Here is a 144,179-nt window from a genome sequence, read left to right as displayed (position 1 = left end):
ACCATTCTGGTGCTCATGGTCCCTTTGGTCTTCTGGAGGATGACCTATAAGGGCCAGTGATTAACAGAAAGTTCTGTACTGTTCAACATCAGCTGCTTTGTAATATTTTTAGGTCTGTCATCCCCTCATTCTGCCAGTGCTACACATCCAAGCCCAGTGGTCCGTGTATGTAACAGTCCAGCACTTCAGAAGGGGACACAACATCACACAAAGCCATCAAAGTCAAAAGTACTTGAAACAAGGTATGTAGGTTTGAGCATTACATTTACATTTTACTCATATGTTTTAATTGATTCAATTTAATTTGTGGTCACTTTTATTCAAAGTGACTTACAAATGAGGAAACTTTTTTCCCCCAAAAAGATCCCACGTTGTTTTACTAAAAATATTTGTTGATGTATCTAAAACAGGACAAAGGGTAGACTGGGGCTAGTTGTCACAAGTCTCATATCTCCGTAATAAGCTTTTGAGTCAAAACTCCAATTACACAGATGCTTGTTTTGTGTTTTATAACTGTTTTGCCATTTCAATTTTAATACGTTATTTAATGGGAGGTTCTATTGTAACTTACCCCATATAGTGTGACAATACAATAACAGTTTGATGTTCAACAGTTTAGTTGCATTAAAGAACACGGGTGGTATGGGTGACTTTGACTTCTGAAGTTGCACCAGCTTTAAATGTGCATGTGTCTTACTCTGATTCCTTGAAACGATTAATTACAAATTTATGTATCCTCAGAAACAGATATTAGATTTTTTGGCAGTAGTAGCTAAAATCAATTTCTGTGGCCTTAAATACATGAAAGATATCCTATTCTGGGTGTGAGGCTTCACAGAGATCTCTTTTGCTAGTCCAGTAAAGGAGTGTAAGGAGTGCATTTATTCAATATCTACTGAGTTAGATGGAGTTATCAAAGTGCCTTCATGAAAAGATGCGACTACCACAGTGCTATGAGTAGTGTGTAAAGCCCTCATTATGCTTCTGGGTCAACCCCACGGCGTAGCTACGCCGTCATTCCTACGGCGTCGTTGCCGTTTTATGGTTCTGCGTCAGGTTGAGTTGCATCGCGGTGCATCTGACCAATCACAGCCCTTGTGGTCTGCGTCGCCTCGACGCGTAGTTACAATTTTTGGAGGTGCACGTCGAGCTACGGCGGAGGGGTTCACGGCGACGCAGAGGGGTCTGCGGGGGTATGCCGTCGATTCGACGCAGAAGCATAAAACAGGCTTAAGTGGACACATGTCTGAGAGCATCTGTCAGTGTGGTATACGTAGGGACAAGAACATGGGTTTGGCACAGTAATGCGCTTAGGGATTTCTTCTTTGTGCCATTCACTCTAAGGGCCCTATCTTGCACCCGGCGCAAATGACTTTGTACACTGACGCATGTATCATTCCTATTTTGCACCTGCGCAAAGCGGACTTTTCCCTCCACAGACACACGTCGGTTAAAGCCCAATTTATACTTCTGCGTCGAACTTACGCCGTAGTTACGCCGTAGGCTGTGCGTAGCGAGCGTACCCTTTGGCGTACCCTGACGTGCACCTCTCCAAAAATGTAACAACGCGTCAATTCTACGCGGACGCAAGCGCTGTGATTGGTCTGCTCAAACCGCTCCCTCGGGTTTCACATGCTCAACGCGGACAATGACGCAGAAGTAGACCAAAGCGTAGTCTACGGCGTAGAGGCTCCGGCGTAGGTCCGACGCAGAAGTATAAATCAGCCTTAACTAAGAAATACACTTGCGCTCCCCGGGGCGGTTCAGCGCAAAGAGGAGGCGTGTTCCGGCGCAAACTTTCCCTCATGCTATTTTGCTGTTCTATAAAACAATTGCACCACTGACCAGAAAAAACCTAGTCTAAAGTCAATGGCGCGTTGCGCGTACATTCAGATGCTATTTTAAGCGCATGCTTGGCCATAATACAGAGTGTGAACAACGCGCATACACTGTAGATGATTCTCTCATCTACACAGATGCATTTAACTTTTTGCAAATGATACATTATTATAAGGAAAAATATTAAAACACGAGGGAAATCATTGTTGTGTCCATGACAATGGGGAAAATAGGCATAAAGCTTACACATTTCCCCAAATTATTATATGCATGTTTAACCGAAGCTAATTTGGGTGGGTTTGTCCCAACCCCAATGTCACTTCTCTTTCTTTTACGGCCCTGACGAGAACATCGATCTCCTCGGCTGTGAACCGATTCTGAAGCGCGCCTGGTAAATGTGCCGTTATAATAGTATTGCGCCATGGAACAAGCGCACCTCGTTCATCATGCTCTTAAAGGGAATGTGATATAAAGCTCTTATTGGTTTGTTTCCCGTTACGCCCAAACCACACCTATGAATAATTAATCTACTTCAGACCAACCCCTTTTAGATTTGCGCCAGGCGCAAGAGGCATTTATCCCGCCGGGAAAATAGCAACAGCGCCGGGATCCGCCCACAAAGTTACTTGCGCTTTGCGCTTTGACACTTGCATTTCAGATCGTTAAAATAGGGCCCTAAGGCTATTTGTAATTACACTGGATATAATTGCATATCTATATATCAGGCTAAACCAGATTTTTGTTCCAGATCTTTGTCTGAAGAAAATGTAAATGCTTGCCTATTCAGAAATCACACCTGCAAACTCTAAAATGTTTGGGGGTGGATTTTTTATTTATTTTTATTTATTTTGAATCAGAAGTTGAACTTGTTTCTGAAAGTTCTGATATTAGAATTGAACTACATGTTTAGGTAGCAACATTTTGTTGGTGGTTGAAACAACACAAATATGTTAAGAGATGACCATAAAAATGTTAACAACTTTAAAAATGTTAACTACTTTTTTAATAATATGAATTGATAATATGGAATGTCAAAAAAAAATTTTTTTAGCAAATGATAAACCTCAAACCTCACATTCCACCCTAATAAATGATTATGTATGATATATATATATATATATATATATATATATATATATATATATATATATATATATATATATATATATATATATATTAGTCTGAATAAAAAAAAACATTTTCAATTTGTGAGTAAAATAAAATCTGAGGTAAACATAACTTGATGATACTTTAATATTTTGTTCTACACAAACACTGCACACACTCACACCCTAAGCTGTCTTATTTAATATTTTAAAATATATGTTTTCAAATTTAAACATAACTCTTTCTAAAATCACGTTTTTGATTTGGGTATGTGTAATTCACGTTGTAGAACAAAACGTCAAACTATGGTCAAGTTATGTTTACCACTGACCTAATTTTACACATAAATCAAAAAACCACATTATAAAACCACATAGGAAAATCTCGAAGGAACCAGTGGCGAATTAGTCTTCCGGGTTCTGCTGTCATACCTGCACCACTCTATAAACATTATTTTATCAGGCACCATATCATACAGCATATGGTTTTCTGAGTACGTTTTAGTGCATTGCTTTGCAGTTTCTGTGGTGTTAATGGGTGGTTGCTATGGTTACTTACTGGCCCAAGTCAAAAGAGCCCTCCATTATATTCTTTAGTTATGGTTCAGTCACTCTTTCAGTGCAACTTATTTGATTTATTCCCGACCCCCCCCCCCCCCCCCCCCCCCCCTGTCATCATCGACCGGGTGAAAATAGTAAGTCTAATTGCTTAGAAAAGTAAAAGCTCACCTCTGCTCAACAAGCCTCACAGTTAACATCATTCATTTCATTTCTGCAGCACAAACAGTAAATGACGGGAAGAGAAGAGGTAGCTGGCATCCTGCACGTGTCTGGTGCTGAAAGGCTTTAATAACCTTTACACCTTTACCAGTGAACTCCACAACTATAAAATGAACAACAGCAACTCTGAGGCATCAGGGGAAGCCCCTGTTTACACTCTGACCTCATGGCTGACCCTAGGATATGAGCAACAAAGCAAACACGATTGCAAGGAAACTGCAAAGATGACTCAATCCAAACAAGGACGGATTGAAGATATCCCAAAGGAAGACGCTATCAGTGTAGATCTGCATAAAGAGTGGAAGTTAAAGATTGGTGGGTCATCAATCACTGATGGCAAAACATGTAGAATGACAGCAGGACCTCAATCAGTCAAAACAAAAGAGCCAATCAAGAGCTCTGTGTTTAAAAAGTAGGCAATGATGGATAGAGATGAACAGAGGTCAGTGGCTAAACGCCAACTATCTGAAAAAAGGAAAAAAATATTGTATCCTAGATTAGGCCTGACTAGTGAGTATGGAAGGAGATCAGAGAATGGATCTCCAGCACAGTAAGAGCAGGGTTTGGGAAGGGACCTTTACAGGCAGGGAACCACAGCTTGAACTTGCTGCCAGCCAAAGCAAGACCTCCAATGAGAAGGTCATCCTGATGTCCTTCAAAATGCTGGAGCCAGAACATGAGATATGACAAAGTTCTGCCATTCACATGAAATAATCCCAAAAGACACTTGAGACCCCTTAGTTGTAACTAGCCTATATGAAGCATGGCTTCTCATATGTTATCGCTTTACTATAATTGATAGCACATTTAAAACAAAACATCTTCATTAAACAATTCTATTCATACAACAATCTATTTTACAATGAAAAAAAAATAAAACATTTTAAGTTGCTGGGGGATAAAAGGTGCAAATTCATTGCAGGTATTTCAGCATTTTCATTATACTGTATTTTGTCATGTTATAGAATTAAAAACTTCTTAAAGTCAAATTCAAAAACATTTTTGATATAGTTTGTTGCTTTGGTACATTTTTTAATAAAACAATGTGAAAAACAGTTTTTTATTATAATTTTATACAGTAATGTACATTATTGTCTTATATATTCTATTGGGGTATTTTGGGCAATTACAAATATACTTAGTTCTGTTGGAACAAATGTTGGTCTAACTGGCAGTTATTAATGTTTATGTAAATATACAATACATTTAACTAGTATAGTTACATTTAATTGGTAGATGTCATGACACACGCCACAGCCAGACTGGATCTAGCTTGGGGGAATGAAACACAGGAGGTTGCTTGTGGTAGGCTGGAACAGTACTTCCTGTCAGGCCATGTTCGTCTTTCCCCTGTGTGCCTTCTGTTCCTTCCTGACCTCCACGCTGAAGTGGATAAGTAGTGGAAGAAGCCATATTCAAACTACACGAATGTGGAAGGATTATCCGTGCGGGGATATGTGAAGATGCCCCCTGTGGAGGAGGTGCGTACGAGCTATCTTTTCCAATGTGAGTCATCTTCTTTGAAGGCTCCTGCCCTGCCATCCAGTCCATTTCAGACCACCTCGTGCTTGAATGGCAGGATGGGGGGATCAGGATCATGGCCAGGGTCTGTCCTCTGAGGTGGTTGCTGAACTGCATCAGTAAAGACCTGAATTTATGCTATACCCATAATTTTTGTGCATATTTAGTGCACCTAGAGATGCAGACATCACTGCGGCATGGTGGAGTGGGTATTTCGTACCCCCTTGCATCCGACAGGAGCATTGTGCAACACGCAGTGCGTGTTCACATTAGAAAGGGAATGTCTCAGGTTATGACTGTGACCATAGGTTCCCTGAGAAGGGGAACGAGATACTACGTCTCTTTCCTATTCTATTGGGTCTGCATGTGTCTTTGAGACAAAGAAGTTGATGACGTGTACTATGGGCACCGTCTTATACTTCCGAGCGCTCCGCTAGTGACGTCACGGAGTGTCGCCATTCAATGTGGCGGGAAGGGTTTTCACATATGCTCCGACACCCTAAGGGTGTACCCCAGCATACGATCAGAGATGCATTGTCTCAATGTTTAATATAACTTATATTATATATTATATTTATAATAAGTTATATTAAACATTACCTGAGAATTAAAAAGGTTCGGCACACATACCGAACTGTAAGACCCGTACTAAAAAAAAAAAATCAACAAATACGATTACCTTTACACCCCTAATATAAAGTCAAAACCCAGCAACCTTGCTGCAGCTCAGAAGAGCATTACTCTTTTCTAACTGCCCCCGGCTTCAATCCAGACCGAAAATGTGTGGTCAACAGTTGCAGGAAGGGCAGCACAGGAAGGAAATTGAAAAGCTGAAACCCAAGAGGTCATTTATCTCCCTCTACACCCCTGTGATCCAGACTATCAAATGATATGAGAATGTAATCCCTCCTGAGACCTGGACAGGCTGTTTATTTATCAGTCTGCTCTCACTACATTGAATTAAAAGCACCAGATTTAAACCTCAAGACTAAAAAAAAAATATATTACTTATGCAAATCTAATTCAAGCAAATAACCCAAACCGTTATTGCCTCATGCTGAGTTTGCCATTTCATGTGCCAAAAAAATAAAACAAAAAAAATCACATCACAAAGAAAAATCACATAGTCACAGAGACTTTTGGGAAAGATCATCACTGTATAAACAGGGGCAGTTTTACATTGTCAACTCTAAAACAGAGATTACACTGACAGTGTCCCACTTTACCATTATCAGTTACTGCCTCAGTTACTGACTCACTGTCAGACCTCAGGGGAATTTATGAAACCCACAGCCATAAATATTAAACCTAAGAGCTATCAGAAACTTTGATTTATATCAGAACAAGCAATGAAATGTGGAAGGACCGCCTGAAAACCTGGATAGATAAATCTATCTATCTATCTATCTATCTATCTATCTATCTATCTATCTATCTATCTATCTATCTATCTATCTATCTATCTATCTATCTATCTATCTATCTATCTATCTATCTATCTATCTATCTATCTATCTATCTATCTATCTATCTAGCTATCTATCTATCTATCTATCTATTCTTTCAGAGCAGTCAGAGAAATCTGATGTTTGTGGCCTTCAAATGTTTTCTCAAATGTATCAGAATTAGTTGAGTTTATGCTTGAAACAAGAAAAATACCTGCCAAAAGGATAAGAAAAATAAACTTGTTTTCCTTTTGAATTAAGTTTCTTTACCTACTGGCAGATATTTTTTCTTGTTTTAAGAAAAAACAAGAAAACTTACTCACTTAATTGTGATAAATATTTCAGAAAACTAAATGTGTGCTTCTAAAGTAAATGCATCTTAATTTAAGATTAAGATATTTGTTTTGGAAAAACAGAAAAATATAAAATTTCTTAGGATATATGTGCATTGAATATTTCAGGAATAATAATGCACTATAATATCATTCATATGTATTTCCCCTTACCTTTTTAACCTTTATTTGTGAAAAGTTGTTTGGGATTCATAGCAGAGAAGCAACAAAGTTAACTTCAAAATGATGACAGAAGTGACTATCAGCTCTAAGACTTGGCTTTGTTTCATTATCATTAGCCTCATGGCAAGGAATGATTAGAGCCGTGAGGTTTGCCAATATTTCCTCTCCACTGGCTGCTCAGTCTGACCTGGAGTAGCCTACAAGATGTACTGTGCCGAACACTGACCTGCCACAAGTGGCCTAATTGGAATATTGTTACTAATCAATTTTAAATGTCAATCTGTCCTGACTCGCTCAGTATGGAAAGCTAAACTGCTGGACATTTGTTGATATCTTTAAAAAATATCTTGGGTCTTTCCAGAGATTGTGGATGGAACGTGTCCAATTCATAAAAAATAAATAAAAAAAACATAATGGCGATGATTGTTACATTCAGACTGCAGGTCGAGATGTTCTGATATTAATTAAACAGCATGTTTGATATTATCCTTTACTAAAAGCAAAATGTTTTGTTGCTTAGTTGTAGAGGAGCAAAGTTACTCTTGTTATCATTCATTTGGATCTAATGTAACACTCAGAGGTCAAAGAGTTTGTGAGTGGAGAAACTTCTCATAAGTGACACATATGCTGAGGGAGGCCTGTGAGTTTCAGCCTGCGCTCTGCACAGGGGCAGAATGGGACAAAATTTCAGGCCGGGATATCTCACACTCATCCAGGCAACCCCATATACAGCCACAACAAATTTTAAAACCATGAACAACCCTATTTTTTGGTATGACCATCATCAGGGTTTGAAATGAACACCCACCAACCCACCAAATGTGGGTAAAAATCAACTGTGGCTGGTAACGCCATCAAATCACTAGCCAATTTGGCGTGTTACTTATGTTTACTTACTTTGCTGGGGAAGTTTGTGTAAGCCAAATATGCACAGATTTAGAGCAAATACTCATCTCGTGAGTCATCATGATATATTAAAACAGCATATTGCACAAAATCTGGCTTACTTGAACATGCACGTCATTACGCTAACGGTGCGCTTCTTCATTCATTTAATTTGCATTGAAGCAATAGAAAAGATTAAAAAGCATTTGGTTAACAGAAAAGATATTGTTATTTTCCAACATCCTTTTTTTTTTCTTTTTTTTTTCTTTATGTTCTGTGTACTTATTGATATGTCCACCTAAAACACATTTTTGGTGAAAAGGTTGAGGATGAAAGGGGAAGGGATGAGATGGCTGGATGACAGGATTTTGTTTGAATAAGAAATGAATGTGTGAAATCCAAGTGTCATAATATAAGCTGTGACATAGATAATCTGGTTTCTTTCTTTCTTTCTTTTTTCGCTAGTAGAAGTTCTGAATGGCTGGTAACTTAAAAATTTAGTAGCCAAATTGGCCGGTGGGTGTAAAAGTTAATCTCAAACCCTGGCCATCACCATCACATAAAAAAAGGTTTAAATCCTTAGTGTCAGGAGCCAATCAAACACAACATCCTTCACCACTGTTCACAATCAGTAAGCCTCATCAACCCCTGCATAAAAACACTCACCACAACCTCAGTCATTGTCAAGCCTCCAACAGGAACAGACCATTTCCCTTGTCTTCCGAAGTCTCTAATATGTCCAGTTCCAGCCAAGTAACGTATACTCACCTGTGAATTACTAACCTCTGCATTCCTGTTCCACTGTCTTCAGAGATCCTGTCCAAATCCGTGTTTCCTGCAATCCTGTCTGGATCCTTGTTCCTCGAAATCCTGTCTGGATCCCTTCCCCAAAAACCCTGTATTCTCCTGAGTCCCTGTGTTCACGCCGAGTTGTCACTCCCACGACGACATCTGAAAGAGAAAAGACAAGAGATCTGTGACTGCTTGACATCAGTTAACCTAAAGAAGACCTGCTTACCTGTAATCTGCCCCGCACGTAGTGATCTTCACCAAATCTGCACCTGAACTTTGAGAATACTCACCTATGCATTTGTGTCACGTTAAATAAAGCTGTGTTTGGATTCACTTACCTCTGTCTCCGTGCCTGTATCCTGACACTTAGACTGCGGCCGTGGAAAATAATTAAAGGTTCTTTCTTGAACTGCACCTTCTCTTCCATTTTCCCATCTCTCTGTCTCTCACTTGTGTGTTTACTTTTTGCACAAATTCCCTTGTATGTCTCACTGCAAAAGAACCAACACATTATAATTTGTTTGCACATAATATATTGGTAACACTTTACAATACGGGTGCACTAATAAGCATTAATTCATACTTAACTAATGCACAGATAATCATGAGTTAATGTATGACTCATAAAGAACTAAACCATTAATTAATTATTACTGCATCAGCAACTAATAAAGAGTCTATATGCTTAATAGATTAAGTAATAAATGAATTGCTATTAATTAAACGTGTCATCATGTATTAATTCCTTAATAACATATTTTATTAACTAATAGTGTAAATTAATATGTTAATTACCACAATTAGTCAATAAAATATGTTGAAACCCATAGTGTGGATGTCAAAACCAAAATTACATATTACTTAACAATTAGTTAATAGTCATGTGCCTCAACAAGTAAAGTCATAACATAATGATAGATTTGCAAATCATTCGCTAATGATTAATTAAAGCAGACAACTGGAAATTGAAGTGCATAGCTTTGACTAATTGTGGCAATTAACACATTAATTTACACTATTAGTTAATAAAATGTTATTAAGGAATTAATACATTATGACATGTTTAATTAATAGTAATTCATGTATTACTTAATCTATTAATCATATAGACACTTTATTAGTTGCTGATGCAGTGATAATTAATTCATGGTTTAGTTCTTCAAACTATATATATATATATATATAGAACTGAGACTGAGACTGAGTTCAAACTATGGGTAGAGTAGCAAAACCATTTTAATTTGTGGTTGCCATGGTACAGAACTCTAGTAACCACAGTTTTTGGTTTTATTTGTAGCAAAACAGGTAGTAACTGTGGTTAGTTTTCGTAAGGGTTGTGATGATGTTGTCTGCCCTAGCTATAATAGGTTTTATAATCTGATTATCAAATGATGTGAATATGTGTCTGCTAAATTACTACTGTAACTTTACAAGATAATGATGTCCTTTAGCATACAGTATTTTGAGTGATGCTAGTAATGGTGTGCTAACAGTTGCTAGCAGTTTAATGCTTAACTAAGTAAACAAAGACAAAATTACAATAGGCTATTTTACAATTACTTGGTGCTTCCCCACTCCCTTCTCAAGTTTCTTGCATTGATTACTCTGATCGAAACAGTTTTGCGGAGGCGAGGAGCGCGGGCGCAACGCGAACTTGCCAGTCTTGCCAAGACTAACCGATGCATGCTTTATTACAGATTTATTATTGAAAGGCGAAAATAATTACTTTAAAACATTTGGAGGGCAACAATATATAAAAACAACAACAACAACAATAATAATAATTAATTAATTAATTAATTTAAAAAAAACAGGCAGTTATGACACCAAAAATTCAGATACCAGTGAAAATTCACAATTCTCGATTCCAAATTCAATATCACAGCTAAAACTACTGGCCTAACTAATATAAATTAAAAAAATTATTAAAGACACAAAACAGTAATTTCCAGGTAGAGTCAAACATAAGTTAAACATAGATTAATCCAAATTAACCCATACATTTACCAAAGTTATTAATTGATTAAAGAGCAGGGAGTGTTTTGTCTTTGATGTTTGATTAACATTAAAAACGCAGACAGCAGCAGGATTATTAGGATGCTGTCACTTTAAGACGAATGCATGGATCCAATATACTGATGTGGTTACACATGCATAACCAAGCTACTCACCTGTCTGGAATGTTGTTCGTATTTGTTCACATTCTCACAAAATTGCATTGTTAGACAGCATAAAAATGTTACCGGCCAACTGACCATTGACAACGTTTTATATATTCGCTATAGCGTCGATTTATCCTTGCATTTGGCGCTTGGTAAGTGTCCATTTTAGGCCCTGGGTGTATATACTGCTGGTGTAGAGACAACACATTTGAGGTCCATCCTGCTGAGCTGTATCTCTGCTTGTGTGTGAACTCTGTGACTCAAAGCCAGTGCAGTCTGTCAATCATGCTTCAGAGTTCACTTTGACCCAAGACACTAGCCTGGGAAAGCCCAGGCGAACTTCCAGCAAATTTAGATTTGCTCTGCAAGTTAGTCTGGCAAAGAGCCCATTCAAGCTCATTTCTAATCTTTCCAAATCAAGGCACCAATCACAAACACTGTGATCGAGGGTTGAGTAGGGTACGCTGGCATGCTCTGGCTGCTGCTCCTCTCTCCGTTGTGATGCATTGTGTTTTCTTCATGTATGTTGGGAGATTGCTTTTTTTGATGTCGGTCTGGTTGCTTCCAATCAGCTCTGTGGACTCAATGATAGGCTTTTTGGAGCGGGTGCAGACGAGGGCGGTATACTCATCGGAGCACAGGCCGAAGTTAAGTCTCTTCCTCGTCGTCTTCCATCCCAGTTTTGAACTGCCTTCGAACGATTAAAAGACTGTCTTCCTTTGGGGTTGATGTTACTAACTTTTCTGCTCTGCCGTACGAGCGGCATTCCTGTGATGCGGAGTCTGCTAGCCTTCTAAAAGCCGCTCTACTTAACGCGCGCTCTGTGAACAACAAAGCTTTATTGCTGGCGGATTTTATTATGGACAAGAAGCTGGACTTGTTTTTTATTACGGAATCATGGCACAAACAGGACGAAGGTTTTCTTTTTAATCAGCTGACTCCAGCGGGCTTTGGACTGATTGACGTTCCACGCTCTACAGGTAGTGGTGGTGGTATCATAGTTGTTTACAAACTGCAATACAAGATTCATCCAGTGTCCATTCCTCCTCCTAAAACTTTTGAATGTCTTGTTTTAAATGTGTTTGATACTCACTCTGCTTTCCATTCTCCAAGGCTGTGTGTCGAAAATTAGAGCGAAAGTGGCGTCACTCTGGTTTAAATGTGTTCCATCAGGCCTGGAAAAATTCCTTGTCAAACTACAGAGTGCCATTGAAACTGCAAGATCTGGCTATTTCTCAAACATTATTGAGAATAATCAAAGAAATCCCAGGAAGCTCTTTCATGCAATTAACAGTCTACTCAAAGCAGATAGTGTCAGTGTTTTGACTTCATCTGACTGGCTGTGTAATGAGTTTCTCAAATCTTTCAGTGAAAAAATCAACAATATTCGCACAAATATTTATACCTTGCAGTCTGCCAATCTTACAGTTAATACTCCTAGTTTCTCTGGCACTCCTTTATCCAAATTCACTTTAGTACAATCTGAGATGCTCTGCAACCAGGTTTCTAGTATGAAAGCTACCACTTGCATACTTGATCCCTTGCCTGGTAGTCTGTATAAATCCTGCTTTGGTCCTTTATGTCCCTCAGTTCTTGCAATAATAAATGACTCTTTATCATCCGGGGAGGTGCCAGGAGCACTTAAAACTGCTGTGGTTACTCCGGTTTAAAAAAAGCAAAATTCTAAGTTGACAAATCTGCCAAATTATCGCCCAATCTCAAATCTCTCATTTCTGTCAAAAATCTTGGAGGGTGTGGTTGAAGCACAACTAAACAAGCACTTAATTGAAAATAAACTATTTGAGCCTCATCAATCAGGATTTCGAAAATTACACAGCACTGAGACTGCATTGGTGAAAGTCGCTAATGACTTATTAATTGCCTCTGACTCCGGCTCCATGTCTATTCTCATTCTCTTGGATCTCAGTTCAGCCTTCGACACTATTGACCATGCCCTATTACTCAATCGCCTCGAACATGTTTTTGTTTTATCAGAGACTGTTCTTGACTGGTTCAATTCCTATTTCACTGACTGCACTCAATTTGTTTTTATGGGTGGTTATAGGTCCAAAGTTGGTTCTGTTCATACAGGTGCTCCACAAGGATCAGTCTTGGGTCCTTTACTCTTTAGTATGTACATCTATCCACTTGGTCTATAACTACATTCTCTCAACCTTAACTATCACTGTTATGCTGACGATACACAGATTTATATACATACTAGACCGGGTCAGCAAGTGAGCGTTGGGCATCTTTCTAACTGTATTGCTGAGATAAAGACTTGGATGTCCAATAATTTTCTGTCACTAAACGGCTCAAAAACAGAAGTCATGCTCCTTGGATCTCCTCATCAACTACGAAAGGTTGGGTCCCCTACTCTATCTGTTGATGGCGTTGCATTGGAGTTTAAGACCAAACAAAAAAATCTGGGTGTCATATTTGACGCCACACTGTCATTTGGCCTTTTATCCAGAATACAGCCCAATAACTCAGAAATATAGCCCGGCTACGTCCCATGCTGTCCTTCTCGGTAGCTGAGAAGTTAATAAAATCTTATGTCTTTTCGTGCATTGACTACTGCAATGGACTTCTAGCTGGGGTATCTAAATCATCATTGGATAAATTGCAATATCTTCAAATTTCAGCTGCTAGAGTACTGTCTGCGGTCAGGGCCAGGGACCATATAACCCTGGTCTTGGAGTGACTGCAATGGCTACCTGTTAGGTACCGTATTGATTTTAAAATTCTTATGCTGGCCTATAAATCTCTGCACAATCTGGCTCCTCAGTATTTGACTAACTTATTAATCCCTTACTTACCACGTCGCAATATGCGCTCCTCGCAGAGTGGTCTTTTGGTTGTTCCAAAGACACGGCTTCATACGTGGGGTGACCGAGCATTTTCTGTCTATGCTCCTAAGCTCTGGAATTCTCTTCCGGCCGACATCAGGGAAGCAAAAACTTTAGTGACTTTTAAATCTGTTCTTAAAACATTTTATTTTAGGATTGCTTTTACATGATCATAATGTAATGTGTTTATTTTTGTATTTACATTGTCTTACTCCTCTGCTGTTATGTCTGTCTGTAAAGCGCTTTGAGAAAGTTACTTTTAAAGGCGCTATACAAAATAAATATATTATTATTATTAACATTGAGGCGGGCTTTACAAGATGACGATCGATCTGATTGGTTTTAAGGTCTATGCAACTGCTTACAGAGGCATTTGAGCGACGTCCGTTGGTGACGCCCCTTTGGAAATGAGCTGTGAATGAACCTTCCCCAGACCCTAACTCAGTTACGACTGGGAAGGGTCTGGTTTTAACCAGGCTACCAAGACACACTTTTATTTGAACGTCTCTATCGGTGTGTTTTTATCTGAATTCTATGGTAGTTTGTTTCTGCCACAGAATAAAATAAAAGTAATTGCACGTGTTTGTCACAGCCCTAACATTTATATCATACTCTGACTTTATTTCTTAGAATTGTGAGACAAACTCCGAATTGAGAGGGGGAAAAAGTCAGAATTGTGAAATATAAATTATATATAACTTTTATAATATATATATATATATATATATATATATATATATATATATATATATATATATATATATATATATATTCTTTTTACGCACAACTGCAAGTTTTATATCTCACAATTCTGAGATTTCACAAAACCCGGAAACAAGCTTCACTAGAATTCCTCTAAACCAGTGTTGTTATTTTTAATTAAAACTTAAACTATTCAGCAATTAAAAAGCTGAAATAAAATAAAATAGTGGATGAAAATGTTTTTTTCTTTTTTTTTTTACTTAGAAACAACGAAAATTAGAAATGTTAAGCAAATGACTCACATTGAGTTGGTGGAAAAGAGCTGTATTGACATGCAGCAGGATTATAGGTGTACAGACAGATTGTTGCATGGTTTCCAAAAGCACTTTATTTCACTAACCATGTGATAAGCTGGAAGGGCCAAAGTGGTCGTTGAATGTGAATAAAATTGGCTAGCACAAAAATCTCATTATGCAATAACTGCAGTTGGAATTACAATTCAAATAACCCAAAAAGAAATGTCAAAAACATATGTGATGTGTCTGATGGGCAGCAGGGGGCAGTAACTCAATAACCCAGAAGAGCTTGCAAAGTAACTAGTGTCTTTGCACTTTGAGAAGCATAAACTTTCTGTTTTTCTGTTTATAAATGCCTGCCAAATGCACTTTCCTTTGCTTGTTATTTAGGTGAATCATCATGAGAAGCACACATGCTCCTGCCTCCCTCATCATCACCTTGTTTATTTATTTAGCAAATGGAAGGCCGAGCACCTCCGTTTTAGCATGCTGGACAGTGTCCATTTTCAGCCTGGCTGGAAAAATCGACATATGCACAGTTCAGAAATGATACTGTTTCACAGTACTTCTAAAAGTAATTACATAGAGAGTATCTTGCACTGTAATGGCTTGAGAAGGATCTGTACTGTTACCTACGTGGGTCTTACAGGACTTAAGAATACTTATTAGCACCTTAAAATAATTACTAACATCTCGCCTGATTGTGTTTGAAGCACCTGTCTGATTGCATTTGGACACGGTCTGATTGCAGCCCACTCCGTAAGGTTTGCAATTCACTATTATGTTGGGCAAAAAAGGAGTGATGCTGAAATATTTATCCAACGGCTTCAGAGATCAGCATCTGTGGAAATATTCAACAAGCACAAGCAGGACAAAAAAAGAATGTATTGCATTTGCAGTTGGTGGTGTTTTAAATTTTGTCTATGGAGAAGGATCAGCCTCATTGCAGGGAGGTCAAACGAGTTTGCATTGCTCGTTATTTTTTTCCTGACAGAATTGCCTCTTGCTGTAAACTGAGGGAAAGTTTGGAAGGAGGCGTGCGCTTGGAATCCATCAGGCAAAGCTAGGCTTCTCTGAGTATATGCCTGAGGCCTGACTGGATAGCCTAGACCGCATGTGATAGACAGCTTACTGACTGACATACGGCCAGACCACACTGGACGAGGATGGCTGCATGGTGTGGAGGGAGCGAAAGAACTGAGATTGAATTCTTGAGATGACAGATTGAAATAAAAGGACAGGCAAATAAAAAAAAGGAATCAGATAAATCAGATGTGTGGAATTCGGCAGGATATCTACATTCTCCTCTATGCTTTATTCAAGTCATATTTCAGGCCTCAGACCATTGACTAACAAACAGTCTGTTCATTTATGGGTCAATGGCATGACTCATTTTTTTGTCCTATTTACTAATTTATTCAAAAATGCATATTAAATGCAATTAACACAAAGAATACAGCACCCTGATGAGCATGTTTTTTAATTAAAAAAAGGTTTAGGGCAAACTGTGTTAAAGGGGTGTTTTTTTTTTTCATTTTAAATAGTGTGTAATGTTGCTGTTGGTGCATAAACAGTATCTGCAAAGTTGCTGCACTGAATGTTCAACGTAAGCAGAGATATCGTCGTTTAAAAATCAGGAAGTTTAATGCCTACAAAAACGACTCGAATGGGACTACAACGAGATACTTCCCGGGTTTTATACAACTAACCCATAAATTTACATCAACCCTCACTCCGGAATATGCAAAAAAGGGGGCATGGCCATATTTATGCGGCTTTGTCGAAGAGGAAGAGTTATAGTGGAGAGCAGTAGCCATCAGAGACGCGGGAAGTCATTTTCGACAGGGGGTGCTGGGGGTGGGGGGGATTTTTTCCGACCAAGCAATTACAGGAACGTGGTTATAGGAAAAGTCCACTTCTAAACAGATCTATTAATTATTACTACCTAGAAAAGCGCTACATAAATGTAACGAATTATTACTACTCTCCCTCAAAAACTTTTTTTTCCATTTGCATTCAAGCAGGACAAGTGGCCATAGGGACTATAGGAGGAGTAAGGGAGTGATGCAAGCACGGCAACGATCTTTATAGTTAAAATCAGAAAACAAATACACACACACACAAAAATGGAATCTTTTGGCCACTTCAGGGTGAGAGCTGATGCAGACGCTTTTGCTTTCAACAAAATAGTGTCCTCAACTCCTTCTCCCCTCAGTGCACCTATAATAATAATAATAATACATGTTATTATTTACGTTTAACCCTCTGAGGTCGCCGGCGCGTTTTGCTGGATTTTCTTCACATTGTAGCACAATAACGAGCAATGCAAGTTATATCGCGTCGGCGCATCCATGTCCTAATTATATTGTCTGCTATAGCCTATTTGCTTCTTATTTATTTAAATCCAGGTAATTGGTTGATGAAACATTGATTAAAACTAAGATACAATTTATACAAAACGAAATTCACTTTAAAGAAAGGCTTTATACAAAACAAAACTTAATAAAGTGGTCAAAATGATGTCTCTCGATATTGCGCATCTTATGATTAGGCTACTCTTCACTTTTCATATAATCAACATAGATGAAATGAAAAAAATAACATAGGCTATTATTTAAACATAAATATGAAACTAACTTAACTTTAATGGCTACAACACGTAGGCCTACAGTACAGAGAAATGTGTCGGAGCAAACGCGTGTCACCGGTGAGCGTGTGTGTGTGTGTGTGTGTCTTGAATAATTTTTTGAGCAATAATCATAGACTGTAATAATCAAATTCCCAGCGATCGTCGAATCTTATTTTTGCTTGAAATGCCCTTCCCTACAAAATACGAAATGTATTAATCAGACAAAATACAAGCATCATTGCATAAGAAAGAAATGTAATAAAGAAGTAGGCTAAAATAAATAAATAAAATAAAAATACATTAAAGTAGGCCTAAATAATAAATAAAGAAAGGAAAGAGGCTCAGTAGCTTCTGAAGCACTGACTGAAACCCCACAGTACGCTACTGATCATAACCTTTTACAGTCTATGATCATAACATCGTATTGGCTAGCACCGGGAACGACAGAAGCTAGCTTGTCCTGCTCGGGCGTAGGGGCTGTAACGTAGGCTACGTTACCTCTGGATGAGTCAGTTGGAGAATTCTTCTCGCTAGTCCTCCGCCTCGGTTTTTTGGGGTTGGATTGAAAAAAATCCGAAATTCTCTTTTGAGACATTGCTAACTAATCATCACTAGCAGTTTTTTAGACTAGGTGTATTTTTGCTTTTTTTTTGTGCTGCGTAGGCTGAATCGTAATCGCGTGATTTGCGTCAAGACACCTGATTGGCTAATACTACACACTGAAGATAAATTAAATAATTTTTAATTAAATAATTACTAAAAATATCCCTCTCTTCATCCCACACCCCAAACATGACATACAAAATGTTGTGGAACAGAAACAACAACCAAAGATATATTTATAAGCTATCATTTTATTGTCATCACAGTTTGCCAACACCTGCAGCACCCCTACTTCCCGCGTCCATGGTAGCCATGCCTGTGTTATTTTCACGCAGCTGTCAGGTCTTCTGTGTTCGGGCTTCCTACGGACGCTGTAGTTCGTCAACAATGGCTAAACTTTATGTTTGATTATGTTCCTGAAAATTACAATCGTAATTTAGCCCTCTGTTTTGCGCATTTTATGGAAGACAGCTTCCAGAATCTCCACAAGTTCAATGCCGGATTCAACAAGAAACTGTTACTAAAACATGAAGCAGTTCCAACTTTAAAACCAGAGGCAGCAGTTGTTGGGCCACAACCTGTAAGTAAGACTTAATCATTTTAAATGTATTTGCATGTATAATTTCAGACGTAATGTTTTAGTTTTTATCAAGGACGTAAACAAATGCCAGCGCTGGCTTTTGTAGCCACTTAGTTATGCTATTTCGTGTGTTTATGACAAACGCGTACAAACATTTTGGACCTGAATTTGTAATTATGTACTAATTTTGTAAATGTATTTTTCATGTATACTAAATTATGATGTAATTTTTCGATTTGATCAAGAACGTAAAAACCAATGCCAACGCTGTTTGTTTATAGTAGCCATGCAGTTAGTTCGATGCTATTTTGTGTGTATAAGACAAACGTGTACACCTAAAGAAAACGATACACTGAGTAAACTAAGTTTTGTGAATAGATAAACGGTGTTCATTATATCGATAAAACAATAACTTTTTTTAACTTTAGATTTTTAAATAAAAAACGGTATTACTCTGTCATTTATTCAGTTATATTAAATGTTTAATCAGGAGAAAACCATATCTCTAAAGCAAACAATCAGCAGTAGCATTTTCAAGTAACAGCGTATCGAAATTCTTATATAATAATAGTAAAATAGAAAAGAATAGAATAGAATAATAATAATACAAAAATGTACGATTCAGAAACGTTTTGTAAGAGCCGTGTTTGGGGAGGTTCTGCTTGACTCTCTTCATTGCCTCTTTCTGGGTCTGATTCTGGCTCAAACTGATACGCAGTATTTACACCATTATTTAGATTTGACCGGAGCACATGCAGCTTTCGCCCATAAAGGTAATGGGCATGAAGTTTCCGGAGTACGTGCGCTACGCAGTTTAGCATATTACAACACACCGGCCCAACTAACCAATCTGAGCCCATTGCCTGTTTCTGAGGGAGTGATTTTATAGAATCAGGAAATCAACTGGTCGTTCAAATGACAGAGGAGAAAGCGGCTTACAATAAAGGTGAAATTTATGAAAAATAAGGCTTTAAAAAAAACACGAAGACATGTTATTGTCATGATTCTGCCATCTAGTTCTTGTCTTTCTTTAAGTCTTGAGGTAGGATCATGACAGACCCATGTTTTATGTGCAAACACATGGCCTTGTTGGGCCATGTGCTTGTGTTGTCTCGTCATCTAGCCCCGCCCTCCTTGTTATCCTTGTTTAGTCATTATTGCTTCCCCATTATCACCTGTCTCCCTCATTAGTTTGTCTCTATTTAATCCCCTCGGGTTTGCTGTCCAGTGTCGGCTCATTGTCAATCCATGTCAAGTTTGTGAGTAAACTGTTAAGAATAATCGTCCTGTTGAGCTATTTTTTGTATCAGTTGTTTGTCGTCTAGTATTTTCAAAATAAGAGAAAAATACTATTTTGTCAGTATCTTTGTCTAGTTAGTCACCTTAGTCCTGTCTTGTTTTGCCCCCTCGTGGGCTTTGTTTTCCCTTTTTGTTCATAATAAACCGTGTGCTGTGACTACTGTCTGCGATTGGGTTCATTCCCTTCTTCACCCTTCCAACCTCATGACAGTTATATTGCACCCCATAAACACTATCATGCAAAGAAAAAAAGCAGTAAACCACCCCTTTAATGAAAGCTTCAGTTTAACACTAAGTAGTTTTGAATAACCTTTTATTATTATTTCTTAGAAAAAATAATTAACAAAATAGTTGCACTGTATATTACATTTTTAAAATATAATTTGGTCAGCAACCAATGACTTGCAGACACTCATGACTGTGTTTCAAGGTCTATAAGTCTCTTATACATAATATCTACGTATTTCAGATAATTTGACATTTTTATGACAAGTATTTTATGACAATGTTTCAAGTCATTTCCCCAAATTCAACTGAAAATGCAACTTTTAATGACTCCTGCTTTCTCAAAATTATTCAACTTTTTCATTGCAAGCATATTTAGTACTTAGTAGAACACCTTTTGCTGTTATGACCTGCTGCAAATGAGATGTATAACCAGACACAAGCTTCTGGCAGAGTTTCTGAGGAATCTTAACCCAATCCATGAACAATGGCCTCCAGTTCAGTAATATTCTTGGGTTTGCGTGCTCAAATCCCAACAGAGATTTTCTATAGGGTTCAAGTCAGGTGACTGTAATGGCCACTGTAGAATCTTCCAGGACTTCTTCTGCAACCAAGCCTTGGTGGAATTTGAGGTATGCTTGGGATCATTGGCCTGTTGTGAATATAGCCCCATGTCCCAAAAAGCATATTTTCCCATTCACAGCCATTAAAAGTGGGAAAAAAGTGCCAAATTATAAGACCATCCAAGTTGGCAGATTTTCAGACTGTATATTTATGTTGGGGTGCAACTGAGCAACTGCCATTGAGAATGTTAATGGTTAGCTGGTCTTTTTCGAATAACCTGTTGCTATCATAATGTTTTCATCTGAAATTCAGACACATTAACATCAATTATCCCCATTAGAGAGATATCTTAGGCTGTTTACACGGAAACGATCTGAAGAGAAAACGCAAAAGTGGCGCTGCGCTATCACTTTTTATTTTGCGTTTAGACTAGCGTTATGGGGGGGGGGAATCCGCGTGCATATGGTGACGCATAAGTGTGTGAAATTCGATGTAGTATGCACTCCAGGCGGCTAGGTGGCAATGTGAAGCAGTGCCACACAACAACACCAATATCTGAGAATATTTTGTACAACTGCTGAAAAGACTCATGTATGTTTATCAGAGCTGCTAGGGCAACTTGAAGGTCCAACGTATGGAAATAATCCGACATATTGGTTGTTATTTTCCTGTACTGGCACATGCCTGTGACGTAAACGCGTACGCAACGAGAGCCACCATGAGCAGATTTGCGTTTTTACCCTTTAGACGGGAAGGGTGGAGGGTGGTTTCACTTTTTTGCGTTTTTAAGCCCCCAAAACGCCGTCGCCGTGTAAACGAAAGGCACATCCGATAAAATATTTTTATGTTTTCACCCGGAATCATTATCGTGTAGACAGAGCCTTAGAGTTATACATGGAACCTGAATCTTTTTAGAGACCAAAATAGACCGCCTTAATTGCCTGCTAAATTTTCTGTGAGCGATCTGAATAGTGCCGCTCATCTTGACTATCAATCTATGGACGGTTTTAATCACAAAGGTTTCCTGCGTTTATTGGCTGCATGGGCCTGTTTCAGTTATCAAGAGCGCTGTTGACATCTCTCATCCCTGTTTGTCTGTTCAAGTCTGAGCCAGAGTGCATTCCAATTAGCAGTTATATAATGAGAGAGAACTACTTCAACACAATCATCAAATAAAGCACTGTTCCCTCCCCTCGAAGGTGAGCAGAAACCATTTGTGCATTTTCTGCTTTGAAGAGCTGAAATATTCTTTAACCACCTTCTGGTTCTATTTGGTCCATGTATATTGACCCGTTACCTCATTTCAGCAGTTATTGAGCACAACAGCACATCTGACCTTGAGTTTGCTAAATTTCAGCAAACAGGTATTATGTCGGAATAAGTTATAGCACAATCACTCCATTTGAGGTGTTTTTGAATGCAGTCGTTTTTGAACAGTCGTCTGGTTCATTCTGCCCAGTTTCTCCAGAGCATCTGCACAATATCTGCCCTGTAAAAGGGAAATAGAAAGTACGACACGGACACGATGTAGCTTCAGTCAAGTCCAATGTTGTAATGTATTTACCATGAACAGTGTAATAAAATGTTTACACAGTATCACAATTAAACATGTCATTTTCCCCTTGCACGACATAATAATGTCCCTCTAAGAAACTACACAATTGGTAAAAATATCAGCTGGTCAGTAATAGCAGGTCAGTATAGAGTTAACCTTTAAAGTGAGTTACCAAAAATATATCAAAATATTTTTACAGCATCTTAAAACAGTATTGGCAAATAACCTTGAAACAGTACATTTAATAAAAAAGATTTTTGAAACAAAAATAGATTTAACTTAACCATAAAGTGTTTAGAAAAATAAACAGCACAATAGAAAACATTCTGTAATGCTAAATACTGCTGTTTTATAGTTATTGTTAATTCAGAATACACTTAACATTTTACCCTCAGTAAGTAGCGTTGCACTTAAACATAGCTATAAACTATCTTGTCTCTTCACATTAAACACTCATTTTTCTTAAACTTCAACAATAGCACTTTTACTTTATCCCTATATTATAAAACAAATACACACAGAGAAAACGGCGGGGGAGGTGTTACATTACCACCGCGCTTTAACTTCGGTCCATGACACAGCTAGCATACAGGCTACACTGGACCAACACATCACGTTTAGCATGCTAAATGCGCATACATAAATGACTACAATCATTAACATTTACTCCCCGCATGTTTCTTACAGTGTTAAACACATGTATATAAATCGTTCAAACACAGACAACCCTCGTTCTTACCTGTAAAAGGGAAATAGAAATTATGACATGGACACGATGTAGCTTCAGTCAAGTCCAATGTTTTAATGGTGACCTTTAAGGTGATGATACACAGGGCAACTTTTTGGGCAATGTTGCTGGGCAATGTTGCCGTCAACGGGCAACCAGATGAGACACAGGGACCACGACCGATCTAAATTATCCAGAGAGAAATTTATTGCCCATTTTCAATGTGAAAGAACCCAAACAACAATTGCTCGGCAAGATTGCCCAGCAACATTGCTCAAAAAGTTGCCCTGTGTATCATCACCTTAAGTCCCCCCCCTTCTGGAGGACCAGCATGGGACCTTATTTCGGAAAAAATATTGTATGGTAGTCAATGGCGAGAGACAACAAATATTTGGGTCCCGTTTGAATTGTGCCCTGAATTACACATATGATGCTTGTCAATTTAAAATATACATTTTTACAATACAAACCTATTGAATGAACAGTAATTCTAGTTGCTACATGTAAAATTCAAAAAATCTCTTCATCTGAGAAATAACACCTAATCGACCCTGTTTGCAATGAAGTACGCAAACATCAAACGGGTGTCACTACGGGAAGCAGAAAGTGTTTGACTTGGCAAAGTCTAAAGATATTGTAAGGATGAAAATCCTTTGCTTTCCAGATCCAACTCCCTCCAAGGTCCATTTGAAATTCCAAAAGACAGAGGTGCTGATAGTGATCAAGGCCTGTAGGCTAATATGTGTGTACATCGAGGGTCTGCTAATTGTCCCAACTTTAGTACGGTGGGGGGAAGCTGTAATGTTTTGATTGGTCAGTTTGAATGTCACATGGTCAAAGAAGGGATCAAATAAGATTGGCTAAATCCGAAATCGCCCCCTAAAGTAAACCCTCAATCACTATTCCCTGCGTTAGTCCACTAATACTGTTCACTTGAAGGAGTGATTGAAAAACACTCGTTCGGACAGCGAATTCAGACAGCCGTTGAGCGTACATCGGTTGTACACTCTTTATTGCGGTGCAATGTGGAATAGAATGAGCTCATTCAATAACGTCCCCTATGTTTTCGGACACTGGCTGTCCCCTCAAATAATGCCCTATTTTAGGGTATAGAGGGCGATTTTGGATTCAGCCATTGTAACGTTTGCTCTGCTCTCTTTTTTCTTGGACTTTCTCTGAGCTTTTTCTTTTCTTTGTCTCTTCTTCTTGGGGGCTTTGCTCTTCCTCTCTACCTGAGCTCTGCCTTCCATCTCTCTTTCTCTCTCTCTTTCTCTCTTTCTTTCTCTCAGGTAATATCTGTATATACGCTGGGTACAATTAACTGTGTTTTATACAATTTTATATATTTTATTTGTAACCATTTCATGTGTAAGCATAAGCAAATAATGCCATTAAACCTTCTCAGTTATAACCTGTGCGAACTAATTTTGATTCAGTATTAACATTGCTAGTGAAGTGGTTTACAATCTTTCTGAAAAATAACTTTGCAGAGATCTTTGATGCCAGAAATAATTAGACTTTATTTTCGAACGCCGTCCCGTTCCATAGAACGGCGCTCTAACGCTCTGGCCCTCCGGCCCACTGGCCCCCTGGCCTTCCAGCGCGCTCCCGAGTATATTTTGGTTCAGAGTTATTTACTGTACATACATCTTCTTCCAAAGAAGGTAACACACCCTATAGATAGTTTTGGGTAAAGGTCTTTTACCATGTGACTTCTCAGAATAGAATTTTCTGCAGCAAACAACATTCCATTCAAGGTCTTTCACATACACAGAGGAAATCCAAAGTCACAGACAGAAGAAATAATTGTGTCCAAATATATAGCAAAATTACTTGTTTTCTAAATAATAAAATCTTCAACACTACCCATTGCAAATACAATACAATATCGTCAAACTATAGCAATATCCCAAATATATTGCTATTATAACTGCAATTTTTTTCCGTCGTTGGTATAAGTAGTAGCGGGTGGTAATAGACAAGAAGTGCAAAATTGTATACCAACTTGCCGATAACATTTCCTTAGTCATTCGGCAATCCTGCAGACTGAACGAACCACTGTAGGGAAACCACCTTTACAATATACTGCTTACAGGTAAATCTGCCTAAAATATTCTCAGTTTCTTTTAGGAATACATAGATAGCCTTACAGACTAAGAATAAAAAACCACAACATTTAAAAAATGTTGACCTTATTTGGTCTTGTAATATGCAAAATCAATACCTAGGTCCTGTTTGCCCCTGGTATCAACAGTTATATTCTGTCATTTTCGGTCATCTTTCACAAGTTGAAAGGTGAGATAGATCATTTAAACCTGTTTGTCGCATACGACACAAATGTGTCTGCCGTGACCACTTGTGATTGAATTTTGAGGGGAGGGTCTCTGATTTTGTGACTACGTTGAGTACATCACTCACTGTGTTCCGCATGGTGATAAAGCTAAAGAATAAGTATAAAATATACTCTCTTTTTTTTAAATCTTATTGCAGCATGCCGTTTCGAGCTAAATTCTCATTGATATTTTAATTCAAGTAACATTAATTTATATAGCACTTTTTACAATACAGATTGTTTGAAAGCAGCTTCACAGTAGGCCAAATATGATTCTTCAAAATTAATCAATTACAAAACTAATTAAATTTCAGTTATAAAGTAGCTCTACAGAAGATGTGTCATTATTCAGCTCAATTCAGTTCAATGTTGATTCAATTCAGTTATGAAACAAGTGAAGTTCACAGCGTAATTTCGGGAGGAGTGAACAAATCTAATCTATCAATTAACTGCTGGAGCATATAAGCAGCCGCTCACCTTGCTCTGGCATCAGCTGTTTTAGCATCCCTCCACCTCCCCAACTCCATCAATATAATTTAGGCATCTTGCTATCCATAATTATCATCTAAGCATTAGCAGTCCCACTGGGGGGTATATCTAAGCTCGAGTTGAAGCTGCTTCCTTGAGCCCCTCCATTGCGGACAGCAAGTCAAATACCCTTAACCTTATTAGCTTAAAGATTATATGGGCAAAGGAACTTGTGCAACTCAATTCAACTATATAGCATCTTTACAGAAGTAGAGTACGAATTCGATTCAGCCATAAAGCAGCTAGCTACAGATGTCATTATCCAGCTTAATTCATTTTAAGTTTTGTTCTCATCCGCTTTTAGTTAAGCTCCTGTTGGTGTCAAACAAGAGTTCCATGAAGTCTTGTTCATAATACAGTATAAGCAATGCTATCTCACAACCAATTTGTACGTATTTTATGAGGCGGCTAATTCGTAACAATTTGTACGATTTGTCTAAACCCCATTCAAAAAAATTTTTTGTGGCACTGTTCTTTTTACACAAATATTTTTTGTTAAAATAACACATACATTTTTATGTTACCACCAAAACACTATTGTATTGCGTTTCATTAACTTTTTTCCACTATACTTAATTATCATTCGCTAAAATAATGTAAAGGGTTTAATTTCACGATAAAAAACGGATAAAAAAAACCCGGATGTGACGAAGAAGGTGGTAAGGTGGTGTCAGAGCTAAAAGTATCAGCCAGGTAAGAAATATATAAAGTTAATCTAAAGGTTAAGTCTTTAATTTCTTTTAGTATTTCGGAAAGTCTGTTCTGGGATGCTTTTAAGATATGGGTAGGTTTAGGGGCGGGGTTCGGGGTAGGTCATTTGTACGAATTCATACCAATTGGGCAACTCGTAAAATATGTACAAATTCTTTCTTGAAATCGGGTTGGTATAAGTGCTTTTAGAAAATTTTCAATCTGACATTTATCAGATGTTTTGTAACCGGCAAAGTACAGTGATTGATTGACTGCTGAGTAGGTGGTATTTTGATGTTGCTGGGATGCATCAGGAGTGTATAACTGATTACTGTAATTAATTATCATACACTACAAATGTGAAGTGGTCACTCTGAATGTGGTTTGATGGATCAAATCACAAAATACCCTGGTTGTTTAGCCCTGGATTTAGTAAAGTGTGTAAAGGATTTAGTAAAATGATGTGTAAAGGCCAAGTATCCATCCAAGTTAGTGATTACTTAAAATGGATGCTAATAACAGGTCAAAATGGGGGGGCATTGAATGTTCTGCAGTATTTTTGTCTTTCATTCATTGAGTTTAAGCTACATGGAGCATAAGGTACATAACACTCATGCTGGTTGTTAGTTTTCCTGTTTTCCTCTCCAGATTTGGAACAGGGTTAAATTGGGTCACCATGTTTTTTTCTTTTCCAGTGGATTGGCAGAGAAATGGCTGCATGGGGCAGAAGTGCCTAAGGTCTCAGGTGGAAGGGCTGCTGGGCAGCAGGACACGGCTCCCTAGAGGAAAACAGGATAAGAAACAGGGCCAGGACGATCAAGCTCATCTCCTTTACTCTTTAAAGTTCAGCCAAATGGAAGCTTGTACAAACATCTCCAATGACAGGCATGAGGTTGAACACACACACGCACGCATGCACGCATGCACGCACACACCCACACACACACACACACACACACACACACACACACACACACACACACACACACACACACGCACACACACACACACAAAGAACAAATTTGAAATAATACTCCATTACCCCTTTTCCACCAAAGCATTTTGAGAGCCGGTTCGGAGCCGGTGCCTACTCGCGAACCGGTTCTTTGTGTTTCGACAGCCAAAGAACCGGTTCTCGGCCAGGAAAACTGGTTCCAAAGCGGCACCAACTCTTTGCTGGACTAGAACCAGAGAACCGTTCTTTTACCACCGTGTCATGCTTACGGCGGGGCTGGAGGCGGGTTTAGATGTGTCCTAAACATATTTTATGACCGCAAAGCCAGGAGAAACATTTGCAGAAACACGATGTAGTCCACCATTGTAATTATTATGCTTGAAGTTGGCGCAAGCGTTTCTAGCTTTTTTTAAATTTTATTTTTTTATTGAAAACATTATGTAAGCAAAGAAGAAAACAGTCAAAATATAGAACAAATAAACGGAAAGAAAAAAAGACACAAGACAGAGGTACATAACTAATCAGAAATGATTACATGTCAAAGGAAAAGATTAAAAGACTTACTTATTTCAATTGTTTTTAAAGCCTTCATGGAACACAAGTTAGAGATAATCCCAAAATAACGTACTTGCTAGCGTTTCTGTATGGCGACGTACACAGTGACGTAACGACGTCGTTCGCTGGGCGCTCTAGTCAGTGGGAAAACAAACCGGTTCTGAGAAGGTTCGCAAGTTGAACCAACTCCGAACTAACTTTGAACCAGCACCAGTTCCGAACCCGTTCTTTTTTGGTGGAAAAGGGGTACATGAGGGCCAATTTTTGGAAAAAATAGATCTTCCCAGTTTTCACCAAAAAAAAAGCAATGGAAACGACATTTCAAATTGGGCAGGTATAATGTATTGTCTTGTGTTCTTACAGCCAGAGGCGTTTCCTCTGAGGAGGCAAGGGAGGTAGTGCCTCCTCAAAAAATTGAATGAGAAAATACTACATGTTACAGAAATAAAACAGGTGTGTTTGATTAGGGTTGGGGCTAAACTCTGCAGGACAGTGGCACTCAGGGACCGAAGTTGCCCAACCCTGCTCTAAGACGATTTAGCCTGCTGTGGCTTCATTTGGAACAATATTTGTTGATGAGCATTGTGTATAAAATCATGTGCTACTCAATATGAACATCTTGTTTGTTTAGGCTAACTGGTAAGACTACAATAAGGTTCTATTAGTTATGCATCAAGTAGTGTTAGCAAACAATGAGCAATATATTTGTTACAATATTTAGGTCAACAGTTAATAAATTTACAACAGTTAATTGTTGGTTTGTGTTAGTTCAGATCCATTAAATAATATTAATAGATAAAACTTTTGATTTTAATAATGTAGTAAACAGTGACATTAACATTAAAGGCCCCCTGAAATGTACCAGGGATAACGTGGATATTACGGGCGCCAAGTGACATTTAAAATTGTGAATTTCTCTGAATTTACAAATTCTTGGTAACATTTAATTTAAGTGCACAATTGAAAGAAATATATAACACTGTCCAAGCGGTTTTTGGATATTTTGATACAAAATTCTTACATATTGTACCTTTAACAAAGGGAACCTTATTGTAAAGTGTTACCGGCAAACTGTTGCATAAAATCAATGGGCGTTTCTCAATGTGCAATCATGCGTCCTTGTGTTCTTGTAATTCGTCATCAACCGTGAAAGTCCAGTTCCAATACTTAAGAAAGCAAGTACAGAGTACACATTAAAGAACCTGGATACATTCTTGATAGAGGATGCATTGAGTGCAGAAGTCCCAGAAGTCATAGCGAACGCCTGTAAACTTTTAAACTTTTTCCTTAAGAGATTCCTGCTAAAAGCTGGCAAATATGTGACGGCTTATAAAAGAAAAAATTTGTCTTTTTGTTTGGCATAAAGTCATAAAAGCCTAGCAAAAGCCTTCAATACTTTTTTAATTGGCCTATTTAAAGGAATCTTAATGTTGACAAAGCGCAACATTAAATACTAATACTAATATGTGCTGAATGGTCAGGTGAGCATATCGAAATTCTCACAAAGCGTGTCCTTCCGAGTTCACTTTTTCAAGGTAGCCTGGCAAGACTGGTCTCCATGAGAACGCAAGTCAGCTTTTGCGTTCTTAGAATTGAGAAACAGCCAATGTCACATTCCCAATCATGCTGGTCTGAATCAGAACTGAGTGATTACTGCTGAATCAAATTTGGTCAAAAGCACTCTTGCTTGTGCTAACGCTATAGCCTTAATTCCAGCAGCACTTCATTTATTCATTTAGATTGAATTTACCTGAATTTGAAAAGTGAAGTCAACTGTAATCATATGTTTATATATCTGTGAATTTCCACAGATGTCTCCAATCATCTCAAATTACTGATGTCCAATCCATTATTTCTTCCTTTGACAGATGAAAACGCAGGTCTGGAATTTTAATTTTTTTTATATTTATTTTTTTCACAGCCTGGCATACTGAATGGTCTTAATATTTGTACGTCTACAGATCATTTACACTGCTGGGCTGGTGAAATATAAAAGTCTGTATATTGATGGGATCATTATATGAGAAGTCAGAGCCCTTTTCAAAACCCTTTTAAAGATCCATCAATATTAATGTAGGGTGTAATTGTCTTTTTCTAGCCAACATAGATTGAAAGCAGCATACTTTTTCTTAGCATTTGTAAATTGTGGGGTTTTAATTACCTACTCCAAGAAAGCACATAACACAAGGTGATTTCAACAATGGTATAAATAATTAAACGTGGGCACTTATATCGGGTTGCGTAGTTAAGCTTTTGAGCAAAAACTGTTTGTTTTACTCTAAAGACAAAAACCCCAGGAAAATTAAGTTGACATGCAGTTTGAGTTTGCTTTTAGCTTTGTCACAATGTTTACAGCATTGAGAGGAAGAAAATCGATCATAATTCTTTCTTCGCCAATGATGGTTTTGTAAATAATGGAAGTTGTGTATGTGAGTCACTCCTTTGAATGCAAACACACCACTGGGAAAAAGACAGACAACATCTATAGGAGACAGACAGATATACAGTGCATGCGTGGCTAGGATGCTGTTATAATGGCAAAAGGTTTGGAAACCCTGCCAGCACACTGCAGAATCGGTTTTATTGATCGTGCAGGGATTTATAATCAGGTGAGGATGAACTTTGGAAAAAAATGTGGACGCCACAGAGATTATTCCATTGCTAAGATTCAGCTTCTGTTAGTACAGCAGGAATCTAGAAAAAAAAAGTAGGACAGCTAAGAGCTGACATTTTTGAACAAGTTATGACTATTGTGAAATGTTTACCATCTAACAGAACGATCTCTCCAAGTGCTCATGGCAGCATCTCTTTTTCCAAAACAATCAAAATGAAATGTCAAACATAAAATCTGACATGTATGAAAAAAAGACATAATAAAGGAGGACAAACTCCTACGTAACCTGTCCTTTTACCACCAGTTTAAATCATTTTAAGTATGATTTTTTGAGGTTCACTTATAATATTAATAAAGTTATATATATATATATATATATATATATATATATATATATATATATATATATTTATTTGCAAAAATTATTATTTTCAACCCTCATTTAGACCCTCTGTCTGAATGATAGGCTGAATGATCAGCTAAAAAAATTGCATGGGGAAAAGTATCAACTCTCTGTCTCCATAGAGGCTATGCATTGACGTCACTTTCCCTAGCAGGCTAGCAGTCTCAAGGCCCTTTCAGACAGGATGCGATTTGCGCTACACTGGCCAGAGCAAAGTAGGCGGAGTTTTTAAAACTTTTAGCGAGAGTTCTATACGTCTAGTCATGTGCTTGTTGTTCCACCTTTTGTTCAGCAGCAAAATGTATCCATCTTATGCTAAGAACCAAGCGACAGCACTTGACATGGATTGAGATACATCTCCATGACAGCTTTTCTCCTGATGTCCCTACACAACCGCAAACTTGTATTGTATAGCTCCGTAAATTCCGACACACAATACTAGCTGTTCTTCCATTTTGCTTTCCACGCTTGTTTGGATGCCCCGTTTCTATTGGCCACTTGAGTAATTGTCACAGAGCTCAGCCGTGAAAGTTTAACTATTTTGAACTTTGACCGCAGCGTAAGCACAAGCTCGCCAATGATGCGCTCCACTGTGTGTCCGCTTTTTCATAGGGTTTCATAGCACAGCGCATTCCACGTCCTGTCTGAAAGGGCCTTCAGACGGGTGTTAGGGTGGATCTTTTAGCGCCATTAAGGGGAGGTTTAGTGATTGGTTTCGGTTAGAGCTTATACAGTGATAGTGAAGGGTAGTGTTTGGGGCAGGATACACAATCGTCAGCACCACCCTAACTTCCAGTCTGACACTGCTGGCTGTTGTCCTCAGACTGTCCTCCGTCTTTGTCCTCTGTCTTCGTTCCGTTACGGCATGAGGTCGCGCCTTGCTGGAGGGGGCGTTCTGTCACCGTTCAGTTCAGTTTCGTTTTGTTTTCATGGACTTTCAGTGTGTTTTCATTTGTCATGTGTCTTTGTTCTGATTCACATCATTCATCAGTATCCTTGGTTATAGTCATTATTAGTTAATCTGTGTCAGCAGGACACCGGGATTTTTCCTGACTGACTGCAGGGTTGTACACACGTCAATGCTCTGTTTACATTCAGATCTAATCGGGTTAGAAAATAAATGCTGTCGGGTCAACATTTTTTCTCGGGGGTGCTAAGGGGGGCTTAACAGTTCAGAGGGGGTGCTAAGAAAAATGTTTAAGTGCATCAATAACAATAATATTTTTTTTTACTGTTATGTTTTTTTTTAGGGGTTACCTTAAATGTCTACATTTAAAAGGTCACATTGTAAACTGTACAGTTATTAAGCGTGTTATCAGTTTCTCTGAACATCTTTATTATTACCTCATCAAAGACATATAGGCTTCTATGTATTTATCATTGATGAAATGCTTTTGTTTATTTGGCAAAAAAGGAGAATGTGTATTGCTATCTCTACAGGGACTTATGTGCATTTTTAGCACACAAAGATTAAAATGAACTTGCATTTATCAAACTGTCAACGTCAGTGTAGCTCTTACAAAATGTTTATCTTTTAAAAGAAAAAGAGAGAAACTCTTAAAGCACTATCTTTTAAATAAGTCAAAATATGTTACACATAATTGCCTATAATGAGGCTATAACAATAGCAAAGGCCATAACCATAAAGTGAAACATAAATTCAACCTCAACACAAAAACAGTATCAATAATCCTTCTATTCCCTGAGAGTGAGGATAAATTTTTTTCACTTGAAATTAAAGTGCAGTATTGGTAGGGAGGTTAAACCCAAAAAATAGGCCTTTGACTTCAAGTCATGATGCAAAGGTCTCCTTTGGTATGGAAGTACCTTAGGGTCATACAAATCAATTTATCCTAAGACACAAGTGAGATCACACTTTGTATCAGAAATAAACATGTTTTTTCAAAAATGGCCGCCAATGCGCCGAAAATACTCTAGAGCCCATATCTTTGCTTCTGTTATTGCTATAATGACAAATTTGGTGTCAAAGTATACATTTTTGGGGTCAAGGAATCCAATAAAATTGGTTTCGAGTTTAAAAAAATAATAATTTTCCCCATACCATGACAATTGAGGGTAAATATGCACATTTCACATAAAAATTGTCATCAGAGTGACTTTACTTATCTTTTCGTTCAAAAACTTTAATTCTGTATTTAAGCAGTGCAGCTACTTCTGTACATTACATTTGTCCTAAGTAGCATGAGATTTCAACCAGTCAGGAGTAGCCTATAGCATATCAGTTCCTGCAACACATCCCATCTGCACCAGGAGCTGTGACAGCTGTTGAAGGTCAGAGGTGACAGGTTAAGACTTTGAGGTTCGTATGACTTTCTCATTAAATAGAAAAATGTTTTTAATGTTAGATAACTAATAAATAGCTAGCTAGTTGACTATGGAAAAAAAACCTTAGAGGGAAAACCTATTTTCTCGAGAATACTGAAGCCAAAAATTATCCTTATAATTTTGATTAATTTAAAACACACTTGCTGCAGCTAGCAGACCTAGGCGAGGCAGCTTGCGCGCCTATTGGATGCTATGCGGCAACTGCTGCAACCTATCGAGGCACTGCACGAGATGTAAGCACCAATGAGTGGGCGTGTGGGCGAGTGGGCGTGGCTTATGCCTATATAAGCCAGAGCTCGATAAGATGCTCCTTGGTTTTCATCGACTGAAGCGAAACCAGATGGTAGCACAAGCACGGCAGGGTTACACAACACTCATTCCCTCTTCTAGAGAGAACCGAGGTTACGTTAGTAACCGTGACGTTCTCTTACGAGAGTACTCTCATGTTGCGTAAGCTAGCTTACGCTACGGGAATCCAATTTAAAACGCTGTGCGTGCTAAATCTACCACAACACTGATCCAAGGGCGAGCGCCCTGAGTTCATATGATATGGGGATATAAAAATGGGCAGCTAGACCTTTAGATCGGCCACCAAACGAAACAAATAGCTGTCCTGACCGTCTGAAAGCAGCCGAACATTCCACGTAAATTCTAAGGGCCCTAACCAGGCAAAGGAGATTCACGTCAGGCTCGCTGTCAGATCCGAAGAGAGAATGTCAGATGGAAGAGGCGGTGGTACCAGTACCAGTCGGTCGCTTTCCAAGGTTTCAGAGCTGCGACGCATTTTTTGATTGACCCTGAGGCGAAACAGATCGGAGGCCCAAGCTCGAGACGGCACTCGTGCTTTCAGCCACCACTGCAGTGGGCGCATGCGAAGCAGACCCAGCTGGAGTACGGATGATGATGAGGCCATGAGGCCCAGCATTTTCTGAAATCTCTTGAGCGGGACTATAGTGCCGCAATGTTCAGTATGCTCTCTGGCGATAGTCACGCTGTCATTGACAGCGAGTTCAGCTCTGTGCCCAGAAAGGATATTTCCTGGCTGGGGGACAGTGAGCTCTTCGCCCAATTGACTGTGAGACCAAGATTCTCGAGGTGTTCGAGTAATATGGTCCTGTGTTCTATGAGCTCTGAATTAGATCGAGCCAATCGTCCAAATAGTTCAAAGCTTGTATGCCTTGAAGTTTCAGGGGGGCGAGAGCAGCGTCCATGCACATCATAATATACAGGATGCCAGGGACAGGCCGAACGGTAGGACTGTGTATTGATATGCCTGGCCCTCGAAGGCGAATCTCAAAAATCGCCTGTGACGAGAGAATGTCAGACTCGCTGTCAGATCCACAGAGACTTGTGCTCTGAAAGGAGTGGCAAGTACTTTGGGGACATAATCATGTCTTGGTTTGAGGATGACCTTGGAGTCATTAGCCCCAAACTCAAGGCACGACGCGCTAACAGAAAGTCACCCACCAGCTTGACTGAGGCGATAGCCACCAGAAAGGCTGTTTTCAATTAGAGATACTTAAGGTCCACAGACTGTAGAGGTTCGATAGGGGCACCCTTCATGGCCTCCAGGACCAAGGAAAGGTCCGGAACGGAGCTACTTGAAGTACACAGGAACCGTTCTCCCTTATACGCTTGATTACCTGTGGTAACAGCATGATCGGAGGGAAAGCATAGAGAGGGCAGCTGGGCCAGTGATGGGCCAGCGCGTCCTTGTTCTTTGTGAAGCATATTGGACACTGAGCACTGTCTTGATGCAAAGAGGTCGACTTTCTGCTGTGCCAAAAGTGTCCCACAACAGCTGAACTGTCTGAGGGTGGAGGGACCATTCCCCTGGGGGAATGTTGTCTCTGGACAGCCTGTCTGGACGCACATTAAGATGGCCTGGCACATGCGCCGCTCTCAGCGAGAGTAGGTTGCGCTGAACCCATACAAGGATGCGTTCTGCCAGTGCATGAAGGTTCCGTGATCTCAGACTGCCCTGGCGATTTATGTAGGAAACCACCGACATGTTGTCCGTGCGGACAAGGACATGGTGGCCCTTTAGAAGGGGAAGGAAGAACCGCAAGGCGTTCTCGACCGCCTTCATCTCTAGACAGTTTATGTGCAAGCTATTTTCTTGGCTTGACCACAGGCCAAAAGTCGGTCTGCCCTCATAGAGGGCGCCCCAGCCTGAATTGGAGGCGTCTGTCGAAACCACTATCAGTTTAGAGATTACTCCCAGGTTTACACCTGTCTGATACCAGTCGACCGCATTCCAGGGCTCCAGAGCTGTGGCACAGTTCTGAGTTACCTTGAGACGTAAACGACCGGATGCCCATGCTCGACGCAGGACCCGCGTCTTCAGCCAGTGCTGTAAAGGGCGCATGCGAAGCAGACCTAAACGAAGAAATTATTAAGTTATGAATGGACTGTGTGTTTGGCATGCGTTTTTTTAATAAAAATTGCTAACTTCACCTCCAATTGTCATGTTAAGGACAGCATTATTGTTTTTCAGTCTTGGAACCTATTTTATTGGACTCCTTGACCGCAAAAATGTACCCGTTGATACCAAATTTGTCATTATAGCTATAACAGAAGCAAAGATATGGGCCTCTCAAGTATGGTCGGCGGCCATTTTAAAAAATGTGCGGATATAAGATACAAAATGTGATCTCACTTGTGTCTTAGGATAAATTTATTTCTATGGCCCTTAGGTACTTCCATACCAGAGGGGACCTTTGCATCATGACTTGAAGTCAAAAGTCACTTAACCTCCCTACTATATTTGGAAACATATGACTGGAGTTCTTATCTAAACTTGGTGTCACTGTATTTAAATATCATAGGTAACATGAAATCCAAAATGTTCCCACACACCGGACTTATACGACGCTGGCGCATCCTCCAACTCCAGTTAGCCTTCCTTATATCTCCCACTTGACATTTCTATACGTGACGAGACCTGCAGCACTCCATACTCCACTTTTACTGTAGGCTTGTTCGACTTGAACCGGCGCTGCACAGATCGATCGGTTTATGACATCAAAGTACCGCGAGAGTGATTGAAAAGCATACGGAGCCGTTGCTCTCGCGGTACTTTGATGTTATTCATCGATCGGTCTGTGCAGCGCCAGTTCAAGTCGAACAAGCCTCATATGTATGTCCATTGTCCACACATCTCTTATTTCGCGCAAAAAGTAAACACTGTCTGAGGTCACGGGCACGAGGTTACATTGCGAGGTTATATTGCATACATTGCGTGTGTGCGTCGCACGGTTCGACGCACACACGCACCGAACCGAGACAAGCGAACCGAACGGTTCGGATGTTTTTTCATGTACCTTGCCACCCCTAGTGGCTAATTCGTACAATTTCATACAACCTCACTCTCATTTTAGCTAAATCATACATATTTTACGAGTTGCCCAATTCGTATGAATTCGTACGAATGACCTACCCCTGAACCTAAACCTACTAGTCACTGGGGTTTAGACAAATCGTATAAATACGTACAAGTGAGGTCATAAGAATTCATACGAATCAGTCACATTTTACTCACTCGTACGAATTCGCACGAATTGGTCGTGAGATTGGCTAAATGAACGTACGCATTTGTGCTTTTAAAAATGCAAACAAAATGGAAAAGAGTGCAGTGTGTCAAGACGCGTATTTAAAACTTCATGTTTTAACTTGACATGTCATTTTAAAACGTGGTGCAAAAAAAATGAAAAGCAGACGAGGCGTCAATACATCTGTTTAAGGCATTAGCCTATGTTTAGATCACAAACAACCTCTTTTTCATCACCACTAGCCTAGGGCAAAGAATTTATATTAAGTGTAAGAATTTATATTAAAATGTATATTTTTCGATGTTTATACCTTGACACAAATATCTTCACAAATATTAGGCGAATTTGACAATAATCAGGGGCTTAAGCCACCAAAGTAGCTACCCACCAATTGCAGATTACAAGAGGACAATGCATCTGTTGTTATCTTCTGAGCTAATCTGAGATGTGTACGAAGTCTGCGGACTTATGCTTCATACATAATAGAGCTCCACTATGATCGCTCTTGATGAGGAGCTTAATATGTTCGCAATTCGCTAGTGTGCGCAGTACATGAGCATGGCCTAATTTGAAGCCGATTCGTGTCTTAAAAAAAGGCATTTCCTAACAAGTGGCTATGGGACTACAGAGACTGTCGAGGAGATTAAACGTCATCACGCCCGAGCAGGTAAACTCAATCTGCTTTTCCAGCCTTGTTATACTTATGATTGTGCTGTTATAAACTATTCTAAATCAAACTTTCTGGGAAAATGTTTTAAGATAAAAACTGAAAGTTGACACTTCATGCACTCAACTGTCACAGCTTTAATTACATAGCTGAGGGAGAGGGGCTTTCAGACTCCGATGGTGAATGACAAAATAACCTTATAAAGTTCATACACTACACGGTTGAGTACATAGTGTATAAGTGCATAGTATCTTTTGGGACACAACTGATGTCTTGCTTTACAGGCAGTCATTTACAAATATTTTCCCGTGTGGCTTCACAAATTCCAAAATATCCAAACAAGCCTCTTTTGAGCTGGGTTAAATAAATGCTCTTTTTGAATTGAGAATAACATTTTAAGCCATAAAATCTGCACGATATATTGATTGTGTAAATACCTTATATAGCCTTTGTCAAAAGATCATGAAATATTAGATTTCTTGTATAATTTTTCCACACTTAGTTTCCATCTTTCAGGAAAGGAATTTTGGTCCTGTGAGGAAGGGGCCCAAGCCAGCTGCCCCACTAAAGTTCTCTATGGTATAGCCCATTCATTAGACAAAAGGAAAAAGGGACCAACCTTAAAATGTATTTCCCTAGTCACTAGCCTTCTATCCAATATTGCTTGACTTCATATAGGTTCTTCACAAATTTATATAGGAATCAGCGGGGATTTATTCAGATCCTGAAGCTGATCCTTGCTCTGTGTAATGACACATTACGTCCTTGTGTTTCTACAATGATGAAATAGTAAATACCGTGAAATGGCCACACACCATATATTAGACAGGAGATGACATAAGGTTGGACACCTTTGCCAGCCATTCACTCAGAAACCCCAAGTATTTTGACATCTTCACTGTGAGATGAATGAAACAGGTGCAGCCATGCTGCAGAAGTATCCACATTTCACTCTGTGAAGTAAAAGATGGATTTAAACGGTAAAGGGTACTGGGATTTACATGTTCTTTAAAAGAATAAATGTCAGCGATAACCTGTCACCTTCTGTATTCACTGAGCCTATTTCTATTTAAAGCAGAAGGTGAAACTGTGCAGCATGTAAAGTATGTATGTTTAGTTATATTTTACACATATGGAAAGTTAGCTGTGAAATGACATTATGCTCTTTGCTGTAGTTCTCAGGAGTCACACAAACATAATGTCACTGTGACTGGGTGTTTATTCAGAATAAGAAATTGTGTCCCAGATCTCTCGCTGGATCGCTGTCTAGATAGAACATGCTTGAATACTTCATTTCAACACATATTCAGATAAATGCACCCAACAATTACCTCTCATGGAGATGTCAGTACCATATGGAGATGGATCGTTGCGTGATGATGTGGGTCTACACTCAGGTGGATCAATGAATGGTCTGGGATTGAAAATGGAAGGATGAGGGCTGGAGAGGTGCTCAGTTGTATTATAACACTGTGCCCTTTCGTGATGGGGCCTCTGGCTCCTTTTTTAAATGAACTCCTTTTAACATGCCTCAGCAAATAGATTTAATTGATTTTCCCCTAGCACTGTGATTATATGGGCTAAGTATAAATATTTTGCAACCAGTCCAAAAGGCGATGCAGTCTGCTTGTTGCACCGTTGCAACTGATTTTTAAATGTCAGCTAAAGCAAATGATGGTTGGGCTGCTCTGAGTGAAACATAAGCCACCAAAAACTTTGAGTGTACAACACATAGTAATCTACAACTTCTGTGAGCGCATGCGCGTGCGGTTTGTGTTTGTGTTTGGAGCTCCGTCGAATTGATTCATTAATCCTTGCTTTTCTTCTTTTCAACTAATTTATAAACAAGCACTTTCTATTTTTATATCATGGGAACTTATCCTCGCTACTATTCCTTATAAAAAACAATCGGATTACTTTGATATCGCTACTTAGATCCAACTTTGCGAATCTCGGCTACTAGCCTTTAGTCCGCTAGCATTTCACGCGTGGCCTCGCGCCTACCGACCGTCTTATTTTACACCCGTTTCACTGAAAGGATACAGGTTATATCCAGCATTTCACTCCTAAATTAGTAGTGATATTGATAGTATCACTACTAATTTACTGTTCATCTGTTATAATGGTGAACATATCGGATGTGTGTCTAACGTTACCTCTGAGTGCAGGTGAGGACACATTCGAGCTGATTTCGGTACGATTGGAGCTGGAATCGGTGGAGAAACAGATCCGTGGTCTGCTGGAGAAACAAGCCGAGCTGCGGGATCGGCGATCAGCGCTTGAAACATCACGCGCCGATGCTCATAAGTCAGTGGTTAGTAACTTTTTGACTCCGACTTCGTCTACTCCGTGCGTTTCTCTGCCCAGGAGGACGCGATCATCTCTGGCATCATTCACTCCGGCACCGACACAACACCATGGACCCTGGGTGATCCCACAGCGAAAGACACGAGCCAGGACCAGAGCAAGAACCTCTCCGCCCCTCCCGGTCTTCGAGATCTCCACCCGGAACCGCTTCTCCCCCCTTCGCGAGTCGGAACGCGACGACGCCGTGATCATCGGCAGTTCCATGGTCCGTCATGTCTGCGCTACCTCAGGTAAGGGTACGGTGCGCACTCACTGCTTTCCTGGTGCTCGTGTTCTTGATGTCGCCGCACAGGTTCCCGAGATCCTGAACGGTGACGAGCGCGTCGGAGCAGTAGTGCTGCACACGGGAGTAAACGACATCAGGCTGCGGCAGACGGAGGTTCTGAAGAAGGACTACAAGAGCCTGATCGAGACGGTACGCAGCACAGCGCCTGAGGCAACGATCATCGTGTCTGGACCGCTTCCCACGTACCGACAAGGACAGGAAAGGTTCAGTAGATTATTTGCACTAAATGAATGGTTAATGTCATGGTGTAATGAACAGAAACTGCTCTTTGTAAATAATTGGAATCTGTTCTGGGAGCGACCTAGGCTCTACCGTGCTGATGGCCTGCACCCCAGCAGAATCGGAGCGGCTGTTCTGTCGGACAACATCTCCAAGACGTTACACACCATATGACTAGAAAATCAAAGTCCAAATCACAGTCTTTGCTGTGCCAAATTAATTGAAATAAGTAGTGTAGAACATTATATAGAAACTGTGTCTATTCCTCGTTTAGTGAGGCCATATAATAAATCTACTGTAGGATCTAGGGAAAATCTTATTGTAATTAAACCTGAAAATCTAAATATCAGTGAACAAAAACAATTTCTAAAACTAGGTCTTCTAAACATTAGATCGCTCACACCTAAGGCGGTTATTGTAAATGAAATGGTCACAGATAATAGCTTCGATGTACTTTGCCTTACTGAAACCTGGCTTAAACCAAATGATTATTTCGGTCTAAATGAGTCCACTCCACCAGGATACTGTTATAAGCATGAGCCCCGTCTGATCGGTCGTGGCGGCGGTGTTGCAACAATCTATAGAGATATTCTTAATGTTATTCAGGAAACAGGTCACAGGTTTAATTCATTTGAAGTACTTGTACTAAATATTACGCTCTTAGATGTAAGAAAGAAATCCCTATTATCTCTAGCCTTGGCTACTGTATATAGACCTCCAGGGCCCTATGCTGATTTCCTAAAAGAGTTTGCAGAGTTTCTCTCAGATCTATTGGTCAATACCGATAAAGCAATAATTGTTGGAGATTTTAACATACACGTAGATAACACAAATGATGCGTTAGGGACTGCGTTTACAGATTTATTAAACTCTTTTGGGGTCAAGCAAAACGTCAGTGGTCCCACTCATCGTCTAAATCATACACTAGACTTAATTATATCATATGGAACCAATCCAACTGATATAGATATTATACCGCAAAGTGACGATCTCACTGATCATCACATGGTAACTTGTATAATACGTACTGCTGAAATTTGTCATGTTGCGCCACGTTATCGACCAGGCAGAACAATCGTTCCAACCACTATAGATAGATTCTTAAATAGCTTACCTGATCTATCTCAGCTGCTCAGTGAACCCAAACAAACAGATGAACTAGAGGAAATGACTAGCAGTTTGAGCACCATTTTCTCTAGTACATTAGATATTGTTGCACCAATTAGATTAAAAAAGGTTAGAGAGAAAACTAAAGCACCTTGGTACAACAGTGCTACGCATGTTATCAAGAGAGAAACTCGTAACTTAGAGCGTAAATGGAAACAAACTAATTTAGAGGTCTTTAGATTCGCGTGGAAAGACAGTATGTCACGTTATAAAAAGGCTCTAAAAGCAGCCAGGGCTGAGCATCTCCACAAACTAATAGAAAATAACCAAAATAATCCAAGGTTTTTATTTAACACCGTGGCTAGACTAACAAATATACAGACATCACCAGAGCAAAATATTCCGTTACAGTATAGTAGTAATGATTTTATGAACTACTTTAATGAGAAAATAGAAAGCATCCGTAACACAATTGTAAATGTACACTCTTTTATGGTGTCTTATGATTCAGCCTCAATTATCGCCCCTCTGGAACAACTACACCGCTTTACAACTATAGGACAGGAAGAGCTAAATAAACTTATCATTGCATCGAAACCAACAACATGTTTATTAGATCCAATACCCACTAAACTACTGAAAGAAGTGTTACCTGTAGTGGAAGAGCCTCTTCTCAATATTATTAACTCGTCTTTATTTTTAGGTCATGTTCCAAGAATATTCAAGCTGGCAGTAATAAAACCTCTCATTAAGAAACCGCGATTAGACCCAAATAACTTAGCAAATTACAGACCCATTTCAAATCTTCCATTTACGTCTAAAATACTAGAAAAAATTGTGTCCGCTCAATTGTGCTCTTTCTTGCAAGAAAATGAGATATATGAAAAATTCCAGTCAGGATTCAGACCGCATCATAGCACAGAAACTGCGCTAGTTAAAATTACAAATGATTTACTTTTAGCTTCTGACCAAGGCTGTATCTCAATACTAGTTCTACTCGATCTAAGCGCTGCGTTCGACACTATCGATCATAATATACTCCTGGATCGACTACAAAACTACACTGGTGTTCAGGGACAGGCATTAAGCTGGTTTAGATCGTACTTATCAGACCGTTATCATTTTGTCTGTTTAAATGGGGAAAAATCAAAGATAACGTCAGTAGACTATGGAGTGCCGCAAGGATCGGTGTTAGGCCCTCTGCTATTCTCAATATATATGCTCCCACCTGGTAATAATATAAGAAAACATGCAATTAATTTCCACTGTTATGCTGATGACACTCAATTATATATTTCATCACGGCCAGATGAAAACACTAACTTATCAAATTTGACAGAGTGTCTCAAAGATATAAAATGCTGGATGACGCGTAATTTCCTGCTACTAAATTCAGATAAAACGGAGGTATTACTTATTGGTCCAAAAAACTACCCACAAACTCACTTACAATACAACTTTAATATAGAAGGATGTCCAGTTACTTTATCCACTACAGTAAAAGACCTGGGTGTTATACTAGACCGCAACTTGTCTTTCGAAAATCATATTTCATATGTTACAAGAACAGCCTTTTTCCACCTTAGGAACATTACAAAGCTACGTAACATGCTATCTGTTTCTGATGCAGAAAAGTTAGTTCATGCATTCATGACCTCGAGACTAGATTATTGTAATGCTATATTAGCTGGCTGTCCTGCATCCTCAATAAACAAGCTACAGTTAGTGCAAAATGCAGCTGCTAGAGTTCTTACTAGGTCAAGAAAATATGATCATATAACACCAATTTTATCATCTCTACACTGGTTACCTATCAAGTTCCGTATCAATTGCAAAGTACTATTACTGACCTATAAAGGCCTAAATGGCTTAGCTCCTGTGTATTTAATGGACCTTCTATCGCCCTACAATACGTTCTTTAAGATCACTAAATTCCAGGCTTCTGGTCATTCCTAGGATATCTAAGTCCACTAAAGGAGGAAGGGCGTTCTCACATTTAGCTCCAAAACTCTGGAATAGCCTTCCTGATATTGTTCGAAGCTCTGACTCGCTGTCCCAGTTTAAAACTAGATTAAAGACGCATCTCTTTAGCCAAGCATTTACATAATGCTTACCTTTTATACCACTGCTGAATCAGATCAAATGCATTTAATATTATAAAACTTGAAGAGTCTGTAGGTTATTTGTATAAGTTGCATAGTATTTACAGTCATTACGTTCCTGTATATATTGCGTGAATGACGGGTGGTTGGGTAGATATTGTGTTTTGCGGTAGTTGGTATGCCATACGGAACCGTTGCCACTGAACCTGCATTAACGACGACAGTGGGGCTCGACAGCCTTAGTCAAACGGGTCTGCGCGTATGGTTGGGTTGCGGAGAGATTGTGAGATTGTGGTTGGGTCTCAGCAGCAGGAGGGATGTAGAGGTCAGTAAGCAGGGCTGAGTTGAGTGGGGGACGGAGGGGGGTGACTCTGGGACGCAAGAATCACTGTCTTCATGTTTTTTATCATTTACGCCCGTGTTATGGAAATCATTATGAACAGCAGCTACGCTAATTATTTTCCCTTTTTGCTTTTCTGCTGTTATCTCGGGACGCGAGTCCCGAGAAAAACGGCGTTCGTCAGCTCCAGTTTGTATCCAGCCTTTCACAGAGACTTCAGATACGCCAATCACAAAGCCTGTGAAGAGACGACTCAACACCGGCGATATGGACCCTCTATGGTGGACGGCACTGATCCTCAACAACTCGTCTCAACACCGGCGTGATTACTTGGACTTCCAAAAGATGGAAATGGATAAATATTCTAAATGTTCCGATCCAATCTGACTTGTAATGCTGCCCGAATCATAAATCATGCACTGTTCCTTCGTTGGCCAGAGGAGAACTGGCCCTCCGACTGAGTCTGGTTTCTCCCAAGGTTTTTTTCTCCATTCTGTTACCTGATGGAGTTTTGGTTCCTTGCCACTGTTGCCTTGGCTTTTGGCTTGCTTAGTTGGGGACATTTAATATTCAATAATATTATTGATCTGCCTTGCTTAAGGTGGACGTTGACTCAATTTCTTTTAGAAACAAACTCTGTTATATTATTTTCATGTTATCACTGTGTAGCTGCTTTGATACAATCTGTATTGTAAAAAGCGCTATATAAATAAAGGTGACTTGACTTGACTTGACATAGAACACTTAAATATTGCACAATTAGTTACTTATCATAAATATAAGAAATATTTGAATTACAATGACTGATGTGTAGCTACTTGTTTTACTGGTTTGTAGGCTAAAAAAAGAATAAATGAAGACTAATTTCTAATGAAACTGGAAAATGAGCTAGAGAAAAGGGAAATTAAAAGAAGAAAAGAGCATAAACCATAATTTTTTGCTTGAATATGGGCCGTTTTATTTAAGAAATCCATATCTGTGTCTGGGATCTAATCAATAAAACGTGTTAAAAAGGATTGGAATGGAAAAGCTCCATTATAACTGGGCACAGGGCCAGGACGGACTGCAGCATTTTTTCCATGTGGGTCTTGATATCCTGCGCAATTAGGTAACAGACCATGATGAAAGCAGCTGACTGAGTGTCTGAGTTATTTCACTCAGAATTTGGTTCAGAACACCATCACTATGCTTATCATTCCCGTATATATAGACCTAAACCAATGAGACAATAGATGAAGGGAAACTATAGTTTGCCAAAACTGGCAAATTTCAAACAGATTTATTTTTAGGTTATGCGTACTGAGCTAATAACACTTATTTTATAAGTTTCACTTCATCTATTATTTATTGTTAAAGAATACATGTAAAACACATATTTAATTAAATTAAATATATTATCAAATTAAGTATATTTTATTTTTATCTATTTACTATTTTGTATTTTTTTATACACCTCAGTCAAATTTTACATCAGAAGTAGGTAGTCAAATAATTTAAGGTAGGTAGTCAAAATAATTTTTAGGTATGTAGTCAAAAAACTTACTTTTTTGTGGTACTTGTTGAAAAATTAATAGAGTTCCCTGAAATAATACCTTTGTGGAATTAATGGATTTAGCACGCTCAAGTTTTGATGAAATGTGCGTCCCTTCTTGAGATCCAAATAATCCCCCTGCCACAGTTCACTTGATTTACCTGGCCATAAACTATCTCTCTGTCGGACAAGGAATCTCTATAGCTTCTCTTCTTGCTATGAATAACTGTTTCTCCACACATTTGGCCCCAAGCTCGTTTTTGACAAAGACACACACCGTGTGGAGTTTCACCTGAATAACTTTTCCACATTTTTATGCCAGTTTGTTCAAGGTTTCTGAGTCACAAAGGAACAACAAAAGGCTTTAAATGAACCAGCATCTTTTATTAGTGCCATATGATGAACCAAAGAATGTTCCATAATGAGATTCTCAGCCTTCCTTTAGAAATATCAAGGGGTTTCTTACCAGGGGCTGGAGCGGGACCCCTCAAACACCTCTCCTACTCCATTCCCACATCATCAACCCTCATATTCATGATCATAACTACCGAGATTCCTTATAAACACACCATATTATACATAAAGGAGATCAGCTGTGATGACACCAGAACAATGTTGAGTCTCGAGTCAATATCTGAAGATTGTTTAGTTGAAGTAGCTTATGTCCAAATAGCAAATTCTGTATTTGGTTTTGTGCTATGAGCTTTGAGAAAAGTATTGTTTACTTCCACCTAAAGGCATTACCATTCCATTATTGATTAAAAATAGCCTATGTCTTCTCTTCAGTCAAGTTGAACAGAATGATATTAAATCCCTGTTTTCCTCAAGGGGATCTCCAAATGGTTGAACTGATGCATGAGGAACTATAAAAGACACAAGAAAAAGCTTCATTTCTCTCCGCTCCACATTTCATCAGGAATTGATTTTGGAGTGCTAGAAGGTAATTTGGGCTTTAGAAACTTGTTGGATCTAGTCTTTAGAATTTGCTTGCACCTATACCCATCTCTTCTCCCTCCCTCCCTCCCTCCCTCTCCCACAAAAATTTTATTTTACACTGAAACTCTCAATGAACAGCACAGTTTCATATTGACTCTGTGTGACACTATGTACATATGTACAGGTACATTTTCCACTGGGCTTTGTGTTTGACTAACCACATTCATTTCTACAAAAGTGCCTCGCAAATTCAGATTCTGTTGGTTTTACTGGCGGTTCCACAGAAACAGAGAAAACACGATGACTTCAGTGTTAGAGAAATGAGGCCAGTATGGCCAGTTTCTTCAGCTCTGTAGCTGAATATGTTCCAGTCTGTTCAAACTCATGGGCCCGTCAGAATAGATGTCCCAAAAGTCTTTAGTCTGTTTACTCATCACAGCTGAGCAAAATGCTAAGAAACATACAAATCCAGACAGGTAGCCACGCCGCAGCAAACGCTCGAGCAGAGTTCTGGTGTGTGTCAAAGGATGCGGTGGAGTCAGACCAAAGTCTCACCTTTGCAGAGTCCTGAAGAACAAGAAAGCAAAATCAGTCTAGTTTATAATGGGAATTGCAATCTAGACTACATTTGCATTACCCCACATACATATGAATGGCTTCTTGTAAGTTTGGTTATATTCACACCAGGGTCAGAAATTAACTTTTCCATTAAAGGCCAATACTTCATTGAACACATAGTCATTGCAAGTTTGGTAATGGCACTAAGCCATATCACAATTTTGTTTGTTTATTTCAATTAATCATGCAGCCCTGGTTTTACTTTAAGAAAGGGGTCAGGAACCTATGGCTCGCGAGACACACTTTGCTATTTGACAAAGAAATCAAGTGTCTTGCCAGATCTCTCACCCTTTACCAACATATCAACTATAAAAAATTAGACACACACATCACTATAGAGATCAGCTATCTGCAAAAAAAGCAACCATCACTATTCCTCTGTTAAACTTAATGTAGTTAATGAACAGTTTGGAATAATAATATATTTCAAGTTGTACCATCCAAAGTGCGTGTTCAGTGCTGTTCGCAAGTGTCATGGCAGAAATCAAAGGCAAATCGCATACATTTCTATGGTAAGCTTGAGCTCCTGCACTCAGATTCAAGGGGCTACACAGCTTGTTTATGGCGAAAATAAAGATTTTTAGAACAGCCGCGAACATTTAAATGTAAATAAAAAAAGTGACTGGACTAAACGTATCCCTTTATTGAAACTGGTGCTCTGCTGTGCCAAGAGACATTTCGAAACATTTCAAAGGGGATTTTCGCTTCTGCCGCGGAGACATTTTATGTCCTTTAAATGTGTCGTATTTATGTCCGCATGACAATCCGTGCAGCTTTCAGTTATTAATAAAGAAACATGGATGAATGAGAAAGTAAAGAGTGGGTTGTGCTTGATATTAAAATGAAATATTAAAAGTGCAATAAGCTGGGAAAGAAAAATGAATCCGCTACTAGAATACTGCTTCCTGTGCGCACACTCCGAGCGGAACACGGACAAGCAGACTTTAGCCCTATTCTGAAAGGACTAGTTTTCCAGGGGCCGTTAAAGAAATTTTTGTTCCATAGATGTACTTTGTGATTTTAATCCCATCTGAATCTACCAAGTCTGTGTTTTCCTCACTCAACCTTTGTAAAAATTAGAGGACAAATTACCTACTGTTTTTCGGCAAAGTCAACTGTCCTCTGAGAAATCGAATCTCCTCGCTTCTCCTCGTGTTTTTGACCTACCGTTGCACACCAATTTTCAGCATGCTTTCTTTTCATTTCAATATGGATGGTATCCGAACAAAAAATGATATAAACAATTAATAAATAGAGCCAAATCGCGGAAACTACCCATTTTAATATCAGTGTCAGATAAGAGTAAGACTCTTGTCTAGATTTCTATGCTCACTTACTTATTATAAACAGCCACTGCTATAAACTCGTGAAGTTAACTTTTTTTTTTTTTTAAACAAATTAAAATCATATCAACATATAATAGATTAAAAGACAAACTTGCACAGCAACTTGCACAACAAGCACAGCACATGACCTTCTGTGAAGGCCATGTATAAAAAACACAAACTCCCACTTCTGTAATAAACACGGAGATGTTAGTCCCATCCAAATCGGTACATGAAAACACAGATGTCGAGTGATAAGATTTGTAACTCAAATGTTGTTTAGAAAACTAGTCCTGTCCGAATAGGACTTTTGTCTTCGGTTGCGCACCTTAAGCCCGGGACACACCAAGCCGACGTCAAAGAATTAGCTACGGTAAATGCCGATTGTGTTGGCGTCTCTCGTAAGTGGCCAAAAATCTGCACTTAAACACACCAAAAGGACTAAAGGCGACTATCAACAAGTATGTGCATTCTGCGCCTGCGTGTAAGTAAATATCTGTCTATACCTGTAGATATCAATAGTCTATTTTTGTCATTAAAAAAGAGATACCAAAACTAGGACTGCAGAAATACAAACCGTAAACAAAGCAGAGCTTGCTTACCATTTTGAATATCAATCACGCTGATCCCTTTCTTCATTCCAGTCGGCAGTCGGCTCATGTTATTATGAAAATATTTGTGAGATGACGTAAGATGACGTAAACTTATAACAGCCTTCTCTGTCTGTAACATCTTGACTCATTTGCTCGCTTTCATCACTTTCGCTTTTATTCTAGTTTGCTAAGCTGAACAGCCAATCAGAGTTCTCTCTTACTGAAGGCCCGACGCCGATTCAACATGCTGAATTGGCCCAAAAAAAACCTACATTGTCCGACTAAAGCCAACAGTATGGAACACACCAGAAAAAAACTAAGCCAACGATGCTCAAAAACGGCCCAATGTTGCCTGACGGCCGACCGTCAGCTTGGTGTGTCCCTGCCTTAAGCGGTCAAATACATACAGAAATATGTCAAAATGTCTGCTTTAGTGTGTATTAATGTAAAAACAGTCAACTTAAGCACTGTAAGTTGTTCTTCACTCACTAACACCCACGAAGAGGATTGATGCTCCTTATTTGGCAAGTCAACCTCACAGTGAAAGCCCTGCACAATTAATTTAGCTAATTATTATTTATTGTTTGCTGCATATTTTGACAAAACAAAACAAATTTTGTTTAGTTTTAGTTGACTATGGGTCTAATAAAATTATTGGGGGGAAAAAATCCTGTTTTTTAATAATATTGCTAAGGCACTTTTGGTAAAAATGCATCAACCGAAAATGCACAAATGGCTTTTTGGTCAAAAAAGTTTTCCAACCCCTGCTGTAAGAGATCCTCATTTTTCATTTTTTATAAGGGCATAAAGCTCTAGAGAAATCAACCCAATTTTGCAATCTCTCAGCATCACAGATGAAATAGCTTTTTATTGTGTGAAGCCAGTTCCTTTGGAGTCACACAACATTCAAGGTAGTAATAAACTCATAACCAAACTGCTCTCCATCTCCAACCCTCACCTGTGTGGGTTTAGCTGGGCTCAGAACGCTCTGCTTGGTCTCCATGGTGACAAACGCAGGAGTCGTCCGCCGTGGCCCTCTCTCCGTCACAGGACTTAACCGCAGCAGTTGGGGGGGAGTGGGCGTGAAGTCCATTCCATTCCCAAACGTCAGGAGAGCGTTCCCTATTCATGTAACAGACAAGACATCCACAGCTCTGAGTGAAACAGACACCATTTCAATCCACAACTGCTTCTGTTATCAGACGCCTATTTGAATTCCGGACTGAGAAGAGCTTGGCGCTTTCGGGCGCTCTGTATTCTGCTCAGGCCACACGACTGCACCTGCCTCTCCACATCCTCTCATTAACTCACAGATGAGTGGCTTGACCAAACATCACTCTCATCCGCTCACATCGCTCACTCCGAGAGCTGCCATTTGGCTGTCTGAGGAGTTGCTTCATGTAAGAGATCTCTGTTTGAACAGGACTGAGCAGAATATTGCAGCGGAATCGACTGTTTTGATTAATTGCTATATATATAATACATAAGGGCCTTCAGAAACGCAGGAACGGGACTGGAGAAGTGTGACTGAGAGGGGGCTGGATATCAATCAGAGATTCATTAATGCTTGCGGCTTCTGGCATACATCAGAGAGAGCTTTACACTTTAGATAGCTCTTCACATTTTTAAACGTCTCTAGCCTGCTCAACATCAGATGCCAAACTGCAACAGATGATCTAAATATTGCATATTTATGGTGTTTTCTTCTATATGGGCATTGTGCATTTTTAGAAAACAAACTCACACATTTCACTAGTTGAATTGCAAATGTTTGGGGTCAGTAAGATTTTGGTTTGTTTGTTTGTTTGTTTGTTTTTAAAGAAATTCATACTTTTATTCTGTAAGGACACATTAAATTGATCAAAAATGACAGTAAACATTTTTTTATAATGTTACACAATAAATGCTGTTGTTTTTAACCCTTTGATGCACAACATGGGTCTAAAGTGACCCGACTGAGTTTTTATGTTATATATCTTTACAAGAAATTAATTAAGTTAGATCGTACTTATCAGACCGTTATCATTTTGTCTGTATAAATGGGGAAAAATCAAAGATAACGTCAGTAGACTATGGAGTCGCGCAAGGATCGGTGTTAGGCCCTCTGCTATTCTCAATATATATGCTCCCACTTGGTAATATTATAAGAAAACATGGAATTAATTTCCACTGTTATGCTGATGACACTCAATTATATATTTCATCACGGCCAGATGAAAACACTAACTTATCAAATTTGACAGAGTGTCTCAAAGATATAAAATGCTGGATGACGCGTAATTTCCTGCTACTAAATTCAGATAAAACGGAGGTATTACTTATTGGTCCAAAAAACTACCCACAAACTCACTTACAATACAACTTTAATATAGAAGGATGTCCTGTTACTTTATCCACTACAGTAAAAGACCTGGGTGTTATACTAGACCGCAACTTGTCTTTCGGAAATCATATTTCATATGTTACAAGAACAGCCTTTTTCCACCTTAGAAACATTACAAAGCTACGTATCATGCTATCTGTTTCTGATGCAGAAAAGTTAGTTCATGCATTCATGACCTCGAGAATAGATTACTGTAATGCTTTATTAGCTGGCTGTCCTGCATCCTCAATAAACAAGCTACAGTTAGTGCAAAATGCAGCTGCTAGAGTTCTTACTAGGTCAAGAAAATATGATCATATAACACCAATTTTATCATCTCTACACTGGTTACCTATCAAATTCTGTATCAATTACAAAGTACTATTACTGACCTATAAAGCTCTAAATGGTTTAGCTCCTGTGTATTTAATGGACCTTCTATCGCCCTACAATCCCTCGCGTTCTTTAAGATCAATAAATTCGAGGCTTCTGGTCATTCCTAGGATATCTAAGTCCACTAAAGGAGGAAGGGGCGTTCTCACATTTAGCTCCAAAACTCTGGAATAGCCTTCCTGATATTGTTCGAGGCTCTGACTCGCTGTCCCAGTTTAAAACTAGATTAAAGACGCATCTCTTTAGCCAAGCATTTACATAATGCTTACCTTTTATACCACTGCTGAATCAGATCAAATGCATTTAATATTATAAAACTTGAAGAGTCTGTAGGTTATTTGTATAGGTTGCATAGTATTTACAGTCATTACGTTCCTGTGTATATTGCGTGAATGTCGGGTGGTTGGGTAGATATTGTGTTTTGCGGTAGGTGGTATGCCATACGGAACCGTTGCCACTGAACCTGCTTTAACGACGACAGTGGGGCTCGACAGCCTTAGTCAAACGGGTCGGCGCGTATGGTTGGGCTGCGGAGAGATTGTGAGATTGTGGTTGGGTCTCAGCAGCAAGAGGGATGTAGAGGTCAGTAAGCAGGGCTGAGTTGAGTGGGGGATGGAGGGGGATGACTGTGGGACGCAAGAATCACTGTCTTCATGTTTTTTATCATTTACGCCCGTGTTATGGAACTCATTATGAACAGCAGCTACGCTAATTATTTTCCCTTTTTGCTTTCTGCTGTTATCTCGGGACGCGAGTCCCGAGAAAAACGGCGTTCGTCAGCTCCAGTTTGTATCCAGCCTTTCACGGAGACTTCAGATACCCCAATCACAAAGCCTGTGAAGAGACGACGCAACACCGGCGATATGGACCCTCTATGGTGGACGGCACTGATCCTCAACAACTCGTCTCAACACCGGCGTGATTACTTGGACTTCCAAAAGATGGAAATGGATAAACATTCTAAATGTTCCGATCCAATCTGCCTTGTAATGCTGCCCGAATCATAAATCATGCACTGTTCCTTCGTTGGCCAGAGGAGAACTGGCCCTCCGACTGAGTCTGGTTTCTCACAAGGTTTTTTCTCCATTCTGTCACCTGATGGAGTTTTGGTTCCTTGCCACTGTTGCCTTGTCTTTTGGCTTGCTTAGTTGGGGACATTTAATATTCAATAATATTATTGATCTGCCTTACTTAAGGTGGACGTTGACTCAATTTTCTTTTAGAAACAAACTCTGTTATATTATTTTCATGTTATCACTGTGAAGCTGCTTTGATACAATCTGTATTGTAAAAAGCGCTATATAAATAAAGGTGACTTGACTTGATCATTCAGTATTCCAGGTATTCTTCAATTAACTTGTTTTTGATTATCCCAAATCCTTATTTTTCCTTTCTTACTTTTTGAATAAAAATTGTTTTTGTGTCGCAACCCTTCTAATGCACACCATGGGTCTAAAAAGACCCGTATTCATTTCCTATGTTATTTCAGTCATGGCTGAATGTTTCTTTGCTGAATCTTTAAAATATATGTATTTGATCATTTGTTATTCCAGGTATTCATTAAATATCTTGTTTTTGATTTCCACAAATCATTATGTTTATGTTTCCTTTCTTACTTTATAAACAAACACAGTTTCTGTATTTCCACATCAATTTTACATACACGGGTCTAAAATGACCCGTATTCATTTCCTATGTTATTTCAGTCATGGGTGGCTGAGTGTTTCTTTGCTGAATCTTTAAAAATAAATGTATTTTATCATTTGTTATTCCAGATATTCATTAAATATTTATATTTATGTTTCCTTTCTTACTTTATAAACAAACACAGTTTTTGTATTTCTACATAAATTTTACATACATGGGTCAAAAATGACCCATATAGAAACCTTTGATATTTGCACATTTTTGCAAGTAGGAACATATTTACTGCATACATACTATTACTATAGTATTACATAATACTATTCACCTGCCACACATTCCACAACTCAACACAGCTGCTTTTGTATATTTTATGCAAGTCTTATTTTATTTTAACCAGAGAAAATAATTGATATTTTTACAAGATAACTGGACGTAATATTTGAATATTAGGCTATGGTTACCTTGACCATGAAATCCTAGTGAGAAATTACTTGTGAGAAAGAGAAACATATCCAATACTATTAGCTAGCTAGCTGTTGACATATTCTATTCTAGCTAGCTAATGTTAGCTACACTAAAAAAAGATGGGTTTTTAAAGGGGAACTCAGCAAACTCTAGCTATTTCTTCGCTGATTTTCACTTTTGTTGTCGCATGTTTTCTCAACGAGCTCCCCCTACAGCTGTGGGGTGTATATTTCACAACAATGTCGTAAAAAAAAACTCACTTTCGGCACCCTCCTCCCCCTTTCTACCGCTGCTCTACCGTGCATTTGTTATTATCGGAGCCGGCCAGCTTTATCGTGTGGAGCTATGTATACCGAGGTGGTTAATACATCATACACATTGAGGGCGGCGTGTGTGTTTATGTCGAATTGCCGTAAAGCAGTTTGTGTTTCTTGCTTGTTCTCGCTTCTCATGAGACTTCCTATTTCCAACTTACCGGGACATTTGTCCCCATGTTGCAAGGTTGGTTTTCCTCCTAGGAACGTTGGGGGGAGCGGGGAAAGTCACCATTTTCACCCGAACATGTTATTAAACCATCCAAATGATTTCTAAACGTTTTTATTAAAGGGTTAGTTCCCAAAAATGAAAATTATGTCATTAATGACTCACCCTCATGTCGTTCCAAGCCCGCAAGACCTCAGTAAATCTTCGGAACACAGTTTAAGATATTTTAGATTCAGTCCGAGAGCTTTTTGTCCCTCCATTGAAAATCTATGTGCGGTATACTGTCCTTGTCCAGAAAGGCAATAAAGACATCATCAAAGTAGTCCATGTGACCTCAGTGGGTTAGTTAGAATTTTTTGAAGCATCGAAAATACATTTTGTTCCAAAAATAACAAAAACGACGACTTTATTCAGCATTGTATTCTCTTCCGGTTCTGTTGTCAATCCGCGTTCACGAGGCCAGTGACGCTGCTGACGTAAGACGCTGCTGACGTGTTATCTGGTGTGTCCGTGTATTCGGGTTCAAATAAATACGTCTGGTTAAAAAAAGATGCAAGTCTTCCCCTGTGTCGAAATCCTTAGACATGTTTGCAAAGATTGTTTTGTTTACAGCGTGCGTCTCCCTCAGACTGTAAACGAAGCTCGGGCGCACCAGATAACACGTCAGATCGTCTTACGTCAGCGGACTCATGAACGCGGATTGACAACAGAACCGGAAGAGAATACAATGCTGAATAAAGTCGTCGTTTTTGTTATTTTTGGAACAAAATGTATTTTCGATGCTTCAAAAAATTCTAACTAACCCACTGAGGTCACATGGACTACTTCGATGATGTCTTTATTGCCTTTCTGGACAAGGACAGTATACCGCACATAGATTTTCAATGGAGGGACAAAAAGCTCTCGGACTGAATCTAAAATATCTTAAACTGTGTTACGAAGATGAACGGAGGTCTTACGGGGTTGGAACGACATGAGGGTGAGTCAATAATGACATAATTTTCCTTTTAGGGTGAACTAACCCTTTAAGTTGAAATAGTTGCCGAATGCCCCTTTAAAGCTTATTTACATTTAATAGGCCTAAAAGTTCTATTAAGAACCGTATCGTCTTGAATAAGACTTCATATGCTGAAATGGTTCTATGTGTTAAGAATTTAACTCCTTTTTCTCCCGCCTTTTTGATTTTAAAATCTGTAACTGTCAAAGCCACCTGAAATAACATAGGAAATAAATACGGGTCATTTTAGACCCGTGTATGTAAAATTGATGTAGAAATACAAAAACTGTGTTCGTTTATAAAGTAAGAAAGGAAAACATAAACGTAATGATTTGTGGAAATCAAAAACAAGATATTTAATGAATAACCTGGAATAACAAATGATAAAATAGATATATTTAAAAAATTCAGCAAAGAAACATTCAGCCATGACTGAAATAACATAGGAAATGAATACGGGCCTTTTTAGACCCATGTTGTGCATTAGAAGGGGTTTGCATAGCTTGTGCATCAAAGGGTTAAATTCAATAATATTAAGCAGCACAACTGTTTTCAACATTGATAATAATAAGAAATGTTTCTTTAGAGCATCAAATCATCATATTAGAATGATTTCTGAAGGATCATGTGACACTGAAGACTGGCGTAATGATGCTGAAAATTCAGCTGTCATTGGAGAAATAAATTGCATTTTAAAATATATTTAAATAGAAAACAATTACTTAAATTGTACTATTGATTTACAATATTACTGTTTTTTATGTATTTTTGATCAAATAAATACAGCCTTGGTGAGCATTAGAGAATCATTAAAATGTTCTCATTCAAATATTTTAATGTTCTATAACATAAAAAAAAATATTCTTACCGACCACAAACAATATATACTTTTATTTCTGTTTATTTTCTTAACACATAACATGTCTCATTTCTCAAGGACTGTAATTTAAATAAATATTTTTATATATTCATAATTTTTAGACCAAAAAAATGAAATTGTTTTTGTCACTTTCTCTATATTATCATAGTTTTAAAAGTGAATTGTTATTTTAACAATGGATTTTCATATCATAACAATGAAATGTGTTTGAAAAGTACAAAACAAAAATATGAAAACATGTGACCTTCATATAAAGAAGACAAAATAAGTGAATAGGAAATCTGTTAGTTTTAATACAAATTCTGAAATACAAAAGCCCATTTATTCTGTCAGCATAGATTTCAAGAACATTACTTTGGTGTTAATGGTGAGGTGAAGGCAACCCCTTTTTTCACCTAGAATTATTATAATTAATCTTAATTCTTATCATAGTCCTACATGGATAAACCATGTTACTGAATAAATTCCAACACAAACTATAGAAAGAAAAAATGAAAAAAATTGTCACTCTTGTGTAATGTTTTTAAAAAATGTCCCTGATTCTGCTGAAATGGAGAATCAGGATACAAGCGATGAGACCGATTAGGGGTTTCTGAAATGTTCTGTCGTGTGAGAGAGGCAGGCTAACAATTTGGTTTTCTGTGCAGTGGGGCTCAACACTAGTTTGATGTGATCCAGTATAACAGAGAACGTATGACTAATGGTGCAGTTAATCGCAAGAGGAGATTTGATACTGTTCTGTGCTGCTGTGAAGGACATTTAACTTTAATATAAACTTCTACTTTACAGAATTAACAAGTTTATGGGCAGCTAAAAGTAATTTAAATGCATTTTCCCTCATTGTCAACAGCCGTGGCCTTCATTTGAAAATCTGCACATGTTGTTTTAATACATGTAGTGTTTAAAATTCATTTCTGGATTTAAAGTTCAGAAACTTTTGACTGTGATAAATCTGTTGCACCAAAGGGTTTAAATCAGAGCCTGTAATTCTGCCCTGACATTACTATGTTGACTAACCATAACCATAGAGTTCTCATGCCAGACTACACATGCAACGTCCTTTCACATATCAGATGTTCATGACTCCGATATGACGGCTGACACAGATGATTTACAGGAGCAGCATTGACTCACTTAGACAGACGTTGTCTGTGAAATAGTTCAGGAAGTCTTTGCACTGATCTCTCAGATTCCCGCTGGCTGAACACGAGCACCAGGGAGACACGTTGGATGTGGAGTTGTCCACGTAGTTTGGGGTGATTGAGCTGCCTGCAATACCAAAAGGCCTGTGTGAGTGTGGTGATTTTTGTGTTTCCATTACATGATCAGTACACAAAACAGCACATATATATACACTGTATATCCATTTCCAAAAACATAATGAATTTATTCTGTACAAACTGTATATTTTATACCCTAATCCTACCCCTAATCAAAGTCAAGACAGAAAATTTCCCGCATTTTTACATTTTTTTAAAAAGAAAGAACATAATTTAGTATGATTTATTAGCTGCTTTCCTCATGGGGACCAAAATCAGATTTTTATTCCTCCCCATTTCTCCTGCATCCAACAGGTTGATTACAAGAAGTGATTGTTTGCTTGCCATCTTAAAGGGATAGTTCACCCAAAAATGAAAATTAGCCCATGATTTACTCACCCAAAAGCTAGATGTATATGACATTCTTCTTTTTACAGACGAATACAGTCGGAGTTATATTAAAAAATGGACATATTTTTTTGAAAGTCCATCAAAGCCTATCCAACCGTGATACAAGTGCTCAAAACAGTTCTGCTGAAGCGAAGTGATGCATTTTTAAAATCTTTATCAACTAAAATAACTAGCTTCCGGCAGACGGCCGTACGCAAGTCGACTTATGCCAAAAGAGTAACACTTGACAATGTATGACGTAGGAGTAGCGTAAGCTTTGACGTCTCTCGCGGTTCAAACAGGGCTGGGCAACCGCGTTCGTCTTTCAAGTTCAAGAGTTACTCTTTTGGCGTAAGTTGACTTGCATAGGCAGTCTGCCAGAAGCAAGTTTTTTTTAGTCGATAAAGTTTTAAATATGCATATTTTTCTTACACAAACGCATCGCTTCACTTCAGAATGCCTTTATTAACCCCCGCAGAGCCGTTTCGAGCACTTGTATAATGGTTGGATAGGCTTTGGTGGACTTTCAAAAAAATATATCCACTGACTCCTATTATAACACTTGGAAGAGCCAGGACATTTTTAAATATAACTCTGATTGTATTCGTCTTAAAAAAAAAGTCATATACACCTAGGATGGCTTCATGGTGAGTTTTAACATGGGCTAATTTTCATTTTTGGGTGAACTATCCCTTTAATTTACCAGACCTAATATGTAGCCTTGTTAGGAGATGTGTGTGTGTATATATATATATACTGTATATTTATATTTTCATATATATATATAAATATACAATATATATATATATAAAATCAGTGTGTGTGTGTGTATATATATATATATATATATGAACATATAAATATACAGTATACATATAAAATAATATGTATTATAATAATATGTGTTTTATATTTCGAAATGAAATTTCCTGTCAAAAGTATGTTTGTCAAATAAAACATTTTTGTTTAAAAAAGAGATTTATTTATAGGGGATTCTGTTTGCTCAATATATATCAAATGAGCGTGAAGCAGAACTTGACAAACAAAAGGGGTTTATGTAACAAAAAGCCTCGTAAAAAATATTGCTTTCAATATATTTTATTGGGAAGTGAAATCAATCTCTCTATGACTTTGAAAGTGCCTGGGTAGTTTTATAGTCTCTCATCACAGACACACAGGTGTCCCTGTGTATCTTTGAGCAAGGGAATAACAAAGGTATTACACTCTAAATTAATTACACAAGCCTTGCTCTGTTTTAATTGACATGAAAAAGAAACGGCCACAATCACATGAACATCCTTTGCCATACTGACTTGGAGAACAATTACAGAATACATGTTTAAACTACTTGCCGATCAGTCCAGTGTAAGCAATAAGACATGCAGCATAGTTTCCCTGCTTGCAGCCACTGGCAGACTGCTCTTCTGGCTGGCAGTCGTACTGAAACTGGGCCAAACGAGACCTGAAGAACAAGCACAACTGTTATATGTATGGACAGCAGCCAAGTAGACAGAAACATCCTAATAAGTGTGTCAGCCATACTGACATACTCATGAAGACTATCACCAACATGGTCTCAATCTGCTTCTCAACTGGTTTCACTTGACAATACATTTTCAATAAAACTGGACATCAAATGCCATCCCAAAAAATAATCTTTTTTTTTTTTCCACATACACAAGTACAAACAATATGGGCAGCATTTTCCCCTACTTTTAGACTTTATTAACTCGGTTTTTCATAATTCACAATTTTACAGCAAGTTTCCCCCTTTTTTCCATGACACTGCCAGCGACCTGCAACCAACCAGTTGGTTTAAATGCCAACATCATGACAACGACTTTGATAAATAGTTATCATCCTAATCATTGCGTGCTGCTTTTCTTGACATTATTATAAGTCAGTTAATCCGTTATTGGAAGAGAAAAAATGCTACCTCACAACCAAATATTATTTTTCAAAGCTGAAGTGTTTAGATCCTCTCTTTAATACCAATGAATCATCAACAGATAGTTTTATTTCTGTTTATATTTATAGTGATAGACTGAAAAGCAATGCCTGTAACACTGCTGTATACTATTTGAGGATCCAAAATAATATGTCATTAATATGCCAATAAAGTCTTGATGAAGGGATTGAATCTGACTTCATCTAACTTGCACTGCTCAATATTTAATGCAAAATGATGGGGTTTTATCTGGCACAGTTTTACCAGCCTAACTTCTAAAACATTCTCATAACTTTAATTTGTCTGTCCAATGGCCATTTATACAGACATGGATTACAAGGAATGTGAAGAAAAGATCTTTTCTTATCGGCAGTAATACGCGAGTACTCTCTTTTATCTAGACAGCTATAGAAAAGCCAAGGCTGCCTTTGGCCTGAGAAAAGAGTGCACACAAGGTGAGTTTTTTAATCCTGCCGCCCACATGGTTATGTGGCTGTCCAAGCCCAAAGAGAGGAGAGGCCTCGGAAACTGACCTGCAAACATAGTCGGCCTTACAGATCCTCATCTGGGAGAGGCAGCTGGGTTTATCTTCTCCCTCATAGGAGCAGCTGGGCACAATGGTCTGTCGCCGTCTCTCCGAACAGGCCATGTCACTGCAAGGGCAGAACAGCAGCTCGTGGGTGTACTCTGCAGGCACGCGGTCGAAGAACCGGCGCAAGGCCTTGTTGCACCTTGATTGGTTACACAAACCCGACTTGGTGGATGGCTTGATGCATGTTGACACATACTCTGTGCGCAATTTCTGGCACACATCGTCGATGTTGCAAGCTTTGGCCGCATCCAGGCAGCGGTTCACTGTTGTCATACCGACCTCAGAATCTGTGGAGAATTCAAATGTTTCTCAAATTCAATCTTTAGGACTGACTGAAGTGATAAAATCAGGTCTGTTTGGTCACACAGTGTAGATAATATCCAGTTAGTCTCAGCCTCATTGTATCAACCAATATTCTGATGACAAAATTGGTCTTCTGTACAGCCAGTCAAGGAGAATAAATTATTTTTGCCACATTTTTTATTTTTGCCACATTTTTTATTACTGTGCTATGATTCATTTCAGATAGCCTTGCCCCTAAGCACAAGTAAAACAAAATAAACTTAGGTTGATTGTTTCATGTGTCAGTCAGAGTCTCTACCTGTGTCTAGGGCTGCAATATGGACAAGAATTTATGCCATCAAAGGTTCAAAAGTTTGAAGTCAAAGGCAGTGTTATAGTTAGGGCCCTAGCAAGAGAATCCGGGACACCGCTGCAGGTATGTCCTTAATCGAAATTGCGTTTTGGAGGGGGAGGATGGGGGGGGGGGGGGTGTTATGGGTCCCCTTTGGTTGAAATCACGTTCCAGTTGTGTTGCGGAAATCAGAAACCCGAATCATCACCAACTTTCTTTCCCTCTAGCTATGGCCCTGGTTGAGTCCAGGCCGAGACCTGAGTAGGTTGAGTCAGAGTCAAGAAGAAGAGGGTCGAGTCCAAGGCAAGACAGAGACCTGAAGAGGGTCTGAATGATTTATACAGTTTAGTTATGGAAACAGTCTCAAATCTGAAACAAGACTCAGGGTGCTTTCACAATTGATTCAATTGCTTGGTCTGAGTTTGATTGCTCCCCCCACTCCCTGCTACCACCAGCTTGTGTTCACAAGGTATATTTGGGTCCAAACCGCTGTACATTTCTGTCATTAAAATGACAGCTGTTTACCCCTGTTGCTATATCATGACAAGCCAGGAGAAGGCTGAGACTTGCTTGCCTCACTTTTATACTTTGGTTTTTGAATGCTTGGTTTTTGAATGCTTTGGTTCAGCAATAATCTGTTGAGAATAGCTCTTGCATCTAATGTGGCGCAAATGTAGTACAAATGTTCTAAAGTATGCAGGAGTCTATTTCTCCTGGAGGCAAGCAGAAATACAATTCTCTCAGCTTGCAGTGTGTCAGACACACTTGTCAGGAATGTGAGTGAGAACACCCACAAACACACAGTTTTACAGAATCATATCATACGTCATTAAAGGCACACTATGTAATTTTGCAAAACAAAGACGTAGCTTGATGACACCTTGGTGCTCGCGGTAAATCAAGAAAAGGAGATTTAAACAAAAAGTCTAACTGTGTTGAGCTGTATAACAATGATTAGTTTTCTGTCAATGCATCTATCTAAACAGTTTCTCACCTGTCTAATAAAACACATAATATATTAAAGCCCCTTTGGTGTTTCTATAGTTTCTATAAAATATAATAGGATATTATTATATTATATCCATATCCACGGATATGGTCCGTGTCCTGGTTAAAACTGCTTTTTTCTCTGGATTTAAAAATTCTTAGAAACATTTGGGATAATGTAAGTACACAAATTGACACAAAATATAACACTGCTCTAGTGGTTTTTGAATATTTGATCCAAAAATCTTACATAGTGCGTCTTTAAAACTTCACTTCTGCAATTTAGTACAATTGTGTTAAATCAGCAGCGACCCGTCCCAGAGTTCACATGAACTAACACCCCAGACCACTTTTCTGAAGCGGACTCGGAAGTTTGTGAAAGCACTCAAAGTCCAAATGCTCACGAGTTCATGATAAGACGAAGATCATGAATATATGGTCTTGGAGATTAGTCCCATCTCATCGTTTTGGCTAAATAATGTTCGGTATAGACATATGACAAGAGGATGAAAAGATGATGTGAAAATGCATATCCATCATGACAATTTGACTCATGAGGTGCATCAGACAGAAGTATCACCATACAGCGCACAGAGTGAGTGGAGATGAGTGGCCGTTTTCAATTCAAAAGGTGTTGTGGGACTAAAAATGGAGAGGAGCAAATGGGTAAAGCGTCAAAACAGTGAGAAACTTTGTATTTAAATGAGAGTTGAAGAATGTGGGCTGACAGCCAATCTCTGTGAGGCTTTTTGCTGCTCAGCCTACAAACAACTAAATGGATTTGAGTCGGATACATCAAAACATCAGACTTCAATGGTTCTTTGCAGCACCTTGTTCTTCTATCAAGACCAATTTTGGTTGGATCAGTCTTCTGTTGCTATAAGGTTCTATTGAGATTTAAAACTTCTTGATGTTACATTAGGCTCATTAAATCAGTGTTTTGATTTAGGGTCTTTTTGTTTTCTATATTTCTATTAATTTTTACTTATTTCTATTTAGTTTTAGTAACACTGCCAAGGCTGTAAAACTGCAACAGCATTTTAGTGGCATGTTAAAAGTAATATATATATATATATATATATATATATATATATATATATATATATATATATATATATATATATATATATATATTATTTAATATAATAGTAATATTGGTTTCATTTTATTTTGATGGTCCCTTTCACACATTCTGTTGACTATAAGTAACGTTGCACCTACATGTCTACTAACCCTCATTAGGGTGTTTTAGTATACTGGTAGAGTTAGGGTTAGAATAAGTTGACATGCAAATTTACTTATAGTCAGTAGAGTGTCTGTTGAGGAGCATCACAATAAAGTGTTTGCAGATATTAAGCAGTCAGTCTACTGATACTCTAATGAAAGTTAGTTGACATGTAGTTGCAAAGTTACTTATAGTCAACAGAATGTTCAAAAGTGACCATCAAAATAAAGAGTTACCGTAATATTTTGAGAATAAAACTGTAATATTGCGAGAATTATGTTTTGAGAATAAAATGTTTCTAAAAACGTTGAAATTATGAGAATGACGATTAGAATATGAAGCATTTACAGTATAATAATATTGCCATGATGACTTGTCTTATATAATACTAAGACATTTTTCTCAAACTTTTACTGTTTTAATTTTCTATTGATATGACTTCATCTGTAAAAAAAATATTTTATTCTCATCATGATTCTGTAGATCTTAGATGTTTGATTTTTGTTTTTACAGGAGTGCTAAAACTTCTGCTTTTGGTTGTAACTGGAAACTTTATTTGTAAGACTTTTGGGTTACTAGATGTTCTGTGGCTATCACTTTTGCACATTTCACAAGTTCACACTTTCATATAATCAGATAAGAGTAAAGGTTATGCGTATTTGGCTTGTTGTCCGATTGGGAGGGCTCTGAGGTCGGAATTTGGCCGAACCCAGAGTATTCCTCGATTCCCAGGCTGGGATAGGAACAGTTAGGAGTGAGGAGATGGGGTGGTGGAGGGATGTTGGAAAATTGTCGTGGAACAGAGGTAAGTCTGCTGTATATTTTGCCACCTGTCACGCTAATTAAAATGATTATCCGAACGTGCTTCTCCAGAACTTTGTTAATAAAAAATCATGTTGTGAAATAAGGAAATGTAGGAGGTTCATACAACTCAAATAAACAGACTACTCTGAGGCACAACTCATTACGACCAAAGGAAATGCCTCTTGATGTGAAAGGAGATGGAACAAATTAAAAGGAATGCCGTTAAAACGTCTTTCCAAGAAATCATTTTAGCATTCCGATCAACATCATCAAACAGAATGGTCTGCATCATGATGTTAATGCAAAAGCACAGTAAATAACTAAGGCTGAGGTCAGTAAAACCTGAGGAAAATGAAAATAAGCAGCTCATTCTGGGAAAATCTGGAAATCTCTCTCTATTTCTTTGCGATTAATAATCACAGAAGAGCCAAGAATGTCTGTCCACATCATTCAGATAAAAGCTTTGTTGATTCTTACAGAGATGATGAAAAATCCAGTCCAGACACAAAGCTTCAACAAACAAACTGAGACTCTGACTAATTTCCACAGGACAGCTGAGCAAAAACAAGGGTATAACAAAAGGAGATGACAGTGAAAACCAGCTTCAGAGCAACACTAATACATAACGACTGAGACTCTCCCACACCAGAGACACATTTACACTGTTAATACACATGCTAATAAGATGTTCTGGGAACCATGACATTTGAAGTGAAGATTATTGCACTAGGATCCCTGTGTGTTGGTGTGTGTGGTTTTTTTTATTTCTAACTATGACTTTTTGTTAAATAGGTATTTTTCTAATCCCTGAGCTCCCTTCTAATCAGTCACAATACAAAGAGGCTCTAGATAAAGACACATACATTGAAATGAAATGTTTGAAATATTCAAGCATTGGCTACGATTACATGCACTGCAATAAGTTTTTCTTCCTTCACATGTACGTCAAGGTTTTACAAACGTTGTTTCTTTTAAATTCTTTTTCACAAATACTCATTCTTTTTCATTAAAGAACATTTTCATATTTTAGTATATCTTTGTTATATACGTTTTGCATTACTAAAGCTTTATTTTAAAAGCCAGGTTTGCAGTAGATTGCCATATTGTATTAAATAGATCTTACCTGCGGTGATGGAGGCCAGACGGACAAAGTCATAGCCTTTCTGCACTGCTTCATATGGATAGTTCTCTACCAGGTTAAGCCCTGCAAGAACAAACATCTTGTTTCAGAAATTAAATCCTGTATTAAATGTTTTATAGAGAACAATATATTTTATGGGATCATGTGGAGTCCAATACTGTTAGTCTAGGTGTATTTAATCAAAAACAGGCATAATTAAGTTTTTTTTTTTACAATGTCCTAACCAGGTGTGACGTGATAGCAGATGTTGTTAGAGCTATCCCACAATTTACCAACACACCACAGCTTTGACAGCCATTCAAAAGTTGCTGTGTATTCTGACAAATCTAAAACTTACTATAACCAAAATATAAACGTGAAATACTTTATTATATCACAGTAGATGTTTTGTCTGTGCCTGATTTTTAAAGGGCTCTTAAAAGTGTGAAATGGGTTTATATTTTTACCATGCACATACCAGTGAGATTTCACTCTGGGCTAGACGTGGCAAGAAATGCATCAAGAAACCAGTCAACCGATAAAATGTCCTGTTGCAGAACTTGCGGTTGGTTAGGATATCAACTTCGATTAAATTTATAAGATATTTTATCGCTTGACGCTTTATTGTGTTGCGCCTGGCTAGGACATTGTGTTTAATGTACATTTTCCATTCTGTCATTGACAGCTTTAGGAATTCAACATGTAAATGACTGCTGCATACCAGTGTAGTTCACACTTCATCAAGGCAGGTCAAGTGACTCAATTCTGAATATCTGTTGTTAGGCAATCATATGTCATATGTTAATTTGTTCATGCTTGTGATGTCTGTACCATAACAATTTCTGAGCTATATATATATATTTAAGCTTTGTTTCAATAAACAGTTGGGGATAGGATTAGGGTTAGGTTATACACTTATCCAAATCACGCTGTATGACTTGGGTATCTAATAAACTTGGGTACAATATGTATGTAGACTGTACGATGATGACACCTATTGAATTGTAAGCTACAGCACAAGTTAATATAGAAGAATCAAACGTCATCAGCATGGCAATTGGTGAAATGAGTTGAAATGCGCTGAAAAAAAGGAGGAAGCAAAAGAGGAGAATATAGATGCGGTCATGGCTAGGGAAAAGAGGCCAACTTGGCATGCCAATTTTGGAAATGGAGCTTGAGGTAAGTAGTTTTATATTTTAGCGTCATGTCCCGTTGATCAATATGCCATTTCATGTAAAATTTTTGTTGTCTAATCAGTAGCAGTAACACTGTGAGATGATTATGCTAAATCTATGACACTGTCAGAAGTTATCGCGGGCTATCTTTGGTTGCAAGACCGTGACAACAGCCATGTACGACTTAGGACCACCGTTTAGAAGCCAGGACAGGAATCGTAATGATTGCTCATCTTTCATCTGGGACAGCCCAAAATCATACCATGTGTTCCAGGCATAAATAAAATTAAAGCATTAAATTGACCAAAAGTGACAGTAAAAACTTTTACATTGTTTCAAAATATTTTTTTTTAAATGCTGTTTTCAACATTGATGATAATAATAAGAAATGTTTCTTGAGCAGCAAATCGTTATATTAGAATGTTTTCTGATGAATCATATGATTGTGAAGACTGGAGTAAAGATGATGAACATTCAGCTTCACCATCACATGAATAAATTACATTTTAAAACATATTCAAATCGAAAACAATTATTTTAAATTGTAAAAATATTACTCAATAGTTTACTTTCTCAAGGGTGCCTCAAGACATTTAGATACGAAGAAAGGCATTGTTGTGTTACTCACCATGCATTCCAGATTGGTGGAGACTCCAATATATGCTCAGACAGTTTTTCTCTCTCTTCATGCCTCGTCTGCACTGGCAGCCGTGCAGAGGGCTGGACAACAGTGCAGAAACAGCATTTGCACACTGACTGCGGGCCCCAGGGCCGAGTTTCATGCTGCCGTTCCCGGCAACGCATTGGCGAAGGGTCCGAAGGCGCGGGCTGCAAGTTTCATCACTGGAACAGGTGTCTCCCGCTATAAGACAGTCTCTCCCCGCAGAAAGCAGTACCTGCAAAGCTAAAGGATATGGGCTAAATTTAATAAGGAAGGGATCTGTTTTTTCCAGATGTGGTTTACTATATACTTTACTGATATCATTAGAAGAGCAAACAACCAACATTAAAATATCCATCTTCTCAAGTTTAAGTGGCTGGTAAGTGGTACTGCAGCATCATAAACAGTGACCACCAGACAAAACATCTCCATTTCCACACAAAACGCCTATCAAATAACCATCAGGGTTCACAGGCTACCCTCAAACACCTGCCCTTCATTAGATACAATCACATCCCATCAGCCGTTCAAATGTAATTATTCACTTTTGCTAATTACAGCCTGCTGATCCGGGTCTGTATTTTTATAAATGCTTTTGTTTACTTATGAAAACCCTTTGTAAATTGTATTTACTTGAATTGTATATTGACATGCATGTGCTGTATTTGTTAAATGAATAAACTGTCTGGATTGAGAAGCATAACTTTGATATATACAGCACTAAAATTGTCCATTTTTATTGCAGAAAAGTTGGGGAAATTTCTGACAAACATGTGATTGTGATACGTTTGGGACATAAATATCCAAAATCTTTTGAAATAAAATATTATTCAAATTTAGGAAACCCATGGTAGATATTTTAGCCAATTACCGACATCTATTTTGCATGACCAAACATTTGCTTTTATTTTGTACATCATATATATATATATTACTTGGGATAATCAAAATGACTTTGCAATTTGAGGTCAGTAACATAATAAGCTTCTAATACTGGAGATGTAACTTGGCATTGCTTAAAGAGTCAGAATAAATGCATTTAAATAAAAGAATAGATGTGACACATTTCCTGAAATGACATACAGACAGATACATAAAATATACCTTGGGTTGCAACACCATCTGTTAATCCCCTGATTTCATTCAATGAGAAAAGTGCTCTGAACTAAATTCAAACAAAATACATTATTTCAACATCTAACAGATTTATGCATGTGCTACTGTTTTGGACTAATGACAACGTCAAATAAGAAGTAAAATCACAACGACATTTTTGGATCGAAAAGCAAATGAACAGCTCACTTTTGAAAAGCATCATTGCATGTCTTTGACATGGCTTCTCATCCATCTGTGTGCTTGTCGGTGATAGCCTGATGTTTTCCAGGCTCAGTCGAGAATAGCAGAAATTGTGGGCTGGTATTTTGTACCCAAAAAACTCAAAGGCTCTCTGACAGATGCAACCATATGCAGAGAGCTTTGAGGAGGCAGGGAAGGCAGTGTATCATGACTACAGACGTGAGAATAAATCAACATGACAGCAGGCAAAATGAGACTTTCTATATCTTATTAGAGCATTGTTCAACATAAGTGCCTGAGCTGGATTAGGGAGGGAATAGTCTTAAAAAAAAAAACCCAGCCACAGTTTGATCAAACCAAACACAACGAGACAATTCATTACTTCAATTAAACAATCTTGTCCTCTCCTTCCACCAGGCTAGGAAGCATATTAATGAGCAACGCTACTTTCTTAACTTTAGTTCCTGATGCATGTGTAATTTATTCCTTTTCTTTGTTTATTCAAGATTTACATTAACGACTGGAAATTGTGGCCATGAGGGAGACGTGTTTGAACTAATTCATATGGGAGTGAGGTAAAAAGCTTGTTTGTTAAGCCCTGAACAATTGGCCCTTGAGACTGGCTTCTGTAATGTGTGATGATCATTTCTGCTCTAATGACTAGAACTGCACGCCGTGATGACTGTCATATTTTTCCTCATTACACAAAAAACTGACACTCATGAAGATCAAGTTTAGTATAGTTACACAGCGCAGTGTGTGTGTGTAAGGCTATATAACTGTTTATGGTTCTTCTTCAAATTACGCAGTTTCTTTGAGATACTCTATAAAATCGTGTGGTGAACAGAACATTCCAGGGCCCAGTTTATGGCCGGGCCCTTCTCTTTCCGAAACAGTGGACAAAAGTTTGCTACATTTTGATTGGATCTTAGTGGACTAACACAAACAAACTGTCCAACGCCATCAGGTAAAGATGCTAGGACAACAGCCAGACACCTCTTAGAGAGCCAGAAGAAGACCTCTGGTACCAAACCCGGGAAGGACAGGACTTGGTCCACATGCAGTTCCCATCTAGAGACTAATTCCTAAGGTTTAGGCCAGTGACTGCCATAAGAATTCCTCAGAATCAGCAGTAGTGGGTGAAATAAAGAGAGATCACAATGATCCATCCAAATCCATTCATAACTATGTGTGGAAACCTTAAAACTAATGCAAACTACACGCATACATTTATGTATTCTGAAAAATACGAATTCCCACTGGCAGCTATTTGAATAGCAACATCTTACACAAATTCAGCTGTTAATGTACAAATGAATAAATGCATGACAGTTCAATCTTTTTCTAGTTTGGACTCTTTTTGTTTAGAATATTGCCCAAGGTATTCTGGTCAAGGTTTGGAAAGTGTGAAATGCATTGGTAGAACTTTAAAGACACTTTAAAGACTTCTAACTGTGTGCTTTATGCAAATAAGGTCCACAGGGGAAAGAAAGTCGGGCCACACTGTGTGTGTGTGTGTGTGTGTGTGTGTGTGTGTGTGTGTGTGTGTGTGTGTGTGTGTGTGTGTGTGTGTGTGTGTGTGTGTGTGTGTGTGTGTGTGTGTGTGTGTGTGTGTGTGTGTGTGTGTGTCCTCTGATACCAGCAGCCAATCACAGCACTGGAAAGGAGAAGTCCCAAATTGCATTCTCCTCGTCATCGGAAAAAGGTTAAAGGTTAAAGGTTAAAGGTATCCATATTTTCAACAGACACTTCTCGCTTGAGCAAGGGGGTAATCCATCAGCCGGAAACTGAAGCTTCGCGGGAGCCGCCATTGTAGCAGAACTTCACCTGCTGTTAGCATTCCATTGACTCCCATTCATTTTGGCGTCACTTTGACAGCTAGTAACTTTACATCTGAGGCGTCCAAAGACTTAATTTGTCCATTATTTATTTCTAAAGAAACACGACAATGTATAAAAGGCTCCATTACTTTGTAACTGATGTTATGGCCACGTAGAAGCCATTTTTGTAAAAATAGGCTAACGATTGCGTCATAACCATGCGACTTTATGCCGCACAATAGAGACATTACCGTATAGACAGGAGGAGAGGCTCGCAGGCAATCTTTTACTGTCCATGAGGCAATCAGGGGAACATGGAGACATAAAGTCAAGGGAGAAGCCCATAGATAGAGAGTCCATAAAAGCAACGGGACAAAATATTTCAACAACGTTTTTGAGGAATTAGGTGATTCAGATTTGTCTCGGCACAGCTACTAGAAGATTTACAACTGTCAGACTGTCGTCAAGCTCAGTTTGAGCCTGCACAGTCGCTCAGCCATCAGGAAGTGAGTGCTTTAATCGGGCTTCAGTTTTCTCCGTTGAAATCAAGGGGGTCGCTGTGTCCATTTTTTTACTGTCTATGGTTCTGAGTCCTGGTCTGCGAAGTCGAGACAGAAACATATCCACTGTTTTATTTTATTCATTTATTTTCTGCTTGTGCGCATTCGTGATTACCTGAATGTTTTGAATTTTATAATTTGTTTGTTTTGTATACCTGTTTGTTTTCATATTGTATGTTAAAAAACAGCTATGTACTACTGTTGAATCAGATCGAATGCATTAATATTATGAACAGCAGCTATGCTAATTATCTCCCATCTGCTTTTCTTCTGTCTATCTTTCTTCTAGGTAAATAGCGTTCGTCAGCTCCAGTTTGTACCCAGCGTCTCACGGAGACTTCAGATCCCCCAACACCCGCGATAAGATGACTAAACGCCTGCGAAGAGACGACTCAACGCCTTTGAAGAGACGACTCAACGCCGGCGATATGTTATGCCCTAAATTAATACATGATTAACTAACTGTATTTTTCTACGACCACGTTCTGAGCCTCCAGTATGGAAGGAAAGAGACATTAACAAACATTACGTTCTGAGTCTTTGTTCAACGAGACTGTATCAATTACAGCACGTCCCGAGTCTCCGTCTCAGGGAGACAAAAGTGAATTGAACAAGTTTTGAGTGTCTGGCCCAGAGAGGCAGAAGACAAACAGACATTTTCAACAAGGTTAGACTCAGGAGAGCAAATCTTCACTTCAAGGTTCCTTCATCTGCGTGTTCCAGATTGTTAAGGACCTTCTTGGCAAGGACAAATAATCTGATAGTCATCTGATGTACTCATAAATTAAAAACACACCTTAAGTGACTTGTTATACAAAAATCAGTCACTGTCAGTCACTATACAATCTACATTTTAGTTCACTATAGTTAGCTGTTCAAATAAATGCTATAACTTGTATCTTGGAATGTGAAACATACATGTTAAGCAATACAACAATACAATCCATTACTCCACCACACAGAGTCATATTTTGTCATATTCTGATTATGTATGCATCATAAACACATTCTAAACTGATTACCATAATCTGATTGAGATCGTTATTCTGGTTAAAAAAATTAATAAAAATAATATATATATATAGGTATATATAATGCTGGCATAAGACTGTATTCATGTTGTTGTTTTTTGTAGTTTTATTAATATTTTGAATTAGCTTTTATTTTTATATTTTTAGTTTTCATTTTAATTTAATTTTTTTAGTTTTCATTTATTTTTTATTTCAGTTTAAGTTTTAGATTAGATTTAGTTTTTATTTATTTCAGTTAATAATGTTAGTGTTTCAAATTTCAGATACAGTTCATTGCCAAGGTAACATGGCAACATTATATTTTTCAATGTTTCATTTAGTTTAAGTTTTTAAGTTTTTTCAACTAATATTTATTTTATTTTAATACAGCTTTATTTCAATTAACAGAAGCCTTTCAGTTAACAATAATTAGCCTGATTGGTAAAAAAAAATGGAATGTCTGTTATATTTACACATACTTTTGTGTAAACATATTTACATATTTACAACATATTTACAATGTTTTGTATATATATATATATATATATATATATATATATATATATATATATATATATATATATATATATATATATATATATAATATATATATACAAACATATTTACATATACACACATACATATTTACACAAATGTAGCTCTATGTGAAACAAGCAGCAGTTTAAAGTCCAACAACTGTAATAAGACATACTGTAATAAGAAGCTTTAAATTAAAAACAACACAAAATTAACCATTCATGTTCCCTTTAAACCATAATCTTATAAGACACAATTTCCCTATACCATCACAGCAATACAAGCATGAATTATTGCAGTTTAAAACCAAATATTAAAGTATGTTTTAGCAAATTCTGCAGTCAGGTCAGCTTTGAATTTGTCTTAATTTGGGGGCTTTTCTGAGAAAATATTGATATATGTGATGAATCGCAATGCATTTACTGGCACATCGCATACAGTCAATGTGTGAATATGAAACTATAAAATCACATACTAAATTTGTCTGTGCAAAGTTATCAACATCTCATGTCATCAGCATGTAAAGCCAGTAAGCTCTGTACTTCATAACATAAGAAAAAGAAAAATTGGTAACACTTTACAATGCAGGTGCACTAATATGCATTAATTTGTGCTTAACTAATTCAAAGATAATCAACTAAAAGTCCTAACATAATGATATCTTTGCAAATCATTATGATTAATTAAGTTGAAATGCATGGCTTCAACTCATTGTGGTAATTAACACATTCATTTACACTAGGCTATTATTTAATGTTAAGGAATTAATACATGATGGTACATTTAACTAATAACAATTCATATACAGTATTACTTAATCAATTAATCTGACAGACTTTGTATTAATTGCTGATGCAGTAATCATTAATGAATGGTTTAGATCTTCATGAGTCATACATTAACTCAAAATTATCTGTGCATTAGTTAAGCATGAATTAATGCACATTAGTGCGCCCGTATTGTTAAGTTACCTAAAAATGAAGTGGGAGCACTTGAATTACAATAGTAACACACAAGCAGAAGTTCAGTCTCATCGCTGTTACAGTTCCAACACATTTTTGTGCAGAAGAAGGTGCACTCTTTATGCGATAAACAACAACAAAAAAAGCTGCACATTTCTGATTTTAAACATCACCACAGCTGCTGGCAACACCGCTTAACTTATTTTGAACATGAAACACTTCAAGACCCTATGTGTTCGAATAAAGAAAGAAAGAAAAAAAATTCAACAAAGATGTTTTCTGAAGAAACTAATATGTTGTGTGTATTATTGAATAAAGGCGGTTTCACTCAATATTTGTCCTTCACACTTTTGCAGTCCTGCAGGCCATGCAGTATTTCCAATGTGTTCTCTGCCTGTCGGGTTCCAGTGAATGCCTATTTATGCAATCTCCTTTCAGATGCTTGTGGAGAGAGATGTGTGAAGGTGAAAATATGACAGTAGCTGCCAAGTCATAACAAATAATGTAATCTAATACTGTTCGTTAGCTAACGTGACATTTTGTCTTGAAATGAATGTCGAATTCTTGAATGCTGACAGTGAAAGTATTGAACATTCCCTACTCAAGTTTAAATACAGACAAATGCAAATTGAGATTTGAGAGCTTTGCCAGAGGGCAAGATTTTCAAAATACTAAATATCATCAGAAAAATCATCTTCCGAAGACTTGGACTTGGAGTCATATAAACTACTTTTATGGTGCTTTTGCCTTCTTTAAAATAAGTCAGGGCTTGACCAGGACCTTGTGTACCCACAGCCTTATAGCATTTATTTATCTGATAATTCACAATGACAATGTCATATTAGTGTTACAAACCTTCTAAAGCTTATGTAGAAGCCTAACATTACTGCAAACACAAAACCTACACATTTAACTATAAAATACAAAGCCACTATAAGGTTTACAGTTAGGTACAGATACGGGTAATTCAGCCAATCAAAAACACCCAGCAAGTTCTACAGTCACTTCTCTTTTAGTACATAATTGTCATTCACAGCACATCAAAGCCTGTGGGCTTTCAACCAGCAAATCATAGCTTTTAGCTTCTGTATTTTTGTACACATGCACACACTAACAAACACACAATCTCTTTTAAGCAGCTGGTGCCCTGTCCATTGTGAAAAGTGAGAGGCAAAATTGCACAGCAGGAGTTCTATTGATCTAAAAATGATAACCTGTTGTTCGAGAGACCCCTAAGTGGGCCTGTTATTGTAAAGACGAATGGAACAATTCTACAGTCTGTGTCCACCTAAATCCAGATAATTATTGTCCCAAATCCGCATGGGCTCATTGACCAATATCTGATCCAATCCGACAAGAGAGTTATTGATCTCTGAAGTCTGATTTCAAAGTTAGCACATACTAATCCGACTCAAAGTTTTAAAAGACTATAACATTCACTATTTTCACTTACTCAAATTACTTCTTTAAAGGTTATTCAGGGATTTTGGCAATTTGGAAATCATCTTGCACCAATGTTTACCGCAGGCAACTAAAACACAGTACGAGCCGTCATGTCCGATGACTCTTATGACCTGGTTCTTTTTAATGAGTCAGGTTCACAAAAACATCACTTGTGATTTAGCCGTTTGAATAAGAAACGCTCAGAGCTGTTACTGAGTTCGCATAACTGACTCACACTGAACATGAGGCATTTATGAGTCCAATTCAGAGTTGCCAGCAATCACGCATTTGATTTGAGACACACAGTCATGCTCTCACACCAAATAAAAAGACAACACAAAATCAATCACTATGAATCATCAAATGATTGGTCTAACACAGACATTCTCAATTGGACTGGTCTAAAGCATCAAGAGTCTGCACCAATGGAAAATATCTTTCCATAAAAGCTATCTTTCTGCCGTACTGGAGAGAATGAGACGAAAGTGTTTCTTTGGAAGAGGCCACAAATCAAACTACATTAGGAAAAGTGCAGGACCCAAGCTCTCCCAAACATGAGAGTTCTTTACCAGAGGTCATACATGCAGTGTTATGGTTGTCAGGTGCTGACAGAGATTGATGCACTTGAGAGATGAGAACTGTTATGTTCTCTTTATTCTGTACGTTACGCATTCAGATTTGTGTGCATATATCCATTTCACAAAACTATTTGTCATAAGAAGCATGTCAAGCAGACAACGTAGTAATGAGTGCAATTGAATATCCATTTTCATTAAATATTTGTTCTATAATCTAATGCTTTTTAATTATCTTGCTGCTTTAAAACTGTGGACAAATAAGATGTAGGTTTCTATTATTAAATATATATATATATATATATATATATATTGATATATATATTGATATATATATATATATATTGATATATATATATATATATATATATATATATATATATATATATTGATATATATATATTGATATATTGAAAACTGTGGACAAATAAGATGTAGGTTTCTATTATTAAATATATATATATATATATATATATATATATATATATATATATATATATATATATATATATATATATATATATATATATATATATATATATATATATCTTATATATTGATACACAATGTAGAGCATCCAAAAAATACATTTATTATTTGCTTTTCAATGAATTCACTGCTAAGAAATTTGACTGTTTGGTAAAGATCTGCCAGGCAATACGTTTCATTCACCACATGTCAAATAGTCAGTGATTTATTCAGCCCATGTGATCAAAATCTCACTTCAGCTTAGTATATAAAGTTGGCAACCCTTGTCTAACTAGAAATTAACTAAGAACTGTTACTGTCGTGTAATGTGTATATTTTAATTTTAAGACTTATATCAGTCTATGCATATTTACAACATAGTTTTGTAAAAAAAAATAGTATTCCTTTAAAAAACTAATAATCGTATGCTACAAAAAAAATATTACAAACATATTAATAGTTGTTGTTTAGCATACAAAGTACAATTTTAAGATTGAATAAACTTTAGGGAAAAAACACTTTGTTGCTCTGTAATTTATGTTAACTCTTTTCCCGCAATTAATGGAATTTTCCGTCATTTATGACACAGTGCTTTCCTGCTATTTAATGAAATTCCCGGCGATCCATGTTTTCAATGTTATATGGTAGGGGGCGCTGTTACGCATCTTCTGAAAGAACAGAGAATCTCCGTATCATAACATTGACGAAAAAAGAACCAGAAACAAGCGATAAAGGCATTGCTTATGCACAGGTAAAAATAACCTGATCATCAAACATTCAACAGCATATAAATCATAACTATTTAACATTACCAAATGTAATGTCGATCCAGGATGAGGCATAGGACTGTGCTGCTTTGAGGGTGTTGATGGACTCGACCTACTTTATCTATGTTTTGATTATTGTTCTGAATCCGATCCAGACGTAGTCTTTGACAAAAATGGGATTTTCTCAGCTTTTTGTTCAAAATGTTGCTTTTTTAAAAGAAACTTACCCACATTCAAGTGTTGATAAAAAAGAATGCAGGAAGCTAAAATAAAACGAGGCTTTTGATATATTGCAATATTCTGGGGGCCATGAAAGTTTTGTGAAAATTATCATAAAATGGTGGTTGGTTATTTTTTTTATTTTACTTTATTTTACAGTGTCCTAGTTACATAATGTTACAGAGTAAATTATGGATAATTACATGCAACTAACCCTCAACCAAATCCTAATCATACCCTAACCCTACAGTAAGTACATGTAGTTGCTTAATATTACTCTGTACTTAAAAATATAATTACACTGTAACAATGACACCTTAGAATAAAGTGTAACCGACTTAATATAGAGGGGCGAATAATGGAGTGACAAATTACATAATGTACTTCACCATCATCTATCCATATGTTTCGAGCATGCAAAGAACCAACACTGCGATCAAGTGTCCAGAGCTGCAGTAGTGAAAAGACAGATGGTCAGTTCCGAGATTTCAACGGTAGTCTGAAACCACAGCCTCTCTCCATCGCAAAGTGTGTCTGCTAATGCTGCATTGGCAGAAGCCAGAATAGACACCATACATCATGAATGCAAATGAAGTGCTTGATTTGACATTTCCAATAAGCCTGTCTCAGTGTACCAGTGGGTTTAGCCAATTAACCATGTCAGTAATCAATTCCTTCAGAGCCCTGTGCTAAGTCCTCACTTCTCGCACATAAATCAAAGACAGATTAGCCGATCAGTTACCCAGATGCACCAAACTAACGACCCACTTTAGAATGGATGACAGTGGAAATGAAAGTTAATGGAGTCTGTTAGGGTGCCACCAACAGAGCTCCTTTATACCTTCACAGACACTCCCTGTGAGGGAAGAAAATGATGTTGTTCTACAAATGTGAATGTCATTTGAATTACAATCTAACAGAGAAAACTGTTTTATGTGGCTAAGGTGATATGTGTCATTTTTGCCAATGTTAAAATACCAACTCTCATCCCAGTTCAATATGCGGAAAAAGTAAACACTGGAACTAACAAACTAACTTGAGCATCCCAACCAACCTGACCAACCTTTTTCAGGAATTGCGATCTCACGCTAATTTGCCCTGTTTAGTAAATCTGGCCTATTATCTCTTAACCTTGAGTTCTCTTGTGTAACGATTTTGTTAGGACCTGGAATACATTTACTGTTTTAAGTTATATATATCAATTTCATTTTAATATGTCTATATAGTTAAAAGCAACCCTTTTGTTGGAGATGATGAGCCATCTAAGACCTACATAATTAACCTGTTTGCCAATTGTCAGTGTCATGCAAATTATACATTTTACGCACGTGGCAGCCTGAGGCATGATGAATGTTCGTTAAAACTTAAAGACAGCATGAATGTTGAATGAGGGTGAATTCACAGCTCAAATATGAGGTACTGGCTAATTACGGCCTAGCCGCACTTCCCTGACCTTTACGTCACGCACACAGAATCAGATAGAGAATTTTATACTCACACAAAAACATTTAATTACACACAAAACCGAAAAAGATTATATAAAATTTAGAGCAGCCAATCAAAAGTTTAAGGGATTTAAATATTAGCATGCCGAAAAGACAAGATGCCACACACTAGCAGAAACCAGCACAGAAACAAGTCCTCAACTGGGCACAAAAACCACTTACTGACATCAAAGGAAAATAAAATTGCTCTTAGAAAATTGAGACAGCAAAACATTTTAAGGTTTTTAAAAATTGTAGGAATCACAACTGTTCCAATCTATATGCAACGCATCACACATATTTGTGTGTACCAGAGATACAGCCCAGAGCAAAGACAGATTTACTTGTACAATGTTTTGATAGAGAAGCAATTTCCAAAAGTCAGTTCCAGGGGAAATATGTCCTCATCTTCCCCTGCAATGCAGCTTTAGCACTGTAAAGAAGAGATGTTTTATCTGCTGTTCAATAAAGTAAAAAAGTTTCATATTTAATCATTTTTCCCCCAACCTTTTCACTTCTAGTATTCCGACATATAATCTAGATACATGTCCTGTTAGGGGGGGGGTATGGTATGTATGTATGGCTCATACATCATTATTTTCAGCATTAAATTTGGTATACTGTATAGTAGTAATCTGACTGTAAATAATCTTATGTTTTGTTTTTTTCATTGGTTTTGTGATAACATGTGATAACATCCGCTTACATCAGCGGTGCCCAATCCATTGAACACCAAACAGCAAAGTACAGTCTGATTTAGATGCTTCAAAAAAGGCTTGCTTGGTAAAAGACAAAGAGTTTTGCGTGATGAAAATGTGTGCCTTGAATGTATTCAACTGTGTTCGACAATCACTAAAGGATCACTAAACTTTTTCCATGGAAACACTCTGATTGTATAATCATTTTATTTTATATTATTTTAATTCTTAATTTTGAGTTTTAGAAAACTGAATAGGGGCAATAGTCTGGAAACAAAAGTATTTTTCCATACTTATTCAGACCTGAAAATTACTCAAATAAAATGCCATACTTTTCCAAACTGTATAGTAACCCTGTAACAAATCAAATGTTCAGGCAAACAATCTTTGAAAACCCATAATTAAAAGTGCACTATTATTCACAGTCAACTGTATACTCCTAACGCTGCATTTAATGCCTGGTCTTGTTTCATTCAGCAAAGGTCTCTCAGTTGTTTCCTATAAACATGCAAAAAAAATACCCATCTCTCAAGTTACAACAGCATTTTATCACCAAAAATGGGATAAAATGCATCAGACACAAGCAGAATGGAAAATACATTAAGGCCACCTAATATCTTCTAACGGTCCACATAAAATAGACCTTGAATCTTGTAAATGCTTGTAAAAAGTAATATAATGCTGATAGCTCTGGAAAGCCAATGCTAATCAGCACGTCTGATGCATTGAACACGGTGGCCTTCCTTTAATCATGTATTTTTTCAGTAGTAGATGCCTATTCCCCACGGCTCACTTCCTCCAACAAAACACTGGCTGGTGATTTATCAGCAGACATCACATGAGGCATGTCACTCTCATAATCTCACACAAAGGCAGAGAAGCATGCAGTTCCCTAAAGAAACATGAAATCACCTGCTGCAAACACATTTACACATCCCCATTTCCTCAGATATAGCCTACCTGATCGCTGCTTTGAGATCAGATAAGTTTCATTGCTTCTGATTGAGGATTTGTCACTGCATGTTTATGAATGCATGTTTATGAATGCATGTTTATGAATGCTGCTCAGCTCTAAAAGCTATAGAGCGCAACAGCGATTGCACTTGGGTTCTGGAAAAGTATGTCTCCAGATTCCAACCAACCAGCTTTGAGATGAATCACAAAGCAAACTTTGTTTTAAAACAAAATCATCTTACCAGTCAGATAAATTAACTACTTATCCCATGAAGCATTGCAAATTTTGTAATTGCATCAAAATTGTAAGTACTTTATTTTATAATGATTGACTTATTGTCAATAAAATAATAAAATATAATATTAATTTAAAATAATAGTTACAAACGATATAAACTATATTAAAAAATGTTGGGTTTGTTTTTAATGTTTTTAAGCATGAATTAAAGTCTCTTCTGCTCACCAAGGCTGCAAAAAATACAATAAAACTGTAATATTGTGAAAAATTATTAAAATTTAAATAACTGTTTTCTATTTGAAAATATTTTCAAATGTAATTTATCCCTGTAATGCAAAGCTGAATTTTCAGCATCATTACTCTAGTCTTCACTGTCACATGATCCTTCAGAAAACATTCTAATGTGCTGATTTGCTGCTCAAGAAATATTTCTTATTATCATTATTATCATCAATGTTGAAAACAGTTGTGCTGCTAAAATGTTTTGTGGAAACTAGATTCTTTGATGAATAGAAAGTTCAAATGAATTTATTTAAAATATAATTTTTTGTAACTTTATAAATATTTTTACTGTGACTTCTGATCACTTGCTGAATAAAATGATTAGGTTCTAAAAAAAAAAAATAGGCTAATCTTACTGACCCCAGACTTTTGAAAGTTATTGTATTTCATTGCGTAATATTCAGATATAAACAAAAATTGGTTGAGAGTGTATATCCAACTCAATCATGTCATTTACAATGCTGATCTCTTGTGCTGCGGTTCTCGTTTTAATGGTAATATCAACTTATTTGATCTCTTTTCATGATTATGGATTCCACCTAGGAATTTGGCGGTTAAACATGACTTTGTTTTTTGTTCAAATCACACTGATTTGTGGTTTAGAGGCACATTCTGTTGCTTAATAATCTCAGAGGTGAAGGTAAGTATGTATTGAAAGGTGTGGTATCTGTTAGGAGTTAGTAAGCAAAGAAACACACAAACTTCATTCATCCGGTTTAATCTTCACTTTCGTTCTCACACATTACGTCAGACTACAACAGTTCAAACTTCCTCTTCAAAATAGCAGTGACAATACAAATTCACTTACGAACACAAGAAAAGGTACAAGCATATTCATGTTTCTTTAAAATTAAAGCCATTAAACATGAATCTTTCTAAATTAGCAGGATTATAAAATATGAAACAGCACTGTAGCGCTCGATGAAGAGTTAACACTACAGACTAAAGTGAACTTGTTTTGTGTGTTGCACTTCAGTTGAACCCGAAACACCTACACTGCATGGACGATGACTATCAAAAAACAAATAAAAGCCATTGTAAAACTTGCACTGGCCCATGCTGGGAGTTATTTACAGGTGGCCGAAAGGTTCAATTGCAGGACTAAGAGTTCTTTAAACAATTGCACCAACAGAGTTTCAGTCTGCTTGCCAAGAATTCGGAAGCATGCACCCAATCACACCTCAAAACAACACATTCTTATTTACTGACTGCCGAGAACATGAAAACAGGCTTGTGAAGGAGGAACAAACGAAGATGGCAATTAGTTACACACAATTGACTATCTCAGAAGGTGAAATGCAACATTCCAGTCATTTAGCCACGGTGGGAGGTTGGAATCTGACAGTGAGTATTTATCCTTGTTGCAGGAAAGACAATGGGATGGTATGAGAAAGGGCAACACTTGATGGTTTTGTCTAAATTGGCAGGCTGCTCTAGTAATTGCAGGGCCATGCAATTGCAGTCTGCATTAATGAAACTTTGGCATCTGCACTTCCAGCATGCCTTATGGCTTGAATAGAGATGAATCCTCCTTAAATGCAAAGTAAAAATTGATCATGAAATTTGAAATGAATAATAGAATAAACTCTTGTTACACTTGCAGATCTCGTACTTAATCCATGCTGGTGTAATTGCCACATGTACGCTATCTCACAGTCATTTTACTAGACTGACAAAAAGCCTCTCATACCCTCAGGATATATAAAACACAAGAGAGTACAAACGCGGGGGCGCTTCTATTTGTATTCAGAAGAGATTGCATACAGAGTGAGCGACTGTTTAATTTGAGCCATTCTCCTGAGTTATAAAACAAGCATTAATTAAAAAAGAAAGTCTAGTCGAAATCAGGTGTCGACAGATTCTCATATGCACCAATAGCTTGTCAAGCCTCAACACCCCCCACAACAAAAGACTTTTATCTGAAGACAGGGCACGATGACATTACAGCAGCAACAGAACCTGTTGGTTCATTATGGTAGCAATTAACTTATCAGCATATTGTCCTTCACTGAGCGGAGAGCAAGAGTGTGACTCATCTAATTTTTTCTGGCCGTTGTGTGGTTGAGAGACTAATGTCATTAAAAACACAGGGCCAGCGTCAGTCCTCCTCTAACGGCTGATTGTCAGGGTAAGAATTTTCAGAAACTCAGAACTCAGCCTCTTCATCATGCAAATATACTCATGAGTAACCCACACTCGGCTTATGAACAGTTAGAGGTTTGTCATTATAATGGACTAACTAGCCAAAAATGTTGTTAAACGTTTTCAAATGTACAATGTACAAGACTGCATGTTAAACTCTCACATCGTCACAATGGCTAGGTTTACAAATAATCTAACTTCATGGCCTTATTTTAAAAACGAAAATTAAAATTAAAATTAAAATTAGTTGAAGAAATATTAATAGTGCTTTCCTGCAAAATTTACTTCCATGTTGCTAGGTCGTTATCAGAGTCACTACACGATTGCTTGGGTGTTTTGGATGGTTGTTGTCAGAGTGTAGCTTTGCAGCTACCTTTGGGTGCTATATTGCTATGAAGTGTGTTCTTTTTGTACTATCTATGGGATTTGTAAACTTATTTTTCACTTTGCACAACATTTAATGTGTTTTGGCCGTTCATTTATAACAACAGCGTTTTTGGGGTCCTGAAAATGGTTTATGGTTTAAAGTTTAAGTTCAAGGTGCAAGTTTTTGAAAATGGTACCGTAATCATCCCCATGTTACCAACAAAAACGCAAATTTGTGAAAACTGTGACCTCATGTGCATGTCTAGTATGTGTTCAGTCTACAGGCGTGTAGTGTTTCTTTACAAAGTGTCGTTGGATGAATAATCCAGCTTTTCTAGTCGTTTTCAAAGATCCATGAGAATGGGGATCGGTTTGGCAACATTGTCGTCTGTACGCGAAAAAAGCAAAGGAAAAACTTTTTCCATTTTTTAATACATTGTTGTTGTTTAAACATACCCTTAGTCAATTTAATTAGAAAATAAACAGAATATCTTCCTTAACTCTTGACCCGCCATTGACGGAATTTTCGTCTTTCCACGTTTTTACTCTTATACGGTAGGGGGCGCTATTACACATCTTCTGAAAGATTACTGAATCTCCTGATCAAAACATGGGTGAAGAACATAGTTGCCAAGTCCACTTATAATACGCGACTTTGGGCTTTTTTTTTTTTGTAAGTCGCATTAAAAAAGCACGGGTTGCGGGTTGCGTTTTTTTGGGCTTATTAAAAAAATATGGTTGCTTGTTAGGAAAATCTGACAAGCAACTTTGTTTTCTTTACATCTATGGTCACGGTTGCCGTTTTCTCAATTTCCAATACATTGATTGACACTGTCTGCTCCCAGCCATAGCCAATCAGTGCAATTGTATAAGTGCTGTGGCGTAATTCGTCAAAACAATGCGCCGAATCCGCCCCCCTTATTGGAGAAAAATCCCGTTCAATGTGCAGGCAGCCGTGCGCGCGACGCTGTAATCCAATGATAGACGTTGGGGAGATGATGGACAGTGCAGGGGAGAAGAGGGATGACCTTCTTTTGTTAGGTAAATTTGTAATTTTTACAATGTTTTTGTAATATATTAATTATCACAGGCTTTAATAAAAAAAAAAAAAAAGGTCTATACTAACATAAAATACATATGGGTCAAATTTATTTTATAAAGATATATAATGTGTGTGTGTGTGTGTGTGTGTGTGTGTGTGTGTGTGTGTGTGTGTGTGTGTGTGTGTGTGTGTGTGTGTGTGTGTGTGTGTGTGTGTGTGTGTGTGTGTGTGTGTGTGTGTGTGTTACATATCCCCGTCTTTTCTTGATTGTCTTTTTGTCCTTTTCCATCTCTCCAAACCTTTTTTAAATCCTTTTTTTTCCTAATCCGCTTATCCTTTTCTAATAAAGGAGTGGTTTCAGTTTAATATGTTGCAGGCTCATTTATTGGTAATAAAAAACAAATGATAATGTTGAAACTAAATAATCTAATAATATTGGGCTTGTTTTGGGCTTGTTTTTGAAGCTACAGTTGCTTATTTGTCTCGCGAAAGTTGGCAACTGTGGTGAAGAAGAAGCATAAACAAGCAATATCATATGTAAGCAGATGCAGAGGTGGGCACAAATACATCAAAAATTATTTTGTTACAAAATACAAATACTGGCTCATAAAATGTAACAAAATAAATACAAAATACTGATGTGTAAAATGTATTTAAATAAAATACAAGTAATTAGTATTTTGAAAATACAAAAATAGTCCCAGAATAATCTTAAGTCTTTTTTTTTATTACTGAAAGGTCAATAACACAAATAGTAGCAATAACACAAATATGAGAAATGTGTAAATTCAAAATGGCGAAGAAGCAAAATAAAAAAGTATGGCCATTTCACTAAACCACTACAGGGCCTGAAATAGCTCCCTCTGACGTAAATGGCATGTATAGCTAAGTTCACATCAATGGTGTGGTAGGCTGCCCTTAATAGCAAAACGTGTTTGATGTAGCCTACGTAGCCATATTATCACCATTACTCTACTCGTGCCTTAAAGGACAAGCTCGGTATTTTACACTTAAAGCCCTGTTTTAAGATAGTTTCTGATGAAATAGAACGGTTAAGATTGAAATTTTGAAAAATGCTGCTGTCCCGAGAATTTTCGGTTTCTGTGTTAGCACTTGAATAATAGACACTCTAGCCCAGTTGGTGGCGATAATGCACCTTTGCCAATGTTTGGATAGCGTAGCCTACGATACCGCGACTGCATAACTACAGAAATAATACAAACAACCCCATTCCCGTTTCCTTCAGCGGAGTAATACCGTACCTCACAGAACATCCAACACAAGTCAATGGAGTTGGACAAAAACTATGATAAAAGATGTTGGAAAGCATCTTTTGCAGCGATTTTTGTGTAAAAATAACAGACCGAGAATTTTCGTCACAAAATCAAAATTCCATTTTAATCATAATATAAATGATTAATCATATTAATCATAATATGTGTGGGTTTGTTTAACAAACGAGACTCTAACTGCCCTGACCTCATGTGCCTTTTCCATAGGAGAATCGCGCTGCGTACGCAATTACTGAAAAACAATAGGATTGATGATTATTTTATACAAAATCAATATCAAAATTTCTCATGTAATACGTTTAAAAACGTGTAAAAACTGCAGATGGTGAACGTTATATTGTGAACGCTTTACTTGCATAGCATGGAGACTTCAATGGAGTTACGACAGACACGCTGTTTCATAATAGGTAGGGCCTATGATGTCCTTTTATGAATGACAACACAGTGCATTGGTCTCATAAGGCACAATTATTTTCTCTATAATGCCCTTCAGTGTGCAATATGTGTGTGTGTGTAGACTGTATATTTGTCACAAAACACTTTACCTTAATGCCATTTTTAAGAGTTCAAAACTCATTCACTTCTTGGAGGGAGCCCGGTCTACAGGGTGTCACGTGATTTTCGTGCATCTAACCTGGACATTGCCATTGCCAACATCAGACCGAAAATATGGCAAAATCATTTACTATGGTGATTTTTCTTAAGTATTTAAGTATTTGAAATACTCCAAATACACTCCCTCAAAATATTTTGTTACAAAATACATTTTAATTTTTCCACACCTGCAAAATACAAATTACAAAATACACTAAATTAATTAAATACGTATTTAAAATACATTTAATTGAAATACTGCCCATGTCTGAGCAGATGCATATGTAAAATAACGCGATCATCAACATTAAACGGCATATAAAACTGCCTAATGTTACTGAATGAAATGTCGACCCAGGACGAACTACAGGACTGTGTAGCTGTGATGGCTTTGATCTACTTGATCTACTCCATTTTTGTTTTGATCATCTTTCTGAATCCATTCTGGATGTAGTCTTTGAAAAAAACACAATTTTCTCAGCATTTTGCTCAAAATGTTGAAATGTTATGTAACAGCTCACTCAGAAAAAAGGGCCTTTCAGATCTGTTTCAGAAGAGTACACAGAACCCCGAATAAAAAAGATATTGAAATAAGTCCATCGTTCATAAATTCAAACAATAATGAATCAATTAAAAAATATATAAATGCAATAAATGTATCAGCAAATGTATTAATTGCAGTCTAAAAGAGTCTAGAGTGAGATCCACATTCCCTAAACTCCTTCAGATTTGCTATTTTATAGTGGTTCTCCATTTTCCAAGAACAGAGCATCCGGATGACCGCATACGAATGAGATGCACCAAGAATTAGACTTGCACATCATAATTAGATTATTTTTCCAAAAACGAAATTATTCAGGTCATGGAAAATGGTGTTTACATGCTGATTTCTTGGTGTCTGATTATTCAAAAATTTAAGCTGTCTAATTATTGCTGTCTGTTTACACTGCAATGATGAGCTCAATGTTTAATCATATGACCCCTGATGCATATCCGTTTTCTACAGTTAACCCTTGATGTTCCATTTTCACCTCTGAATCATCACGAGCAGAGCTGGCATGCTTGATAATGCAGCTGCTGGGAATGTGAAGCGTTGACAGACATCAGCACCGAGGGCAACTGCTGCAGAAGATGGCAGGTCCGTGTGTATGGCAAGTGTTCCATCAGTGAGAAAGATTGGTGCTCGTTCTAATGAGACTCTCAGAGGTCTGTCACAAATTGATCTTTGTCAACCTCCGCTCTGTTCAGCAGGCTGCATAAAACATCCAGAAAGATTGCAAATCAGAAGCAGAAAACTGTCTTGCAGTTAATAGTATTGTGGTTGTTTATTAGAGGCTGCATAATGTGCTCACAGGACCTCTACGGTGAGCTTTGATCTACACCTGGGCCAGTGGCAGAAATGAAAGGTTTTTTCACCCAAAAATTAATATGTACAAACAAACCTGTCATTATTGACTCACCTTCATGTCGTTCTAAACTTGTGTGCTGTTATTTGTCTTTGATCTGTTTATTATTTCTAATATTCTAGTATCTGTTCTTTACACAAATCATCATATGCTGGGTTTTTTTATGTTTTTTGTCCTTTTTAGAGCTTCAAAACACATGGTCACTATAAATTGTACGGTTTAATATACATTAAAATGTATATTAAATTATAAAATACTTGTTTGATACAACATGAAGGTTAGAACCTTTGATGCAACTTATTGCTTTAATTTTGTTTATTACGAAGCAGTATTTGACCCTGGAGTTTATTTTAAACTGCATTGTTTTATAATGTTTCCTGGGGTGCACTTATAATGTTAGGATAATTTTTACATAAACATTTTCATAATTTTGAAATAAAAGGCCTTTTTCCTACCCTGTCGTTTTTCCAACCCAAGAAGGGGCGTGTATGCTGTGAGACTTCAATGTAAGTGATTGGCTGACATCTTTGCAAACAAAATATCTATTACATTAATAAGTATTACATGTAGAACTCTATCGAAAACCTTTAGCATGTTATTATTATTACAGCTCTCAAGGTTAACTAATTGTAAAAATTGTTGATTATAGCATTAAATTTAGATCTATAGCATATTTAGATTGTGGCATGAGAGGTTGCAGTGATGAATATTATAGTCAAACACAGACACGTTGAGTGCATGAATGCAGTGATCTCGTCATTGCCCGTTGATTATAATGGGAGTTTTGACAAGAGTCCAGAACTCAGTCACTGATACACTCGCGCTGTTTAACTGACAGCTCCAGTATTTGCAAAGGCAGTGTCCTTTGATCGCTTTCCATTTATAATTTAATCACTTTTTAAATAACAGATTATTTCATCCTACTAAGAGAAACAATGTGAAGTTGACAATTTAGTCACTGGGTCGATTTTCTGGCACATAGACAAAGAAAATTTTACTGTACATGAATCATTACATATCAGAAATCGCTGATCACAGATCAGGCATTACAATTAACACGGTTACTTACCTGTTGTCGCATTACTGTCGAGTCCATATCATAAAAGTCTGTTTGCAAAGCTGTTTTTGGAATAACAAGGACATTTTCAGTACTGAAACTTACAGGATATTCTTATACTATGATGACTTCTTATATGTCAAAAGCTCAAGAAAAAAAAGATTTCTCAGTTCACGACCCCTTTAAGGGACATTTCATTTTTGAAAGCATTTTATTTTAGCACTGTAAACAATGCTAAATAATTCAGTCTATTTAATTAGAGGCAATCATTTATCCAATTGAATCAACATCAACTCATTTTATGGGATAATAACTAGGCCTTGAATAACATTTTAAGGAATGGCCTATATTAAAAAAACGTCTCGGGTTACATATGTAACCCTTGTTCCCTATGAAAGGGAACGAGACACTGCGTCGGTTACGACACTAGGGGAACGCCCTTCAGCGTAGCGCGTCTGAATTTATGAATGAAATTGAATCCAATCCTATTGGCGTTGCGTGATGACGTAGTGTGTGACAGCATAAGCGGATGTATACAAAGCATGCCGGCACACAGAAATGTCAGCTTTTGCTATGAAGCAACTGCTCCAGGCGGGGTGAGATGTGGCGAACCGACGCAGTGTCTCGTTCCCTTTCTCAGGGAACAAGGGTTACATACGTAACCCGAGACGTTCCCTTTCGAGGGAACTCGAACTGCGTTGGTTACGACACTAGGGGAACGAGATACCCACTATACCACAACGAACCCCGCTCATCCTAGTGTGAAGCTGTCTTCAGGCACAACCTAGGACGAAAGCACTCGTGCACCGGTGTAGAGGGAAGGTCCAGACTGTAAGACCTCATGAATGGGTATGGAGTGGCCCAGCCAGCCGCCTCATATATGTCATGTATAGAAACCCCTGAAAGGAGAGGTCTAGAGGATGCTATGCCTCTGGTGGAGTGAGTCCTCACGGCCATAGGTGAAGGCAAATTACGCACCTGATAGGCCAGGGAAATAGTCTGAACAATCCAGTTGCTGATGGTCTGCCTAGAGGTGGGAAGCCCCTTTTTGGGCGACCCAAAGCACACCAGCAACTGGTCCGACTTCCGCCATGAGGAGGACCTGTGGCTATAACACTGCAGTGGTCTGACAGGGCAGAGCAGATGAAGTCTCTCCTCATCCACCTTCACATGAGGTGGAGGATGAAATGCCTGCAGAACCATAGGCCGTGCCACATTAGATGGCACCTTGGGCAAATAGCCGGGCCTGAGATGCAAGATGGCCTTAATGTTGCCGGGAGCAAACTCCAGGCACCCCATGGAAATAGAGAGCGCCTGGAGATCTCCTACCCTCCTCAGAGAAGTAATGGCCAACAAAAAGACCACCTTAAACGAAAGGTTCTTGGCCTCAGCCGACTCCAGTGGTTCGAAGGGGGCCTCGGCCAGCCCTTCGAGAACCACTGCCAGGTCCCAAGAGGGAACCCTAGTGCGAGTCGCAGGTCTCATCCTCCAGGCTCCACGGAGGAAATGTACGACCAAGTGATGCCTCCCCAGAGGATCATCACTGAGTGGAGCGTGGAATGCCGCAATGGCAGCCACATAAACCTTGAGTGTGGACGGGGTAAGCTCGGCAGAAAAGCGGTCTTGGAGAAACTCCAGTACTGAAGCCACTGGGCAGTGAACTGGGTCCAAATCACACTCTCTGCACCAAATGGAAAAAAAATATTTCACTTAACGGCGTATAACTTCCTTGTGGAGGGAGCTCTGGAAGTGAGTATAGTTTCAACCACTTCTGCTGACAGGCCGGCTTCTAGGTACTGTGCCCCCTCAGGGGCCAGACCCACAGTTTCCACAGCTCGGGCCGAGGGTGGAGAACTGAGCCCCCCGCCTGAGACAACAGGTCCCTCCTCAGAGGGATCTGCCATGGCGGGCCTGCCAGAAGCAGGATGATGTCCGAGAACCATACTCGGGCCGGCCAAAACCGGGCTACTAATAGTAGGCTGACCCCATCTCGACGGACCCTCTCCAGAACTGCAGAAAAGCGTACAGACGCAGCCTTGGCCACGTCTGCACGATGGCATCCAACCCCAGCGGGGCTGGATGAGTGAGGGAGAACCACAGTGAACAGTGTGTCGTCTCTCGAGACGCAAAGAGGTCCATGGCCACTAGGCCGAACCTCTCGCATATCAACTCCACCATCTCGGGGTGGAGTCTCCATTCCCCAGGCCTCAGCCCCTTCCTCGACAGTACGTCTGCTCCTTGGTTCTGGTCCCCTGGGACATACATCGCCCTGAGAGACGACAGTCTCCACTGGGACCACAAGAGGATCTGATGCGCAAGTCTGCACAGAGGGCGCGACCTCAGACCCCCCTGACGGTTTAAATAGGACACCACTGAGGTATTGTCGGTTCTCACGAGAACATGGTGACCGTGGAGGTTTGGCAGAAAACTCCTCAGAGCTCGGAAAACCACCAACATTTCCAGGCAATTTATGTGCCAGGAGGAATGATGGTCCTGCCAGAGACCACTCGTAAAGCGGCCGTCCATGACCGCACCCCAACTCGTGAGGGAGGCGTCTGTCGAAACAATAATTCGGCGACATAACACTCCCAACCTGGGACCCTGGGACAGAAACCAAGGCTTCTTCCATATTGATAGGGAATGAAGGCACCTGCGCATAACCCTTATCATGCAGAACGGATTTCCCCTCTGGGAAAACCTCTTGGCTTTCAACCACTACTGCAAGGCTCTCATGTGTAGCAGGCCAGAAGGTATCACACTGGACGCTGCTGCCATGAGACCCAACACTCTTTGGAAGTGTTTCACTGTGATGGTGTTGCCTAGCTTCACCCTGGCTAGTGTGGTCAATATGGACTCGATGCGTGCGGGAGACATTTGTGCCTGCATTGTCGTCGAGTCCCACACCACCCCCAAGAACGTAGTCCGTTGGGCGGGTGTCAACACGCTCTTTTTTGTGTTGAGCCTCAACCCCAAGCGCTGAATGTGGCCAAGGACGCCATCTCGATGCCAAACTGCCAACTCTCGAGACTGGGCCAAGATAAGCCAGTCGTCTATGTAGTTCTGCACGCGGATGCCCTGGAGCCTCAGTGGGGCCAGAGCTGCATCCATACACTTGGTGAATGTGCGATGGGAGAGTGCTAGGCCAAATGGAAGAACCCGATATTGGTATGCTTCGCCCCCGAAAGCAAACCTCAGGAACCTCCTGTGAGACGGAAGGATGGAGACGTGAAAGTATGCGTCCTTTAGATCTATCGTGACAAACCAATCCTCGGATTGGATTTGACTCACTATGATGAGAATGGTTAGCATCTTGAACCTGAACCTCCTCAGAGACCGGTTGAAGTGCCTCAGATCTAAAATTGGACACAACCCTCCATCCTTCTTGGGAACTATGAAGTACCGGCGGTAGAACCCAGACTCCCTGACTGGTGGGGGAACACGCTCTATGGCCCCTTTTTCCAGCAGCGAGTGAACTTCCTGTTCCAACACCAGACCCTGCTCTGGGTGCACTGAAGTCCAGACCACCCCGTTGAATTTTGGTGGTCAGACCTGGAACTGCAGTCTGTACCCAGTTTCCACAGTGTGCAGGACCCATGGAGAAATGTTCGTGTGGTTTTGCAATGCCTCTGCGAAATTCACCAAGGGAACCAGCCCCTCGGGGAAGCGGAAGAACGGCAGGGGGAAACCAACAACGAGTCTCATGTGGGTCTCATATAATTTAGGACCTCTTTCCTTTAGCCTTCCAGGACTGAAGGACGGTCCTCAAATCCGTCTTTTCAAGAGGCTGCGGGTACGAGCGACGTCTAGAGTCCCAAGCTCTTTGAGGGGGAGCTCTAGAAGTGACACTCGCCTTTTGTACCTGACGGTAAGAGGAACTGGAAGCCGGCTGCGGCTGTTCCCTAGCAGCCGCCTTCCTGGACCTTGAACGGCGAAGGAGATACCGTTTAAAAGCTTCACCCTGTTTTTTAGCATCCTGGAACCTGTCAACTACAGCATTGACAGCCTCACCAAACAGGCCGAAACAGGTGCATAAAGGAGGAAGGGCCTGTCCTTCTCCTTAATGCCAGACAGGTTTAGCCACAGATGTCTTTCCGTGGTTACCAGGGCTAACATGGAGCGACCAATTGCATGGGCCGTCTCCTTGGTAACCCGGAGCGACAAATCTGTGGCTCTGCGAAGCTCGGCGATATCATCAGGTGAGGGACCCTCGCCTTGGTCCACGTCCCTCAACAGGTCAGCTTGGTAGGCCTGTAAAATGGCCATAGTGTGCAGGCTCGCACCAGCTCGACCTGCCGCCATATACGCCCTGGCCACCAAAGCAGATGTGGTGCGACAAGGCTTAGAAGGCAGCGCTTGTGTCTTCAGGGATGACACAAGGTTGGGTGAAAGGTAGCTAGATAACACTTCCTCAACCTGAGGCATCATCCCATATCCCTTTTCCCTAAACCCCACAACATCACTATAATTTAAAATCGGGGGGTTAGACAGGCGCGCTGAAAAAGGCCTGTTCCAGGATTTACACAACTCATTGTGTAAATCCGGGAATAAAGGGAGAGAACGGCGTAAAGGTTGTGTGTGGTGCTTTTAGCACGCGCTTCCTGCCGCTCTTGTAGCCAAGAAATATCGAGCTTGGCCACAGCCCACGTTAAAACCTCCACTCATTATAACTGGGTGCAGGCTGAATAGTTTGGCGTCCTTGATTAAGATCCTCTTCTCCAACACTAAGCACATCTAATTCCTCGGAATTAGACAGCTGTAAAATAGGATCGTCCTCCCGAGCGGGAGAAGCCGCGGAGCGGGCTCCCGAGCGGGGAACAGGGGAATCGGAGACATCAGAAGAGGAGTGGGAAAATGCCTCGGCAGTCTCACTCTCAACTAAATCTCTCTGCGATTCCCACAAACTAAGCCGTCGCATTGCCTCGGCAGATGCGGGACCTGAACCGTGGGGAGAACGCATTTGGCCATCTTCATTGAATAAAGCCAGTCGAGAACGCAGGACTCTTACTGAGAGAGACTCACAATGAGCGCAACCAGCCCCCTCGAGAGATGCTTGAGCGTGCTGCCTTCCCAAACAAGACACACACAATTTGTGTGTGTCCCCAGCCGTGAGATAGCGTGGGCATGGGAACACACATTTCTTAAACTGTTCACTTCACATAATGAGTAAGCTTGAAAAGACAGGACAAACAACACCAAATAAGACTCACGGTTTCAACACAGAGCGCTTGCCGAATAGCAAAAAGCTGACATTTCTGTGTGCCGGCGTGCTTTTGTATACATCCGCTTATGCCGTCACACGCCACATCATCACGCAACGCCAATAGGTTTGGATTCGATTTCATTCATAAATTCAGACTGCTACGCTGAAGGGCGTTCCCCTAGTGTCCTAACTGACGCAGTTCGAGTTCCCTCGAAAGGGAACTGAATTTCTTTACAAGGCACTGTTTGGGGACATTTTTATCACGTCCTGAAACCTTTTCTTGTTTTTTCGTTTTTACCCCACTTTTAGCTACTTGGATCAGTGTTTTACTATTGTTTGCTTTAGCCAAGGCATACTGTATGTTGTTCTGTTTCACTGTAATCTGGCCCTCCTCTAGCCAACACTGCTGATACATGTTTATTTCTCTGATCTATAACAGAATCTTTTGAGTTTGCTCTTGGTGACAACCAATTGTAAAGGACCTAGATTGAAACAGATTGCATCTATAAATAGAGCAGAAACAAGAGAATATGATGAACCAATCGCAGCTTATAAGGTCATCCAATAGAGGACATGGAGATGTTTCAGAGTGTGTTATCCGTCACACGGGTCTCCTGAGATTGCATGGCATTCCACAGGGCTTCGATTACACGCATTTCTTAGGTTTTATCATGACTCACTGCATGCGAAAGAGCCAAACAAACAGCCATCAGACTTAAAGAGAACTACATGCAGTGGCAACTTCAACACACATTAGTGAGCGGTGGGATGGTGTACATGGTATATCAGAGCTATTTTTTATCCGTTTAATTACCAACTTGTGATGCATTTTCACTGGCTGAAAACACTGATTGTAGCAAGCTGTAATAAAACTAGATTAATGAGGCAATGTAGTAATCAATGCCGGGTCAGAAAGTAAGAGTAACTTTTTAATCATCTTCCCAGGGGGAAATTATGATCAAGAATAATTTCCTGCTCCTGAAGTTAATAAAAAAAAAAAAGAATGAAAGAGGGTGGAAAGGAAAAGCTACTGAATTTTTTCTCACCGGATTTAAAAAAAATAGTTAAAACGTGGGGTCGCTATAAAAGTCACAAGTTGAAATATATACAAATAAGAAAAAAAACAAGCAGCACCTACAATGTTTATATTTTTCGCATACACTTTATACATGCCGTGAGAGTGCATCAGCATAACGCCACATATATGCAGTGAGATAATGTTATTCTATGTAATTAACAAGCCTTTCAGAGAAAAAAAAACCTTATAACAGATGGTCAAATATTCTTCAGGAGTGACATCATGTCCAAATAGTATCGCTTCATTACTTCTGACAACATTCTTGTAAAATTAAATTGGATAATCTGAAGGAAATGAGAGAATAAACAGTCCATGAGTACGTCTGGTTAGATTCTCCACTGAATTCAGGCATGACTATATAAATATGCACTGATCAAGTGAATTTATACATCCATTCTGCTCAGGAAATAGCTGTATCATTATGTTCAAAGGTAGCTTACTTTGCATGCACAAGATAAGCTGTTTGTAGCTAGCATTAGTGCACATGCACGGCATTATTTTAAGGGTCAACATTTAAAGCACTCAGCCACATTCATCAATGAGCTTTTAATCATATTTCAGAAAGTTTAATTTTGAAAATGAAAGGATTCAAATCACTTTGGTTGAGTTTTATGAAGGTTGTAGTGAGACATCCAAAAAAATCTATTCAAGTTTATTTTAGAGTAACATTGTGCCGGTGTGAGAACGCAGTTTGTTTGGCATTGAAAAATATGACAAGCTAAATGAACGGTGCTCAGACTGTCAGCACGCACTTAAGAGGGCTCGCTTATTACTGACTCTTTTTTGCCTTTGTCTGATCTACACAAACTGACTGACTCAGGTCATCTGTAGGACGCTTTGCATGATGTGCGTGTTTCACTGTAGGAAAGAGATTTTGAGATTTTTATGTGATGGGCAAAGTATGTCAAGACCCATCTCCATCTGTGTCTTTCAGGTATTCAGGGCATATGAACAACGTAACTATACAACCTATCTGTGTCTGTCCATTTCTTTGAACCTTTTCAGGCATTTCTGTTGTCAAACTCTAGTAGTCAAAGCCTAAAATTGTGCACTAACGCAGAAAAAAAAACAGAGATAACCCCAAAAATCTTTATCACTCTCAATAATGAAGCTGAGGTCTGAAACTAATCAAATGCACTCCTGTCTTGTTTTCTCAAGTCATATTCCTATGTGTGTGTGTGTGTGTGTGTGTATCTGTGTGTCCTGGTTAACCATACATTATCACCCTACAAAGATGGCAATTTCTGAAATTCTTGTCTTTGTGGGGACATTTTTGATCCCCATGAGGAAAACAGCTTGTATATCATACTAGTGATGTTTTTTGAAGATGTAAAAATGCAGTAAGTTTTCTGTGATGGGTAGGTTAAGGGCTAGGGTTGGTGTAAGTTTGTACAGTATAAAAATCATTGTGTCTATGGAAAGTCGCCATTAAACATGGAAAAACAACATGTTTGTGTGTGTGTGTGTGTGTGTGTGTGTGTGTGTGTGTGTGTGTGTGTGTGTGTGTGTGTGTGTGTGTGTGTGTGTGTGTGTGCGTGCGCTCGTGCGTGCGTGCGTGCATGCGTGCGAATGTGCGTGCATGCGTGCGTGCGTGTCATATACAATGCTATATTATGAAAACGTAATACAGTCATTACAATCACTGCATCATTACACTTTTTGTTTTTTCAGCAACAATTATTTTAACTATGGGAAGCTACAGTATTAACGCACTCCTTTATATTGTTAAATACCATAAATGTTCTTCATCTGTCCTTACTGGGCTTTAATTTACAGCTACTGTAATGATTTAAGAGTAGGTCATTTCATGGCGTCTCGTCATGAAGACCGACAAGGCCATCTCATTTTTCTCATGATGTCAAGAGATGGCTAGGATCGTCCTTGCTGTGCTTATGGCTGTGTAAATCTGCTGAACACTGAGCATACGTGAGAATGTCATGTCCTTTCACGCCATCAGTGAAGTACGACTCCCTCTTTGAATTATCTGGAGAGAATTGGTCATTTTGTAGGCATATTCAAGGGAAAAAACAGTGCTGTCTAATGCTTGAAAACAGGAAAAGCCTGCTTTCAGCAGTGACAAAAGGACACTAAGAAGAACACTTATAGACTGAAGACATAGGATGAATGTAAATGAAATCACTGTCACATAAGAGTGACCTCAAACCTTTTATTTCATCAGAATGCAGATATTTTTAGCCCAAATTTGGCCCCACTGATCTTCGATTACAACTGCATCACAGTCTGTTTCAACATCAGCAATTCATCACCTGCATCCTATCATTATTCCCTAAAGATAGACTTGTTTCTTCCTTACATATAAATGAACAACAAATGTATCAGTTTGTTAATTAAATTAATTAAATATGTGCCAGCCAAAGAAGGATGACCTCTCCAAGTTTCATCCTTCTTCCTTTATTTGGAAATAAAACAGAGAGAGTTGTTTTTCCAGGTTGTGTGCAATGGCATAGTGTTTTTACTTTTGTCCAAATATAGTACTGCATTTAAGAATAATTATATATATATATATATATATATATATATATATATATATATACATATAATACAAAATGCATGCTAAGTACACATCTTTTATGATGAGTTTTTAATTTTTTATATATTAAAATGTATTTATTTTTATTTATTTTTCAGAAATGTTTTCAGTTAAAATGTCAGGGTAATACAATTGTCCTGATATCATAATGAAGGGGGGAAAGAGCCTCATTATAAAAATGAAAATCTTGGGGAAAAAAACACAAATTAAGTAGTTTGTAACAAGTCAGCTCAGAGGGGAAATATTAATAATCAATAATAACTGGTTATGATTAATTATGAATATTTGGGTCAGTTAATGGTATTAACTTGATGTAGCTAACTTAATATTACAATCAATTAATCAGTTCGTACAACGAACTCTTTTGATTATTCATTTATTCTAAGAAAAGGGGTATCTTCCATGGCTACGGAAAATAATTGTTTCTTAGCATGTACAGCACTTTGAGCATGTAATAAGATCAAAATCGTAAAAGAGACGTTGTCTGCAAGCAGTGAATCAGAGCCAAATACGTATTGTGCCCAAGTTTTATTAACTAAATCACGAACACACCTAAACTAAACAAACACATACATAAATACATGTATAGGTAAAAGGGTGAGTAATACCATGGAACTGGAAACCGGAAAGGGAACTATGAAAAGAACATTCAATATTATCATTTTCAAAGCACCTTCTTAAATTGATACTTGCATGGCTTTGCAGTGGACACAATTCTTAAAGTTGTTGGAAATTGAAGTCGTTGATGGTTCTGTGAGTGTCAAATGTTGAAGTTGCAATCATTTTCTTCTCCGTTGGATGAAGAAGATGATGAACTTGCATGGGTAGTTCGACTCTGTTCTGGTTGGAGGTTTTCTCTCTCTCCATGAGCACATGGCTGAGCACATGCAGATTGTGTGACCGGCCGGCCCTGGGCTGGAGAGGCCATGCAGGCAACCAAGGAGTGAGGAAGTCGGCGTAGTTTGTTGCCCATTCAGTGATGGTAAAGTGGTAGTTTTCTTCTGAGTTGAAATGAAGAAAATACAGTCTGACTCTGTTAGGAGAGTGAAGGCATAGAAGGCTGTGGTCACAGCCTGCCGGGGCCCATGGGCCCATTAATACATCAACCAGCAATCGAGAAAGAGGAGCAAAAGAGAGAGGACTGATCTTGTGATCAGTGATTTTTAACATGAAGATGTCACACCCTCTGGTATGGAGGACCAGGAGTGCCACTAAAAAATAAAATGAAGATTCAATATATCAATTTAATAATTCAAAGTAAAAATGTATATAAATAAATCACTTTTAAATGGACAAATTAATAGACATTTTTTAAGTTGTTTATTTAATTCGTGTTTTAAATGTATTGCAATAAAACTATAAAACAATAAATAAATAAAAACATTTTAAATGTATAAATAAATAGACATTTAAAATTGTTTATTTAATTCATGTTTTTAAACGTAGATTAATAAAACAATAAAAAGTACTTTAATAAATCATTTTAAAGGCACGTTAAATTGCTTTTTTTAAAGCATTTGGCAAACCATTTCTCTATCTATTTGCCAAATGCTTTTCTTTGTCAGTTTGCCAAATGCTTTTCTTTATCCATTTGTCAATCGAGTTAAAAAATGCCATTGGACAGTACACACGTGGGAGCAACCAATCACCTTTCGTCTGTCTCCCACTTGTAAATGTAACACGCACTGTCATTGGACAGTTAGAGAGACCATACGTCATTAGCGGGAGTTTGAAGATGGGTTCAAGGCGAGCACGATATATGAGCGAGAACGACATCTCGATGCTGAACCGCCATCTGCTCTGTCTGAGCTAAAATCAACCAATCGTCGATGTAATTGAGGATACGAATGCCCTGAAACCTCAGGGGCACTAAAGCTGCATCCATGCATTTCGTGAAAGTGCGGGGAGATAAAGCTAGGACAAATGGAAGAACCTTGTACTGGTACGCCCCGCCCCCGAAGGCGAACCTCAGGAACTTCCTGTGTTGTGGAAGGATGGAAATATGGAAGTACGCGTCCTTCAGATCTATCGTGACAAACCAGTCCTCGGATCTGATTTGTGACAAGATCTGCTTGATAGTGAGCATCTTGAATTTTAGCTTCCCTACCAAGCGATTCAACAGGCGCAGATCTAAAATTGGACGCAACCCCCCATCCTTCTTTGGAACGATGAAATATCGGCTGTAAAAACCTGACTCCAAACTGGGAGGAGGAACCCGTTCTATAGCCTCCTTTTGAAGGAGCACTTTCACCTCTTGTTCCATTACCAGAGCCTGCTCGGGGCCCACCACTGTGGGCAGAACCCCTCTGAATTTTGGTGGACGACACCTGAATTGGATAGCATAACCCTTTTTTACTGTGTGCAGAACCCTCTGAGATATTTTTGGAAGGCTTTTCCACTCTGCCAGAAATACTACTAAGGGTACCAGTCTCTCGAGACTGGCCTCTGGTGTAGCTTGAGCAGCAAACACAGCGCCCTGTAATGGCGCACCGGCAGGGAACGACTGGCTTAACTGCTCTGAGACCATCCTCAGAGGGGGCGAGCGTCCCTCGGGAAAGCGCTCGCTGGGACCGTCTGTGCCCCGGCATGAAGGCGGGGTTGGCAGAACGGGCCCCTGAGGGCACCGAAGAAGAGCGGGCACCGTGTAATGCGGTGAACACCTCTCTCCCACGGCAGGGACCACCCTCAGCATCCTGACGCCAGTGGCGTCAGGACTTCTTCTTTGCCGAAGCCTTCTTGGCCATAATAACTGTCCTCAGATCAGTTTTGCCAGAAGACTTCGTCTGGTCCCACTGTTTGGAAGGGGGAGCGCGAGACGCGTCACTCTGCTTCTGTTGCGCCCTATGTGAGGAGCTGACTGACGGCCTGGACTGCTCCCGCCCAGCATTACCGGGGACATGAATTTTAAGAGGCATACATTTCTGAAACGCTGCCGACTGTTTCTTCTCTTCCTGAAATCTATCTATGACAGTATTGACAGAATCACCAAAAAGACCATGAGGAGAGAGCGGAGCGTCCAAAAGAAAAGCTTTGTCTTTTTCTTTCATGCCAGAGAGATTTAACCATAGATGCCTCTCTGCGGCCACCAGGGCTGCCATAGTACGGCCCATTAGCTTGGCCGACTCCTTGGTGGCGCGCAGAGATAAATCTGCAGCCTGACGCAGTTCGCGAACTACGTCAGTGCAGACCTCTTGAGTGTCACTCACATCCTTTAATAAGTCAGCCTGGTATGCCTGCAAGATGGACATCGTGTGCAGGCACGCCGAGGCTTGACCGGCCGCCGAATACGCCTTACCCACTAAAGCTGATATACTTCTAAGAGGCTTAGAGGGTAAAAGTGGTGCTTTAAAAGAAGATGCAGCTTCAGCAGAAAGATGACTAGCAAGCGCCTCTTCTGCTTTGGGCATCGCCCCATAACCATGAGATTTTGCCCCCACAATGTTTGAATAAGTGGACGTTTGAGGGCTAAAAACACGATAAGAGACCGTCTTTTTCCACGATCTCGAAACCTCTGTGTGGAGATCAGGGAAGAAGGGCAAGCATCGGCGTGGAGGTTGAGAACGGGAAGGCAAAAATCTTTCATCTAATTTAGATTTTTCTCTAGACTCCTGCCTAACAGCTGGCCACTCGATGCTTAACATAGAAACAGCACGAGTGAGCACCTCCATAAGCTCCTCACTTTCGGGAGAGCGAGATGGCGAATCATCGACATCTCCCGCATCCAGACTAACAACATCCAGATCCTCAGAACTGGATAGTTGCAGTACTGGGGCCTCAGTCCGGGGGGAAGAATCCGCAGAGCGTGCTTCCGAACCCGAGACTGAGGCACTGGATCTAACAGGTAAGGCCTGAGATAGGGCAGAGCCCGTCTCAAGCCCCGCTGCTAGATCCATCTGCGATCCCCACGAATGACGTCGCCGCTCAGCCTCGGCATAAGCGGGACCCGATCCGCGGGGATCGCGAACCGAACCACTCTCCTCAAAGAGTGATCGGCGGGAGCGGAGCGTTCTAAGAGGCAAACGCTCGCAATGCTCACAATCAGCCCCCTCGAGAGCTGACTGGGCATGCTGCACTCCCAAACAAACAACACATAAGCTGTGTGTATCCCCGCCCGTTAAATAGCGCGAGCAGGGAGGAACACACTTCTTAAATTGTTGTTCGCCCGCCATTGTCTCTCAATATAACATATAAATATATAGTTTTTTGAAATAGTGAAACTCCTGCTTAGTGACAGACAAAAACACTTGAGACAGATCCACATATAGCGCTTACTGAAGGCATAGAAGATGTCGCGCTTGTGTTTTGGGGGTGCTTTATAGTTTCCTGGTCGATGACGTCACCCGCCTATGACGTTCCGTCTCTCCATTGGACTGATTCCATACGTGCTTCATGACGCACAACGCAGGGGCGTTCCCACAGCTTGACGCAGCTCGAGTTCCCTTGAAAGGGAACTGCTGTTTACCCTCGCCTCGCAGTCGCTGCTTAGAAGTGCAACATTGTAAAGGGTCCGTCTGAAACAGTGTCGTGCGGCGCAGCGTAACGTTCGTTCTGAACGTTGTGTAATTGAATACATCGGTATGGCGGTATATTAAAAATTAATATCATAACAAAAATATACACCGGTTTTCGGCATGAACCGGTGTACCACCCAGCACTACAGTGTCTCTTGATGAAACACAATACAGTATTGCCATAATGAAAAGTAAGAAAGAGACTGATTTGTACAGTTACTTTTTAAATGAGCTCTCAGATCCAGCTAGAGTGTTTAAGACCTATTGCTCTTCTCTTGATGATAAAATCCATTTCTGAATTAATGGTACATACGCAGTGGAGAGAAGAGAGTAGACATATATGCTAAAAGATGTTGTTGTAATTTCAGACTGGCAAAAAATATGATTCATCTTCCAACTTTCACATTAGAGACATTAAAAGGACAGTTGGGTCCTGTATAGACTGACGCCTACAGAGAGTGCATTTCACTCTCGAAGAGAATGATGATTTCATTACGAGGAAGTTTAGAGAGTATCTAAAGCAGAGTGAAAATGATCCCACAGTCTTCTGGCAGTGTGCTGGAAACATCGCACCATATGTTGACTCTTCACCCCAGCTGCACATCTACTGAGATTCTCTGCCACTTCACATTTGGTGCCCACAGAGCATCTGTATCTCTCTGCCACAGCAGGTAATGTGCATTAGCAGGTGCATATGCTACTTTCCAAAATGCCTCTGTAACTCTTTGAAACATATGGCACTGGCATCACTCCTCTGCAGCTACGTGTTATACTGGAGATAAAGTTTTCACGCATTTCATATGCATTTTTCAGTCGCAAGGATGCCAAGTCGACTGCCAATGAGTCTCATCACCCCTCACCGTGCTGCATGATAAGGCTGTCAAAGGATTAACAAACATGACAAGTACTGAGAAGTTATATTTATGTGTCTGTTCCTCAAATTTTTGCTAATGATTAATTAAAATTCAGTTACAAAAATAAACAGTTTGGATAGCTCCGATTGGTTTTGGAAGAAGCTGATGTAAAAATGTTTATATAATAATTTTTTTTAAAAATCTGACTAGGTTAGAGCATATCTGAGCAAATCTGAGCATAGTTGTGTGGCGTTCTATCTTCTTTAACTCCAGTAAAGACAAATGTGCATTTGCTCCATTAGCCCTAAATTTAATCTCATTACTGTCTAGGAAAAATAACTGAGTTATTAGAAAGATCTCATTTGTGATTTTTATTTACACTTGAGACATCTATTAAGAAGCTTAGCAGGGTGAATTTTTGATTTCAAGCTGTCTTTAAGCTCGGCTGTATAGGCATGTCAGCAATGGCCTTAGCTTCTTAAAGCTAATTCCCATTGACTCTGGGTGAGAGAGTGTGTAAATTGGTCTAATAGGGAGAGAACGCTCTCCAGAGTCAAGTCTTAGGCTCTGAGCCACTAGTTTTAAACACTGTTGTTCACACTGAACTGTCAAATGCTCATACTCTTTCTCCACCTAATTTAGCTTCAACAAGCCATGGTACAAGGCAAGGTCTTTGGTCTTTAATTACAACAGATATAAAATTATTATGTACAACAAGATCAGTTATATTGTGAAAAAAGTGGAGGAGACATAATAATGGACTAACATGCTTTCCAGTGATATGGATAAACCATCAAGCACTCATGGAGAATGACACAAAAACTCAGAGATGATGCACCTGCCATCAATGAATGTGCAAATGTTATGTTGAGAAAATCTAATCATTTTTATAACCGTTAAAATGAGAGTTCTGGGTGCCATGACCTTGAACGGAAGCTCTCTTAGAGTGAAAGACAATCATACCATAATAATGACTGAGGAATATTGTTGTGTACAGCGTGTTAGCGAGCACAGCTAGACAGTCTATTAATCATGACATGGCGGGAAGAGGTGGCAGCCTTTTCCTAACTCGAGCAAATGTTGTAAATCCAGCAGCATCTCGGCGAGGCAGGTGCCCTCCAGCCGGTTTCCGTCTACTGAACTGGTAATGGTTTGTTTCCATTCCTGGAACATTGGACAATACGCCTGGATGCACCTCAGACCTTTATCATTGCCGCAATATGAGGTACTGTGACATTTCCATTGAACCCAAGATTAGGCTCAAATGCATATTTCTCGAAAAGCATCATGACCCCGTGTCCAAAGACCTATGAGTTAAACTGAAGGGAGCTATATAGGGTTAAATATATTTAGTGTGTTATATATGTGCCCCTGGAGCTTTCTGAATTCATTATGCTTTTGGATATCGGATTTGCCTCAACATCCGAGCAATTGAGATAAGAACTCTCCAAGGATAGTTTTTTCTTCCATATTCATAAACACATTGATTTAGACATTTTTTAATCCAAAGTGAATAAATAATAATAAGAATAATAATTTGTTACATTTATATAGTACTCAAAGCACTTTACATGGAAGTGGGAATCTCCTCAAACACCACCAATGTGCAGCACCACCTGGATGATGCGACGGCAGCCATATTGCGCCAGAACGCCCAGCACACATCAGCTTACTGGTGGAGAGGAGAAAGAGTGATAAAGCCAATCAGTATATGGGGATGATTAGGAGGCCATGATGGACAGAGGCCAAGGGGAAAAAATAATGATTTGTATAACAACTTAGTTAAAGCACTATTTCACTCCCCCCGAAAAATATAATTGTCATCATTTGCACACCTCATGTAATTTCAAATCCATATGAGTTTCTTCAGATGTTTTGAAGAATGTTCTTACTGCTCTTTTCTATACAACAAAAGCGTATACATATATCATATATTCTAGATAGTGTCACGGTTTGGGATTTGTTTCTTGTTCCTGGTTCTTGTCTGTCATGTGATCCCCTGTTCTAGTCATGTGATCTTGCCTTGTGTTCCCCTGTCTGTTGTGTCATTGGTTGATTGTTTAAGTCTTCCCGGGTGTTTCCCGTTAACCACGCTCCCTTGTTATCCTGTTTAGATCGTTTTATGTCACGGTTTGGGTTTTGTTTCTTGTTCCTGGTTCTTGTCTGTCATGTGATCCCCTGTTCTAGTCATGTGATCTTGCCTTGTGTTCCCCTGTCTGTTGTGTCATTGGTTGATTGTTTAAGTCTTCCCGGGTGTTTCCCGTTAACCACGCCCCCTTGTTATCCTGTTTAGATCGTTTGCCCCTGTATTTAAGCCCTGTGTTTCAGTCCAGTCTTTTGTGAGTTCTTGTATTGTTGTGAACTTGAACCTCAGAGGTTTCTGGTTCACCCATTCTTTTTTTCTTTGACGGTTCTCTTTGATCCACAATTTCAAGGGTTGGTACCTCAACCTGATGTTTAAGAGGGGAGTTTCGGTGGGCTCTTTTTGAGGTAGTTCTTTGTCTGGCTGTAGAAGGTGGCGGTGAGGTGGGTGGCTTTGGCTCGACGTCGGGTTTAGGAAAGGTCTTTTCGGTGATGTTCTTGAGTTCAGGGCTCTCCTGGCTGTAGAAGCTTCGCAATCGGCTTAGTCTCTGCTCTGAATCGTTCTTCAGAATCTCTTCTGCAAAGTCTCGCACAGTGTCGAATCCAAAGAACTGAGACATTTCTCCCAACTGCTGTCTGCACATGCTATTGGGTGTTTCGCCCACTATGACAGTGGCATCGTTCTGGCGGTAAGAGGTTTTGACGGTGTTGGTGACCGGATGCTCTGCCATATGCTAGTGGTGTCTGACCTCCATCGCCGTGATCTTGGGATAAGGGATCAGATGACTGGGTGGAAGTCTCTGATGAATCCAGTATCTGGTTTGCAGGAAGCTGCGAGTGCTTGTTGAGTTCAAACACATCTCGTACGGCAGCATGGCTCAGGCGGTCTTCTGCTCTGCTGGAGCCCACTACCTTCTGATTCGAGTGGATGTAGCTCACGTGCTGAAGTCCACCTAATAATGAGTCCAGAGTTCCGAAGAACTCACAAAAGACTGGACTGAAACACAGGGCTTAAATACAGGGGCAAACGATCTAAACAGGATAACAAGGGGCGTGGTTAACGGGAAACACCCGGGAAGACTTAAACAATCAACCAATGACACAACAGACAGGGGAACACAAGGCAAGATCACATGACTAGAACAGGGGATCACATGACAGACAAGAACCAGGAACAAGAAACAAAACCCAAACCGTGACAGATAGCTTATTATCTTGATTATTTCCAGTCTTTTTGATACATCGGTCAATATTTACAACACTGTGTGTACTTTATGCTGCGTAAAAATGTGGGTCGATTTTTACTTTGGTCTACATAAAAATAGCAACGGGCTGAATGAAAATGCTAATTCACTCTCACTGCCACTTCAACTTCTGTAGTTTGCAATATCCAGTGTTTCAAGTTACATTATTACTAGTGTCAATGCGCTTTAAGAAAAATTTCTGTCTCCTCACTCTTCAAACACAGGGGTGTTTGCTGTTCAGTCGATGCCAACACCATCTTCCTTTTCCCTTACAACTGCATTCACCTTTACATGTGTTCAATTATTGATTTTAAAAGCACTAAACTGAGAGGTAGCCATCCAAAACATTCTACAGTTTTCTTTAACCCGAAGACAAATGTATTTAAAAGGTTTGTGTGACCTGTTAAACTCTACATGCACCACACAGGTTTCAGATTACCCAGATTCCTACAAAATATTTCATTTGGCAATATTTCAATTATCTCCAAGCAAAGATTCTGTTGAATGAACATGTATACACACAATTCATAAATGTTGATCATTGACCTTTCATGTGCCTGTCTTGTTTAAAGAAAAGAAACTTTTGCCAACCTAGATGTAACGTGTGGCTTCAGACTATATGCTGTACTACGTTGTTCCCTATCAGTCTGTCATGTTCAACGTTACGTCAGAAATGAACTGACGAATTGGGATCTCACCTGAGAGCCCAATTCGTCAGTTCGCTTCTGACATAACGTCTCCTTTCCCTCCTTCAGGGAAGAGTGTTACATAAGTAACCTAGATGTTCCGCTGTATGGAAAACAGCAGTGTGTACATTCCTCAGACCTTTTGTATTAAAGTACTGTTAGGGTTAGATTACATTAGCAAAAATAAAATAAAAATGTCTATTGTCAATAGTGATGTATGAAGCAACACTCACTGAGGTCACTTTCAAATCAAGAAGCTTTTTTGTTGGCCAACGTGGCGAATCTGCAAATTACACATGACTAATTTGAACCCATTGCGAAATCTGAATGCAGAAATCTGCCTCCACAAGAAATTCCCTATCCTATAAAAATGACAAAAAACATGACTACACCTTTAACTGAGGTGAAGTGTCTTGCTCAAGTGCACACTGGTGATAGATTCACCTCTTGTTGTGTTTGAACCTACAATACAACCTTCCAGTTATCTGATCATTAACCACTGTCCCACACCATTGCAGATTGATTACTTCATTAAATTTTCAATTTAAAATTGGCCAATTTAAAACTAAAATCTTCAGATGACATTAGAAACTATATCATGTGTTATAGCCAAGCTGTGCAGTAGAATTGCACACTGTATTGTACCTGCACTTTCAGATAAGCTACTGTTTTGTAATTTAAATCTCCTCAAATATGGGTAAACATCTGAGTGGCCTGTTATTAATTAAATGCCATAGGTATTGAACCTGAATTTATGCTTATGGAAGTAAGTGATTAAAAGGAAAATAATGCATTCATAGTGTGTGAGTACTGTATAAGAGCTGTTCAGCACGAGGAGCTCGTTCATTCTGGCTGTCATAAATGCTGTGTTGCGACTACAATGAGACCAGACAACCGCATCCATCACTGTTCTACCACTGACGTCCACATAGTTCCTTACCCTGCTATCCAGCTCTCTCTCTCTCTCTCTCTCTCTCTCTCTCTCTCTCTCTCTCTCTCTCTCTCTCTCTCTCTCTCTCTCTCTCTCTCTCTCTCTCTCTCTCTCTCTCTCTCGAATGTGTGTTGGATGTCGGGAGTGTGGGGTGCTTGAGCGTTTCACGGGTGAGAAAAGCAACTGATTGAGAAATTGTTTTAAAATATTTTTTTATTTTTGCTTTCTGTTTTTTCCCCCTTTCGTTTGTTTAATATTGTTTTTTTTTTACTTGTCGTGGTGGGAGAGCAAATTGGATTTGAAATATAGTTTCTGCCTCGCGAATGAATAAGGCCGTTGTGATCTTCTTGAAGGAGCAGAGTTTGGTTGGTCGTTTGATTGAGAGCGGAGTGTGGGGAAGTGGTGTTTTTCTGTGTTATTTCACCGCTTTCAACGAAAGTTACAATTTCTAATGTGCCACCATTCATACCTAGCTGTGAAACTGAACGAGAATTACTCAGGTTTGGAAAACTTGCTAGCGGAATAAAAATGGTTCCGCTAGGCTGTAAAAATCAAGCATTAAAGCACGGGCTTTCATATATGAAATTTATAAATCGTCTCGGTTACATATGGTAACCCTCGTTCCCTGAGGGAGGGAACGGAGACGTAGGTCATGACTGACCAATAGGAATATCGCTAGAGAGTCCAATCTATTTCGAGTGAAACTAAAACAAGCCAATACACATTGGCGTGCAATCATTTGCAACAGCTGTGCAGCCTCGCAGTGTGGGTATTTAACAAGCAGCTGGTGCGATTGCACACTAGTTTTTTGCTGAGGAGCCAAGCCTGAGAAAGCTGGCCGCCCCGGCGGGCGGCAGCAGATGTGGCGACGGGACCTACGTCTCCGTTTCCTCCCTCAGGGAACGAGGGTTACCATATGTAACCGAGACGTTCCCTATCGGTCAGTCACTACAATGTAGGTCATGACTGACCAATAGGAATCCCTACCAAAGCGCCACAGCTGCTGCACCCCATCCAGCGCCCCTGTGCAAGCCTCTACACCTTCTTGCCTGGAAGGATGATAGGAGGAGGCTTACACAGAGTGAGTCTGACACTGTTGTTCCGTGATAACCCATACAGTGAGATATTGGATTACACTGGAAAAGCGTGCCCTTTCTGTTTAGGAATGAACGCTGCGAAAGCCACTTCTTCAAGGAGTTATGTGGAAACACATATGGACTAGCCCGAAGGCTGTAAAATAATATGAAATAACGGGTGACTTAGCCCAAGGGAAAGACACTGGCTTCCGATAGGAGCAGACGTGGAATATACACATATGGGATCCCCGTAGGGTCACACATATGGAACCCAGCCCAGATCGTCTCAAGGATTCAGCGGATAAGGGTTTGGGGGACTCGACAGGTTTTACTCTGGAGCAATAAGGGTGCACAGTAGGGTGCAGCAAGCCGACAGAGCCAGGCCTCTCAGTGCTTCTACCCGTCTAGGGTGAGAACACGGGAGGAGACCGGCTCTACGCGTAGGCTATGGTATCTAGCGAACGTGTTAGGTGTCGCCCAGCCCGCAGCTCTACAGATATCTGTTAGTGAGGAGCCACGTGCCAGCGCCCAGGAGGATGCAATCCCTCTCGTGGAGTGTGCATGCAACCTGAGCGGGCAGGGCACGCCTTGTGCTTGGTAAGCCAAGGCGATGGCATCCACTATCCAGTGGGCCATCCTCTGCTTGGAGACAGCCTTTCCCTTCTGCTGGCCTCCGTAACAGACAAAGAGCTGGTCTGAGGTCCTGACACTTTGAGTTCTGTCCACGTACATACGCAGAGCGCGAACGGGACAGAGCAAAGCCAGGGCTGGGTCTGCCTCCTCCAAAGGCAGCGCTTGCAGGTTCACTACCTGGTCTTTGAAGGGAGTGGTAGGAACCTTGGGCACATAGCCAGGCCGGGGTCTTGGTACCACGTGCCTGTCACCCGGCCCGAACTCTAGGCACGATTCGTCGACCGAAAATGCGTGCAGGTCTCCTACCCTCTTGACAGAGGCCAGTGCAACCAGCAGCAAAGTCTTCATGGAAAGAAGCTTTAAGTCTACTGACTGCAGAGGCACAAAGGGAACATCCTGAAGTGCTCGAAGCACCAGGGAAAGATCCCAAGAGGGTATGGAGGGGGGTCGAAGAGGATTTAATCGTCTCGCCCCCCCTAAGAAACCTGACGACCAGGTCGTGCTTTCCAACTGTTTTGCCATCTATGTCGTCGTGATAAGCTGAAATAGCTGCAGCATGTACTTTGAGGGTGGAGGGAGACAGCCTTCGATCCAACCCTTGCTGCAAGAAGGAAAGCACAGACCCTATCGAACATCTTCGGGGGTCTTCTCGGCGAGAAGAACACCACTCGACGAACAGGTTCCACTTCAGGCCGTAAACACGTCTCGTGGACGGCGCCCGTGCCGAAGTGATGGTGTTAAGTACCTCAGGGGGTAAGTCACCTAAAACCTCCGCGTACCGTCTAGGGACCAGACATGGAGTTTCCAGAGGTCTGGACGAGGGTGCCATAGGGTGCCCCGTCTCTGAGTCAGAAGATCCTTCCTCAGAGGAATGGGCCAGGGAGGGACTGTCATGAGGAGTATGAGTTCTGGGAACCAAGTCCGGGTGGGCCAAGAGGGAGCCACCAGAAGGACCTGCTCCTCGTCCTCCCTGACTTTGCACAGTGTCTGCGCAAGAAGGCTCACTGGGGGAAACGCATATTTGCGAAGGCCCAAGGGCCAGCTATGTGCCAGTGCATCCGTAACGAGTGTTCCCTCGGTCAGGGAGTAAAACAGCTGGCAGTGGGAGGTCTCTGAGGAGGCAAACAGGTCTACCTGAGCCTCCCCAAACTCTCTCCAAATCACCTGAACAACCTGGGGGTGGAGTCGCCATTCTCCCGAAAGCACAGCTCGTGATAGCTCGTCGGCCACACGGTTGAGCAAGCCGGGACATACATGGCTCGAAGTGACCTCAGATGCTTCTGATTCCAGAGGAGGAGATGGCGGGCGAGTTGCGACATACGACGGGAGCGTAGACCACCTTGTCGGTTGATGTACGCAACGGTCGCAGTGTTGTCCGTACGGACCAGCACGTCCCTGCCCTGTAGCAGCCTTTTCAAGCGGCTCAGAGCGAGATGTACTGCTAGCAACTCGAGGCAACTGATGTGCCAATGCAGCTGGGGGTCCGTCCACACCCCTGACACTGCATGCCCGTTGTACGTGGCACCCCAGACGGTGGCAGAGGCATCTGTGAATACCACAGCATGCCTGGACACCTGTTCCAAGGGGACTCCTGCCCGCAGGAACAAGGGGTCAGACCACGGGCTGAAGGTCTGGCGGCACGCCGGTGTGATAGCCACCCTGTGAGTGCCGTGATGCCACGCCCATCTCGGGACTCGGCCGTGAAGCCAGTGCTGAAGCGGTCTCATATGAAGCAGGCCAAGCGGGGTTACCGCTGCTGCTGCTGCCATATGCCCCAGGAGCCTCTGATAGAATTTCAGTGGGACCGCTGTCCTGCCTTTGAAGGTGTTCAAGCAGTTCAGCACCGACTGAGCACGCTGCTCTGTGAGGCGCACTGTCTAGGCGACCGAATCCAACTCCATACCGAGATAAGAGATCCTCTGCACAGGGGAGAGTTTGCTCTTTTCCCAGTTGACCTGAAGACCCAACTGGCTGAGGTGCCTGAGCACTAGGTCCCTGTGTTCGCATAGCTGATCTCGAGAGTGTGCTAGTATAAGCCAGTCGTCGAGATAGTTGAGAATGCGAACGCCCTGTTCTCTCATGGGAACAAGCGCCCCCTCCGTGACTTTCGTGAAGACACGGGGGGACAGGGACAGCCCGAAGGGTAGGACCTTGTACTGATATGCTCGGCCCTCGAACGTAAAGCGCAGGAATGGCCTGTGTCGAGGAAGAATCAAGACATGAAAGTATGCGTCCTTCAGGTCGATCGCTGCAAACCAATCTTGGGGACGGATGCATTCGAAAATGCGTCTCTGTGTGAGCATTTTGAACGGTAGCTTGTGGAGGCTCCGATTCAAAACTCGCAGATCCAAGATCGGTCGTAACCCACCACCTTTCTTGGGTACAATGAAGTAGGGACTGTAGTGCCCTGACCTCATATCGGCTGGAGGGACCGGCTCTATCGCATCCTTCACCAGTAGGACTGCGATCTCCGCACGCAAGACATGGGCATCGGCTACACTCACTGTAGTGGAGTGGATGGCCCGAAACTTGGGGGGACGCCGGGCGAACTGAATCGCATAGCCGAGGCCTGATGGTTCGAATGAGCCAGCGAGACGGACTGGGGAGCGCTAACCAGGCTCGCAGAGACCGTACAAGTGGGACCAAAGGGACCGTAGGCGTACCCGGAGTGGGGCAGCGAGGTGGAACACAGGGACGCGGCTCGGGAGGCTCTCTCTGGGAGGCGGCCCGTAGCGGGGTCTGAGTGTGCTGTGCAGGAGGCGGCTCGGTGGCGTTCTCGGACCGTACACAGCTGCCGGCTGGCGAAAGAAGAGGCGGATGAGAGTGGTGAGGATTCCAACCCCCCACTGCTCTCCGGGTCTTCTTCGGACCCAGAGATGATAGAAACTGCCTTTTTATTGAAATTTGGGTACCGCTGGTTTTAAGGCCAACCGCGGAACTCAAACAAAATGAAACAAAGGATTTTACCCCCGGCCCTCTTTCGGGGGAGGGAGCGATGCAGTCATCGTCTCCTGGAGAGCAGACCCTTCCATCTCTGGGTCGCCCGTCCTAGTGCCGCTTACCGCTGGCTTTGCCGCCCTTCTTGGCGGGGGCCTGGACGGGCGGGGCGCCCTGCTTGCGACTGGCTCCACGGCGCCGTTTAGATGGAGGCTGCTGCTGCGGCGCGGGAGCAGGGGCAGACGCAGGAGGACGCTCACGGCGACGAGCAGACCGAGGAGGCGCAGGCGGTGGGGTGGAGGCTGCAGCTGACCGCCGCGGCAGGATGTGTCTGATGGCCTCACTCTGCTTCTGTACAGCCGAGAACTGCTAGGCGAAGTTCTCAAACGCTTCGCCGAAGAGGCCGGTCTGGGACACGGGGGACTTAATGAACCTGATCTTGTCGGTCTCCCGCATGTTAGCCAGACACAGCCAGAGATGGCATTCCTGGACCACTAGTGTGGACATCGCACGACCCACTGACCGCGCAGTGACCTTCGTCGCACGAAGCGCGAGGTCAGTTGCGTCACTAAGTTCTTGGAGAACTTGTGGATCATGACCACCCTCGTGCAGGTCCTCCAGTGCCTTGGCCTGATGTACCTGCAACAACGCCATAGCGTGCATGGCAGAGGCAGCTTCCCCACAGGCCTTGTAAGCCTTGCCGGTCAGGTCCGACGAGTACTTACAGGCCCGGGAAGGAAGACACGGTTCTCCACGCCAAGTGGAGTTAGGGCACAGTTGCATAGCAACGGCCCGTTCCACTGCCGGGATACGCGTGTATCCCTTAGCTGCCCCGCCATCAAGGGTGGTGAGGGAGGAGGAGCCACCGAGACGGTTTCTGGCAGTAAAAGGTGGCGTCCACGTCCCTGTGAGCTCCTCATGCACCTCCGGGAAGAAAGGCACAGGGGTGGGTTGCTGAGAACCAGCGTGCGCCACGCCGAGATACCAATCGTCCAAACCTCGAGGGCTCGGGACACGGTGGAGGGTTCCACACGAGCCCAATCCTGTTGGCGGCCCGGGAAAGCATGGCCATCATCTCCGGGTCCGACTCGGGCACTGCTGACACACCCGAAGGAGGCAGCGGCTCCGAGCCGTCGTCCGCGGAGAGGTCTGACCCACCCTTCGAAGCAGCGATCGACATCTGGTCGTCGCAGGGAGCGCCGAACGAAACGACTGGTACACATCTCGAGGATGCTCCAGCACGCTCCGTTGGCAGCTCAACTGGTTGCGGAGCGTGAGAGGGGTGAGGGTTCCTAGGGGGTTGGTTCCCCAAAGGAAGCGCGCTCACCGTAACCCTTAGGTCACCCGTGTCACCGCCCGAAGCAACACGCGAAGGGGGGATGGAATGAGGCGTAGGCACGGGGACTCCGCCCCCTTGCAGGAACAAGAGTCTCGACCGTAGCTCCGAGATGGTCATCTTCCCACAATGGGTACATGACTCATCCATGAACGCTGCCTGTGCGTGTTCGAGGCCCAGACACACGAGGCAGCGATCGTGACCATCCCGCGACCCCAGGTAACGACCGCATCCAGAAACACACAGATAGAACGTCATCTTGAAAAAGACGCAAACTATCTGTGTAAGCTCTTTTCGGGACTACTCTCACTGGTGCTAAAGCTCGCAGGGGAACAGCCACAGCGATCATAGACGGGAATGTGCACCCGTCTGTGCGCTGGATCTCTCTCGCTGGAGGTCTTACCAGCTGTTATAACAGCTTTTGAGCACTCTGAAGCGCACCTCACCAGCTGTTAAAACAGCTTTTTTCTTCCTCAGTTTTAAAACAAAAAAGAAAGAAAAAGAAAGAGAAAGAGAGAGAAAGCAAACTGTTCGCGCTGCCGTGCTGTCGTGCCCAGCACCGGAAAGGAGATGTCCAGAAGGCTCGTAGATCAGTTTCAACTGACTTAGCAGAGGCATCGAAGTGTTTGGCTCCGAAGCAAAAAGCTAGTGTGCAATCGCACCAGCTGCTTGTTAAATACAGCTGTTGCAAATGATTGCACGCCAATGTGTATTGGCTTGTTTTAGTTTCACTCGAAGTAGATTGGCCTCTCTAGCGAGATTCCTATTGGTCAGTCATGACCTACGTTAAAGTGACTGACCGATAGGGAAGGAACTTTAACCTCCGATCCAAAAGAAATGAGGATGCTTGCAATGGATTGTTATAAAGATAAAGGTGCGCCTGGCAAGCGCTCAAAGGACTGAATCATTCTTCATTTTTGTCTAGCATAGAAGTTGCACTGTGTTGAAGTAAAATTGAAAATGAGCTGTTATCTGAAAAATAAGAAATATTTTGTCTTAGAACCAAGGTTGACAACCAGGATAAGCATTTGCATGGAAGTGAAAATGAAAAGAGAGGAATATTGTGATTTAATGATTATAATATGACTGTAGATTTATATTTAAAATATAATAACAGATATCTTAATAATTCAATATTAATTTGAGTTTGTATGTATGTATTATTGTTGTTATAATTAATTGAAATATTTGTATAAACTGCATTTGTTTGTTTTGTGTTTTTAATTGTATGAGTTATTTTAATATTTCTTTAAGAAATGTTGAAATCAGAGTAAAAATAACAACACTTGCCTCGCAGCAAATGCTAGTAAAATAGGCACTGGTGAGTAAATAACAAATTACACGATACAAATTGGTCATATTTTAAAATGATTAATTTTGAAATAATTATACAAATAATAGACTGAATTATAAATCTGGCCCTTGCTGATGTAAGCGACATATGATATTTTAATCAAAGCATACAAATAACCTACACCCATAGGCGGCCTTACCTATGTTTCAACCGTTTCAATTGAAACGGGCCCCGCCCTCCAAGGGGGCCCCCAAAACACAGGCAAAAATCCCATTAATTTTCTCCATAGGATATTGATTTTCAGCCATAATGTCTAAACCATCCGAGGTAGACTGACCACAAGCTACGAGATTGTGAAACGAAAGTTTCTGCTCCAATAAAAATCACAAGTCAGTATGAAATCAACATTGTTTTAAGGAAAACGTGTTTTATTTGCGATCTTCTGGAGAAATACTCTTTTACTGTCTATGGAAATACTACACTACCCACAATCCTAAGCATAACACTGAGGTCTCTGATTGGTCAAACTCGCAGTTACCATGGCGACATTTACCTCCCCGAGAACGGCTTAAGTGATTTGAAGCATAATACCTGTAGTTTATTTGTTTATAAATTTGCCTTTTTTGCTAGTTAAAATGTTATTTTGAGCCGGAAAATAATTTTTAGAGGAAAATGAAACGTAGCTTACATATGCCAGTGGTGCCGAAAAACGAAAAAGATATTGGACAATAAAAGAAACGCTTTATTCAGTCTACCAAAAGTGACCTCTTTCTTTGGTCCAGACGAGATTACAAAATCACTGGACAAAGATGAACTTATCAGGGCATTCTCAGCACTCAAACACAGAAGGGTGGATTTCTAAAAAGGGCTCAGGTGAAATCTACGCCGCCGCCCAGTGAGCTCAGCTGTCCACAGACGCGGAGCCCATCATTGTATTTATGTTCCATTTATGGAACATGCTCCAAATTAGTTGTCCGTGGAAGGGCGATGCTTATTCCAACATAAAACGCTGTATAATTTTATATAATTTTAATCAAATAAGGTTGGATAACTTCTATGTTGAGCTGCCTGTTCTTTAAGCTGAAAGTGCACGTAATAAAATAATATACCATTGATGCAAACCAAAAGGAATCCTTGATTTTTCTGCTCTATTATGTTTATGTTTTATATGAGTAGGGCCCCATATTAGTTATTGAAACGGGCCCCCGAATGCATTAGGCCGCCACTGCCTACACCTTCTACTAAAATTAACTGCCACCAATTTTATCTAATGCTTAAAAAAAACTCCAGATACCATGTAGCATGTTGAATATTCCTGACATTGATTCACCAAGGTACAAATATGAGGACAAATTTTAAATGTATCAGACATCACAGTGCAAACCAAAAACTGATTTGTGTGACATGCAAGCAAATGGATCCTCTGTGGCTCGTGCTGAGCAGTTCAGCTGAGAAACGCAGTCCAACTCAGCAGTGAAACACTATGTTTTTTGTTCTCAAAACAAAATGATTGTGTATAAATGATTGTTTTTCTCTACACAATATTATAAATAAAGGGCCTGCCCTACTGAGATGCCATTTAAATGGTTTCATGTTAAAAATGTTAATTATGTTGCAGTCTATGCAGGAGACGGTCTCCATGATAGCGCAGAAGACAATAGCTCTACATGAGAAAAATTAAAGGCAAGAATCAGACAATGGATTTAACCCGCTGTGACAAACACACACACCAAACAGAGAAAGGAAGAAAAACAAACAAGTAGAAAAGACCTTCGGACTCTGAGGCCCCCTTACCGAAATATTGACTGGCTCTTGTTGAGAAAATTACCTGACATCTAATTCAAGAGATTATTTCCCTCAGGATCCAGCCAAAGACAGAAACTCCACTTCCTGGTCAATGGCTGACAAAAGAAGACCTGTCCGTGCATGATGCCGACCTTGAGGAGGGACTCGCAGTAAGTTTCATTGCAGGAAAAAATAAAATAAAAACAAAGATCAAAACAATCACATATTTCTCCAAGTCTAAAGATCCCACCACTGTGGCTATCCGTAAAAAAACAAAAAAACAAAACAAAAAAAAACATACTTCGTAGGAGCAGTTGGAACTAGTCATAATCCCAAAGATCCTGCTGAGACTCTTGAGAAAATACATAAGCCCCCCGGTGATCACCGTACTATAAGGCTTCAGCACAGACTCCGGCTATGTTGTTTGTTCGCCTTAAACTGGCACTTACACTGTCAAACAGCAAAAGCCCTCTATTTGAAGTTACAGAGAAGCCGGCTACGTTTACATGCAGTGCAATATTCAGACTGCTGGCCTTTTCTAACTGAGCTGTTTGTGTATTACAGTTCAAGTTCCTATTTCATTCCATTTATATTTGTATTTACATGGAATCGACCGCATCCGGCACTATTACTGACAACAAAGATGCTCTATATATTCAGATTGCTCAATGTGCCATAAAATGCTAGACAAACTAGGATAGAAAGTCGAGATGGGCCAGGATGGTCGATTAATCAAATGAGTGAGATTAAAACAAGTTAAACATGCACATAGAAAACAGATTAGGTGAATTTTCATATCGTCCTGACCTTAAAGCGTGTTTGCACACTGGTAATGGGTTGTACTAATAGTCAGCATGGTAAAACACTCTCAGGGAACTTTGTTTTTTAATTCATTTAATTTAAAGCACTACCACCATGACCATCAAAGCAGTGCCTTTGTACAAATTCACCTCCTTTAAATGGAAAGACACTGACAGGCATCAAATCGCCCGCTGTGATCAATGTTCCCGTTATTATGCACAATCCACAGGTTTATTAGTGAGGTGTTACTGAGAGATTTTTTTTTTTATGACTTGCTGTTGATTGCTCGCTCCCGGGCGTCTGTCACAACATAGCAGTCAGATGAATGCTTCAATAAATAGTTGCAGCACAAAAGGTCTAAACAGTTGGATATCGTGAACTAGACGTTTCACACTCACAACATTTTTGATCTAATGATAAACTTTTGAACAGGGAGCAGAGAGAGCCTTGTGGGTATAAGTGCTCAGGTTACACTGAGACACATCATTCTAGTTTAGTGCTGATGTTTATAGGAGCCTACGAGATTGATAGTTTTGTGCAATAAAAGGTTATAGATATTTCATTTATTTATGTGTTTAATGTAATATTAGGTGCCATTATTATAGGCCTCTGCATCCATATCTTCTGTACTCACTTTATCCTCTGTAGGGCCAACAACTTAACCATTTTAAACTTTACTAGCAATTTAAACAACATTCTGTCAAAGACGACTGACATTAAGCATACAGTTCCGATTGGCAGTATGGTTCTGTTCTGGCCAAGAACTCCTAGCCCATCCATGCAGCCTAGCATGGATAAGAGCAGGAAGAGCAGTGATAACCCCCTTTAGGGTAACAGAACAGAACCAACATTAATGCAGATATTATTCATGTTCTTAGTGACAATAATTTAATGTAACATAAATCAATATATCAGAAAGTCAAGTCCTGACTGTGGACAAGAGGAAGAGCTGGGGATGGAGGAGGGTACTTAGCTCCTGCAATGCGATGAAGCTGCTGATAATACTGAATAGACCTTATATAGGGATGCTGAGATAGGCGTCGGTTTCCTATAGTCAGCTAACGTGCGCTTGACTGATGTGACCTGCCAGAACTACGCTATGCTTGATATCATGCTATTAGACCAACTCTGTCTCATGAGAAAACTTAACTATTTTACAAAGTGGCGATTTCATAGGAATTTGTATTCAATGTGATTTATATGGAGAAGTTTTTTTTACAAAGAAAAGTAGGATTGAAGCTCCAGTAAGAGCTTAGTACGTCATGATTTTGCAGAGTTAGACGTGATCCAGGGTCACATATTTTATTTATCCTGGAACAACATTCTGTCACGGAGGGACCGGGAATAATTCCGTGGATTCAAGTGCAGATCAAGAAGTGCTTTAATAGGACAAAACATAAAATAAACAAACCAAAACTAAATCCAAAAACAGACAAGGCAATCCAAAAACAGACAAGGCAGGGCAGGAACACGTACAGCATACAAAACGCGTAACTAATACCACGAACGAGCACAGGACAGCAAACACAGGAAGACTAAATAGGGAGGCAAACAAAGGAGGGTAACGAGACAGACAGGTGGAGCAATTAAACCAATAATCAGATAACAAGGGGGAGGGATAAACAATGACAAGAGCACATGGCTCAAAATAACAAAACACCCATGTGCATAACAAGACAGGACAGACATGTGACATAACCCCCTCCCTACGGAGCGGCTACCAGACGCTCCATCCGACTCGGGCGGGACAGGAGGGACAGGCCGGGGGGGAACAGGAGAGACAGACCAGGGCAAAACACACAACACAGGAGTTCAGGAGGGAGGTGGAATGGTGGAGGATCAGGGGGAGGGATGGGGGGCCAGGTCCATGAAAGGGAACAGAAACAGGGGGTGATGGTTTAGCCGGGGGCCAGGGCGAAGCAGACAGTCCATCGGGCGGCCAGGGCGAAGCAGACGGTTTAGCCGGGGGCCAGGGTGAAGCAGACAGTCCATCGGGCGGCCAGGGCGAAGCAGACGACCCATCGGGCGGCCAGGGCGAAGCAGACGACCCATCGGGCGGCCAGGGCGGTGAAGACCCCTCGGGCGGCCAGGGCGGTGAAGACCCCTCGGGCGGCCAGGGCGGTGACGACCAGGGCGAGGGCGACCATGGCACAGGAACAGCAACAGACACCGGCTCATGAACAGATACCGGCTCAGGCACTGGAACAGGCACTGGCTTTGGAACAGACATTGGCTCAGGAACAGACACCAAAACTGTAACAGCCACAAGAACAGACACAAACACAGAAACAAACACTGGCTCTGGCGCTGGAACAGGCACCGGCTCTGGAACGGGCACTGGCTCTGCCTCCGGCTCTGGAACGGGCACTGGCTCTGCCTCCGGCTCTGGAACGGGCACTGGCTCTGCCTCCGGCTCTGGAACGGGCACTGGCTCTGCCTCCGGCTCTGGAACGGGCACTGGCTCTGCCTCCGGCTCAGGAACACGCACTGGCTCTGCCTTCGGCTCTGGAACACGCACTGGCTCTGCCTCCGGCTCTGGAACACGCACTGGCTCTGCCTCCGGCTCTGGAACACGCACTGGCTCTGCCTCCGGCTCTGGAACACGCACTGGCTCTGCCTCCGGCTCTGGAACACGCACTGGCTCTGCCTCCGGCTCTGGAACACGCACTGGCTCTGCCTCCGGCTCTGGAACACGCACTGGCTCTGCCTCCGGCTCTGGAACACGCACTGGCTCTGCCTCCGGCTCTGGAACACGCACTGGCTCTGCCTCCGGCTCTGGAACACGCACTGGCTCTGCCTCCGGCTCTGGAACACGCACTGGCTCTGCCTCCGGCTCTGGAACACGCACTGGCTCTGCCTCCGGCTCTGGAACACGCACTGGCTCTGCCTCCGGCTCTGGAACAGCAGACACGGGCATGTCCAGGATCCGAGCCAGACGCTCCAGATAGTCTGTAACTGCCTTGGCGGCCACACAAATGGGCATTTCCGGATCTGTCTCAGACTGGGCAGACGTGACGTGCTCAGTCTCTCGCTGGGCAGACGTGACGTGAACAGTCTCTCGCTGGGCAGACGTGACGTGAACAGTCTCTCGCTGGGCAGACGTGACGTGAACAGTCTCTCGCTGGGCAGACGTGACGTGAACAGTCTCTCGCTGGGCAGACGTGACGTGAACAGTCTCTCGCTGGGCAGACGTGACGTGAACAGTCTCTCGCTGGGCAGACGTGACGTGAACAGTCTCTCGCTGGGCAGACGTGACGTGAACAGTCTCTCGCTGGGCAGACGTGACGTGAACAGTCTCTCGCTGGGCAGACGTGACGTGAACAGTCTCTGGCTGGGCAGACGGGACGTGAACAGTCTCTCGCTGGGCAGACGGGACGTGAACAGTCTCTCGCTGGGCAGACGGGACGTGAACAGTCTCTCGCTGGGCAGACGGGACGTGAACAGTCTCTCGCTGGGCAGACGGGACGTGAACCGTCTCTCGCTGGGCAGACGGGACGTGAACCGTCTCTCGCTGGGCAGACGGGACGTGAACCGTCTCTCGCTGGGCAGACGGGACGTGAACCGTCTCTCGCTGGGCAGACGGGACGTGAACAGTCTCTCGCTGGGCAGACGGGACGTGAACAGTCTCTCGCTGGGCAGACGGGACGTGAACAGTCTCTCGCTGGGCAGACGGGACGTGAACAGTCTCTCGCTGGGCAGACGGGACGTGAACAGTCTCTCGCTGGGCAGACGGGACGTGAACAGTCTCTCGCTGGGCAGAGGTGACGTGAACAATCTCCGACTGGGCAGCCGGAACGTGAACAGTCTCTGACTGGGCAGACGCTGGTCTCTTTCTCCTCCTCCGTCTTTTCTGATGGATGTGTGCAGACTCGAGGCTGGCTAAAACCATCGATGAAGTCCCCCTGCTTGACGGATCCAGAGATGATGACTTCATTCCTGATGAGACCCGTGAGGAAGACTCTGCTGCCCTCCTCTCCTCATTCCTTTGAGCGCACATGGAGAGGTACTTAAACAAAGAAATCCCATTCTCTCTCTCCTCAGGAGAGAGTTCGCTCTGCTGAATCCACATGGGCTCGTTCGTTCTGTCACGGAGGGACCGGGAATAATTCCGTGGATTCAAGTGCAGATCAAGAAGTGCTTTAATAGGACAAAACATAAAATAAACAAACCAAAACTAAATCCAAAAACAGACAAGGCAATCCAAAAACAGACAAGGCAGGGCAGGAACAGGTACAGCATACAAAACGCGTAACAAATACAACGAACGAGCACAGGACAGCAAACACAGGAAGACTAAATAGGGAGGCAAACAAAGGAGGGTAACGAGACAGACAGGTGGAGCAATTAAACCAATAATCAGATAACAAGGGGGAGGGATAAACAATGACAAGAGCACATGGCTCAAAATAACAAAACACCCATGTGCATAACAAGACAGGACAGACATGTGACACATTCCTGTATGAAAATTTAATCCTAACCTAATCCCTACCCCTGAACCTAACCCTTCCCATAACGTATTCCTAAAATCAGAGGGAAATGATAGGTGTATAACACTGAAGCACCTAACCCTGGTTGTAAATCTAAACTTGACATAAACTAAACTTGTCCCTCAAATCTGATTGGTGGATTGGAATGTTGTTCCAGCATTAACAAAGATTGAACCTCCCTAACCCTAAGTCAGAGGGCCATAAGAAGATTGTACGAAAAACGTATTCATGAAATCGTTCAAATTCATTTGAATTAGTCACCAATGGACTCTATTTACGGGGTTCTCAGAGTGGAAATCTGAACATTTCTGGTTAATGGAAACTACAAAAAATATATTTTTGCGTTCCCATTTGCTCCAATAGCAAAATAAAAAATCTGTGACAGCGTTTCTATGACTGTACAAAAGAGGAAAACATATTATAAAAAATATTTATATATTAATAAAGATTACGTTGGTTAGAAGTGTGAAAGATGACAAATTTGTCATCACTCCCTCAGCCACTGTATTAGAAACACTCATGGACAGTGTAAAGTTGGCATTTTCTTCCCTATTGGGATGTATATACTGCAATATTCCACACACAAAAAACAAACGAGATTTGTCCATTTTGAGCTAACTTATCTGGAGTAGTCAAAATGAAACAAAATTCCCCCCGCCATTAGAAAGTCAGTTACAATTTGTGCCATCTTAATTCATTAGATGTCAATTTTGTCTTGTGCAAATTGTATAAATGGCCCAAATTACAGCAGTCTTTGCAAACGTAGTCATCGTATATGTCCGCCAGGAGAGCACTCTATCCGTCAATCTCACTATGCCAGGGAACCTGTCAACAATCACTCAACTAATGAGCCTCTCTTTGGCCCTCAGAGGACACCATAGTCATCTAACCCTGGAGCCATCTCCTGCATTTCTTAACAGGAGTGGTGGGGAAAGTGATCTAACCTTTTATTCCAAGAAAATATCCCACTACACACAGTGTTTCAGGCTGCGGGCTAATTTCCATTCCACTGCTCAGCAACCATTTTAAATGACCTGCCACTAAGATTAATCCTAACCAGGGAACCTTATATTTCTCAACTGTGCCTCCATCTGACTACTTATATTATGTACTGTTTGGAGCTATTAGAGTTTAATATTGTAGGCAGATGATAATGTGAAGAATTGAACAATGTCAGCATGAAAGGTCAAAACCATCAAACTGACTGACGTTAGATGAATGGTAGAGTGGCCGCTTTACTGCGGGGTCTAGAGCATCTATAATTAAACATAAGAACCGTTTTAAAGGTTTGAGTAGAGCAGAATAGAGGCAGTATAGGTAGCCCATGTTACAACCCATTCTGACTTTTAAAACCTGTCTGCCAGAGCAAATGATACGCTGGCACTCTGTTAAATCTGAAAGCCACCCCTGCTGCTTAAAGACTAAAAATGTGTCCCAGAAAGTGAAAAGGCAATTTTGAAAACGAATGATTCATTCGGATCAAGTCCAATAAGTACCGCAATCATTCGGCTATTGGGCCATCACAGTGAATGAGGAGTGCCTGACAACGAAAGCGCTTGATCGATTATTATGATATGAGATATATAATAGCAGCACATAATGCTGTTGATCGTATGGATGCTAAATAAATAAAGGTCATTGTACATGTACACATATTAGCAGGGCTGTGCACAGTACCGTGCTCCCTACACGCAGAGTACGCAGTTTGTAAAGGACACCAACTCCCAGGGGTGGCATCCTCTTGCATAAACATAAAAATAAATATACAAATTAAAATTAAAATAAATATAAATATAAACATATGTAACAGAAGCTACAGTAGCTAGTGAAAGCTGTGCAAGTAAACCTCACTCACCTGGCCTCAAGAGGTGCACTAGCGACTTTAGTGTCCTTGTTAGCGCACCGGTTTGCCAGAGAAGGACCGGTTACACATAAATATATAAAAAATGCATTTTATGGTGATAGCAGTAAGCACACGTGACACACCATACACACATCTGCCCCGCCCCGCCCCTTCCCCGCCCCCACCTCATGTTTGCACCCCAACTATGTACGGGAAAACACAACCGCAGTCTGGCGCTGAGAAGCGAAGAAGAAATAAAGCCCAAGATGAATCACTGCACTGCACACTATGGCAGGCGTACCAGGCTTACTTGCTGAAAAAGAAAGAACAAAAATGCCCCCCGGGGACGGGCACGTAAAATATATTAAGTAGCTCTTTCACGACACCCTCATGACACCGCTGTTCCAACCCCGCCACCTTTGGCGTTTTGGGGAACAGCTTTTTACAGCGAAATGTTTAATATTGAGTTGTTTCCTGCCATTCCCCAGGACAAAGGATATTCAACATTCCCCCATTAAGATGTTGTGTCACAAAGACATTGCGTCACAAGATGTTGCATCATAAGACATTGCGTCAAAAGATATTGCGTCAAAAGACATTGTGTCAAAAGACATTGCGTCAAAAGACATTGCATCAAAATTAGTGCCCCTTTTGAAGAATTTAGCAACGTGGAAACTACTGCCAAACATATTTCCTTGGGCTTTGAGAACTGTGGGAAAATGCTACAAAATACAGTTTGCACTCCGTCCTCTGCGTTTCAACAGTGTGGTCTCAACTACCGTGAAAACTGGAACTGACGCACTTGCTATTACAAGAACTGGGAACTCTGCTGGACAAAGGGGCCATCGATCATGTTCCCCTCCCAGACAAACAGTCAGGTTATTATAGCCACTATTTTTTGGCACCCAAAAAAAGAAAAAAAGAAGGGGGATTGCTGTCTGAAATGTTCTCTCAGAACATTCAAGTTCAAAATTAAGAAATTGTTCAAAATGCGACAACAAAGGAAGTTCCTGTGGTTTGCTTTCGAGGGCAAAGCTTACCAATATCAGGTTCTTCTGTTCGGCCTAGCCTTGTTACCAAACACATACACAAAATCCATGGATGTAGCTCTGGCTCCGTTGTGATTCCAGAGCATCCTGGGCTCTGTTGGCCCAGTCTTAAGAGCTTGCGCCATCGGATGTCGTCCTGGCTTACCTAGTATGGGGTGCCAAGAAATGCCAAGAAAAGCGCTCTCTCCCCTGCCCAGAGGACAATGTAAATAGGGGTTGTATGGGACTCTGCCACCATGCGGGCACAGCTGTCCACTGCATATGTCAAGTCCATCTTAAACACCCTGAGCGATATTAGGCTAGGTCAGGAAATGACTTTCCATCACTTCTTATAGATCTTATGGCAGCTTTGTCCACGGTGTAACTTTCGGCCTTCGGCACATGAGACGGTTTCAGCTGTGGCTCAGAACCAGGGGATTTAGTCCAAGGACTAATCCCCAGAGGCAAATAAGGGTTAAATAACTAGCTTCCGGCAGACTTACGCCAAAAGAGTAACACTTGAAGTATGACGTAGGATGTAGGAGTAATGATATAAAAATTATATAATGAGGGAGTACATCAAGAATCCATTTTCCAAACCGCGATTTTGTCTTATCCTGAATCACAATGACACACCTATAATAAGTGTTCATATTCTGACTATATTAGACTAGTTCAACCACTCCAGAGTAGCCCAGTACCTGCGTGACTCATCATAGACATAAACAGAGATAAGTTGTAACAATAAGAAGTGATGGCAATTTCAAAACACTGCTTCATGAAGCTTTGAAATCTTTACAAATCTTTTGTTCCGAATCAGTGGTTCGGAGCGTGTCAATCTGCCAGAGTCACGTGATTTCAGTAAATGAGGCTTCATTATGTCATAACTGTTTCAAAACGTTTCGAAACATTTCGAAATTTCAATGTTTCACCGCCTGGGGTGATGATCTCTGTCAAGATAAATTTGTAGATGTTTTAATTAGACATTAGTATAATTAAAATGAATAATGGTAGTTAATAGTCTCTTATTGGCCTGTTTAGCTAATCCATTCATATAACAAAACAAAACAAAAACCTGACAATAGATAAAAGAACATATAGACACTTGATAATCTTATTAGATGATTAGATAATTGCATTTGAAAGATTTTACTTTCAATAGAATTTTTTTTGTCAATAGATTTGTAAAAGGTGCTTTTATGAATGTTTGGCCCGGGTTCCCTTTCAAGGGAACTCGAGCTGCGTCAAACGCTGTGGGAACGCCCCTGCGTTGTGCGTCATGAAGCACGTATGGAATCAGCCCAATGGAGAGATGGAACGTCGTAGGCGGGTGACGTCATCGACCAGGAAACTATAAAGCACCCCATAAACACAAGCGCAACAGCTTTCTGTGCCTTCAGTCGCGCTATATGTGAATCTGTCCCTGTGTGAATATTGTCTCTCGAGGGAGCTGATTGTGAGCATTGCGAGCGTCTGCCATTAAGGACGCTCCGCTCCCGCCGGGCGCTCTTCGAGGAGAGCGGTTCGTTGCGCGCTCCCCGCGGTTCGGGTCCCGCTCTTGCCGAGGCAGAGCGACGACGCGTATCTTGGGGATCGCAGATGGATCTCTCAGCGGGGTTAGAGTCGGGCTCTGCCTTATCTCTCCCTTCACCTGTGAGATCCAGTGCCTCAGTCCCGTGTTCGGAAGCACGAGCTGCGGTTTCTTCCGCTCGGGCTGAGGCACCAGTTATAAATGAGGGAGATGTGGAGGATTCGCCACCTTAGACTCCCGAAAGTGATGAGCTAGTGAGGTATTAACAAGAGCTGTAGAAAAACTCAGCATTGTATGGCCAGTGACTAGACAGGAGTCTGTTTCTAAATCAAAATTAGATGAGAGATTTTTGCCGTCACGAGTGCAACCTCCACGCCGGTGCTTGCCGTTTTTTCCCGATCTCCACACTGAGGTGTCGAAATCGTGGAAAAACCGGTGTCATATAGAGTGTTTAGTCCCCAGACTTCAACATATTCTAATATTGTGGGGGCAAAATCATATGGTTATTCGGCTATGCCTCGCGTGGAAGAGACGCTTGCGAGTTTTCTCTCCCTCGAGGCTGCGTCATCTGTTAAGGCACCGGCATTACCCACCAAGCCTCTTAGAAATATCTTGGTTTTTGTGGGTAAAGCGTATTCGGCGGCGGGTCAGGCTGCGTCATGTCTGCATACTATGTCTATTATGCAGGCATACCAGGCTGACCTGCTGAGGGACGTGAGTGAGAGTGAGGAGGTCAGTGCTGACGTGGTTCGCGAACTGCGTCAGGCTGCTGATTTATCCCTGCGCGCAACCAGAGAGTCGGCCAAGCTAGTGGGTCGATCTATGGCAGCTCTGGTGGCCGCAGAAAGACATCTATGGTTAAATCAGACAAATATAAAAGAAAAAGAAAAAGCTTTCCTTTTAGACACTCCTCTCTCCCCCCTGGGTTTATTTGGCGATGCTGTAAATTCTGTCATCGATAAATTCCAGGAGAAGGAAAAGCAAACAACAGCTTTTAAGAAATTTCTCCCTTTAAAAATTCATGTCCCTGGGGCTGCTGAGCGGGAGCAGCCCCGGCCGTCTGCGAGCTCATCATATAGGGCGCTGAAGCAGAGTGTCGCGTCTCGTGCTCCCCCTGCTGGACAGTGGGCTCAGCCGCGGCAGTCTCAGCCGAAATCTCCCAGTAATAGAACTGATCTGAGGACAGTTATATTAGCTAAGAAGGCTTCGGCTAAGAAGAAGTCCTGGCGCCACGGCGCGCAGGACACTGAGGGTGGTCCCCACCGAGGCGGAAAGGTGTTCACCTCTTTCTACGGTGCCCATTCTTCCTCGGTGCCCTCAGGGGCCCGTTCTGCCAACCCCGCCTTCATGCCGGGGCGCAGACGGTCTCAGCGAGCGATTTCCCGAGGGACGCTCGCTCCCTCTGAGGAGGGTTTCAGAGCGGTTAGACCAGTTGTTCCCTGCCGGTGTGCCGTTACAGGGCGCTGCGTTTGCTCCTCAAGTTACACCAGAGGCCAGTCTCGAGAGACTGGTACCCTTAGTAGAATTTCTGGCAGAGTGGAAAAGCCTTCCAAAAATATCTCATTGGGTACTGCAGACAATAGAAAGGGATTATGCTATCCAATTCAGGTGTCGTCCACCAAGATTCAGAGGGGTTCTGCCTACAGTGGTGGGCCCCGAGCAGGCTCTGGTTATGGAACAAGAGGTGAAAGCACTCCTTCAAAAGGAGGCTATAGAACGGGTTCCTCCTCCCAGTGTGGAGTCAGGCTATTATAGCCGATATTTCATCGTTCCAAAATAGGATGGGGGGTTGCGTCCAATTTTAGACCTGCGCCTATTGAATCGCTCGGTAGGGAAGCCAAACCTCAAGATGCTCTCTATCAAGCAGATCGTGTCACAAATCAGATCCGAGGACTGGTCTGTCACGATAGATCTAAGGGACGCGTACTTCCACATTTCCATCCTTCCACAACACAGGAAGTTCCTGAGATTCGCCTTCGGGGGCGAGGTGTACCAGCACAGGGTTCTTCCGTTTGGCCTAGCTTTATCTCCCTGCACTTTCACGAAATGCATGGACGCAGCACTAGTGTCCCTGAGGCTTCAGGGTGTTCGTGTCCTCAATTACATCAACGATTGGTTGATTTTAGCTCAGACAGAGCAGATGGCGGTTCGACATTGAGATGTCGTTCTCGTTCATATCAGGAAGTTGGGGTTGAGGCTGAACGCAAAGAAAAGTGTATTATCTCCTCAGAAGACCACTTTTCTGGGTGTCGTTTGGGTTTCCGTTTCGATGCAGGCGCGTAACGCTAACGACGGATGCTTCCCTCACAAGGTGGGGGGCGGTCACGAGTGGTCGTCCAGCCCAAGGGCTGTCGCAGGACCATCATCTATCACGGCTTATAAATTGTCTAGAGATGTTGGCGGTGTTCCAGGCTCTGAAACACTTCCTAGCAGACCTGAGAGGTCATCATGTGTTAGTTCAGTCAGACAACACGTCGGTGGTCTCTTATATAAATCATCAGGGGGGCCTGCGGTTTCGCCGGCTTTACAAGTTGGCCCGTCAGATCCTCCTGTGGTCCCAAGGGAGGTTACTATTTCTGAGAGCAATGTATCTTCCTGGGTATTTGAATGTGGTAGCAGACTCCCTGTCGAGACAGGGGCCGAGGCCGGGGGATTGGAGACTCCATCCCGAGGTGGTGGAGCTCCTTTGGTTGAGTTTCGGTCGCGCCGAGGTGGGCCTATTCGCTTCCAAGGAGACCACGCATTGTCATCTGTGGTTTTCCATCAGCCATCCAGCCCCTCTGGGGTTGGACGCTATGGTGCAGCCGTGGCCGAGGTCACGTCTGTTCGCCTTTCCCCCGATTGCTCTGCTACCTGGAGTTCTGGAGAGGGTTCGCCGGGACGGGGTCAGCCTACTATTAGTAGCCCCGTTCTGGCCGGCCCGTGTATGGTTTGCGGACCTGATTTCTCTCCTGGACGGCTCTCCCTTGGAGCTCCCGGTCAGGAGGGATCTACTCTCTCAGGCGGGCGGCATGATATTTCACCCCCGCCCAGTATTGTGGGCTTGGCCTCTGAGGGGGCCCAGCTCATGAACTCTGGTCTCTCAACCGAGGTTGTTGAGACCATTCTTCACTCCAGAGCTCCATCCACGAGGAAGCTTTATGCCTTGAAGTGGAAACTCTTCACTTCTTGGTGTGGAGAGCACCTGCAGGACCCAGTTAACTGCCCAGTGGGTGCAGTGCTGGAATTCCTGCAGGAGCGCTTCTCCACAGGGCTATCCCCCTCCACAATAAAGGTGTATGTGGCGGCACTGGCTGCTTACCACGTCCCTTTCAGTGGAGTTTCTCTTGGGAGACACCCGCTTATAACTCGTTTCCTTCGTGGCACACTGAGGTTGAGGCCAGCAGTTCGTACGAGGGTGCCGGCCTGGGATCTGGCCATCGTATTAGAAGGTCTTTCCCTAGCTCCTCTTGAACCTATCGAAGAAGTTCCTGAGAAGTTTCTCACGTTTAAGTCTATCTTTCTTCTTGCTATCTCCTCACTAAAGAGAATCGGAGATTTGCAGTCTCTGTCGGTTTCACCCTAGTGCCTGGAATTTTCGCCTGGCATGGTTAAGGCTTTTCTGCATCCTAGACCAGGTTACGTTCCCAAGGTCCCAACTAATGTTGTTAGACCTACAGTTCTGCAGGCCTTTTATCCTCCTCCATTTCTGTCGTCTGACCAGGAGAAACTTATTTTACTCTGCCCTGTTAGGGCGTTAGACGCCTATGTCCACAGAACTGCCCTGTGGAGGAAGTCAGAACAACTATTTGTGTGCTTTGGGCCACCCAAGAAGGGGTGTCCCGCGTCTAAACAGAGAATGAGCAAGTGGGTGGTCGAGGCTATCTCACTTGCCTATGAGTCGGCTGGTCAGCCTTCACCTTTGGCTGTACGAGCCCACTCTACCAGGAGTATGGCGGCTTCTAAAGCCTTACTGTCAGGAGTTTCCCTCAGTAACGTTTGTGATGCGGCTGGATGGTCTTCACCGCATACTTTCATTAAGTTCTACGACCTAGACTTAAGTTCTACCCCTGGGGCACAGGTGCTCTCGTCCTCTGTGCGCTAGTTCTCACATGGCGGTCACTTGGTCCTATGGCGACGTGGGTATTAGCGTTCCCACAGCGTTTGACGCAGCTCGAGTTCCCTTGAAAGGGAAATGTCTCGGTTACGTATGTAACCCTAGTTCCCTGATAGGGAACGAGACGCTGCGTCATTCCACCATACTCCCGGCATTCCCGCTACCGCTTCCTTCAGGCCTATCAGAAGCTGTTGCGCTTGTGTTTATGGGGTGCTTTATAGTTTCCTGGTCGATGACGTCACCCGCCTATGACGTTCCATCTCTCCATTGGGCTGATTCCATACGTGCTTCATGACGCACAACGCAGGGGCATTCCCACAGCGTTTGACGCAGCAACTCGTTCCCTATCAGGGAACTAGGGTTACATACGTAACCGAGACGTTTTTGTTGCATTTACACTGTTCTGACCACTAGGGGTCACCGTGGAGACAGGTGTCGGATTATTTCGAAGCCTCGACACAATACAGCACATTTGCTTCAACTGTTTCAGTGTTCCACAAAGCTTTGATCTGCCCACCACTAACAATAAATCCACTGAGGAGAGTTGCAGAAGAACCCATGTACAGTTTATTAACTCCAAACTTGAACTAAATGCAAAATAAACATGAACTTGCTTGACATAAACTTGATCAATAACCATGAAACAAGAAACTCACCAACAGCAACGTTACATTGACAATTCTAGACAAGAGACAATGGCAACATGACGGCAATATATACACAGAGACTTGACTAACAAGGAAACCTCTGTGAATGAAACAATGACAACATAGGACACAAGACAAGGTGAGCACATGGCAGGATCACATGACTAGAACATGACACAAACAAGGGAAGCACATGGCAAACAGGAAACATGACTATGACTATTTACAAAATAAGAGACATGAAAACAAGAACATGAAACAAAAGTAAACGTGACAGAAATAGTTCCAGGAACAGTGTTTATCCGCAAGACGCATGCAGTTTTGTTTATTAACCGCTAGAGCGTCAAAAGTTACGAACTACAGCTGTAATATGTTTTAAATTATACACTGCCCGGCCAAAAAAAAGTCACTGTTTTGTTTTAAATAGGCGAGAGGTATGATTGGGTCATTATTGCCATGATTAATATATTTCTAGCATTTTAATTTGTTTGGGAACAGTTCTTCTAACCCTAATTAATGGAGTGTGTAGCTTCTCATTTCTGAAAGGTAATGTAGGCATTTGCGGAGAGGCTAGCAATAGCAAGCTAGCTTTGAAAGTATGAGATCCCCCCAGCGTCTCCAAAGCCACTCCTTCAAAACACATGAATACACTCAGCTGAGTTTGCAAAGCGTCATGAGATGAAAGAGGCGTTAAATAACCTCATGTATCAAAGCACATAACATTACATTAATAAAAAAACGTAAACAACTTGCAGAGCTCTTACTTGTACCAATTCTGTAGATTCATTACACCGTTGATAGTGTTGACATAGAAAAGCATAAATCCGAGTCACAGCTCGGGGTAGAACGTCATGGGTTGCCATCTAATGCCAAACCGTAATTACGGTTATGACATGGCAAGAACACAGCATAAGCTCATTGTTTTGGTTCAGGAGGAAGTGTGAAAAGTGGCTGCTGTTTGTTTACGGCACCAGATGACTGTCTGTCTACAATTCTGCATAGCCTTATGAAACGGACTGATGATGTGTGATGTCTGTGCAAGCTGGGTGTGCTGAGATATGGAAATACATATTTTGACAGACAGGACTAAATGCAATAATTCGGACCATGTGCAATTATTGGAAGAACATTTTTTGGTCCTGAGACTTCCACAGAAGATATTCGGTTTAATATTTAGACCATGTCTATTATTGATTTCTATTAGGATGTGAAGAAAATTTCCACCAATATAACAAAAGGTCTTTATAAAACAAATTACCTACCCTACCTTTAAACAACCATGTAGGAAGACACATCATGGCCATTCCAGGATAGCAATGTCAAGATTCTTCAGGCTCAAATTGTGAAAGAATGGTTGGGAGAATCATTTCAATGGATCATGAAGAATCATTTTCACAAATGAAACGGCACCTCTAAATCCAGACCTTAAATTCATTGATAGTCTTTGGGATGTGCTGGAGGAGACTTTACAGAGTGCTGGACTCTTGCATTGTCAATACAAGATCTTGACCAAAAAATGTATGTACTGTACCTGAAAATAACATCACAAAATGTATTTCCATCAAGAGGTGCATCAATTTTTGGTCAAGATTTGTATCCCTAAGACTTTCAATAATGTGTGTGTGTGTGTGTGTGTGTGTGTGTGTGTGTGTGTGTGTGTGTGTGTGTGTGTGTGTGTGTGTGTGTGTGTGTGTGTGTGTGTGTGTGTGTCTGTGTGTGTGTGTGTGTGCATTTTAACTTACATAAGTTTTGGAGGAGGTGGGGGAGGGGGTATACAACAATTCAATTCTGCTTAGGACACCCATTTGGCCAGCAGAGGCCCTGGCTGTGATATATATTCACTTTCAGCAACAAGAAATATGTCTGTATGGCTGATTACTCTGTGCAGCCAGTAAAAATTGTTATCCACTCTATGAATAATGTGACAAGGGACATTGGTATTGATTCTGGTGATAGTGCCTTTTTAACAACATTTTAACATAGATCTATATTATATGTATATCGATAAATCCCAAAGCCATCAATAGAATTCCTGCAGACAGTGTGACAAAGGCTACGTCTAAATTAATCCGCATACATTTGAAAACAGCGTTTTCGTTTAAAAACGCTCTCCGTCCACACTAGTGTTTTCATACATTTCAGTGTGGATGAGAAACTTTTGGAAAATGCCTAAAAACGCTAAATTCCCCGTACTGCGAGAGCGTAAAAACTCACAAAAGCTCACTGAGATGATACGGAAAAAAAAGTTATGGTGCAATCTTTCTGACAGGATAATCTCATTTAGCAAAAATCTCACCATTCACTGATGCGTCCAGGGCGCACTCAGTCACCATAATGTTTGGTCTAAAACTGCTGTGTGCTCTCATGTAATGAGACAACCACAACTGCTCTCATGACAACCGCAACTGCTCTCATGTATTGCTGCAGGACAGCAAATATGAGTAAATTTTCTGTCATCTTTGCAGGACTGTGATATGAAGAGTGTGCAAAGTAAAATATTTTAGCAACGGTGTGAAAGTAAATAGCACATAACCGGCGCATACGGGTATAAACATGAATATCTATTGGTACAACATGCGTCCCACGACTAAACATACGTCATCATTTTAAATACCTCAGTTTTGACAGTCCACACTACAACACGAAAACTGCGTTTTCAAATTTATCCACTTTGCTTTATGCACAGCTTTTGAAAAAGCTTTGTTTTCATTAATAAAAATGTCGTCTCAGTGACGGAGAGAAAAAGATGCGTTTTCAAACGAAAACGTATTAGTGTGGACAAGGACGAAGTCTTTCCCATGCAAAGGCTAAGGTGTTTGGGGTGTTGGTTGGGTGCTTAGCTATTTGGCATAGTCATGAGCCTAAACTCATGACACTCTGGTCTCTAGATTTGACCCTGGTCCCTCTTCTTCAATGTAAATCTAGGATTGTCTTGCAAACCAAGCTCATTGGAAAACATACCTGAGGCGACATTTCTGCAAAATTATATTACTTTGCTTCTTGCACATTTCACGACACTTTCGAAGTGAAGTTCAGTTTTGCTAAAAGTTCAGTTTTATAACAGATGGAAATGAATCTGATAAGGTTTTAATACATTGGTAGTTGTATGTACAATTGGGGTCCGGAAATTAAATGTCCGGTGAGTGGCGCAAAAAGGTTAATTTTCTATTTTGTTTGAAAGTAATATAGCACCTACACTAAACCCACACTTAAACCAAACCGATAGTGTTAATAAAAGCAATTGTGAGGTAAAAAAAAAAATTTCTGAGGCATCCATGTCATTTTAGCTGCTTCTACTTTGAGCTCTTTTATCGGGACTCGTGTTTCACAGGACTCGTACTCGGCGCTTAGCATCACAAGTGCAATGTTGTACAAGGTGAGCTACCGAGCAAGTTTACTACGTCAGAAAAGTCATACACATGAAGCTGGTTATGGGATGCATATGTCAAAAAGTATTTCTTTACATAATGGACAATGGTAAAAGTGTTTTGGTGTAATAATATAGTATTGCGAAAGGAACCATGTAAAAATAAGTCTTTATGAATCAATAATCTGCCCCTGTAATCATACTTTGCATGGAAAGGAATAAAAGTGTTTGATGTTTTTCCGCCTCTAGTGTTCATTTCAGCTGGTAACTGCATTGAATTGTATGTATTTTCGGGAAATTTTGCATAAATGTAGGCAGAAGCACGTTTTTCAAATGAGCGTATGTTGATTTTTCCATCACTTTAATCATCACATCAGGCAAAATTCTCATTACTCTCAGAAAAGTAATAGCATTCTTCTACTCAACAAACCCCACAATTCATTAATATCTGCAACACAAATGGGGCAGGGTGTTACGTGGGTTAAGGGTTTGTTCAAAGCCAACTTTAAATAATTACTCATATTCAGAGAAATTGCATGGCAGGTCTATCTACTCACCAGAGAGAATCAACCATTAATATTCAGAGCCATTTCTTGAAAGTTCAACTTGAGAACCAACTGAGAATGAACTCAGGAATGTTTTTTCCTGTGAAATATTGTTAAATGAAATAAAACAGAGAGACGTACACTGTGCAAGTTCACATCGAATGGCCTACACATTTGTCATATAGATAAAATCAATGCATACCATGCTCTACCATCACTGCCTATGCAGCTTTTATCACACAGCTGTATTGCCATATTCCATTAGACTTCACACTTTAACACTGCAACCAACCAGGGATTCAAGTCCGTTTTCTGAAGTCCAGCTGTTCTGCATTCAAATCAGCAAGGAAATGTTCAGGCATATAGTTTAATAGTTTATATTGACAACATCAGTGGTGTCACATAACTAATCTCAGACCAAACATGGTTACTTAAGTGATGGGATGTGCTTTTAAAAGCCACTAATCAAAATGGTTTAAACTTAAAATAATAATAATAACTTATTTTAAGAACTGTTAACTGGTTCTTTAGGGACCCTAAAATGGTTCCTCTAAGGCATTGTTTAAGCCTAAAAGTTTATGCAAGCCACTTTATTAAGAATTATATTTCTGTGTGAGTGCAGATTATGCTTGTGGTGTCAGACAGTGAGAGAGGCACTGCCAAGCGTAACAGTGAGAAACAGTCGGCTGGTGGAGAAAGGCTGAACTTTAAGCTGTCGGCTACAATTCTACAGTTTGATTATGGCTTTAAACTGCATATTTCAGTAAGCCTTAGCTATGAAGCTATGAAAACCTTAACCATAAATTATCAATTGCAGGTCTAGGGCCATGTCAATGCTTATAATGGCATTATTCTGTTAACAACAAGGTCAGAATTAGCATATGTCAGTCATGGCCTGAGCTAATGGACATTGATAGAGTTGCTAATTTACAAGCTCTCTGAGCATGAATCGATCTTCACCTTGGCTAATCGCTGACAAACTGCCTGCCTTTCACTTCCCTTGAGTGACAGTGGAATTATCTACGGAACTGGAGCTAAGTCCTCTATTCACAAGTTCACATAATGCATATGTAGGATTTGAAAAAGGTGGACAGGTCTTGATTGATGTTCAAAATTGTCACGAACTGCTCTGTGACAAAAAGGTTGAGGATCCAAACGCAGTGTTTATTGAACAGGGTAATCAAAAGACGTAATCCAAATCCAGGCAAGGGTCATACACAATCAAGCAATCCAAACAACATCAGAAAAGGGCTGAGGCGAGGAGAGAAATCCAAGGGAACAGGCAGAGAATCAAGGTAACCAGGACACAAACACACTCAGAATTACAGTACAAACACTAAACAAGACTTCGCAGGGAATGAATGTGAAAACCAGGCTTATATGGGGTGAGCTAAACAAGGTAAAGACACACAGGTGAATGTGATCATGGCTGATTAGTCTGGGCAAAGGATTATGGGAAATGTAGTTTGTGGATGTGTGGTGATTGTCCGGGTTGGAGAGCCCTCTGATGGTTATCCCGGGCACTCTCACTAGTGATCGTTACAAAAATAGGGAATCAGATTTGGGACTTGACTCAAGCTTAATGTAATTATAGAAAATAAAAAATAACTTTGGACGGAGGATGGATGCTGGATAAATAGAGCGTAACAGTTGGCTTCGGGAAGTAAAAATTCCCTTTTTTTAACGATAAATCCAGGAAAATTTCATTGAATATCATATTGCATTTTGGCATTTCACATTGCAGTAAAGTAAAATGGTTTGTGATCACCGTTTCATGATATGAATATTTTTTTATAATAGATAAAATATGTTTTATATAAAAAATCCCATATCTATTTTTTATATCTATCTATCTATCTATCTATCTAATAATGAATAGTGAATAATTAATAACTATTAGTTGTGTAGTTGTATCATTCATAATGATGAGCAGTAAAATATGTTATATACAGTATTGTCTTTTTTCCTGATATTTAATTACTTTTTAGGTTTCAAATCAAATGTTATAATGTGATTCAGAGCTGGTCGAGTTGGCTCAAGGTTTAGAATTCTTTACTGAACAATTACCTGAAATGCAGTGAAAGTGAATAGGAAAACGTCCAGAACCAAGGCTGCATATAAAAGTATCACTCTTCAAAGAAAAGTTATATTTAGAAACTTAAAGGGTTTACATCAGGCACTTCATATATAACCTTTTATGGGTTCCCATCATGGGATAATTTTATGAATTTATTTATAATTACTTAATTTTGTTTTGATTAATTTAGTTTAATTAAATTATACGAATTAAACAATTTGCAAACATACTTTATGTTTAAAAATGGAAATAAACATGAAAGTTATAAATGGTTCTTTAAAATTGAGTCAAGAGCGTTGTAGATATAAAAAAAGCGTTCTGCTTCTATACAGAAGTAGATTTTTGTTTTTAATTGGTGGGATGATTTCAACACACTATTTCTTAATATTTATTAGGAGCTTAAGTGATCAGTCACTTGATGTTTCAAAGAATTTAACAACAGCTTGGCATGTTTTACTGTAGATAGACATTGGAATGACAGAGTGATATTGAATAATAATAATAGACAAACCAGAAGGTGCATATAAAATAGATGCTAAAAAATGAAATAGCTAATAGAAAAAAAAGATTTAAAAAAAAAAAAAAAAAAATTTTTATATATATATATATATAATTAAATGCTATATGCTCTGCTATGAACTCTTAAATCAGTGTTCAAATCTGTAATAAATTCAGCCAATGATCAGCAATCCAATCCAGCGCGAAAAATACCCTATTTTTGACAGTTTTCACACTACAATATTAATGGACAATAAAATTGTTTCAAAGCTATGGTCATGTTTCATGTGGTTTCATCTGTGAATTCATTTTTCAAAGCTTTCATCTGTGAATCAGTTTTTCAAAATGTTATAATGCCATGCCACACATCCTCTCATTCATATCACACACACGCACAGACACACACTTACACAAAAGACAGTCTACCTGAAAATCTAATTATATTAACAGCAACACAGAGACATTCTTTGCACAAATCCAATCTGCTAAAACACACAGGCTATTCTATCAACTGAGGCTACAAATTTGAGTTCACTGACCATCCTTTATAAAATAACAGAATTTACAGTGTTCTTTTGGATGTAAGAGAGTGACTGCATTCTCTTAAGTGTGACATGTTCATTTATGCATTCATTATAATTTTATGATAACATACTAATATCTTTATTCTCATCCATTTAACTACACACAACTACTTATTTCCTTCAAATCAAAGTAATCTAAAAAGTGCAATTAACTTATTAAGAGCCTACGGGTTGTGACTTTGCCACCACTTTGATTTTACTATGATTTAACAATTAAAAGTTATAGCTTTAGTGGGTTGAAATTAGAACATCCCACTTATTAATCATAGTATTAGGAGTACGCTAATGTTTGACTGTAAGAACAAATGCCAAGAAGCAGTAACCTTTCACACCTGAGCAAACACTTCATTAGCTGACTAATAAGGCATAATATATTCATAAATCCAAATGAGAAGAAAGCAGGTTATCGTGCTCATATTTATTCAGTTCAATTCATTCTCATTAATCAATCGAAAGTCTACTGCTATAAAGCCGGTGCTAACGATTAGTACACATCAATGAATGGGCAAAAAAAAAAAATAATAAAAAGAATAAACTCTCAGCATTGTATCAGCTCTTCTGCGGCGGAACTTTGATGTTGGTGAGTATACAGAATATAAAAGGCGCATGCAGCACATCACCTACCGGCAAAGCTGAGATGAAGCAGGTAGATTCCCATAAGATCCATTTCTGCGCGTATCTGAAGAGAACTGGCTCGAAATGTCGCGAAACAGTCTCTTTTATATTCTGTGGTTGCCGACAGAGGAAAGCCGTCCTGTTTTCATATCAATTCAACACGTTAAAGACTCTTAAAACAGTCAAAAACGTCTGTAAATGCAAGCCGCGCGCAACACCGCCAAGTGCCAAACTGTCAATCAGGACGTCAGATTTAGCTTGCAATGAAATTAAAGCGCTAATGAAAGTTCTCCATCTGCTCCATTATCTCGTATTGACATTTGTTCCCTCCGAGGGTTAGAACACGAGTGAATGAAGAGTCAGATTTCATTGACTGAAGATCAAACTCTGAGAGAGAGAGAGAGAGAGAGAAAGAGAGAGAGAGAGAGAGAGAGAGAGAGAGAGAGAGAGAGAGAGAGAGAGAGAGAGAGAGAGAGACTCTATATCTGAGTTTTCAGCTGAGCTGTGTCTCAAAACCTATAGAGATGCCTATAAATGGCACCAAACGAGTTTATATGTTAGATGAGTGCCCAAAAATTAGGCTGTAGATGTTCTGAGCCACAGCCATTATATCAGAGAGGCTATCAAACGATCCTGCTCTTCTATTTCAGCTTTGAACTGTGAATTTCAGTGCTAAAATATAGGCAAAAAATGGCACAATGGTAGTTATTTTTCCCTCCCTGCCTAGAACTACAGATGCATTACACAGTGAATGAGCTGAATGACAGTCCCACACACTGACTGAAAGCCAAATGTTAAAGAAAACATTGCAGCATTCACTGCAGACTTTTAAGGGGACCAAGTTAAATGTATTTAGGGGACCAAGATCAGTCGATCAAAAACCTGTATTGATCAACCGTAAATGTAAATGTATTGGGTGGGGGGATGCGTCTATGGTGGTTACTTACGGCCCTGGTTTATACTGGCAATCAAAGTGTGCCTTGGAGAACTGCTAACCTTCTTACCAAGGCTGTGATGCTACAACTTAAGCCATGGCCTTCAGTCTTAATGAATGCATACTAGTGCAAGCGTAAGCACTGTAGAGCTCATTAAAATTGGGCATTATGACTCATAATCATGTATTGCATTTTTGCCAGGCATGTCATTATGAAATGTTTTTGTTACAGTTTTTACACAAACAAACAAACATAGACAGAATAATATGCTTGTTAGGGGGGACCATAATATAGAAGGTGAAGAAAGACATGACTGAGCACTGGTCAGAAGGGGGTCGCATAATCAATCCATCTCTTTCATTGCAGTCCGTTGGTTCACACGTGCTGATGACAGGACTGACTGCAGCTGTGAGCTCTCTGGAATGAGAGTGTGCTTTATTGTTTAAATTGAAGCTCTTTCAGGATTGGACTGGATATGTGTCTTGACATGGGTTAGTAGACTTCAGGGTAGACTTTTTTGAAATGAGGGAGAGAGATGTGGTAAGAAAGCACTGACAGTTTGAATCAATTATAAGAGGATTTCAAGGTAATAAACATAAGAAAGCAAAACTCACTGTGTGTTTCTGCTGGAGGGAAAAGCAATAAAATCAGTATGTTTTAATATAGGCCGCAGTGGCATGTAATACCATAAGCATTGTTGGACTGAAAACTCGACTTGACAAGTTGGCAGTTTCAAAAATGTTATGCTGTGTGTGATAGAAATGCAGGTTATATGTAGACCACTGGGCTGCATCTGCAAAATAAATGCAAAACATTTTATATATATTTAAAGCAAACAGGGGAGGGTAAACATGCAAACCCAAATAAATCAAACATAAAACATTGGTTTTAGATATACCAACTTTTTAAGTTCTGTTGGTTTAAAAGCAAATCCTAATTAAAAATGCATGTATAATGCACACAAAAAGAGAGTATATTTTTATGCATTTTATAAGCCGAGTCGCAAACTGCACTACTTTTGTTGTGTGACCAATACAAAAGTCTTTGCTTCATGGCTGCATCCGAAATCACACACTTCCCTACTATATAGTAGGTGAAAAACAGTATGTGACAAAATAAGTATGTCCGAATTCATAAAAGAGTATATAAAAAGTATCCGGATGACCTACTACTTCAGGCAAGATTCTGAAGTGAGCATATGATGGACACTTTACTATCCCACAAGGCCACGGAAAAAGGATTTGTGAATGCCAGTGAAGCGAGGCGATTGAGGCTGGTAAGTCACATGACAAAGACAACATGGTTAATGTCCTGATTATATTCAAACTTCACAAATTCATACTATATAGAACATACTTTTTTAGCGGCTGTGAAGTAATACTTTTCAAAATAAGCACCTTCTCAAGAGAGCCCATTACTCAGTGTCACGTGATCCTTCAGAAATGGAATGGAATTTTTTCAAAAACTTGCACTTTGAATCCCGTTTTCAAAAGTATGTGTATTTAGGCCGTCCCAAAATGCTGCCGTCGTGTAAATGAACGGCCAAAATGCATGTTTTTCAATCAGGGATCTTTTCTATCAAGAGTTTAAAAATGAAATAGAAAACCTTCAAAAAAAATTTACGACCTTAAAATAACGTGCAGCAAAACTTTGGAATGGGATGGAGAATTATTAAATATTTTTGTATAAAAAGCGACACAGCTTACCTCTCTATTCTCTAATTGGTTTAAATTCTCTGAAAGCACAAATCTGCGAGTAAAGCAGACGGCTCTTTTGGTGGGTCTGTTTTTTTTATTGCAGTGAGGATCATGTACCTCTGTGTGGTCTTTGTCTCTTTCTTCTCTTTCTTCCCTGACCCGTGCCACGACCACATAGGGTGCCGCAAAAGAAAGAATAAGCAGATGAGCGCTGCGCTGAGCATCACACGGCCTGATAAGAGACACTCTGTCTGCTTAGAGCTTCCTGCTTTGTGATAGATAATTAATCCTCTACATCTATGTGATGGTGGCGCAGACCTCCTGTTCTATATAGGCATTTGTGAAAGAAGACTGAGTCTAATGTAAGAATTACATAATGCCAACTACTCTCATTCTGTCTACTCTGCTATACAGTGCAAGGTACCAGCTGGTGTAATACAATGTGTTATACCAGAACTGGCAATGGCATTGGAGTCAATTCCAATATAGTGTAACAATAAATGTTGGCGTACTCAAATGTGTACTATACATTTGAAAGTACATTTTCAAATGTAATTGAAATCTATTAATTTACTCCATGTTTGTCTGTGCTGTGTTTATTTAAGCTTATTAGAGTAGGGGGAGAGCGGGGCACAACCTAACACATTTTGGTTTTGGCTCAATTATTAAAAAAATAATTAAGTTAGATTCATCTTTCTTTTTACACAAGCAACATACACATCTCTGCTACAAATGAACACTTAAAGTTTTTTCTAGGACCTACCATTTTCGTACTGTTGCACTGAAAGTGACAGAAGTCTAAATGTTACAAGTTACCCCATATGCGGGGTTAATTGTAACAGACAGAGGGGTTAGTTGTAACACTTGTGTGAAACACACATCATTCAGTACTATTGTATCTGTATAGTTTGATATTGTTTGTGCATCTGTATAGATAGATATCCATACATCCATCCCTAATCCAATCATATTTCTGTTATGGATCAATATCATGGATAGAGATATAGGAAATGGCTGCACAGTTTTGCAATAAATAAATAAATAAATAAAATCATCAAATATTGTAATAGCAATTGAATTACATTTGTGTGTGGCAGCTGCATGTGAAATTATTATTATTAATAATAATAACTGTTAAACTTTATAAAAATTGTAATGGTTTATTGCATTAAAAACAGGCTAAACAAGTGATCAATGCATAGTAAACTAAAAAAAAATGTTTGTGAAAGTCCAACAAAGTTAAATATATAAATAAATACTCAAACCTGAAACGTTGTGTGGCTCGCGTTTTCATTTGATTATCATTGTACACTTGGCGGCTTAACACTGTGCTACAACTAACCCCGCTGTGTAAAAAATATTTTAAGCCTATCTAACATTTGCTAGGAGTTGCTGACATGTTTCAAAACGGTGCTATGTTTTAGCCAACAAGACAGTGATTAATGTCAGATAAAGTTAGATTTGGTGACGTACACACCACACTCAGAAACCGAAAAAAACCTATGATGAAAAAATTTACTTGCATGGTGTCAAAACACTCTTTGTCCAGTATCTTCACGAAATCTTATCAAAACTTTCCACAAATTCGCGGGAGAGCGTCTTCGGGCAGCAGGAGAAAAAGAGCGGAAACACACCCCGCTCGATCCTGACTAATTATGTAAAAGGTCAGCGTTACATTTAACCCGTGTTAGGTTGTACCCCGCGCTCCCCTATCATGCTGTTAGCTTAGCAACATGCTAACTTAAAGAAGGACAGTTGTTTCTGTCAGTCGGTTCTTGTTGCAAAAGTTGCAAAACGTTTTTTAAACAGAAACGGTGGTGCGTTGAACACCCTGTTCTGATGACGCAAGAGTTACAGCTATTGCAGCTGAGAAGGCCATTGTTTGTGTTCTTTTTGAAGAATTTTCAGAGCCTGATGAAATCGGTATAAATGTTTAATACTTCAAAATAGCCTCGATTTTACAGTGACTGCCCTTGCCGTCCAGAATAAAAGAGAACATCCCAATCAAATGAAGGGATTTGTGGAAACTGTGGTTCCTAATTATTGTGATCCAACATTTGCCTCGCATTTCAGGATGAAAAGACAAACATGTCTTCTAATAGCTTCAATTGTTGCGTATATCGAGCTGCAGCGGACACATTTGTTAACAACTTTACTTGGACCCATTGTGCGAGCTGTCTCTTTAATACCAGGTGGTTTATATAAATGTTGCTGCTGATTGGGATGACATTTTTGACACACCCACCAAACAAGAGAAAACTTATCTCAAACCCCGTTGCACACCGTTTCCAGGAAACATATGTCATTCAACCCGGAAACCGTAGCAAAACGTTGCGCACCAGTTTGAGCTTGAACGTGCCATTTACAAAATAAAAGACATGAAACATGTCATGAAACATGAAAGTGATAATATAACCCAAAACCAACCGTGACAAAACAAACGTTTGATTATCTGAATTCAAAATTGTGAAAATAATAATTTCTATCACATATTTATGGTATCACAACTGTTTTTTCACATAAAGCAAAGCGTGAAAGTTGAGTGATTAGCTTTTCACCATTAACTGATCTCTCAATATACAGATATATTACATGTATATTATATTGTCTTAGCTGTTCTAAAATCACTGTAAACCATGGCAATACGGGCTTATTGCTTTTATAAAACAGTTACTACATTTAACAAGTACACTACATGGTAAGGTCCCATAAAAAAACAGACAGCAACGAAAATGTACAAATAATAATCCTTCTGCCAAGCAATGTAGATTTTCAGCAATGATGTTTAGCAGAATGGTTGCCAATTAATACTGATGTAGTGAGGTCACAAGTGTGTATAACAGTATTTTACAAT

At 40.3% G+C, this 144,179-nt stretch overlaps 1 protein-coding gene across 2 annotated transcripts; it reads right to left on the bottom strand.

Moving 5' to 3' along the window:
• Positions 1–46,696: 46,696 nt before the first annotated feature.
• gfra4b (GDNF family receptor alpha 4b) lies at positions 46,697–139,020 on the bottom strand. Of its 2 annotated transcripts, none has more exons than XM_077235886.1 (8): positions 138,703–139,020; positions 67,129–67,404; positions 65,329–65,409; positions 60,497–60,842; positions 59,364–59,477; positions 57,501–57,631; positions 50,098–50,261; positions 46,697–47,170 (listed from the first exon to the last, which is right to left on the bottom strand). In XM_077235886.1, the coding sequence occupies exons 1-8, from the start codon at positions 138,743–138,745 to the stop codon at positions 47,030–47,032; spliced, it is 1,296 nt and encodes a 431-aa protein (XP_077092001.1). In that variant the 5' UTR covers positions 138,746–139,020; the 3' UTR covers positions 46,697–47,029. The 2 variants fall into 2 exon arrangements, with proteins under 2 accessions (XP_077092001.1, XP_077092002.1); XM_077235887.1 differs by lacking the exon at positions 138,703–139,020 and adding an exon at positions 67,506–67,584.
• Positions 139,021–144,179: the final 5,159 nt, after the last annotated feature.

Source organism: Siphateles boraxobius, unplaced genomic scaffold, assembly GCF_051911475.1.
Source record: "Siphateles boraxobius isolate OS27281-9 unplaced genomic scaffold, OSU_SipBor_1 2, whole genome shotgun sequence".
Lineage (NCBI taxonomy): Eukaryota > Metazoa > Chordata > Actinopteri > Cypriniformes > Leuciscidae > Siphateles > Siphateles boraxobius.
The sequence above is the reverse complement of the archived record's forward strand: the minus strand, read 5'-3'. Positions and strand labels throughout refer to the sequence as shown.

Coding starts and splice junctions, on each gene's coding strand:
- gfra4b (XM_077235886.1), bottom strand. CDS start 138,745: ATGGATCTTATGGGAATCTACCTGCTTCATCTCAGCTTTGCCG. Junction 60,843..65,328: donor TCTGGCCTCCATCACCGCAG/GTAAGATCTATT, acceptor AATTCTCCACAG/ATTCTGAGGTCGGTATGACA. Junction 59,478..60,496: donor AAGGCCGACTATGTTTGCAG/GTCAGTTTCCGA, acceptor CTTGTTCTTCAG/GTCTCGTTTGGCCCAGTTTC.